Source organism: Mastacembelus armatus, chromosome 5, assembly GCF_900324485.2.
Source record: "Mastacembelus armatus chromosome 5, fMasArm1.2, whole genome shotgun sequence".
Taxonomy (NCBI): domain Eukaryota; kingdom Metazoa; phylum Chordata; class Actinopteri; order Synbranchiformes; family Mastacembelidae; genus Mastacembelus; species Mastacembelus armatus.
This window is the reverse complement of record NC_046637.1, coordinates 19,249,324-19,393,502: the sequence shown is the minus strand read 5'-3', so window position 1 is coordinate 19,393,502 and position 144,179 is coordinate 19,249,324. Positions and strand designations below refer to the sequence as shown.

Sequence of the window (144,179 nt, the reverse complement as noted above, 5' to 3'; positions counted from 1 at the left end):
AGCATGAACAGCCTGTGTAAGGTCATGCCACAGCACATCTCAATTGGATTTATGTCCAAATTTTGATTAGGCCACTTCAAAACCTTTTTTTTTTTTTTTTTTTTTTTTTTTGAGCCATTCAGATGTGGAGTTGTTGGATCATTGTCCTGCTGCATAACCCAAGTGTACCTAACCTAGTCACAAACTGATGGCTGGACATTCACCTTCAGGATTTTCTGAATCTGGTAGAGCACAATTAATTTTGGCAATTAATTTTTGCATACCACCACCATGTTTGACTTGGTATGATGCTCATTTTATGAAATGCTGTGTTAGTTTTACACCAGTTGTAATGGGACACAAACCTTCCAAAAAGTTTACCTTTTGCCTCATCAGTCCACTGACTATTTGCCCAAAACGTCTTGGGGATGTTTTTTGGCAAATGTGAAACAAGCCATTGTATCCTTTTTGGTCAGCAGTGGCTTTTGCCTTGGAACTCACCCATGGATGCCATTTTTGTCCAATCTCTTTTTTATTGAGGAATCATGAACACTGATCCTAATTGAGGCAAGTGAGCCCTACAGTTCTTTAGATGTTGTTCTGGGTTCTTTTATGAGCTCCTAGTTGTCATTTATACTCTTGGAGTAAGTTTGGTAGGCTGGCCGCTCCAGCACCGTTTTTTACATTTGTATATAATGGCTCTCACTGTGCTTCGCTGGAGTCCCAAAGCCTTAGAAATGGCTTTGTAACACTTTCCAGACTGATAATTGTCAGTTACTTTGGGCAAAAAGTTTCAGCAGTGGATACAAAACTGTGGACAGTACATTCGTCCAAACCAAGTGGGACGTAGGGGGAAATTTAGTGTGGTTTCAGACAGTGAGAATAATCTTATAAGTGATTTTGCTGCTTGGAAAAAGTGCCAATAATGTGTTAACATTAGCTTCAAGCTGGGCACACCGTCACCAAGGAAATCACAGGTTGCACTCGTCAAAGGATCTTTCCAGAACTGGAAACTTTGGATATGTGGACAGATGATTATCTTTACTTCACTTTGCACTACAGGAGTGGGAGCTCAGTGACGGAGTGCTTTGACCATCTGGACGGGACAGCACATTAGGCAAGATGCCAAAAAACCTCAGACCAGCCATCACAGCCCTGCTTAAGTACAATCTGATGAGTTCTTCATAAAACTGGTGTGTGTGTGTGTGTGTGTGTGTGACATAGCTGCAAGCATTGTTGCAGCGTTAATTTTAAGAAACAAAACCTGTGCCTGGTCATCATGGACTGCAGAAGTAAAAATAAACAGTAAATTTGGGGTAACTGTATGAGTCTATCGAGCTCTACTTATGACTCTGAGCAGAGGCTTGCTGTCACAGCCCTCTTTGTGTCTGTGCTTTTTCCAGTCTCTTACATAGAGCACAGAAATAAGACTGATCATGTAATGTACCACATTTTAAACTAGTCACTGAAATGTATCAGCACCTGTGGGTTGGAACTGTGTTCATAATAAAGAAGAAGAAGAAGTACTTTATTAATCCCCCAAAGGGAAATTAAATTGTTACAGAAATTGAATTTAAAGTTACTACATTTAATATTATTTAAATTATATAAATTAATAGTAATTAATAAATTAATTCATAAAGTAATAAAGCAATTAACTTGTATGTAGAAAAGTAATAAAGTAATTATTTATTTTTGGGGGTTTGTGTGTGTGTGTGTGTGTGTGTGTGTGTTATTGTTTATATTGTGGAATTATGTCTTATGGCTGTGGACACAAAAGACTTCCTGAATCTCTCAGTCTTGGCTTTAGGAGGAATAAGTCTGTGGCTGAATGAACTTCCCATTCGCCACAGTTCCTCATGAAGTGGGTGAGCAGGATTGTCAGCTCAACTTAAACTTTGGACTTAGTTATATAGATACAAATACATTATTGTGCATATAACGGCCTACAATGCCATATTTCTATGAACCCTCCTGTTATGTTGTGGGTCAAATTGACCCATTTTAAAGTTAAAAAATATAGTTAAAAGTATTTTTTCAGTATGAACCTTCTTCTGCTTGGCTTAATAAGTGTAATCAACATATAAAATAAAAATGATTAATTTCACATATTTGCGACCCTGCCCTGCATGTTTATATTACAAAGATACTGTTCGGGTCATTGAGTGGACACTCAGTGGGGGAGGGGCAAAACATATAAAGATTCTCTGCAAGGGAGTCCTACCAACATCACCCTCTGCAGCTACATATGATGTACTCTCTGGCAGAGCTTTACAAAATGAGAAGCAGAAGTAAACAGATGACAGACCTGGAGGCTCTGAAACTCATCCTTGATCATGACAGTGAAAAAGAGGAGGATCTGTCTGAAGATGTCCCTCACGTGCTGTATAGATGCACACACGCACCTTGTTCATTTCCACCTATTCATTTTCTGGTTCTAAACATTGCATAGTGTTTACTATCACAACATGATGACATGTCACTTGTGTGCTGTGGAGACTCACAGACACATACATATGTGTTTATATTGCTAATCTTACTTTGTTGTTTTGTTATTTTGTTCATTTCTGGTTCAAAAACGATGCTTAAATAAAGATTACTTTCAATACAAATCCTCATGACTCAGTCTTTACTTTAAGTCAGCGGGTCAATTTGACCCTGAACAGAAGAGGCGTCTCATTTTAATTCATCAACATCACTCTATAAAAAGAAAAACTATCAAAATGTAAAATAAAATTTAAAAAAAAAATCAGTCATGTAAAACTACTATTTTAGTAGGTATTTATTCATATAGGTATTTCCAATGTACATTAAAAAAAAGTGTACATAAAAAAGTTGAATTTTTTATGAAAAGTTCCGAGTCAAACTGACCCAGGTTCCTGAGAAACAAACATAACAAGAGGTTAATAGATCAGAGTCTTCTAAAGCTGTTGTCAATGTCTCTTTCCAACGCATGGATTTTCCTCCTGATTTCTTTTTCTGTCTTCACTGCCACACACCATTCCGCCAAACCTTTCTTCTTGTCCAGTGTTTTGGTAAGTTTCTGGACGTGCAGTGCCTCATTCTGCTGTTTCAGGGCATTGTTCTCCACCATCAGGGAATTACATGTGACGCCGAGGATGTTTTCATTCTGGAGACTTTTGGAAAGTGTCTCAGTTTTGTCCCACAGTGCACAGTTATCCGTGGTCAGAGTCTTTGTCTCTTGGCTGAGCACTTTGTTCTTCTCCATCTGAGCACGCTGCTTTGAAAGCTGTTTCTCCAGCTCACGGAGATTTCTGCGCAGCGTGTTCTGTTGGTTGACAAGCTTCTTTTTCTCTGTTTTCAATAATTTATGTTGCACCTTCAGATTATTCAGATCTTCAAGGTTTTCATTACAACCCTGAATATCTTCCACAATTTTACCGTTCCCTTTCTTCAGTGCATCTATTTGCTCCTTCAGCTTGTCATATTTATGTGTCCAGGCCTCTTCCTTTGCGAGCTTCTTAAGTTTCTCAGCGTAGGTTTTATATAGGACTCTGCTTTGGAGCGTGGCAGTTTTTTCCTCAACCTCCAGTTCCCTACATTTGTCTTTGAAAAGCTCTGTGCTCTGGAGCTGTCTGTTAACATCCTGGATTTGTTGTTGCAAATGATCATTTTCCTTTTTCAAATCTTCCATGCGGGACAAGTCTTCATTGTACGAGTCACCGAATTGTGTAGCATTTTGGTACTCGCTGTTAAGACGTTCGAGTTCCCTCTGCAGGGCAGTATTTTGACAGCTAGCGGCCTTATGTGACACTGTAAGTGCGTCAGTCATCTTTGAAGAAATATTTTTGCCAATCTGCTGGATTTCCTGCCACAGTTGGTCGTTCTCCTGACTGAGTAGCTGCTTTTCTGTTTTCATGTTATCGTATTTTTCACACAAAGCTGTGATCTGTGCGTACTTCTCCTTGAGATAAATGACCTGCTCCGTCCTGATGCTGTTCTCGTTTTGTAAACTCTCTGTTTCCCTTAACAGCGTAGTGTAATTTTCCAACAAACCATTAGGGATTTTTTCCGTCATGTGCTGAAATTGCTGTTGGAGTTTCTTATTTTCTTTTACCATGGCTGCTCGTTTGGATTTCAGCTCCCTCATGGCTATCTCTTTGTCTTTCAGTGCTCCGATCTTTACCCTGAGCAATCGATTCTGAAAGTTCATTTTGTCGCTATATTTTTTCTCCTCTTTCAACTTTTCATGGAATGCTCTGTAATTTTTGACTTCCTCACTAAGAGAGTCCATTGTGTCTTTAAGAGCACGATGTTCTGCTCTTGCAGCCGCCTCTGTTTCCTTAAGTTCTGGATATGTTTTCTCCAGTTTTCTCTGCGACCTCTGAAGCTCTTTCTGGAGCTTCTCAATGTCAGTACTGGCGGAACGAAGGTGTTGGTTTATGGACTCTATGGTTTTCTCAATGGATGTTGGTTCACTGGGTCCCCTGTGTTCACTGTTAGAGGATCCAGCACATGAATAATCATATATCCGAGTACGGCTCATTTTGCTAGCTTAAAACTGCTGTGGTCAGTGACAACACGCGCAATCACACAAATCCAGTTCCCTGCAAATACTGGTCCGTGTGTTTGTCCTGCGTATAAAGTAAAATGAGCGTGATGTCACAGCATTCCAAAGCACACCAAAGGCCTGCAGGTGACGCAATTACCATAGCAATGTTAAAATAATATGACGTCACAGCATTCTACATGGACATGAATGGCCTGAATCTGATTGGCTGCCATAGCAACAGACTACATGCTTTGGCCTAAACCAGTGATTCTCAAACTGTGGGGCGTGACGCCGTGACAGGTGGGGCGCAGCAAGCGGGAGTAAATGAGTCTAATTTTGTGTATATCCTAATTCATAATTTTCTTTACTGACAAATACCATACCAAAATAAAACAACCACATACAAAAGAAACATGTCATTAAAAAACGCAAGTAGAGGGAAACAAGAGGAACCATGGTGTGGGAAATAAATGTTTAACGTCGGTACTTAATTGAAGCGGAACAATAAGCAAACCTTCACGCAGCGACGCAATGATTAGTGGGCATAACAATGGATACAAGAAACTAGAAACAAGAAATTAAAAAGACACTTAGAAACAACGCATCCCAATCTCGTCAATAAACCACTCGACTTCTTTAAAAGAAAATTGGCGGAATACCGTCAGCAGGAAAATCGAATGGTAAAATCTGCATCACATTACACAATTGCACTTTCATTTTATTTATTTTGAACTCTGTATTATTTATTTAGAAGTTATTTTGAATAAATTTGGAAATTTTAAGTTTGAAATAAGTTTCATTGCCATTTTTTGGGGTGAAGTGGGGCTTGAAACTTTATGCTCGGCCTTAAGTGGGGAATGGCAGGAAAGGTTTGAGAACCACTGGCCTAAACTGTTTATTTTTGAATTAATTAATTAAAATTTATTTAATGGCTCTTTTATTGTAGTACTGACTCCATTTGGGAAATCTCGTTCAACAATATGCCAGTTATCAATATAGCAACATTTGTATTTGCTACCTAGCCAGTCATTTAAATCTCAGTGTTGTAAGGGCTCTGTTGTCTTTGCTTTTTGCACCCATTTACTTGTATTAGATGGCGTTAGGATCAGTAGGGCTTAGTACTGGATTTGAGTAAAGCAGAGTAAAACTTTAATATCCACGAGGTGCAATTTGGTTTCCAGACACCAGTGGATGATAGTATATAGGGAAATGGAATACAAGATACAATCCTGTTTTGGGGGTATTTTCAAATGGTATACCTTTATCTGAGTTCTATTAATATTATTATAAAATAAAGATTTAGTTTTATGTATCATTTCCTCATTTCAAATATTTGAATTTTTAAGCGTGATCTTTATTGAACTGCTGTCAGTGCAATGCATCATGATGTAACGTAATGAAATTTGCTGTTATGTTAATATACAAGGCAACAATTATGGAACAATAAAATTTACTTTGTGAAAAATGTAAAATAAATAAATAAATAAATTTGCAAGTCTCACAATACCAGGAAAACCTTGGGTGTGATGACATACACACACGGTTATATAGTGTATATTGGGTCATGAGGGTCACATAAATAATTTGACACTGAAGGATTGAGGTGTGCTTCTATATGATGCCCCTAGAGCAGCACTCAGGATAGAAGTAAAAGGATTTGCCTATAACATAAGAGCCATATAGTACAGTAGGATATATTTAACCAGTCTTTATACCCTACAAATCACTTGATGACCCCAGTCCATTACAATGGCAATGTCAAAGGCTTAAAAAATGCTCTATTGTGTAGCCGTGCCACTAATGGAATTCACAGCAGGGAATAAAAGCAAGCCTCTGTAAAGGCCTCACCATTTGTTGAGCGATGAATAGAAGAGAGGGAGGGTCAATGATTTAAAGCACACGGTGGACTTTTAAGAGTGCTGGTGATGTGAGAGAGGCTTTTTTTTTAGATAGAGTTCTTCAACAGCGTTTCATCTAAATCAGAGTTATAAATAATACAAGACTCAAATGAACATTACAATTGCCTTGAAGGTCTCACACTGAAAAGAATAGCTGCATTAAGTACAGAGGAAAAATGGAATCCTTCTACTGCCATATAGATTTCTTCCCATGTTGCCAAAAAAAGCCAACATCACAAAAGCAAAAGAAACAGTAGATCCAATTATCATTTCACAGTGTAGGAGTGATAAAATGTCTGCACTGCATGCTGTTACCTCATGACAGATGATTTCATATTCCTTGATAAAGCAAGATGTTTTACACTCTGTTTTATCAATAGATGGAAACGTAAAGCCACTTATTGCCATATTGTAGACTGCATAAGAAATTGTAAGTAGAAATTAAACCGGTGGATGTCTGAATGAGAAATCCTGCTTTACAGTGGCAGCAGGGATTCTGCACTCTAAAGGACCAATTCATTTAGAGCACTGCTGAAGTTCCAATGCTAGCACAGGCCTGTGACTCTTTCAACATTTTCAGGCGTCTGGGACATCTGAGGGACTGATCTCAACATATCACGCTTGTGCTGCAAATGAACTGGTCCCCGTGGTCTCTCAGAGCTGTCAGCAGCTCACTTTGTATAAGGGCTTTATTCATCAACACATTCATTTTTCCCTGTGAGCAGCAACTTTAAAAAAAAAAAAAAGGGGGGGGGGGCAGGGATCTGGCAAAACTTTTTCTGAAACTTTTGAATATCTGTGTGGCATTGAACATTTGTGGAACTATATGATGAACTGGTGCCTGTGAGGTTTATTACCAATTTTATTATCTCTAGATACATCAATGTCCTCCTAAAATGCAAAGAAATCCACAGTAAGTGCTCAGGTCCTTTTCAAAAAAATTTTAATTTAATATACACTGTTTTACTTTATTTTTTGATAATTTCATAGTTTAGAAGTACATCGCATTTGAGAATAAGGTGTACTCTTCTTAATTTCCTCCAAAGTTTCCTAGAGATAACGACAATTTCCAAAATACAATAACAGAGTAATGGCATCATTTAAAATCAAGTAAATATTAATTAATTCTTTTTAAACAATGTAGCATGGCCCATCAGGGTATAGTGGTTAAGAAAAGTCAAGAGTGGTACTTGAAAGGGCCACCATAGGAAAACTACACAATCTATATAACTTTACCAGAACCAGAGTGTAATCTTTAAATACTTAAGTGCATAGAAAAGCACTACATAAGCACAAAACCATTTGTCAGTAGTTACATTATAAGGTTGAGGATAAGACTGGGGCTTGGAGAAAGCACAATATTTCACACTGGAAACATCTACCTGCAGGAAAGTTAGATGTTTTTTTACCTCTCCATCCACTTTGAGTTCCTTCTAATAAAGACGTTCTAGCTCTGTATACTACGTCATTGTCAACAGGTGGCCTGAGCTGTTGGTTTGGGCATTAAGCAATGTAACAAGTGGATTAACAGTTGAGTCAACTGAAAACCAACTGAGACACCAAAGCTACCTTCAAGTGTCTGTATGAGATACCAGAAATATTTGACGAGTATGCAGTAATGCATGAACTATAATAGAAATTATACAAATATCAATGATGCTACATTACTTTAAAATTTTGGAAATCTGCTTATTTGCTATCTTACTGTGAGTCTGGTGGAGGGTTGTCACCGATCTATGTGGCACAGGAGTCTACAATGTTAAGTCACTACCAAATGAAGAAAAATGTGAGTCCTGGTAATTCCAAAGTCATTCACATGTTGGGGCTTATCATCTGGCATGCTAAGGTTGGCTTGACTACATTTAGGACTGCAGTTTTGTTCGAGTTGAAGGGTTTGTGATCACCCACACTTCTGGGGTGTGACTGTAATCACTGAGGGTAAAAGCTAGCTAAGCTTCTGCTGGATGGTCAGTAAATCCATCTAAATTGGTAGGCTGCTTGCTTGTTAAGACAAAATATCTCAGTTTCCCCTTCTATGTTATGTACTGTGTATGGATGTGGAGGATTTGGAGGCGCAAAGCTGATTAATTAAAGTAAAGTAACAGCTAATGTGAAGGATTAGTGCCACCAGCCACCTGAATCCTAATGACTAATGAAGGATTAGGACTAATTAGTAATAATAGATAGATAGATAGACAGATAGACAGATGAAAGGACAGACAGACAGACTATTAATTCTTGAAGGTAAATTAAATACCGTGGTCAATAATGCCATTACTTTTCAATGAATTATGTGTAAGGAGCACTTGATTGCAGTTTTCAAATAGTTTTTAGAAATGAGTTTACCCTGACGTTTCCCAGGCCAACAGGCCAAAAAAAAAAAACCACTGGTGATGTTAGTTGACTGAACACCAGGCAGGAAATGCAATTTTTTTATAAGATCACAAACCACAGAAATAAAAAAGGTTATACACATATCTTTTTTTTTTTCTTTTCAAAGACAAAGTCAGGATGCTTTTATCACTGCAATTTTAGGAGGCACTTAAATAGATTCTTCTTCAGTCCAGGAGTAGTTCAAACATTCAAACATTTACATAGCATTTATTGTATGATACTTCATAAACTTCTTTGTGACCCTACTGGAGAGGCTGTTGTGAGGGTAATGATGATTACACAGCAATGTCTGCTGTCTGGGCCCAGCACTTGATGACTCTCTGGCAATACAGTGCTTTCTTTCTGGGGAGGTGATAATTTACTGGAGAGGTGTGGGAAGCCTGGAGTGCAAGAATATCCTCTTAGTGTCTGTACAGGGGCTGTGTGCGAGCCAGCACAGACTGACGTATCTAGCACAGACAGATGCTGAATGTGGGCTCGGCTGCAACCTATTTGGGAATGTAGGCTACAGGGGAACACATGGCGGAGCAAAGGTAGCAGGGGAGCCAATGGCGGCAGGCAGATGGGGCTATATTAGACATCACAGATAGTTCCTCTTCTCCCTGGATACAGCCCAACACTGCCAGGTCAGAGAGACAGAGAGGGAGAGAGGCATCAGTCCCTTTAGGTCAAGGTGGCTCCATACCTGACCTCACTTCTCCATTCATCCGCTGCTACATGTTCATAGCTTTGCTGCTTTGACTAACACAAAGCAGTGACACCTGCTTTATATTCACAACTACAGGTGTTATACCGAAGTTACACAGAATAAAACATAGCACAGGAATTGAGATACCTCACAGCACTGAGGAGAAGCAAAACAATCTGAAGACCAGTATATCAGCATTTAAACTTGATATGTAACAGTTAACATGTTAAAAAAAAGTGGTATATACAGATATAATGTGTAGCTACACTACATGTAATGTCCAGATTAGTAGATCAAATACTGATTAAATCTCAAATTCCTCCACAGTAAATACTCTGTGTGATGTGAAGTGATAAACAGGGAGGGGTAATCCAGGAATTGCCCTGAGCTTCTATTCAATAACAATGCAATTTCAGAGCTGTTTGTATCATTTATTGGAGTGCTGTTGAGAGCACTGAACAAATTTTCTTTATTGTCCAAATAGCTCCTTGCAAATCATAGTTCACTGTTTGACAATTATTACCCTGGGTACAACGTCCTTTGCAAAGGACAAATAGATTTCTCGATGCAAACGTGTGATGATACATATGTTAATATTCTGTAACTGTTGTCATAAGCGCTTCAAGCATTAGGCAGTTTAATTTACAGGCCATCTGGGGGAGCGTCACGCAGATAGCCAGATTAGAATATGCAGTGTTTTGATGCATATGTTAGCAAATTCATACAAATAAAGCTTTATTGCATTTCAGAAAGGAATGCTGGGGAAATGCATTGTCAAGTGATATTTCACCGGTGGTGCATTTTATTTGTAAAGCTGGTAAAGACCTCGGGGGGAAAACCTCTTATCTGCTTCAAGTGTGCAACTAAGGTAGTATGTGGTCATCTTTTTTTTTCCTACCAGATGCATACAGGATACAGAATTAAGGTTCCATGTTTTTTTTTTTTTATTCTGCAAGAACTGCTGAAGTGCAAGCAAGCAGGCAAAGCCTCTTTCTGACACTGTATTAAGTATGAAGTGTGGTGATTCTCCTGGGCCCCGGCCTTAGCACAAGGTAAAACTAACGGCTCTTGGGCTTGACTCGTCTGAGTGCCGCTGTGTCCCTTAGCTCTTGCTCTTAGCTGCTGCTATGTCAACAAGATGGCTCCTGTTCTCTGATCCAATAAAGTAAAAGCTTGTGTTATGTGTGTAGCTGATCTTAATCTCAGATTTCACTTCATGACAGATTAATTACTCTGGGAGCACCAGATCCGCTTCTTTTCAGTTGCTTAACCGAAACCCAATGATTAGAGATACATATTATTGACGAATCAATTACTAATTCAATATCTGAAGAGTGAGTCCTACCAAGAGTGACCTTTATTGTTTTCACAACAAAAGAAACAAAGAGAACAGATCTAAATTTGTGTAACTTATTACTGCAGACAGTTACTACTGATGTAATGTGATAACAGGTGAAGTAGCTGATTGAGCCTGAACAATCAGAGTGATTTAGGTTTAATATCTGAATAATAAAGTCAGAGGAGGTCGGGTTTGTACAGACAAAGTGAACTTTACAAGCAGAGCTATGGGTTACGGGTTTATTTCACAGCAGGGACCCACGTGGCCAACGTGGTGCAGTGCGGTATTCTGTGCTAAAGGTAACACGTAGATTTCGTGGCTGGTCCTGCTGGTTTTTAAAATGACTCTATGGTTGTGTGCTATAGTCATCGCAGGTTTGCATGGGGTCTTTTGGGATTCTGGGTAATACATTGGTCACAGGATGTTACAGAATTATACAGACATGTAACGTGATGCAGTGTAAATATACACTGTAGATATACAACCTTTTCTACAAAAATAAATAAGTTAAGTTATTACCCTTATAAGTCCCACAATGGGGGAATTCCATTACCACCCAAAGTGCACACACACAGCAGTGAACACACACACCGTGAACATACATCTGGAGCAGTGGGCAGCCAGTGCTACGGCGCCTGGGGAGCAGTTGGGGGTCCGGTGCCTTGTTCAAGGGTCTCACCTCAATTGTGGTATTGAAGGTGGACAGGGCGCTGCCTATTCAGTCCCACCCACAATTCCTGCCGGACCTGAGACTCGAACCTGCAATTTTCAGGTTACAAGTCTGACTCCCTCACTTCATTAGGCCATGACTGCCCCTTTTTTTTATTTTTATTTTTTATTAAATAAATAAATAAATAAAATATTTTAAAAACTACATCATATCTAAGGCATCAAATTGAGCATTCATGGCATGTAATTATTTCTGAGCAGTACAGTTTCGTCATTTGTTGTAATGTAACAGTTGTGGCTTGTATTGCTAGGTGGAAATACCATGTCGTCAGGAACTCCTGGCTTTGCCTAAGGAATTTATGACCATCTGATAAGTTAGCTAACACCAACTTGTCAGTTCCCATCATGAAGAATGTTCCGTCATCTGGTCCAACAGATGTTTAGTGTTTCTGATGTAAGTCATGTGGTATCAAAGTCTCCTACCCTTAAGTAATTAAAGCATCTTATTCTCAGTATCCTGCTGAGCCAGTGGTTGTCAGGATGAGTGCAACACTTTAATCCCGAGGGTTATTGGGAGTTCATTTCTCTGCTGGTCCTTCTTGCTACATCTGCGTCCTTGTGCCACCAGCCACCTGAATGCCCTGCCTCACCGGTGGCAATGGCCCAGAGAGGAACGAACGGGTCTTTCAAAATTCTGATCCACATTTTCACACCAGTTACAGCAGGATAAATTCTGAGCCGCCTTTGAAATGGCCCACTATTTTGAGAGGATCAGCCTCAGCGCACTGCAGTCATAGCAATTTAGGCTCTGATACCACTGACCTTCAGGAGGGAAAAAAAATGGATAAAACAGTAAGCAAAGAAATAATGAACAAGATTTTGTTCACAGACACATAAAACAAACCGGCTGTGATAAACCTGGAGAGAACTGAAGAGGTGTTCTGATCAATACCCTTCAAATTCACTTTGGGAGGTGGTTGTCAAAACTCATCTTGTGTCCTCTAGCCTGTCTCTGTGTCTGAGAGTATAATGTCCTCAGGCAGTAGCACCCTTTCCACCTGACATTAACATGCCGCTCGGGCTTTATAGTTCATCTCTGGCATATGCATTCAAATCCTATCTCCAAACAAAAATTTGTCTTGCGCAGCATCCCCGCCTCCAGTGTTTTCTTCCTTTGTGCCTGAAGCGGCTGTATATTTGTTACAAATGCACCTTGAGCATGTAGACCTCAGCAATTTTCAGGCTCATATAACTTTATTTAAAATTCTGGACTAGATGCCAGGGTTTTATAAAGCTACTGAATATGTCATCGATAAGACCTCTGGGACAATTTTATGTTATGCGATGAGACATCTGGGATTTTCATGTTACATTCAATGTCAGAATTATGTGTCTTCACTTATGTGTTGGAACAAGTGAAATAGATATGGTGTTTTTTTGTTTTTTTTCCCTAACTATATACATACATTACCTTCCAAGTTTCAATACACCTCGAAATTCTTAGTGTTTACAATGTAGTTCTATTTTCATTTAAGTTTATTGCTATGTAATTATGTTTTGGGAGGGTAAACCAACAGGTTTTAACATCACAGAGTAAATGGACATGAACATGGACATTTTGAAATACGAGGGTTATACATTCAGAGCCAATTGCCAAAAAACTGAAAATATACAATATAAAATGCAAGTATTAATTTATTCATTCATTCATCTATTACCTATACCCGCTTAGTCCTAATTAGGTTCACAGGTATCTGCTGGAGCTTATCCCAGCTCTCTTTGGGTGGTACACCCTGGACAGGTCACCAGTCCATTGCAGGGCTATAATGCAACCAATACAGTCCTAATTAAAAACAGGCTTACGTTAATATTGAAATAAACGGAGGCAGGCATGCATTTCTTCAACTGTCTTCTTGTTATATTTGTAGTTTTTAGCAAACATCAGGGGGCTAAATCTGTAGACGATAAGTACAAATTGGTCAGTTTTTCATGAAATTTCCTATGCAGATCTTGTATGGCTCATTCCTTCCTTTTTTTTTTTTTACTCTGAACACCTGCTATCTGCCCACTAGTCCCCTCTCCAGTGTCTTCATATTGATTTTCAGTTGCCGCATGCACTGTAGTCAGATTGGTTTTAGCTACTTAGCAAAATCTCTGCCTATCCCCACTGGTGAGAGCACCACTTGGCCAAACTGGCAACATTCCATCGCAGATCTAAGTTGCTTTGTTTGCCAGTTCTACATTTCTAGGTTACACTGCCATCTTGTATGTGAATAGCACTGCTGTATTTTTATGAATGACGTGTAACTGACTGGATTATCATGTAATATTAGCTGCCATGCAAGCACCAATTAAAGCTAGGCAAGCTCTGCGATTAGTAGAACTGCTATAGGAGCAAAAACACAAAATATCACACTACCAAAGTCCTGCTTTTGGGGCAGTCGTGGCCTAATGGATAGAGAGTCGAACTTGTAACCCGAAAGTTGCGAGTTCGAGTCTCAGGACTGGTAGGAATTGTTGGTGGGGAATGAATAGACAACGTTCTCTCCACCTTCAATACCACAACTAAGGTCAGACCCTTGAGCAAGGCACCGAACCCCCAACTGCTCCCTGGGCACTGCAGCAATGGCTGCCCACTGCTCCGGGTGTGTGTTCACTGGGTGGTAATGTAATTTCCCCATTGTGGGACTAATAAGGGTAAATAATTAAACTTTCAAAATATTAGCAAAAAACAATACACATTTTCACTGTCAGCATAGATGTATGAAAATACATGAAGAGTGCATGAAAATGTAGAGAATGACTAAATATTGCAGCTGTTGACACACTGTCAACAGAGCAGCATGGTTCTGTGACAGAAATATAGAGCTGATTATCATATCTGTTATTATCATGGAGATGTTGGACAGATGATGTCATGGCCTACAGTGATGATATTACACATTTAGTACAAAATAGGATAATGTTGATTGGAGACCTGTATGAAGACTGAGGCAACTGCCAGTGTGGGAATTTTATATGTACATTATAAGTTTCTGTGCTATAATATACCAATAAAATCTAAAAAATCTTTCTTATTGAATTGGCAAGCAATGATGATGTGCTGATTGGAATATTGTTGAATATTGTGGCATGTTCTCTACTCCAGCTTACTCCCACAGTCCAAACACATTCAGCTTAGATTGATTAGCAACTCTAAATTGCCTGTAGGTGTGAATGAGTTTGAATTGTTGTCTGTCTACGTCAGCCCTGTGATAAACTACGGATCCGGTTTCTAGTTGAGCTGGACCTTTCAATTGTAACCAAGGGTTGACCTGCAGACAACACAAGATTTTGTAATCTAAGCTACTTAACGTCTGTTTAATTCGCAGACACATCTTGTGAATGTATGGTTCCATTTTGCATATACGCCACGTGGTCTGGAGGTCAGTTGCATTTCTTCGTTCTGTGTATTGACCACATATGGAGTTGTTTTGTACATGAATCTGAAGTACTATTCTGTATGTACTACAGTTAAATCCCAACTCAGAGCTCACGTTGATACCGTGTTGAGGCCACAGTGAGCCTGATTTTGCACTACACTGGACATCCAAAAACTTCACAACATTTGAAAACAAGGCATAAAACTCTAACAGTGCCATAAGAGAGATTATGTTCAGGAATCATGACCTTGTTGACATTGATTTTCTCTTTTTGAGAGGAGTTGAAAGAACCTAACAGGTGAAGCTTATCTGATGTTGGAACAGATTATCAGATTTCATTGTCTAACTGACCGGAATCCTGCTGCTACTGTTTTTCTTCTGCAGAGCTCACGTATCTCAACTTGATCTTGGTCTATAAATCAATTTGAGGCTTTGTCTTTATTTTTGTGTCTTGAGAATGTTCAAGCTGATGTAAAAGGTTAATCCATTTAAAGTCCAGCCTAAACGTCACCGATGACAGAGGAGATGTGATTTTCCAGCTTCATCAGAACAGTTACATTTTACTCATGTGCTTTATTTATACACATGCCAGTGGGCAAAATAATACTACAAAGACACATTGCTGTGAAAATGAAACAAACACTTTATTCCTAGAAAGATGAAGTTCCATCTCATTGATAAGGTAATGATGTATGCCATGGGTCAGGCAGGGAGAGCTGATAATGATGATAGTCATTTAATATATTTACTGGCATACTGTGGATTACCATCTGCAATTTTATGGTTGATTTAAAATCACTTTATCCTCCTCTCTTTTATAGTGAAGATTTCACAATCAAATGTGCATCAGCCATTCTTTTATCATCCCATGTTTGCTGAGCCAGCAAAGACCAGTTTATTGCCATGGATAAAAAATGAGGATTTCATTATGTCTCAATACAAATGCTTTTTATCTAAGTCTAAGGGAGGTCTCAGTGTGCTGCTGACTTTTTTGACCAGTGCTGATCCTTACTGAGCATTTTCCTACACATGTCACAGTCTTTATAAAGCTACGGGTCAATTATTGGTTTGAGGCATGATGGATTGAGAAATAAATACCTCTCTCCATTACATCTTTTATTATTTTTCACATTCTGTGAAGTGAAGGAATGCGAGCACTTGTGAATAACATGCAGAAAGCAGACAGTCATAGACAGTGTTTGATACTATACTTCGTTTTATAAGTGTCTGTACTTGGAACAACAGTTTTAATAAGAGCCGTATATCCACAGTTACATAGCTGTGCGACAGCGGGCACTGCTATGTGTGTGTGCAGCACTCTGCTTTTACTACAGGCCGAGTGGGCGTGTTACAACTTGGCAAAGCACAGACATGTCGACTTGTAGATATAATTTAAAGAGCGGCAGGTTAGAGATCAGGGAATGTGATTGATAACATAACTACGCCGTGAAAATGTAACATAATTCACACCAGTTGTTTTATGGCCTCTTTTGGCATTCTCTGCACTGTCAAAAATATTTTTTTCTTTGTGTTTAATAAGTGTTTATTAATTAGCCTCAGTATTGGTGTCAAGATATTTAGGTAGGTCTCAAATAATTTTGGTATCAATATTGGTAACACTACAGTAGAACCATGTTCAAGAGGGTTTTAAGGAGAACTTGGTACCACATCCATATTTCTCAAAGCTGTTCAGTGGCAAGTATGAAAAATTCTTTACGCAACTGAATTCTAGACAGAAGAATACACATGAATACACATGAATACACTGCCTCATGCCTCTGCACTTTTATGCCCATAGAGCAGGTACACTAGTGCCATGCCAGCTGACTTCCTGTTGCCTTACCACACACAAGAATGGGATAAAATAAAAATAAAAATAATATTAAACCCAGTGGATCAAATTTTGATTGATAGTCATTTTGCAGTTGCTCCATTGATTCTATATTTGAAAAATGCTTTTTGTGTAGGTACATGTGTTACGGTAGCCATACTCCATCGCTGCATCCATGTTGTTTATTGCTGTTGCCATTGCTGTTTGTTGGAGGAGACGAATAAATCTCATTCATATACAGTGTTGTGTCTCGCCCAGCATTTATCAAGCTTGTTAATACTAACACAACCAGGACAAATATGACTAAAAAAGGCTAAAAAAAAAAATAAAGAAAGAAACTGGAGCTACAGTTAGCCACTGTAGGCTGCAGTTCCTACTCCAGACCAGGATGAGGAAGTAAGTGTGTAACAACGTTGAACACATTGTTGGCTGGAACAGAAGTTTTTATTTATTTTTTGTTACACTTTAAATCTTAACGAGGCCTATTCTGTTATGACATGTCATTACAACATTTCTTGACACCAATCATTATTATTATTATTTTTTTTATGCCCGATGGGTTTCATCTACGGTAACACAACGTATAGTATCACACAAAGAAATACTGGCCTGCTGGTTGTGATATTGTGGCTCGCTGCCAATGTTACAGCATTCCCACCTGTCAAGTAATAAGCACTGTGTGCACTGTGGTTGCCTTTAAAATTAACACAAAAACTAAAGTGGAACAAGCAGATGGGTAGTGGGAACTGTGTTTACCAAGGCACTGGATTTTCAGTTGACAACAGAGCAACCGCTTTCACCAGTAACTAAAACCATATTTGGCATGAGATATTTTGTAGATGAGGAAATGTGGGTCCTAGAGCTTCAGGTTTGCATAAAAGACTTTAGGTTTACACAATGCAAATTCAGTACATTCAGTCTTCGTTATATGATGTGTACATTATGAGCACCATCCCCTCTGAATCATCTCAATTTAGTACATTATTTCTAACTCTGCCATTTATCTTAAAACTGAGAGCAGTGAAAGTAAACGCAAGACTGATATGATCATGGTATTAACACTAAACTTATAACTGTAGGAGCATTACTGACATGTTTAGCTGATGAATATACTTTTTAATAATGTTGGAGTGATATTTAAAACAAAACATTGGTGTCAGGAAAAAAAAAAAAAGAAATTTAAGTCACTGGTGGTGTAGAATAACTGTGCAAGCAATTAAGCTTTAAAATTAAAGCTGTAATCACTAGTATTGTTATCCTGGCGACAAATACATTCTGTTTCCCTTGCCTGCTTCACAATAATAGCCACCATGTGTCTCACCAGTTGGATTTTTTAATGTGAAACAGTAGTACAAAATGTGTTGTAGTAAATCAACGTTGGCAGTCATTTTATACAGCTCCGACATGGTGTAAAGAGAAGGAACAGTAAACCAGTGCAGCAATGGCGGACTCTGCCACAGAAACCAGCAGCTGCCATGTAAAGAGGTGATTATACTGCTATTGCTGAAAAATAAAATAGAATCAAAGATGGACTGGATCTAATGTACATCTTAAGGATTAACCATTAGTTGACCATTTTGTATGATTTAAACAGTATACTTTCAAAGAAGAGAGAGGAGCTTACTAATAGGCATCGTGCCTTTCATGTCACATTTAGGAAGTCACAAATATGTTCAGGTTGCCTTTGTTACCTATTGTATGTGCCCATGTCTGGAATTTCCCTGCGGAGATCTCCATCTGTAGTATTCTGATTGGATTTTAGCTACAATATGAAACCCTAAAAATGATGGCAGGCAGCCTCTAATGTTAGAGGGGTTGGTGAAAATGAGGAACATATGATTCAAAGTCTGAACCGGAGGCGAAACAGCAAGAGCCACCTTTAGAAAATTCTTTATAAGAAAGTCTGCCCATTAACTGTTGCCAATTCACAAATGTCCACAAAATATAAAGATGAGAATCACAATGCTGATACGCTTAATGGCGCACTCTGTCCCAGTACCAGGAGATGTAGAGCTGTGTTTCCTAGAATATTATAGTATGTGTTATCTTAAAGCCTTTTGCAGTGTTTCTAAAACTATTTTTTTTTCGACTTGCTGTTGAAAAGTGCTATACAAACAAGCTTGTCATGCCTAGCTTTCCCACATCATTTCCATTTGTTTCTGTTTTGGATTCTGTCTTGTGTTCAAAACTATTTCAATTTTGTATTTGTTTGGAGGTATGTGGATGAGAATTTCACAAGGATAAATAGGGTGAATCTTATATTTTGTTCTTCTTAGAGAGGAAAATTACAATCACTTACATGCCCCTCTGGGCCTGTTTAGGGCCTTTTATATCTCAACTTAGCTTTTTCATTTTTTTATTACTTGCATTTGCATTGTTTATTATTCATTAGTGCCCCATTCTCATACACCCGAGCTGCTGTAGCGCACCAAATTTCCTTTTGGGATTACCAAGGTATTCTGTCCTGTTCTTTCTGTCTTCTTCCAGAAACTCAGTAATACTCCTTTGTAATTTAGGGTGAGATGGGCATAAAAGAATTAAAAAAAAAATCTATTTTTGTGTTTTGTGTCTCTGAAAGCATAGCATTTTTAGGGGATAATGCTGATGGTCAAACTGCCTGGAGTGCTACACAATTAAATCTTGTTTTGTTACCAGCATAGTTTGGTTGTTCAGCTTCCTGTGCAGTAAGGTGTCCTATCATCTTTCCCCAGACTTTTTGTTTTTTTTTTGTGTATGCTGCAGCCTTGTGAACACACATGTACCCTAGTCAGCAGAAGAATGAAAAATCTTTGAAAAACCCCAGAATACAATTTAAATGGTTCTTGGTTGTACATCCTGGTATATCAGTGTGTAGTTTGTATAGAACGTGCTTTCTCTGTGTGGGCAGAAAATAGAAGCATTGAGATATTGCACACCTTGAACAACCCTTGAACCCACAAGGCATTCGCTTTGGTGTTATCTTGTGTTCATTGAAATGAAGTCTGTGCAGTGTGGATTTGGAATTACGAAGTATGTCACAGCCAACAAAAGACACACTAGCACAACAACCACACTAGCTCCTGGACTGTTTAATTACTTGATACACTGTGTGTTTGCTAAGCTTTTATTTGGTGTGTTAGCACCAATGTGATTGACTTTGTCATCCTTAACCACTGATCAGTAAAATGATCTGAAGAATATCACTATACTTATAACGTAAACAATAAAGCACTTACAATAGCCCTTTATCAATTAGCATACTATGTGAGCATTTCTTTGTTTATTCATCCGGCCTCATTATAAACATGTCTTAATTTGTGTCTGATTGTAGAAAAACAAATACTTAAAATGACTTCAGGCTTGAGATTCTGCCATTAATGAAGCTCTTATAATTGGGTACTGAATCCAAAACTGACTTCATATTACTCAGTGAAAAACTTACAGCAACATGTGTACAAGCGGTATAAACACAAACAGATTGTGTAGTCATGTGGCTGCATTGTATTCTTGTCTTGTAAGATTATTGTCTCCTCAGTTTCTCTCTCATAAATTGAACAATGACCCATCTGCTGGTTTCTCTGTAATTTTACCTGTGGCGATTCAACTACAATTGGCGTATTTAAGAGATACAGACATGTAACTACTGTTACTTTGAAGTAGAGGTCAAATGACAGACGGGACATGCATTTTTTAAAAGATCTCAGTTTTATACACTTTATCTCAGTTTTATACACAGTTCTATACACTTTATTATATTTTCTCAAACGTTTACTAAAACCAAAGGGATCTCAGTACAGTATCACACTAATTTGTTTTAACTATAATTTTGGGGAAAATCATCATGCTGCAATTTTATGCCTGGCGTATTTGAAGAAAATGATAATGTTTACAAATAACATAACTGCATCTCATTTAAATGATAATTTTGTGGTTATTTGAAATTGGGTATTTAAATGACAAAGGATGCTCAAGCCGGGACAACACAACAGCTCTATTCAGTTTTGTCTAAGTAAAAATTCTTTCATCAGCTTTCGATTTGATGAATGAGAGAGCAGGTCGGTCTGTGTGCTCTACTGTATGCCGATGCACCGACAGTGTGACAAATGGTTGTGGGCCTGGTGACTACAAAGCACAGTAAACAGAGTTGGAGTTGCCACCACTTCACACAGCCCTGCTTTCTACAGGGCGTTCTCCCGCATCATTCATCTCCTTCATGGCTTGATGAAACTGTAGAGAACACACAATAAGGATGGCATAATAGTTCATACTGTACACTGGAAGACAGTTGTTTTTTTTGTTTTTTTTTCCACATCGTGCGCAGCATTTTCCGTTGATCAATACAAAAGGCTCATAGTATGTAATATTATCTTTTAAAACAAATAAGCACTTATGAGGCATCATTAAGATTTCTGCCCAATATGGGATTAGCTATAATGTATTATAACTCTTTCAGGCATTTTGGTGATTTTTGTTTTGATCTTGTGCACATAATATATTAATGACTAAGACATTAAATTGTTGTTTTCGCAGTTAAACTCAAGCTAAAAGCACAAGCAAAAACACAAACTTTAAAAAAAAGAACAGTGTGCTCAACTGCAAATAAGGCTGTGGTTCATGTAACCACAGTAAGAGTCCAAACACAAATGTACAAAAATCTTTCCACACACAAATGTATCAGTTTGATCCTTTATTAAAGCTTTCTGTCAAAAGGCTCAGCACAGGGATGTCAACTGCGGATGTTTTGAACATACCCTGAAGCTGAATATACATGGACAAGAGTTCCTGTATGAGACTCAAACTGAAATATTTACATGACTGTTGGTCTGATAAGGTGTGTGTTTATATGCTTCTGAATTTAACCTTTTTGACATGCACAAAGTTGTTCTGCCTGTTGTGAAACATTTAATCTGCCGGAAATATAATGAAAGAAGGACGAAGTTTCTTGCTTGAGTTGATGGTTTGGTGGATTCCAGCCTCTTTTATCTTGGCTGTTTCGAGCATTTCACCCATAAGGATGTTCAACAAACCTTAAATCGTTTGTCCTCTGCTGCCAGACAAAAGAGACAAGAGACAGTCGGAAGTTAGACTGAAGCAAACTATATAATACCAAACCAAACACAAAATGTTGGGGAAGTGTTATGTTTTCTCAACCAGAGCCAGTCTCTAAATGAAACGCTTTCCCAGAAGCTTAAGTCAACTCAGCTGGTAGCACAGATGCTGCCTATTGTCTTCAACACAGTCACAAATGCACCAAAAACCTTGATGAACTCTATTTTAAAACAGAGGGCTGTGATTTTAGCTCATGCCTGATGGGTGAGAGGGACTGATTGTTGTTCTGTAGACATGCCTACATGTCTAAGGATCTACACAGACGACGTTTCAGCCATGTTCTTCATTTCTCCGTCTCACGCATGTCTGACAGAACAGATACAATACAGCTGTCCACGTGTCAGACTGTTTGTCTGTAAACACAAGCCAAAGCATGTCATGCTTAAAGTCTATTATCCTGCATTTTATACTTGTAACAACCATGCTGAGTTTGGGGCTCTGTGCAGTTTCAAAACAGTTAAGTTATTTACCCTTATTAGTCCCACAATGGGGAAATTGCATTACCCACCCAAAGTGCACACACAGCAGTGAACACGCACACCAGAAGTGACCCATAGCTCAATGCTGTGCCTGAACCCCTGCTGTGGGGATAGAGGTGGAGCACGGAAGCTGCTGCTGTTGCTCTGCTTAAATGCCCATGCTACATTTTCTTTGTTAGACAGTGTGAGAGCATAAATCAGTCGTAGACCTGTTTATGTTAAATCCGCCAGTGTTGTTTTCTTGTTATTGCTGCCAGCCGTGTTGGTTGAAGATGCATTATTTAGTTTGCTTTGACTTGAATATTTGTGCAATTTTGTTTCTGTCAATGCACTGTTGTTGTGTAATATTGAGGAATCTTTCAGGGAAGCTGCTCTGAAAACACCTTTTACTACTGGTAGCCACTCTGCGTTCTTTGTAGTGCGATTGATTGACAGTTGTTGTTGGTGAAGCATGAATTCTGTTAGTTGAAAATTGTCAGGAAGAAATACAACCAAAAACCAAAATCTGCAAAATGGCTCAAAAACAGATGCCAACTTCTTTGCTATCAAATCGTGCTCTCTTGCACTTTTTGTCACGTTTGATCTAGAAAGCAGTGTGACACATGTTGACCGAAGGCACTGTTGCCAAGCAACGGGTTTCCAAAGACCTCCACCATTGTATGTTTCACCCAAAAGAGACAAGAGACAGTCGGAAGTTAGACTGAAGCAAACTATATAATACCAAACCAAACACAAAATGTTGGGGAAGTGTTGTGTTCTTTCAACCAGAGCCAGTCTCTAAATGAAATGCTTTCCCAGAAGCTTAAGTCAACTCAGCTGGTAGCACAGATGCTGCCTATTGTCTTCAACACAGTCACAAATTGATGAACTCTATTTTAAAACAGAGGGCTGTGACTTTAGCTCATGCCTGATGGATGAGAGGGACTGATTGTTGTTCTTCACAAATTCAACACAAATTCAACAGAATCCATTTATTAGAAACAAGCGTTTTACCTTAATTTTCTAAATTTATTTCAGTCCCTTTGTGGCTTTTGAGTGGACTCAGCTGCAGTGTAGTTAACATTCAAACCACAATTCATCATATCTAATGACGTGGAATATCTGTGTGAGAATAACATAATTATAAGCATAATTGTGTTATTGCCTCAAGATGAAGCATAAAACAAAATAATACTTTTATACAATGTCTAATAAACGGACGTATTCACCAGATAATCATTGCCTGCAGGTTGAATGAAATGAGGTTAATTAGAAGGCACTAGAGAATAGGAAAGTAATAAAATAACTGAACTTGAGAGAAGTCATGGTGTGTTGTGTTGTAAAAGTTTAAGATTACACAAAGTTGACTATAACTTTGAATTCAGAAATTTAATGGAAGGTTATGTCCATTGGTGGAATCCAGAGCTTCAAATGAAATTCTGCAAAAAAGTCTGTCTACTGTTGTCTGACTTTAATATGTCCTCATACCAACCCCTTCCCCCACATACCTTAGTGACATCAAACTGGGGTTAATGCATGCTCCTGTCATCCATCTAAAATCTAACATTCACACCCACATCACAACATTTGCCATGTGTGTAGATGTGAGAAAGAGCCAGGTTTTGAACTGCTCTCTTCAGTGACTGTGTTTTTCTTAGTTCTTTTTTATTTATTTATTTATTCATGGCAGTTACAGAGTAAAAATGACACATCTGCAGATTTGATTTCCAGCGTAGCTGGACAACACGCTGTACTGACTGGTCCTTTTATAATATAACACAAATCTAAAAAAAAAAATGGTATAGGTCAGCACTGTTTTTTTTTTTTATTTAATCAGAGCCACAATCTATTCTTAACCTTAATCAAATGTAGCCTAAGCATAAGCAAAAATACATTCTTAGGTAGGTAGCATGTAATTTGACACTGAAGATACAATGGTTGATTTCTCACTTCCAAATAGCAACACTGGTTTCTTACAGTCATAATGACAACTGTGTTTTTATAACCATAAACATGCCCTAACTGCTTTCCAAACTATAATCAAGTATTATTGTTTCCTAACCAATATTTAATCAAAATGTCAAGATCAAGACTTTTACTCTTCCAGCGTTGTTGGTTTAGTCTAAACCAACAACGTGGGATATAAATTTCAAACCCAAGTCTCTAGTCCTATGCTTTGTACCCCCAGCTGTCCACTCAAACCTGTCTCCTCAGAGTCAGACAAATGTACCAAACCTAACTGGACATTTCATCATTTAGCTGGACAATGATCCTAAACATAGGGCCAAAGCAACCAAAGGGCTCTTCAGGGTGAAGAGGTGGGAGATATCCTCGACTGACCAAGTCAATCACCTGATCTTGTTCTGATGGCACAAGAAATGAGACCTAAAGGTGTCTGCACTGAAGGCCTGGAAAAGCGGCAAGAAGGAAGATGCAAAGTATCTGCTGATTTCTGTGGGTCTAATACTTCTGCAGAATATTTTTCACTGAATATTAAATGACTTTGCTTGTCTCCATGCGTATCTGTCCAATTATTTTTGAACCCTTAAACTTTGACCACTGTATATTTCACACGATTATTTTGAAACAGCTCAATTTAAAGCTGAGACCTGGCACTTTAACATTGTACCCAATAATTTATTTCACATTGAATGTTGTAACGCACAGAACACTAAATATGTAACTGTCCAAATACCCAAGCACAACTATTTCATATATGAGATTTAAGCTGCATTTTCTCATAGATCCCTACAATCGACATTGGTCTGTTTGTAATCAACATTTAAACCATTTCCCTAAGCTCTCCTAACCCTCACCATAATACCGTTTACCAAACAGATACTGTTAAAGGTAAGACTTTTTAAGACATTGGCATTGGATGTACGTTAATCTTATAGTATGTAATGGTCATACAACATGACATTCTTGTCTGATGGTAGGATTGAAGATAATATAGTTAAATACAAAACATCCATCATAGGCGCTCATGACCATGCTGTTCACCTTGGATACTTGAGTTCTGAATATACTACCAACTCTGTGTGAATGTATTGTTTGAATTACCTTGCCTTAGCTATTGGACTCATTGATCATGAAAATTCCACTGAAGTGAAGACATTTAAGTCCAGAATTGAGCTATTATAAATACTATTGGCTCTAAGAGTGATCCCTTTTCAAGTGGGAAGTGGAAAAAAATCAGCCATTTAATATAATCCAGTTATTAACAACAGTAAGAGTGAATTAAAAGTAGTTGGAGGACATATGCAGTAGGACTTAAATTCATTGTGAAGAGCTTTAATCGGTCAAAAAGGACAAAAAGTTTAAATAAACAATGCTTTAGAGGGAACATGTCTACTTTTTTTTTTTCAAAACAGTGCTCAGCTTCCCCTGTGTCATTTTTCATTTTTCTTATCTTCTGCACCTTGAAGGCTGCCACAGAGAAGAAGTCTGCAGCAGAGCGCTCCAGGAAGGCTTCACTGGTCTCCAGAGAAAAAGTCTTCGTTTAGTATTGAACAGTCCAGTAACCATGTCTTTGAGCTGTGTCTGAGGCCATTGGCTCCTCTCTGAAATGTCCAAATGTGAGTTCTTCAGCTGTGGGGGAAATGTTATAGCGTTTTCTCAGAATCTCTCTGGATATCAATGTTTTTTTTTTGTTTTTTTTTTTGTTTTGTTTTTTTTTTCCAACAGTGTCTGGGCTTTGATTTGCTCACCCACAAATGTCATAAAATTGAAATTCTCCAGGATCTGTTGACAGTCGTTTTGAGGAAATAGAAAAAAAAAATGAAGAAGAGAGATTCGTCAGGGCTGTTCACTGTTTTTATGCAACTGACACTGGGGAAATGGGAATCGCCTTATTTGCTGTGGGGTGGGATTTTATTTTTGCTGACAATTTTCACAGTTTTGACTTCTGCAATATAAGCAAGCCCGAACCACTTGATAAAAGTAGAAAAAGCTATTGCCACTGTCATCTACAAAATGGAATTTGTGATATATAGGCAGCTATCTCTTATCCACTGTATCTTAACTTACAGTATGTCTAACAACACAGCCTGTTTTATTGCAATATGAACAACATCTACCCACATGGTTTTATCCAGTAAAAGCTGTTAGTCTTTTCTGTGATATCTCTGACTGTTTCTATCAAGAGTGGATGTACAATGCAGATTTTATATTTCATATATCAATTGAAATGCTGCAGTGGCTTTCTGCATTTGAACATGCCATCTCTGACCCTCTTTCTGAAGGCAGAGGGTAAAGGACAGTAGAAAAAGGTTTTCAAAGACATTTACCCGGAGTCCATTCTTATTACACTATTTCCAGCATGTGGAGTTATTTCTAACTTGTCTAAAAGAAAAGGGCACAAAAAGATGGAACTCCTGCCAGATCTATTGATGAGCCCATTTCTTTTTGAGTGGGATGTTTGTGAAACAGTCACATAGTTTATTTAAATACACTGAGCTAGAACCTGTTTTGGCACTTGTTAGGCTTTCTGTCTACTTCTGTTTATTCTGAGAATCTTTGTTTCTCCCATTGGAAAACAAGTTTTTTTTTTTTTTTTTCTTTCCAGGAATGAACAAGTATAAAAGCTTTAATGGGAAATCACCACTGTGACATGAAAAAGAGCAAAACAAAAAAAAAATAAGCCATAGCTAAGATTTACCAAGTACTGTATTGCCTCTGGTCACATGTGTCAAAGCTTCAATACTTATGAAACTTAAACATCACTGACCTTGACCCTGTTTGGTAAAATGCTACTCATCACTCAGGATGTCAGTCAGAAATGTTTCTTGATGGAGTCCCTGGTGGTCAGAGGGGCATGTGTGGCCTAATGCTGCTGTGTCACTCACAGACACTTCATTCACTCCCTGCAGTTTCTCATATATCATGAATATAATTTTATAGTTCCGGTAGCAGCAGCAGCACTGTTAGTTGTCAAATATATCAAATACATTTCCAGATTAATTTTCCATCGGACATTAATAAAATGTATGTTTTGGGTTTTTCCATCCTGTCATTCATTTATTGGATAATAGGTTACTATTTTTAAAGCAGCACTAATGAGTATTTTGATACTATACATAATGTGAAAGGGTCCACTCATGGTGAGAAACCTCCATGTAAGTTACCAACTACTGTATCACATGACAGTTCCACAGTTTACAAACCATACTAGCTTCTCTTGGTTCATTGTTTTGGTTTTATGGCCCGTAGCTTAATGTTCTGGTTCACTCTCAGAACTCACATCAACCTTGTTTACAGCCACAGGAGAAAATGGAAAAAGCTGTGATAGACTCATAGTACCTGCACAGTGCCAAACAGCTGCCTAAGCTGGTGTCTAGCTAATGGAAAATTTAGGCAGAGCAGACTTACATAGCACATTTCAGAAACAGAGCTGACTCAGACTGCTTTACAGATTACAAAGAGTTTACATTAAAAACAATCAGCATTAAAAACCAGAGTGATACCATCAAGATAAATTAACAATGAGCTAAACATGTTAAAATTAAATAAAATACAAATGGGCAAGGACAGAAGATCAGAAACACAGCTATAGTGTTGTACATTGCCACAAATTCACCAGAGGAAACAAAAGTGCAGCAGAGAAACCTATTAAACAAAGGCACAGGAGGTTAGAGTAGGGGCACATTTAAGGTTGTCAGGAAGAGGGTTCCAACTGTGTGTAGCATAGTAGCAAAAAGTAACTTTCAGTTTCTGCCTGTTTAGTTGTAATGGGTGGTTCTTCCTGCTGAGTGCTTCCTAAAGAACTCACAGCTCTGCTGGGTTTATAATTTTCATGGATCTCAGAAGTGTATGTTGGCCCCATAAACTAGCAGCAGCACTCTGTTAAGTTTGGTTCATTGACAATCTTAAATGTCAGCTTAATTTTCTCTAGTTGGAGACACTGGACATTGCTTCTGCAGCTGGAGTGGAGTGTGTAATGGGGGATTTCCAAGATAAAAGTCTTCTTCTGGCTAGGAGCATTTAGGAGACTCTCATGTCATTGATGTGCTAGAAATTACTGTAGCCTATAGTGTATTATAGTGTATTGATTTTTACATTTAACTGATGCAAGGTTGTTTTGAAAATGGCTGGGCAAAAATCTGTTGCATTTAGAACAGGACCAGTACATATTGGTTGTAAGTAGAAGGGTTGTGGGCTCAGTAGAGCAACAGACAGATTGGGTTGATATATTGATTTACTCTTGCCAGGCGAGTATGATATGTGGATTAGTTTTTGCTGAATTAAACTGTAGCGTGTACATGAGGAAGAATAAATAACCCTGTTCAAGGCACCAGGCCAGCATTTGACATTGAACTCTAGCATGAGCTCTGACTCCCATTTGGATAATTTTGTTTGTTAGTGTATGGTAGTTTCCTAACATATTGCAGCCAGGCTATGCTGTACAGTGAGCCAAAACATCATGACCACCCCTGCCTATTATGCTGTTGGCCCTTCGCATACTGTCAGAATAGCTCCAAACAGATGCAGCTCACAAAGTCTTGCCCCGTGGACATTTTCTGATCAACTGTCTATGACAGTTTAGCCCTTGTCAAAGTTGCTCAGGCCTTAAAACCATCACTTCCCTATCTCACTCTACCATTTCACATCAAGATGCTAACACTCCAAGATAAGCAAGATTAGCACATTAGTGACTCAATCAATAAAATTTGATTTCTATGTATTTTTTCATCAATTGTTATCAAATCAGATCATATTGCGTTAACAGTGATCTATTGTGCCTGGCATATTGAATTTTCAAATACTGCAGGCCAGGTTTCACAGCTGCGATATTGGCTGTTTGGAAGTAAACTGTGTTTCTTTTAGGGATCTGTGTTATTGAAACTGTCAAATCCACATTTTCACCTGTTAGGACAACACTTCAGCCACTTGGGACAGATTTTTGGAATTGCTCAAAAATAGTTTTTAGCCTTTTGGAGGGTGACTGGCTGTCAAAACATACCACTTACTAACACATCATGTAGAGTTTTTGCACATGATATGAAAACTGCATTTTCATACAGAAAAACCCTACACAGTGTTTATGTAGTAATTTACTGGAAACAGTTGTCAATGCTATGCCATTGCATCATCGAAGTGATGAAAATGGTAGACTGACGTCTCATGAATACACAAGCCCCAATAGTGATTTGATGTCAAGTATTGCCTGCAGCTTCGTTCAGACAAATGCTGCTGTATGCTGTACGTTTTTTAACTGCATTTCCCATACACTTTAAAAACCAGAACCACAAGAGCCACGTCATTTAAAAACGTAATTTAATTCAACAGAAGCTAAAGTATACAGCACTGTATGTGCAACGTGATGAAAAAAGGCAGTTTATCCGGTGAAACTATAACATTCGACTTGGGGTTTAAATTAACCCTAGTTAAAACTTAGGAAAAAAGCAATCTCATCCAGTCCTATGTATTTCAATTTGCAAATGCATTAGCAGTTAATTGACTTTTGTCTTTATGATCATTATGAAAAATATTAGTTAGTCATGAAGTCGAGTGACAAACGAGTGAATAGTGAGCATGAGCATTTTGCTAAACACTAAAGGATCAATAGCACCCTCATTACACTACCTATAATATAGTTGAGCCACAGCTCTGTTGGAACAGTATGATTAACCTGACCATGTCACTATCAGCTAAATATGTTCAGTCCTGCAAGTGATAAATAAAAATCCAGTGAATGTACCATTGTTCATTGTATTGTTCATTGAACAAATATTAAATGTTAGGCTGCAGCTATGTAAAACAGGCTCATCATGGCTAAATATTGCTGCAACTGTTTTGCTGCAGTTCATCCATCAGTGTGCACAACAGTCTTCGTTTATAGGGCTGCAAGGAGCCAAGCCCAAGGTGAGCTCTCAGTTTGATACAGTCTGACCCTCATCAATGATTTGTGGTTGCTACACAGGACAGCATTTTTTCTCCTCACCCTCTGGTTTGTTTAGAGGCCTTGGGTTGGCGTGTGGTGGCTGGAGGATCTTACAAGGTGGAGACAGCAAGAGTGGTGGGCCACTTGGCCATGACGGGAATTAATGAGACATGCATGCGTAATGAGATTACAAACCTATATCAAGGAAGGCAGAAACGAGGATTACTAGGTACATGCTGTCACAACCCCTCAGAGAGCAAAGCAGGGACACACCTGTAGGTGCAACCCAACATTCACCACAACTTCAGCACAGATGGAGACATGGCAGCTGTACGATCTCATTTGTGGTGTCTAGGACTCCTGCTACTCCCAATGGCATCAGGTTCATGGCAAGAAAAGACATCTGCCAAGCTGTCTCTTCATCTCATTTGGGGTTTCACTGAAAAGACAAGCACTTTCTGCAGGAAAAAACATAATATTGTCACAGATTATCCGATACCAATAGAGCCTATGTAGAGCTAAATTTATGACGTTTTAGTGCTGTGCATACCTTGATCTGCTAAATATCTAAAATGTAAATAGGATACAAGTATTATATATCGTCATATATAGAGACACGTTGCATGATGAATGGCTGTGTGCAGAGACAATGGCCATGACCTTTACATATTGCATCATCAATGCATTAATAATGCATTCTGAAGCACTTTGCTCAGTGCCATTACTATGATTCATATTGTGAAAAACAACAGTTCATTCTCCTGCTTTTGCTTGCCAACTTTGTCTGTCAACCAGACCTTAAGGGCCAGTTTAAAAATTAATGGGCAGTGCTTACACTGTAAATAACTGCTGGTAATGCACTGTGGGTTATTTGAAATGTAAAACCTACTGTCATGCTTTGATTATCTATGTATCTGCCCTGAGCACAGATCTAAGCACAGAAGCAGTGTTCCATGAATTCTGGTTGCTGGCTGACTCGTTACGGCTCACTTATGAGCATGTTCAGCGTGTCCCTGTGAGTTGAAAAGCAATGGAGGTACTGCAGCAACATTTTGATGGTACTTCATGTACTGTGTATACATAGAGTGATAAAATTCTGAAGTGGTAATTGTTTTTCAGACTCCAGGGTTTTTCCTTATTGCTGAAAAAGGTAGCGGGTAGATGATTTCTAAGAAATCTCAAACATCCATTACTTAAATTGAAACATATTGTGACTTTATGTACATTCATTAGTTCATCTTGTATTTCTAAGACTGGAAGAGCTTTATCCTGACATATTTCCTTTTTTTTCTCCTATTAATATATTTATTGATTTTTATAAATGATGACAGGACCTGAAATAACCCACTGCTCCCAAGGGGGGAAATCTTCCCTCTGCTCCCAGTGGTAGACGACTCCTGGGACTTACCATTTATAGATTACAATGAAAGGGAATTCATAATTATTTAAAATACAGCATTCCAAAATACATACTTATATGCCCACAGTTGTTATGAAATAATATTACAACATCAAACAGTGTATCTGTGCTCTCGTCAGTTACTCTGGCTTCCTCCCACAGGCCAAACACATGGAGGTTAGGTTCACTGGTGACTCTATATTGCCTCTAGGTGTGAATGTGAGTGTTTGTCTGTCTCTATGTGTCAGCCCTTCGATAGACTGGTGATCTGTCCATGTTGTACCTCACCTCTCACCACAAGACTCCCCAAAGCTCACACACATTTGATCGAAGTGGTTCACGTTCATAGTTCATAATTATCAACAAAGTTCACATCCTTAAAAATGATTTAGTTCCTGTCTATTTCAATCATTATAATTTTCTTTTAAATGATCTGCTCTGAGCAGAAGAAAACATTCTTCTCAGTAGAACCTTTCCCTACCCATCTATCCCCATACCCTAGTACCTGTGTTGCATTTGTTGCAAAAAAACAAAACAAAACAAAAAAAAAAATTGTTCATTGTGCTCTGTGCACCGGATGCAGCACACTTATTGTTTTGTTGGATAACCTATGAAATAACTAATATGATTCAGGTGTTTTTACTTGTTTTTTGCAGCTCTGCCTTACAGTAAAACCCGTAAGAGAAAGGAAAAAAAAGGAAAGGAAATACAGGTCTGAAGTAATATTCAGTATCACTATATGGCTATACCTGTATATTCTTTGCCAGTGGATCTCTGAAAATATTCAGTGTTTCAGCTCTCTTCTGTAATTATAATAGTGCTGCCATGGGGATGTGACGTTCCAGTGAAAATTAAAATAAGTGATCCTACAATTTGACAAGGAGATTTCTTTTAGCACAGTGGTGTTACAGTCATTCTTTGTATGTGAACCGGATTGTTCACATTCACTGCCCTCCAAGATACCTCTGCTCACATTGTTTAGTTACAAAGTGATTTGTTCAGTTTACCTTCGCTGAAAAATTGACATGGTCAGAATCAGAAGCAGAACCAAATTTACTGGCCAAGTTTGTGCACGCAAAGAATTTGATTTCAGTTTACTAAGGCTGTGATATACAGAAGTCAACATAAAAATTTAAATTTAAATTTAAAAGAGGAAGCTGAAAAACACTAGTAATTAGAAGTGATACGTACAAGGTTGTTAATGAATGTTTTTATATATACAATCTATACACTCTGTGAACTAGTGTTCAATGAACAGTTCTCATTTTAACTCATGCATGTGTTGTTCGGTAATAGGCCCTTTTACCCTTTTGTTTATCATGTAACCAGAGAACTCTCCTTATGTCCCAGAGATGTGACTGTGACTTCACAACATCCTGGTTTACTCACATTCAGGAAAAAGAAAACAGTATAGTTTCCAAAAAGGCACAAACAATAGTCTGTCTCATATATTTTTATACCGGACATTTCAGAAGACTGATGAACACCCAAATGAACACCTCCTTCTGGACACGTCTAAGACAAAGGAAATGGTTTTGGATTTTCAAAGTCATTATTTGAGGTGTGATGCCAGCCCACAGATATCTATGTGTACATTTGGAAAACAAGTTGGACTGGTCCTTGAACACAGACACATTCTATAAAAATTCGTCAGAGATGACTTTTCCTCCTAAGGTAGTTTAGGTCCTTAGATGTCTGCAGGAAGATGCTGCACATGTTTTACTAATCTATGGCAGCAAGTGTGCTGCTTTATGCTGCAGTCTGCTGGGGAGGCAGCATAAAGCAGAAGGATGCAAGGCAGCTGGACAAACTGGTGCAAAAAGCTGGTTCAGTGACTGGAATGATGCTGGACTCACTGGAGGCTGTGGTGGAGACAGGCAGACAGAAAAAGGTAGAGTCCATCCTGGAATGCACTGATGATCCTCTTCATAACATGCTGATGGGGCAAAGAAGCAGCTGCAGTGGACGATTCACCTCACTGAGCTGCAGGACTGAACGATACAGTGTTTACAACACCTTAGCCAATGACAGATGACAACTGACTGACTTACTAATTAATTTGAAGACTACCTGAATTTCCCTTTGGGGAAGAATAAAGTTTATCTTATCTTATCTAGACAGCCAAAGCTAAACTCTGAATCAATTTAAGATAATTTTCCCCCAAAACTCTACCACTAAATACCATTACATTTTGCATATAATGTATTTAAAAGCCCGTAGGTATTATGACATATGACAACAAATTCATTCTGATCAATAGCTGTCAAAATTTACATAGTATTTATATAAGAGAACATTAAATGAGATTTACCTGGTTTTCACCAAAGATAAGGTTAGTACCATATTTGGTCTGTGTATCATGTTATTGTCTATAATATTGTCTTTTTATAGGATTATTTAACTGTTTAGGTAGTGGGCCAACACGTTTCCTGAGAAATATATATAAAGGTAGGCAGCAGCACCATGTACCTTTCCACTAGCACTTCTAACTAATGCCCACATTTATTATAATTTCAAATAATTATATTATTATAATATATATTATATTTCATATAATTTCAAACTACTGGGAATTTAAGTTAGTTGCCTGAGTTATCTCAGTCTTTAGCTTTATAGAGGTCATCATATTATTTTGTGAAGAAATGTTATTATTCTTTAATTCCTTCTGGTTCAACTAGACTTTCCCCGTTGTCTAATCTAATTATGTTAATAGTTCTGTTTGTTTGTATCCTCTAATTCCATCAGGCTAAAAGCTCCCAAACCTTCTCTTCTTGGACATAGTATGATTGCTTCTGTCATAAGTTGTAAGCCATTTTAATGATAGGCAATTCAATATATTTAAATTTCAGAAAAGTCATTTTTGTTGTTTTTCCTTGTTATACAACAACCACACTTTTAATTTGTTGCTCAGTGGCATTAAATTATTTTTAGTACAATTTGTATAAGGATTTAGACAGGAGACCTTATTATTTTGCCTCTTAATAAGCTTTGCATGTCTTCCATCCAATTGAATAGCTGGTTTGATTTGTGTTAGAGAACAGTTTAGTTATTTTCTCATCTAGAAGTTTCAAGGTGTTGTCAGGGTGTTGTCAGGGTGTTGAAGCCTTGTAGTTTGAAGGCAAGCTGTAGGTTAAGAATGAGATAAACAAGATATGTATGTAAGTAATGGTATTGGAGCATGATTATTCAATAATATACTATCATACCATCCAGACACATTTTCAGCAAATTAATCAAATGGAGAGGGCAGACAAATAGCTTCAGCACTTCTATGCCATTGATCAGTGTATCAGTCCTCATTACTTATCTTCTGTTTTACAATTAAGACCAGCCTCATGTGTTTATAATTGTGTTTAGCTCCTGACACCGGGCTCCTGCCCAGTGAATAATTAATTTGGGTAAACTGTGCTTCTGTAATTTGGATTCTTCTTGTACTAGACTCATTGCCACCCTATATCAGACTGGAAGTCTATTTTCTGCCCCATATCAATTTTTCATATCCAGCCATTTGTCCTAAGGGGGTGAATGTCATCTCAACACTGGACACAGAGTTGTCACGCATTCCACCGACATTTCCTGGACACTGAACGACAAGAGAGTGAAGACTTAATTGTACTTACTCTTATTTAAAAGTTTGTCCTACTTCTAGCTGACATGCTCCTATTGCTTTGAACAGTCAGACTGGTTTGAGTTCATAAAATGATTTCATCCAAGGCTAGGGGTGAAATCAAAGCACACCCACCCTGCATAACAATCATCTGAATCATTTTTTTTTTCATTTCGCTCCATCCAGTCGCTACATTTCACCGGCAGCCACAACTGACCCTACACAGAGCAACATGAATGCGTTTGGTGGCACCTGATTATCAGCCTGCTTGATGAGTCTGGGCTTTGCCTCTTACCCATACGTGGGTTTGAGAAAAAAAATGAGAGAGGCTTGCTCCAGATGGCCATGGCCTTTCGAAATCTCTCTCCTCCCTGTAATAGAGCGAGTTGGCTCCTACTCCCCAGACTGAGTACTGGGATACGTCCAGGCGGCTGTTGTTAATGAGCCTCTGCGTTCCCTTCTCTGTCATGCTGGGGTTTCTGGCTCATTGTATACCTTGGTTCTCTTCTATCAGCCCATGCTTGTGCATGGGATCAGACAGGGAATTGGGAAGCAGGTTGGCCCCATGAAACCAGCTGTCTCAGCCTGTCCCCAGCATGCTGTAGCAATGGCTGACATGCTAACCCAGTTGTGTCTATACACCAGTTTTTTTTATAGCTCATCTAACAGCACTCAGATGCAATCTGTGCACTATATTTAGAATATATACACTATATTACGGAAAAAACAAAGATACAAATTTTGTTTCTGTCGATTCTTGCCAAGCTAGTGTATCTACAATAGTCTTCTCTACTTACTGCACATTGAGTTTGCTTATTTTTGCTTTTTAGCCTATTTCTAAAAGCAGGTCATTTGAATTGTAATTTAAATATATCTTGGTTAATTCATACTCTAGTTGAAAATAAAGGAAATGTACTACAAACTACTTATACTATTAGTAATAATACTATTTTTTTATCTAGCATTTTAACAGTTACTGCAATATTGATGAAAGTATTAGCAGTGAAGTCCTTATGGCAAATTATAAAATCTTTATTATTCTGATTACATAGCACATAGAGTACTTGTAAAAGGTGCTTGGATGGCATGTACTGCATCTTTGTTAACTAAATAATTTCTTTCTTTGTGTGTATATGTGTGTGTGTGTGTGTGTGTGGTTGGTGCATAAATACTTTCGTAAAGCCAAAATTTGCTTTATGCTCACACAACACTGATATATTCAAGTTGATATGGCTAACATCTTAGCAAAAAGCTACCTGTCTATACAACAAGCCGGCATGGGGTATTCACATTAGCATTCATTTAAAACAGTTAATTGTTTCTGGTCACCCATCAAATGTAACTCCAATATTTACTCTTCTTTTATCTCCAGTTTGATGCACAGTTTGATGCTTCTAAGCAAAATAGTTATTGGCTGCTAAATGTAGATGTAAGATGTTTCAACAATGGGGCAGGTAATATAATGCAGCTACCTGCTGTAGCTGAAAATGACACTATGAGAGTGGTGATTGTGAACCTAAACAGTGATGTGGGCTGTTAAACCAGCACAAAAAGCTTAAAGATGTTAAACTTTTGAGCTGAAGAGCTTTACGGTTAACTCTCTGTGGGTCTCTCACTAAGAGTGATCCCATTTACATATACGGCACACATTAGTCATTTGACTACTGTTTGTATAAAATATTGAATATTACAGCTTTTATGCTCACAATGCTGTAAAAATGTAAAACTGCCATTTTAGATTTCATTACAAGCCATCACCTTATCTGCAGAATATGTAAGGAAGAGACATTTTTAAGTTTCTGGCCAAATAATCTGGGGTCTAAAAAACATATATCTCATGGGGATATGAGCTGTCTCCAAAGCTGTCGCCCAGCTGTGGCTACTTTAATGGGTTGGTTGGATATGATGTGGGACACTTTTGCTTCTTCTTGTTTTTAAGATGTTGAAGAGGCATGCATCCCTTGAGAGAAGTTCTGGTGTCACATTGCAGGGAATTCTGCAGACATTACCTTGATTACTGACCATTCTGAGGCACTGGGTTAGCTGACTTCCAAGACTGGAATACCCAGTACACAACATACTGGGTATCCTGTGGGAACCTTTATCTTTGCTTGTGTAAGGATTACTGCTTCTTCACATGTACATCATGTGGCATGCTAGTGTCATTGTAGGGGGTACCAGCCTCATACTTTGCACAGCTAAGGAAGCAAACTGTTCAAAAAAAAAAAAAAAAAAAAAAAAGGGAACACTAAATCATCACAGTGTGACACCAAGTCAGTTAATCTTCAGGGATATCAATCTGTTTAATCAAGAAGCACAAGTGACTGTGACTGTTTCATCTGTTTTGGTGCAAATGAAAGTGACAACAGGTGCAAGAGAGAGACAACAAACCCCCAGAAGGGAAAGTTTTTACATGTGGTGGCCACAGACAAATGCTCTCTACCTTCATGACTGGTTCTTCTCAAGAGGTCCTACAGCCCATTGAGGTTGCACAGGGAGTCCAAACACTCCAAGATGGCATGTCCCTATGTACAGTTGTAAGACAAGAGCTGTTACACCTGGAGAGCTGATGATTTCTACATCCTCATTTTCTGGTCTACACGTTGAATTAAAACAGTGAGCATCATAAACACTGTAGTAGCTTAGCTACTACATGCTAACACTGTCAGCAAATTATGTGACCATGCTGACATTAATTCCTTGTTACACAAAATGACCATAAACTACAAAGCACACATCATATGGTTTACAATGGAAAGCCACACATACTGTATATGGACTCTGCAGAGAAACGATTCATAGAAACATAAAGCAGATATTAATAGTTTTTATGGCCTTTGGATTTATAGGTAAACAAACAGAGTCAGTGTACACTTTGATCTCCTGTGATGCACAATAGTGTGGCTCTGAAATAACTTTTTCAGTATTGGTAGTGATAATAATTCTTTCATAAAAAGTCTCATAAAAAGGCCTAAAAAAGCTTTCTCAGGTCTGTGGCTGTGTGTACATATATAGCTATCATTTCAATGGGGTTTTAAGGAAAACAGCAGGTCCTTCTATATACTTTTCTAGATTCGTCTACAGAGCTTTTCAGAAAGCTTTTCTGTGCACTCATGTAGACATTAGCTGTGCCACCTTCAGTTTCATCATGAAAACCTACTTTGCCCAATTTGGCATAAAACCTATTACCCTGATTATTATCATTGCAAAGGGAACAAATGCATAGAAAAAATCTATTATGGGATTAAAATTCCACTTTAGCAGTTTTCAGGAATGAGAACACCCTCAGTTAGGAAAACTGATACTACTGGCAAACAACAGCCCACTCAGAAATATTTAGAATCCATACAAAACAAAAAAAAGAGTGTAATTTTGATTGCACATTTAGAGAAAATACATGCTGTCAGTTCAATTCAAGATTACACAAAATAGTTTCAAGTTACTGATTGTGTCTTCTTTTTGGTTTTTTTTCTGAGGGACTGATCACGGACACCCAATTGTTTTTAATGCACAGGCACAAAGGGAGACCATTGTGAGAATATGATGCTGTGCTTTTTCACCTACCCAGAGATGCCTCACTGATACTCCAGGGGTGGCTTGTCAGAAAAAGATAGTAGAGACATTGTCACAAAAATAGCTTTTCATGAAAAAATGATGTATTATCCATCGCCTTTGGATGTAGAACAGGATATACCTCACATTCCTACAAAGGTGGGGATTGCATATTATATGCTTGACACAGTATTCACTATCTTGGCTTATATAAAACTATATTTTAACAGAAATGTGCATTATATAGCCTAATGCACATAGCACCAGAAATTGGGAATTAAAGCAAATGTGTTTTAAGTTTACATCAATTACAACGTGCCCAAGATTTTCCATTAAATTGAGATTGTTAGTCACCTTTTCTAAGTTCAGATAAAACTGGGTCAGAAACCCATGTTTGCTCTCTTTCTTCACACATGAAGACCTCTCTCACTGAAGAGACAATTAGATAGAGAAACCAGTGTTGCCTCTGCAAGAAAATAAAATTCCAGAGATGTAATAAAACAGAGATGTAATAAGTGTGACTTAAGGCAATAGCAAAAGCCACCACAGACACATTACTAAGCAGTTTTCTGATTAAAGCTGCAATAGCTGTACTAATATGACAAATGGGAGTGTGGCGTCATATAATCAATCATTATGTACCTTTGCAATTGCACAGCTGTTTATTAAAAAAAAATCATTCATGTGATCATCTTTAACTGTAGCTTTTATATTTGGTGGAGGTGGAGTAAAGGCTGGGAAAATTTAAGGCATCAGAAGTCTCTGTCTCCACGGGTTTCATCTGCCAGAAAAGGAAAGGCTCCCCTCCTGTCCCCAGTGAAGCAATTTGTTTGGGCAGCACATAAATTACACAGCCAGGCTTGGGTGTCATTTATTACAGACGGGTCAGAACCTGATTGAAAGGTCGAGATATAAAAAGCATCTCTGATTTGTTTCTTTCCTCTTTCCTTACTCACATTGAGTGGAAAGAAATGCTATGAGTCATTATTAACAGACTGAGTACAGCATGAGGGACTGGATGTGTGCACCTCATCAATGATCATTATGAAGGAAAAAAAATCATATATAGACAGAGTGTGCAAAATCTGGAATAGTCAGGTGAATGGCTGCAGTACTGACATAAGGAAATTGCTGGTTTTAAACCTACAATAATCTAGAGTTTTAATCTTTCAGTGCAGCTCTATCAGCTGCCTGTGTTATGTTATTTCAGGTCAAGTTGAAAATTTGATCTGAAAAGCTTATGTTGTCTTTTTGTGACACAAAATGACACAAAAAGCAGTAAGAGTGAATCAAAACTGTAAAGTTGCAGTTGGTAAAACCAAAACAATGGGTGATAAATCTCTGTGGGTTTAACACTAGTGGAAAAGTGCCTTTTTTGTAATTAGACATGGTCATCAGGCCCATTTTTCACATGAAAACATCAACACAACAAACAAGTTCTACAGTTTCAAAGATTTTTTTGAAGACAAAACCTCTTAGTAGGTATAACAGTGATTGCATAGTTTTCTAAAAAAAACCAATAATAAATGAAAAGAGAAAATGTCAGTTTGGGTAAAGTATTCACCTAGTAAAGCAGATGTTCAGTGAGAAACCACGAGCATGACATGAATACTATAAATTCTAATCATAAATCTGCCGTGGAGTGTACACCGTGAGGGTGATGGTCTACACTTCACAGATATTCTGTTTTCATCACACAATAATTGAATAAATTACATGTTGCAACATGGTATGCTTTCTGGTAATGGAAGAGTGAGAGAAATAACATGGTGTATGCTTGTATTGTGGCTAAAACATTAAAGCAGATGAGAGCACAGGTCTCTGCGCTTGATGTTTTCAGTTTAACCCATGTTAAACTAATGTGATTATACAAGCAGCAATGGGACATCAAAATGCAGCCATCTCATTTTCTCTGATGTGATTTGGTTGAAATTCTGGACTAAACCTGTCCTCTATAGTAAATCAGCCCCAAACTCAAAAGGAAAGCTGTCACTGATTCTGTGTTATACACATACAATTCAAACAACATACGAATAAAGACATGAGTGTTGTTACAGTGTTGTGTTTGGAGTTTTGAATGTTTTGCTCAGTGACAAGGTTTTACTCAACAAGTTTATGTTCTGTCTTCTACCGAACACTGTAAAAAGTCTAACTGAATCTTATATTCAGATTTAAATCTAGTCTGACATGTTTTGAGTGTAGATTGCATTATCGAGTACTGACTATGCAAGGCTGACTTAATTCAAGGAAATGTCCCTTGCCATGTGCAGTTTATTCTTATCTGGGCTAACACTTTGCTATGTGTCAGCCCTATGATAGACTGGTGGTCTCATCCAATGACAGCTGCAACACTCTACAGGGTTGATAATGCACAATGGATGTTTTGCTAGAAATACATTACAGTATTTTTAAACATATAATTTCAGGTTTTAGTGTTTTGGCTTCCACTATAATATATTCTCACCTTTATTCTGTGACAAAGTCAGGTTCAAGATTTTGTCTTTTATTTTCAGTTTGTCAAAAAACATTCCTTTTTAAAAACAGTGCATCGGATGGTTTCTGTCCTAGTGTGTACCATAAGAGCGTGAGTAGTTTCTGTTTAATCCAGCAGATTAATTCACATCAGCAATGTAATAGTGACTTTTGAGCTCATGTAGCATCAAACAACACTCTGGCATCTATAAAAGAATCTCAGTTTCACTGCTTCTCCAAACTGCACTGGGTTTTACCTTTATACCATTTTGACTTTATGTCAACCACTAAAGACAAATTGTGGAGAGAAAAGACAAATTCATTGTGTTAAGTTATGAAAGCTGCAATTTTTCTCCCATTTCCACTTAAATTTTTAATCAGGCAGGCCAATGTCCAATAAATAAGTTTGCTTCTAGTTTGTCATTATTTTTCTCCCAGTCAGACGAAAGCAATAATCTTCCTGTAATCAACCTCTAAACTATGGACAAAAAAAGGTGCCATTTCTCTGGGAACCTCCTCTTCCTACATAAAGAATGAAAATGGAACCTGCTTCACTCTCACCGAAATGATTGAAACCATTGAACTTTACTGTGATCTGCAACACTTGCTCAGGTTGTACAATATCTGGAAGTTCATAACGTAACACATGGTGTCCCACTGGATTAGGGAGTAATTACATGAAATGAATACTTTAATTATGTAGACACTTCTGATAACTGCATATTTGCCCTTGGTGTAGTTTGCATTCCTGGATCCTGAGCACATTCTCCACAGATCATGAAACTGAAATCTACCCTCACAGCTTCCTTTCTATTTTAGAGGAGTGAAAATTCACAAGGGAGTTGACTATATCGATAATGATGTGCATACTGAAGTCATACCTTTCTCTGGGATTTGTCCTTACATGAATGGCTCCTGGAGTTATTATCTGTAATGATAATGACGTCGCTCCCTTTTTTGCTGCTTTACTGGCCAGGATTTTCAAATTGAGGCCACAAACCAAACTCCTCCCTCTATCACCTTTACAAAGACAAAGCCCCTGCAAAAATGGGTCGCATTTAGGGTATGTATCATTTTTTTCTTCAAAACATCATTATAAATTTTCCTCATGCACCGTGTAGTGTAGATTTTTGATGGGACTGTTCCATTTTTATTAACTAGACAGTCTTCTTCCCCGTAATCCCTAATTAGGAATAAGTGGTCAGAGGTAATGAATGAATGAATGAAGACAGCCTTGTTATGTATTTATTTGTGCAGAAAGGTTTTCAGAGTAAACTAACATACTGCACATGAAGCTTAACAAGCCCAGAAATGCATCATCGATCTGGAATTACAAAACAGATTCAGAAATAATTGAAGCAATGTGACCATTCATTTGTATTCTTTCACACAAAGAGCTTAATCTTAGCAGTTGTTTGCAATGCGTATTTTTCATATAATTCATATCTGTAATGTTAGCACAGGGTTTCAAGGGCATCCTGTTGTGTTTTTAATGATTTTGAGTGCTTTTAATGACTTGCTTATATTTTTATTCAAACTGAAGCTGCTTTTTGCCTTTAAAAAGTGTTTTCTTCAACAGAGCTCAATTATAATTACAATAGGTGAGGTTCTAACCTATTACTGTGATTCAATAGAGGAGAAACACAAATACATTTCAGCAGATGGCAGATGTGGTGTAGTTTGGTTCCAGTGCGGAAGGATTTTAATAGTATAATAAAAGATTTATTTAAATAATTAAAAACAAGACTTGGGATATTTGTTTTTGTTTGTTTTTAATAACAAAAGCATTTCAGCATTTCATATCTCCCCAAAAACCTTGGGTAATTTTCAAGAACTGTTAAAAAGTAATCACAAATTATTAGCCTATCAGTAACTTTTCCACAACGTAACACCTAATGTTATAGAGGTATTCTACATTTTCTACATGTATTCATATTTTTACTTTGATATCCTGCATCATTTGCAGTTTGACTGCAATTAAGTGAAAGAATATCTGCTGCTAAAATCAAGTTGACCTGGTGTTTAGCAGGCCATCATTAAAATTAAAATGAGGAAAGAGCCTTTAACTTAGAGTGGCTAAACTTGGCATTTTTGTAATAACAATGGAATAAATGATAATGGAAAGGGGGTTGTTTATAGTGACAACTCTACATCTACGTCTAAATCTTCATCACTGGAATCTGGAGCTTAATTTGTCTTTATGGAGCTTAGAGACTTTTAGCTCATTCTTTGCCTGTCTGGCCCACAGTGGATATCACCCTCACAACAGTTAAGAGAGGCTGACTATTGGACAAATAAATGCTCATCCACAACTGCTAGATGCTAAATGGGCAGCTGTTTGCTGACACATTGGCTGTTATGTCAGTGCTGTGTTCACACTGTTCCCACTGCATTCAAATTAGCAGGATATAAATATATCATATGCTGTATTTAGGGTCTTTTCAAACAAAACCCACAGATTGTAATGCTGATTATTTTGAAACCCATGTTATGAAAGTGTGTAGATTCAGTGACCTGACTCTTAAAAGTTTAAGCTCAAAGAACCTGAGAACCTGCATGAAAGCTAATCAGTGTCAGATCCACGCTTCTGAGACACGTGATGCAAGTGTTACGGTTTATTCTATGACCTGCATATAGCTCGGATTAACATATTAGTGATAAAACATATATATTACACACTCAAGAACATTCCCTCAGGTCACTAAATGTTATCTTAAATGGGTCGCTGTTGTTATGAGGAGAAAACTGCTGGAGTTAGTTTGATGTAAGGGGGGCGGGGAGGAGTGGTCTGAATCTTGCTGTCCTTTATTGGCGTGGACAAGAAAAAAAAAAAAAGAAAAAAAAAAAAGGCAGACGCACTTTGGAGTTCACTGCTGGGACGCCTAGCAGCCCTTTCATCCACAGTGCGTGTGGCTCGGCGCTGTGCCAGACATCCTAAATCCTTTCTCCTCTGCTTACTGTCGTGTCTCCTCTCCCGAACAGGTAAGGCATCTGTCAAAGTTATTGTGCCAAGCAGTAGTCTGCGATCTTTGTACCTGTAGTTACTGTGTGTGTGTGTGTGTGTGCGTGTGTGTGTGTGCGTGTGTGTGTGTCCTCTCTTCCTGCACATTGCAGCGCACAGATAATTCCCTGCTTCTCGTCCACGCGTTTGCACGGGTACTGTGTAACTGTAGTCTATAGGAAGAGATTATCCCCTTTAAGGCACTAAATATCTCGTGTATCTGTATTTCTAAGTATTTGAAGTTGAGACTCTGCAGTGTAATATTCCGTACCGAAGTGAAACATCGTGATGCTTGGCGCATTCATCACGCTGCGGCGCACAGTTAAAATATAATAAGGGATTTTGCTTTTATTTCTGGCCCGCGCTGTAGGGAAAGGTTACCTTAAATACGTCCCGCTTTCAAAATACGCATGAGGTGCGTGCACATATTTGTAGAGTGCGTTGGGCAAGTGAGACGAGAAGTGCGCTTTTTAATGTCCTCCCGCATTCCAGCGCTATTAAGACGATTAGGTTGAAGCATAAGTGACACCTGAAGAGCTCAGTGAACGGAGGATTCTTCTAAGTCACTTTTCATTCTGGTATTATTCTCGCGTTATTATGAGAAGTATAGCGAGAAATAGAATGGATAGAAATACCGTTTTCTCCTCAGAGCACGCCTGTCGAGTCAAAGTGGCATAACTACACCCTACAATACTCAAAATAAAATTGATTGATTATTATGATGATTGGAAGGTGACAGAATTGTGCCCGCCTACAGTATTTCAGTATCTAGTGACTGTATGTGTGTTCTGGGCGAGCTTCCAGATCTCTGATGCTTATCTCGTATCTGAAGGCTGGAGGCTATAGGTACCTCGCCTCTGTCCTCAGATGTCTCGATCCACTCATGTTACTTTGTTTTTGTGTTGATAAAGAGTCATTATATGGAAAATTGCCTTGTACACCCACCCACACACTCACTCGCACCTTTCCCTCCCTTGAAAGTACAGCATAATAAATATGTCATGAGACATTTTCATTCAAATGCAGTTGCTCCCCTCCTTCAAACTGTACTCAGTAATCACACTCTGCTGTCAGTTAGTCCAGTGGAATGATGATTAATATGCCTTTTTGTGGCTTAATTTCTATGCACTGACTTAATAAACCTGCCACGTTCATGTAGCCCTGTCGATTATTCTCAGGAGGGTCATCTGGAGAATACATATGGGCCCCTTCACATCCTCATCAACACATAATGGCAGAAGCAGGCAGACTTTCGCTACCAGGTTCCCTACATTCAAAACACTCAGACAGTGCAGCTCATGAGGGATCTACAACACTATAGTTTTATTCAAATTTATTTATTTTTTATGGTGCAGTTATTAATTACATTCTTGCTTCGTGTATGCAGTGAAAACAATGGTAAACTGTATAAAAATAAGCAATTACTGACACTTTTCATAGATAACTAGATAATAGCAGAGACAGATTAACTTGTTTACAGTAATGTATATTATATTGACATTGGAGTATGACATAAAGGTATTCTGTACACCTTTGTGTTTCAGAGAAAGGAAAGGAAAGATTATTTCTTGGGGTTATCACCTCCTGTTGCCTGTTTTTTTGCTCAACAGCAGTAGCCTGAGCAGGTAGGTAGCTCAAGCTGAAGGCTAATCTTCATGGGGTGATAGAGATAGCAGTGATGTATGACGCAGATGGGGTGGTTTAACACCCAGAGCTGACTGTTGTCTAGCAGGGTCAGGTCTGTGATACTGCTTCAGCCAGCTCCTCTTATGCCTGGTATTTGGCAGTCTTAATAGCTGCAGGTGGATGCAGGCAGAGGCATCCTCTGTGCTCACAGCCTCCTGAATGCCTTGATGAATGCTGTGTTGCTGTTCAGGCATCTGTCCATCACGTCTGCTCTTCAAATAAAATACTTCTTAGCCAGCAGCCAGACAGGCAGCCAGGGCATAATGTGACTTGGTTGCTGTAGGTTGCATTTCACTGTTAAGTCTCACACTAAATGATGGATGAGTTATTCTTCCATGAAGATACATCTGGATATTGTGTTAGTGGCATCACAACACCACTGCATTGGTGTGAAGTAATTACATGACCAACTTCTCATTTAGTACAGCATTTGTGATCTTCCATGTTTCTGAAATGCATCTGTTCAAATCTCCTGCACAACAGCCCAGAATATTATGGTTAAAGTAAATATCAATGTATTATTAAGGCTGCATTAAGCAACGTGTAAGGGGTAACTGAATATCTAACCCTGCCTATTATTATTAATAGGGCTATTAATAAAACTCTATTAATATAATCTCTGCTCAGGAGAAATCCTTTGACTGATGGTCAGTGCTTTTTTTTTTTACAGCATTGTGAAGTTTGATATTATTATTATAACAATGGATAATAGTGTATTGTGACAGCGGCTACTTGTAGTGACAAACCCGCCCTGACTTATTATTTGATTCTCTAGGTTCCCTCAGCTGAGTTTTTCAGCATATTTCAACTAATTGTTCAGTCTCAATAGTTTGGTTCAGTCCCACTGCTCCATCAACCCATTTTCATGCATCTCAAAAAGTGTGCTGACAGCTTAGCACCTGACTAACAATGACTAGTTGGTAATCATGTAGCACATGAATATTTTAGCTAGAACTTTTTTCACAGAAGCTTGGTGATACCAAAAAAAAAAAAAAAAAAAACAACAAAAATGCTGAAGGTGAGTGAAGTTACAGTATAAATATTGTGTTTGCAAGTACCCTCTGGACAATAGAAATCTTTGGTAACAACACTAATACATTTGGAACATTCTGAATCTGCATGTGTCTCTGTCTCTTTGGTGGTGTTGTTTGTAGCAACATTAGATTGCTTTGGTGACATACTGTATTATAGCATAATATAAAGAGAGAGATGTCAATCACTCACCTCATCACCCCAGAGGGGCACAGGCTCTGGATCAAAGGTATTTTTTTCTTTATTAAAAATGACCTAATGGTCAAGAAGGCTCTAGTTTCTTCATGCACATCAGAGACAGCATGTATTATTTGACGTTGTCATTTCATATTATTGTTGTCAGTTTAAGACGAATGCAGAGATGAAGGATAATTATTATGGTGTGAATATTGATTGACTGGTGTCTGTCAATATAAAGAGTCAAATGTGTAGGCAAGTGTTGAGCAGCTAATGAGTCATTTGGAATTAATTAAATAAATTGCATTTGATCAGGTGCCTGATGTTGTGCTCAGCTTCATGTTTGAGGCAAAAATTTAGAGGTGCTTGAAGCGAGGCATCTTTTAAAGGAAAAGTTACATAATAACGTATACTAAATGAATTCGGAAGATTTTTCAGCCCATTTTGTGATACGCGATAACTGATATTGTAAATTTTGGTTACACTACTGTGCACTTTTGTGTTTATTGAAGAATTAGAAGTGCTCATCACAGTTTCGCCACAGCTCGAGCGGTTCTTGTTTTGAGGTAGCTGAACTTCTAAAGCAGGACTGTTATTTAACACTTTTAAACATGCCAGTAGGCTCAGTCTAATCTCTGAGCATCTCCCCATCATCAGCTATTTCAAATTCTTGTTATCTTATCCCTACAGTCCATCTTCAGTTCATAGAGAAACCATTCTGCATACTCCTCAGGCTGCACCTCTCTCCACACTGATGCTTTTAAATGTCAACTCACTCTCCAACATGTTCATTGTAAATCATTTTATTTTAACCCTTAATTGAATTTTTTATTTCTCACTCAAATCTGGTAAAGGCCATGAATCCAGCTTTTTCTGAGTTCTCCTAAGCACAAATATCTTAACTCTCAATGACTTACAGGGTATGGTGAGGGCCTGGTTATAATGTTTAATAGTGGTCTGTTACTGTGTAACACTGAAGTGCTTTGTGCACTTATATACAAACCCTCTAAATTCCTAAACACACTATATGTTTTTCTGATCATTGGCCCATTTTATTTTCCACCTCACTCCCTTCACTCCCCCCTAAATTCAGTCTGCCAGGAAGCTATGCCAGGTCTCTCACCCCTCTTACTGCCAGGCAGCTCTCAGATGCTACTCTCATTAAAGCTCCCCCTGTTGGACTAGACACAGCAGAGCTGGTCATAGCATTCATTTCCACTTGTACCAGTATTCTTGATTCGGGTGCCCCGTACAAAGGGACAAAACCAAAAATCAAAGTAAACCTTGGTTTAATGCCACAACCTGTTCAGTGAGGTCAGAGTGTAGGAGAGCAGAGCAAAAATGAAACAACTCACCAGCAACACCAGAGGTACCTGTGGCCAAAATGCCAGCAACGTGTCAAAGCAAAGAGAGTCAGATACTGTTCATTCCAATAGACTCACTGTTTTATTTGGGGTTAGAATTCACATCAAGTACATTGTTGGGTCCAGTATTCTCTTACCAGCTATTTGATCAATGACTACCTCTGTCCAGCTGTTGCCCCTGTTATAGTTGTCCTCTTCCTCTGCACCCATCTGTAACGTAAAAGGACTTGGCCTAATTTGAAATATTAGGCTTCATATAAGGCCCTATTTTATTTTTAATCTGCAGTATGTGCTTCTTTTGTGTTCTGTTTCTAAAAAATATAATAACTCTTAACATTTTCTACAAAACTGTATTGCTGATGTAAAAACCTGGATGGTGATCAAATACTTTCCTAAAATTGCATAATATCGTGGAATGATTTACCTCTGATATTTATAAAACCTACAGTATCTTTTCTTGAATATTTCAGTATTTTATATTTTATCCTCTCTATTCATTGGTTTGATTAATTTTTTAATGATTTCTAACTTATTTATATTTAAATGATCTAATAAGTCCATCTATCTTTAAAGCCAACAACTGTTGTTTGTGATCTATATAATTAAATAATGGCTTGTTTTGACTAACCCAGGAAAGCATAAAAAAATACTCAGGTTTAAAAAGTTAAAAAAAACAAAAAAAAAACATAGGTTAGGTTTTTGTATCTGTACTAGTTTTTTAAACACCTATTGTTGACCGTGGTTGTGATATTCAGCCAAAGTAGAGAGTAGAGATCCAGAGGGAGGTGCAGCGTGATGATGTGATCTGGCTGCAAGAGGCCAGGTAAAAAGGACAGAGTGCTGACCTTCACTCTCTGATAGAGACTGGCAGAAGCTTGATAGAAGCTGTTCAGCCAGGATCATGTTGATTTATTTCTAACACAGAGCAGCAGCGGCAGCAAACCTTACAGCGAGGAAGGAGCAATATACACCATTGAATTAGAATTATTCAAAGAGCCTTACTAGCAAGTAGATTTTATGTAAACGAAACCATCTGTTTATTTGCTTAATACGTGATTTGTTGATAAGTTTTACCTGTGAGCTGCTGAGTCCAGCAGCTGAAGCATACTGCTAAGTCAACCTGTATTCTGTAACATGTAAACCCTTCAAACCTTGGTTTGCTTTCTAATTAGCTTCTCTCAGTAGAATTTTTATTTTTGTATAATCTGCCTTTGTGTAATGTTTCGTGGCAGAGGAAACCCATCTTATAAATAAATCAGAGCCCTCAGTTTCACTGATTTGAAGGTTAGTGAATGGAATTACAATGTACTGCACCAAACTGAACTGGGAGCTACTTTCATCAGTCCCCCAGTTACATATATATATATATATATATATTTATTTATATTTTTACTATTTGTCAATAAGCACATATTTGTGTTTCTTTATCTATCTTAGCACCTTTGCAATAGTGCATATATTCCAGATTTCAAATTTTATAGAAATATCTGTAACTGCAACCCACAACAGGATTACCAAAGGAATATAGAAAATAAACAACTGAACACTTGCAAAATATTTTTTTATAGAAAGAAGTTTTAGCCTGCCACAATAAAATTTGGAAATTTGGAAAGAGACTCTTTAGTCAGACTCTGAGGTGTAAAGTAAAGTTGACTGAGGATAATACCTCAAAAATTAGATGGGAGCCATGCTTAGCTTCCTCTTCTTTCAAAAAACAGACTGCTTTAGACTTAAACAGACTTGCTGATATTATGATATTAATATGAACCTGTCAGACACTTACTACAAATGCTTAAATAGCTGATATAACAGGTAGAATATCAGATCATTATTAGAATAGAAAGGGAATCATTTGTGTCCTTATATATATTTTATATATTTTCTAAGCTGAGTGATGGGTGGTTTTTTTTTTTTTTTTTTTTGGAAGGTAATGGCCTGAAATAAGATTTCCAGTCAGTTTGCCAGATAAAAATCTTGACTTGCATAAAGTGTTAGTTTATTCCTACTGAGGATGTATTGGATTTAGTGGAGAGTTGTGTAGTCTTTAGAGCAGCTTTGTGCCTTAGAGCAATGTATGGATTTTACTATCTGGGATAGGAAGCTTCTGTCTGTGATGGGGGTGTATATTTTTCCCTCGCCTTCACATAATTTTCCTGCCAATATGTGCAGCTAATAGTTACTCATGCAGAATGTGAATCTAACTGCATTTACAGAAGCCATTTGACTTGACAGCAACTATGAAACCACTGTTGGAAAGATTTTTATAATCTGTCACACAAACTGAGCATACATAGCGTTCACATGGGAAGAAGACTGTTGGAGTCTACAGTATATCATGCCACATTGTCACTCTCTGTCACAAAGGCGTGACTTTGCAGTAATACTTACTCTATATGGAACATGTTATTGCAATTTAAATCTGAAAATGAGAACATTATCCAGGGTTGCTCTGTGATGGAGAAGTCTTCCTAGAAATGACAGCCTGTGCTGTTTTCTGTGAAGCAGCTTCCTAGCAGCGCTACACCTTGATGTCACACCATACAGTGTTTTATACAGCTGCCTCTGCCAGCCTGTTTCTTTCCTGCTTTTACAATATGCAATTCAAAGATTGCTAATTTTGTTGTTAGTAAATTATGTATATTTTTTTTAAATAGTGGGACTTTAATTTCAGGTACCTGGTACCTTTTTTGGCTGCGACCTTGGTGCCAAGGTTCCAAGTGAGCTGAGGCGATACCAAAAGGTTGACGTGACAACACATCGGACTACTGATGTTCTCAGTGTCAATACTGTGTAAATAGCTGTTTGTTGTTGTTGTTTTTAGCAGTCCTTGTCATGCTGCTTTCAGTCTCTTTTGAAACAAAATTTGTCTCCTTGGTGTGACAAACAGCCACATACTGAGAATAAAAAACAGCATTCCTACAATACCCTACATTGTTCTTGTGTGTGACAACATCACAACACTTTCATGTGGCATCACAATGATGGCGACACTTAGAGGATAATGAAATCCCCAGCGAAACATGATACCTGGTACCAAAAACGACTGGAATTGAGCCACTACCATAGACTGGAAAATGACCATAAATGCCAAAGTAGCACGGCCCAGGCAAAAGAGCTGCATCCTCCCTGGGCAACCAAATTGGAAGAGATGGATATCAGCATCGCTCTTTTATTTGTACTATACAGCAGTAGAGAACTTCAGATTTGTATTTCATTCTAACATTCCTTTTGTCTGCTTTGAGTTTTGCTTTATTGTTGGCATTTTCAAACAGGTTTAACCCTACTTGAGAAAAGTCTTTGAACAGTAGGACTAGCCAATGTGCTTGACAAATAAAATAGTCTCAGAGTTTTCTCTTCCTCAAAATTTATAGAGAAAGGTTGTGCTTCCTCTAGTTATTAACCTCTAGTCAGATACAGTAGCATCCAACATACAAAAATGGTAATTTTTTTTCCTTACACTCTTGGCCTCTTGCCTTATACTGTACTGTATATACATACCAAATGTATATTACAATAGGCTACATACTGTGATGTTACCAGCTGTGTAGCACCCTGTTCATCTTTCCTGTCCCTCTTCTTATTCACAGTAGCTAGAATACGTTAGGGGAAATTACTTTCCCTCTGGAACCGCCATCCATCAAATCCAGTCTATAGTCCTATCTGATGTTGACGAACAATGGGAGTGTGGGTGATGCTTCATGAATCAGTGTGCTCCTTGATGCTCAACACATACAGCATGGCTATTTCTCTTATACATGTATGCAGTAGTCAGCCTCTGCTTCGATGGACAAGGTTGGTTCTGATGAAGTTTGACACTCACTAAATGGCTGTGATTGACAATGAGCTGCTTTCTTTATGCATGGCTTGTAACAGGAGATTATTAATCTAATAAGTGAGTACACACTGTGGTAGGTGTATGCATGTGTGGGTTGCTTGGGGTGGGTACTGTATGCTATTTTAAAATCTGGTTTTATTTATATAACCCTATTCTAATGCAGTGTTCTTATGTGATGTGGCAACATCACATTAGCATTGAGAATAATGTCAGAGCACCACTCTGAAAGAAGAATGTAATTGAGGGAGAACCAATGGGTGTTTGATGCAGAGATTGAGGATCTTATAATGATATCTGTTCTACTGTGCATCAAACTGGTTCCACAAATGGCCCAGCAAAATATAGTACCTTTAAACTATTCAAATGCAACGCAATGTTTAGCATAAAGAGAAGTCTGAGGCTCATAGACATCACTGCAGATCTTCTGTACATACTTTATCAGCTGCTCCTCTGTGTAACACCACAGAGAGCATAATGAGAGCTCCCTTGCTATGAAGCAGAATTTCCTGCACCCCTCTCTTATAATCTACACAGTAGCATAAATGGTGAACTTTGGCAGCCTGCAGCATGATTAATGCCCTGTACATTAAATGGATTTGCAATGAACCAATTGTGTGATGAGCTGCTTACACTTGCAATAAACCGGTACACTGACAGTACTGTGACTCTATCAGAACTTTCATGTGAGAATTTGCATGGCAAATAGCTACTGTAGGCTCTTTCGTGCGAATATGTGTGACTAGACTGAGTCATCCTTCGCAAATCCTAGCCTCTGCTTTGTCACAGCCGCTTTGAGACTGTGAGGTGCACTTCTCACTCTCTGAAGCAGGTCACCTGGTCAAAGGCCTGTTTGTCCCCTGTTGGGTGTCTGTCCCTGCAGCCATGCTGTGTAAATTTTGTCTGCTGTGGTGCTGTCAGTCATCTGGCCCTGCAACCTATGCCACTTCTCCCCTCACTTTACCCACATGTTAATCCCAGTGCAAGACCATTCTCAGCACAGCTTCTCAAGACATCATATTTCCAGGACGACTCATATCCTCTGCACAGTGAAAAACAGCTCCTGACATCTGTGATTATTCTAAACCTTTAAACTGTCTTTTCCTATTCCACTTACTGAGTTGTGATAGATTAAGCTTTATCTTCATGGCCACATTGCACCTCCTTTTCTTTTTTTTTTTTTTTTTTTTGCACTGGATTGTTTATGTTTGTGTCTGTTCAGAAAAAGCGTTTCTTAGCAGGAATTCATCAATGCGCTTTCTCCTAATATCTGGGCAGCATAAAAACAGACTGGAAGGTCTAATAGATTAAGACTGTGGCCATTCTTCAACCCCACCACTGATTGTGCATTGTGATTTCATTACCCATAGGAATGTTCTTATACTTTTGTCTCAGAGCAAAATTGTGTTACACTGAAATAGCCTTTTTCTCTTAATAGAAAACATGTCCTCAAGATACAAGGGTATTACTGTGTATCTACTGTTTTGACATACCTTTATTACAAATATAGAGTTTTGGATAGTGTAGCAATAACTGGACCTCAACTGCACGAATTTGTGGTTGAATGTAAGCCTCAAGTGAAGGAGGACCTCAAATGGAAAAATCATAGTCTTTCTTATGCTGCTGGATTTGTAATGTACAGCCTTGATTGGATTAGACACAGGCTTCCTGTCAGGTGTTTTTGTTGGTACTGGGCTGCACCTGTGATGCCCTGCGTGGTGGTGGATAATGGATGGCCTCGAAGTGCAAGGTCCAGGAGAAATGTGCCCACCATGCCGTTAGGGGATAGGGAGGACATGATTCATTTTCAGCATCACTTCACCCAGGATGATCTCATTACTTCGTGCAAGTGGACAGGCCCTGCAATGTCCTCAGAGCCTCCACCCTGAGAACTGTGTCATATGAGGCATTACACACTACTCCACTGTTTGTGTACTGATGATAGAATATAATAGAAAGACAGGAGGAGCTCACATTTATTCATGATTTATTCATGATTTTATGCAGGTGTGTTGAAGTTTGTGTGACTAAAACAATCCTGATTCAAAAACACTCAAGTATTTATATTGTCTGCTTTATTAAAAATCTATCTTTGGGATTGCTGAGATGACTAATACCCAAAATCCAAGTAGATGTTATTTACAAGCTGCTTTTGACATATTACACATGAAAACAATCAGTCACTGACACCTGTGCACATGCAGGCATCTTAATTATAACTCAGACAGTTGGGAAAGACAATCTGTTAATATTCAGCAGTCTTATTATTTATTAGTTTCTGTTTACATGCATATTTAAGATATATCACATGTGAATAATACATTACCTTGATGAAAGATGCATAGGCAGAATGTAACGGTGTGAACACCTGTGTGACCTTTTTTGTTAATTGCTAATTATTCCAATCTGTTGATAATGCATATTCTACTCATAGCCTAAGTAGAAGAATAAATGAAAATCAGGAGCTGTCTGTCTGTTCTCAAGGCTTTGAACATGTAGAACAAAGGTTATCATAGCTCTCTGTGCACTAACTACAACGAAGGGGCACGTCACGTTTTAACAGTGCACTGCGGGGTAGGAACACAGAATCTCACCATGTCTTGTTAAGTGAAAACAGAAAGACAGATGTTATGGAGTATAAACCTGGACTGTAGCCCATGGGAAAATCACATTAACAGAAAAAGTTTGCTTTTTTTTTAAATGTCTAATTAGGGTGTTTGTTGATTAATACCATGTTTGAATTACGGTAAACAAGTGGCAAAAACACTCAGATACTATTGTAGCAGAAATACAACAGTGTAAAAAAATGCTCCACTAATAGAGAACTCCTGTACTTATCTTTATACTGTTTATCTAATTATTATACTAAAACCCTAATGTGTGAGCAACATTTAGCTACTTGGACTTTTAGCTGTTGGGTATTTTGTTTCCGATTTACAGGTTCTCCAGGGCCCCATTTTTCGAAAGCAACTTTAACTAATCCAGTCTCACACGCTAATATCAGGCTATAATTATGCTGTTAAGTAAGCATTTGCAACACATATAGGACTGATTTATGAATCTTGGTTGAATTTATCCAGACTAATGTGTTTTTTTTTTTAAATTGTGTGTTGACACCATTACTGGCTAATATAATGACATTTACATGAAGTAGATGTGTTGGGTAGTCATTATTCATGGGATGTAATTTTACGAGTGTTCTTGCATTACAGGTGGTATTTTGTGTGTTACACTGTGCTCCACAGTTTCAGCTCCATTATAATGTCAACAGTACATGTCATGTTTTGTTTTCAATAGTCTTTAAGCAATTATTAGTAAATTTCATTTAACTGTGAGATTCTTTAATGGTACCTATATATTTAGCATTTTATCAGTAGTTAAGTCTGAAAAACAATTAATAACAATTAATAATTATTTACAATTATATAATAATAATTAACAATAATTAAGCTAATATGACTCCAAAATAGAAAACAAAAAATTTCTATGAGAAAAGGTTTCATTTGTATGAAAACCTGAATATGACTTATTTTAATGCAGTACTCACATGTATGTACATTGGATACTTTCCTTATATCCAGTGTGGCTGTGAGGCAATGCCTTCACAACACAACTCCAAAGAAAGTGATTGGGGACAAACTTTATGGTTCTTGTACAGCCCAACAATGAACTGCAAAGTTCAGCTGGAGCTAATATGTGGATTTTAGGGAAAGAAAAAAAAAAAACTCTTTGTACTGACTGTGTTTCCTTGCTGAGCTGCAGTAATAAAAAGAGTGCATTTCTGCTAAAAAGATTTTGAAAGTTACAGTCTCTGGCCTAGTGGCTTTGTCTGCATATTTGTTGTAACTGTGTTTTGAACTTTCACTTGCAAATTTGCTCACAAACAAACAAACAAAATTATTATATTTAACTACAGTACTAATGTAATGTTAGAACAATGGCAAAGACAGCAAGATCAAATCAGATCCTCATTAACTTTGTTTTTTACTACAAAATGCCAAAGCACCAATGTCACTCTGCCAAGCGGTGACCCTCACAAGCAGAAACACCTGACCTGTGTGATTTGTATTTACATGTGTGCATGTTCTTCCTTGGCATATAGGGCAGTGGTTGTCTACACCAGCATGTGGGTGCAGAGCAGTGACAGTCACTGTGTGTATTTCAGATACACACAGTGACTGTAGAAAAAAACACGTACTGTACTCACATCTTCACATAGTGCATGTCTTTTTTTTTTCAGCATACACTGTTGTGGCATTTGTGCAAACTGGACATATTTTTGGCCAATACATTTTGCATTAGCAAAATTTAGCACCGATATTTTTATGACACAATTTGTAACATTTGAGGCCAAACTTTAGTGATCGTTGGAATTAGAAAGAAACTACGACTCTGGGGGGATGAAAAATGACCTTGTAATACAAATCAGACAGATGGTTAAGTGAAATAAATACACAGGGTCAGAACACATTTAGACCTTGACCATATGATGCAGCAGATACTCGACACAGCAATAATTTATCAAAAGACAGTGTGTTTTGATGAGGACACAATCATGAGCTGTTATTACTTGTAAATTACCTGTTGCTAAGGGCATTTTATAAAAACTGTTCCTTCATTTACATCAGCTGTGACAACTCTTAAAAAAGCAATTGTGTAGGTGAATAACACACTGAAAAACAACAATGCATGTTTTCTTTGTATACTATTGGAAACTAATTATTACTGTAAGTCATTATGCGGTTGCCATTGATTAGTATAGTTATTTAATTTGTTTGCATTGTGTTTAGTGCAGTCCAGATGGAGCAATGTGAGCAGAGCAAAAAAGTCAGTCAGCTCTTGCTTGCAGGATGAAGCAGTTCAGTAGCTGGAGGATGCTGACTTTGTCAGTGTTGACCTTAATGCATGTATGGCTTGATAGGATGACATGCTCTCTGCTGACATCATCTTTGGTGTCTTTAAAGTGACATGAACTAGAAGGCAAGACTCAGCAGCCATCATACTGATTCTGTTTAGGTAAGGCCATCCTCTCTTAAAAGGAAACTACATCATTTTCCAGTCTAATTTTTATATAACATTTGTAGTACTTCATTCAATTCATCCATATATGATATATGATGTGTGATATTTACATATAGAGCTACTGTATCTACCAGAAGAAATTAAATATAGTATTCAGAAATAAGTTGTCATTTCCCTGGCTTTAGACAAGGAATCGCATTTTGTTTTAAAGTTTACGGCCACTGAGATCCCATTCTGCAATCTCATCATGATTGATGTGACAATGGCCTAGGCAAGGTCTAGCACCTTTCAGCACCTGATTCATGTTTCTGGGTTAATGGCTTACATAAGTCCAGCAGCCACTAAGCTTTGAACTCTTTTAGTTCATTAGCTAGTCATTTAGTTCAGCTCTCAGGTTGTTTTATGTTCAGTCAGTCCTACACAGGTTGAATCGCTGATGTGGTGAATTGTGCTCCTGGACATAGAGCTATAAGGGATTAGTTATATAAGGGGTTAGTTGTTTTTAACATTGACAGTATTAGTGACCCTTTCATACAGGTCATTTTATTACAGTATTACCATCAAGTATGACTTTTTCACACATGCCTTGTCTAGTCCAGTTGAATTGAAATCTGTTGTGTTTTCCCTCATGGTGCAGTTATCCATGTCTGTTCACAGCAATAACACTGTGGTGCAGACCAAAACAGCCTATTACTGGATGTGTTCTCAGTCTAGATCCAAGTAAACTGTGGAGTGGTTCACTTGTGGTGGGAAAGCAAACTGAACCAATTACAAGGAGTGCTCTTTCTTTGAGTTAAAAAGTTGAAGTCAGCACATCATTTTACATGCTCAGTCAACTGCATATATGGGAAGTGCAAAGCTGTTCTGTATTTTCACAATGTTTTCTTTTCAGGAATATCTATTATTATGACCTGAAATGATGCATTTAGCTTTTTCTTGAAACCAAAACAAGGAGAACACAGACAGGTTTTTACACAAAGGACCACTGGTTCATTGAAAACTCCTTAATGAAAGTTTATTATAAAGAAGGAAATTCATTAATGTTCTTGTGCTTTTTTCACTCACTAATTAATTAATCATCTTCAATGCAAAGCTTTTGACAAGGACATGTGAAGCCATGTGAAAAGACTATGACTACGACATCTCAGGAAATAGGCATAATGTCCATTTTGGGAGGGTGATATATCATGAAATATGAAGCTACAGTCAGTCAGCAGCTGCTTAGCTTAGCTTAGCACAAAGACTAAAAATATGGGACCTGGCATTATCCAAATGTAGCAAAGTCCGCTAACCAATACAAAGTTTAGGACAAAAGTACAATTTATATTAGTTCAGTAGTACAGTTGTTTAATTTACTGGAATGTAAATTTCTTGCTGCATTTAAATTCAGTTTGGAAGTCAAAAGGACAAGATTCCTCAAGCAGTTAATAAACATTAAGAATATTGATGGTTGACACCAGTAAACACTGCTTATGAGACTGACAGTCATGTATTTGCTCACAGTGTGTTTCTGGTTGATTTGTATTTGCAGTTTCAGTCTTACAGGGTGAGGACAGCATATCTGGATTCAGTTGGCTGCATTTTCTACTTTATTCTGGTGAATTCAGTTTTATCTGAGTGTCAGAATGGACAGAGATTGTAATGTTTAAAGTCATCTGTCACTGTTGTTTGTTTTGTTTTTGTTTGTTCTGTGCTTGCGCTGCACATGAAAATCTGAGGTTTGTCCAAGTGTGGAAAAAAAAAAAACATCACACAACAGTGGACATTCATCACATTAGAATCTCTTGTAGCAGAACATTTTGCATGTGACTCGCATAGACTGTAGGTCATTCTGTTTACAAATTCCCTCTTCAGAACCGCATGACCATACAATCTTAATAAAATACACCCTTGGCTAAAACCAGTACTTGACTTAAAGGTGCTGAGGAAATAAAATTTTAATACAGAAAGCAAGCAATGTGATTGCAAATGTCCAAAGGCCAGTTCATATTTGAATATGCACATATTAGGCTGCATGAGCCAGATGGGATGTGGTTGGATAACATCAAATGAGAAAGGGGTAAACTGGCTTAGCTTTCCCACGATGCCGGTGCATTTCGGCTGCCAGTTCAACACGCTGAGATTAAAATAAATCTTCTGAACATCCAGGGTAGGCAAACCAATAGATTTGATCATCTTACAATGTTTGAAATGAGCCTCACCTTTATTGCAAATCACTTGCTCCATGGAAAGATAAAAATAGACTTACATATTGAATGACCAAAGTGTGACAATTATCTTTTAATCTCTCCCCCTATGATGCCTTTCCTCCCAGCTTTTTTCATTTCTTTAAAATGCTGGAACTTCATGAGTGAGGGAAGGACGGAACGAGAGATTGACAGACGGATCGGGGCATCGGCAGCAGTAATGCGGTGGGTGTAGCGGTCCGTCGTGGTGAAGGAAGGAGCTGAGCCGAAAGGCGAAGCTCTCGATTTACTGGTCAATCTACGTTCCTACTCTCACCTATGGTCATGAGCTTTGGGTCATGACCGAAAGGACAAGGTCTTGGATACAAACGGCTGAAATGAGCTTCCTTCGCAGGGTGGCCGGGCGCTCCCTTAGAGATAGGGTGAGGAGCTCGGTCACCCAGGAGGAGCTCAGAGTAGAGCCGCTGATCCTCTATATCGAGAGGAGCCAGCTGAGGTGGCTTGGGCATCTGTTCCGGATGCCTCCTGGGTGCCTCCCTGGGGAGGTGTTCCAGGCATGTCCCACTGGGAGGAGGCCCCGGGGAAGACCCAGGACACGCTGCAGGGACTATGTCTCTCAGCTGGCCTGGGAATGGTGTCCCCCCGGAAGAGCTGGAGGAAGTGTCCAGGGAAAAGGAAGTCTGGGTATCCCTGATTAGGCTACTGCCCCTGTGACCCGGTCCCGGATAAGCGGAAGAAGATGGATGGATGGATGGATGGATGTATGGATGGATGAATGAAACATCCAGTGGACAGTCCCTGTCTAGTGGACCTATGTGTCCTTTTTTGAGTTTTGCGCTAATGTAAAGTTTTCGTTCAGTAGGTGAAGCTTTATATCTTTTATTCTAATTAAAGTTGAACTTAATTTTTGTTTAAATACCACAGTTGTATCTGGATGTGAAATATCTGGAAGTCCAGATATTTTTTCTACACAGGGTCTTTTCTATATCAAGGTCACACACATGGATATTGTTGATCAATACCTTCTATTATTAAAAGCTAATGAAATAGCATGTAGAGGAGGTAATCTGCAATGGTTTATGAGGTGAATGCATTATAATAGAAAGATTTCGTATCATCAACATTGATAATTTGGGGTTCAGTCCCCATTATATGCATGTATTTGCTACGTGAGGCTTTTTACTCATTTTCCTCTGTTGCAGTATGTGTCTATAAACACTTTATAGATGCTAATGCAGGACTGAGGATGATGCCTCACCTAGGTGCTGCTTTTCCTATGGTGATAACAGACACTGCATGTCAAATAAGTCAAACACAAAACTAAGTCAAACACTGTCTGTAAAGTCAAAGTAGAGCTTCCCCAAGTCAAAGTAAATTTGGCAGAAGGAAAAGTGGGGCGGAAATAAAAAACTGCGCGTGAACATTGAAGGGGCACAAACAAACAAGTGCACAGACGGGAAGGAAGTAGTGTCACACCATTTCCGTCTGAACCACACAAGAAGAGACAAGAAGCAAGAACAGGAAGCATCACCAACAAAGAAAAAAAAAAAAATACAGGAAACAAAGCAATGTGTGAGAATGACCCCTTCTTACTCTCCAAGTGGCAACCGGTAAGACGCTAACCAGGAAACATGCTAAAAGACTGCTTGCAAAGTGTGAATTAGTATTTCTGTGTCGGATAGCATTAGCATTAGCCACCTTAATCAGCTGCACAAGGGCCTGGGTTGAGTACAAATTAAGCGCTGTTTTCTTATTTATGTGCATTGACTCAAGTGTTGACTATCGCTAAATGCTCAGGTAAAATATTTAGTAATTAAATTCATTAGATTTATTTGTTAAAACTTTGATGTTTTAAATGATAATAAAATGGGTAAATAAATATTTTGGTTGGTAAAATTCCATTGAATTGTTGGTATTGAGATTTATAAAAAAAAAGGCATATATAAGTTCAAATCTAAGTTAAAAAGTATATTTAAGTCAAAACCATTGAATAATTTAAGTTATTTGAAAATGTTTAGACATTTTCTACATTGTTTAAAAGCTAAAAGATGATGGGTTTTTATTGTCAGAGATGTTTTATTTTATCATGTCTCTTGTTATGCTATATTGTTAGTATCGAACATTATTTGTTTAGTAAGAGAAGACAAGTTACAGTGGTCGTATTTAATTGTACTTAATTCAAATGAATGATTTGTGTTTATTTGTGCTTTATTTAAAGGTTTTTCAACTTCTGCTTATTGCTTGCTAGATCTGGACAAATTATCTTTTAATAAAAGGAGATAAGAAATGATACAGTGATTGAGTGAAATCCTGTCAAATTTGGAAGGAGGAGTAATTAAGAAAGAAAAAGTAACTTGACAGTGTCATCAGTTGTTTTAGGTAAGCTCTTATGGACAAGGTGTGATTTTAAAAATTCAAGCTGATTTTTTTTTTTTATTACCAACATCTCTCTGAACAGTGTCCTCTGACTATTAATCTCCAGTAATTCAGATAAAGATAAGGAGGAGAAACAGGACAGGAAAGTAGGAGTGATGTGTTTAGAGCTACAAACTTAATGAGAAGTACCAAGTGTTGCAGCAACTGATGTGTGGACTTTGTTAGCCCTCTGTGTTGCCTCCCATGCATGAAGTCCAAGAACTCTTTGTAGACCTCCTCTGTATAATTGTGGCCAGTCAGAGATCGATGGTATAAAATCATTTCTAAAGCTTTGAGAGTTTCCAGGAGCAGTCTATAATTGTGAAATTGTGGAAAATGTTTGGAACCACCAGGGTACTTCAGAGAGTTGTTTACCAAGACGTCAGAGGACACTCTTACATCGCTTTAGAAGTCCACTGCAGAGATGGAACAACCTATGCGAAAGAGGACCAACTCAGCAGTACTCCATCAATCAAGCCTTTAAGGATAGAGTGGCTCTACAGAAATCACTGACACTGAGTGAAGCATTGGTATTTTGAAGCTGCTGCATAGCATTATGTTATGGAGGGGCTTCTCAGCAGCAAGGACAGAGAGTCTGGCCAAGAGGATGAATGCAGCCAAATGCAGAGGTCTTTGAAGAAAACTGCTCCAGAGTGCAGATACCTGAAACTGGTATGACAGGCCTGAAGCTAACAGCCACGACACTGCTGGAGTGTCTTTAGGACAAAGCTCAGACTTTCCTTGTGTGGCTGTAGTGAACATAAAAATGTTTGTCTAGTTTATGAATTATTAATATAATAAACAATTGTCATAATTAGATCCCTTGATGGCAAATCAACCAATCACTTAGCCTGAGTGGGATGTCTCCAATACAGTGGTGAGTGTGAAATAATGTATGTATATTAGCAATTTATTCATCAATTATGGATTGATAAATATATTGTAAATATTTCCACATAGGAGGGGGAACAGAGAGAAACTTGAACAGGGAAATTGGATGAATTAAATCAAATTGCTGTATAAACAGTAGATGAATTTTCAGTGGTGGAAAAAGGAATTTTGAAATAAATTTCTGTTTCAATTTCAGTCTTATGTCTAAATGGCAGTTTAGGAGGAATGTAAACTAACTGGTACGTAAGAAGACCACTGAGGTAGGTTTGACACAAAAAGCACAGCCACAGTTACTTATCTGACTGCTGGGACTGAGTTTACTGAGGTTTGGGCCATCCCACTGTGGGCTGGCTTAAATGCAGTCTGACCAGTGGGTTTCAATTGAATCAACTATTGAATAAGCGTTATCAGCATTGAAGATCTGTAGGATGATAACAACCTACTGAACCTTCCAGTAGTCCTAACTATAGTCTAATAAGAAGCCTAAATGGACTAATGAATAGCCTGACAACATTCCAACCAGGTAGTTTCAAGAAGGTGCGTCGACGTTCCTTGGAAGTCTTTTGGCTGCAGGCTTAGGGCGTCCATTTGCCATGTCGGTCTCTTTGTCTGGCCGCTGATCATTGAAAGAATGAACTTAGCGGTTGACTTTCTGGTTTCTGGATTTTCTCATCTGCATGGGGGGAGAAAGGAGGTCTCATCTTCATTCTTCTGTGACTATGTTCTGTTCACTGTCTGAATCTGTCTTTCACGGCCATTTCTTTCTGCCGTGCTGGGCGGGGAGTTCATCTGGTTGGTTATTGTGATTGGCACAGTTTGGTTGGTCTGGGAAGGTGTTCGATTCTTGCTTGAGATTGGTTCACAGTCATCTGACTGCGATGGTGAGGTTTCACTGTGTGATGCAAACTGTCGTTTATGCTTGGAGTAGAATCAATCTGAGTTTTAAGACTTAATTTTAGGACAGTTTCCTAAAAAGCAAGTTACAAACGCATCTACATCTATTTTTAGATCACTTGATAGTGTTTCCATGACACACATAGTGAGTACATTAGAGTCATAACCCAATAATAACATGAACAAAAATCAATTAAGTACAAGTATGTGAAGTAGCCACAAGCATGAGTAATAGATAAACAATAACACATCTTACATCTAACCATCATACTCTGTTTGCAATGCTTTGGGCAGGTACATATGGTACATATTCAGCAATAGAAGCAGAAATATAACAGCATAAGTTTCAGGTCATATCTGGTAACATGGGTTTAGGTGCCAATGGAATGGTTTAAACATAATTATGGCTGGCTGTGACCAGAGGGGAGTCTGTTTTTTTTTTTACAAAGTGTTCTCTTAGAGATTGTGTGTGGCTCTGCAGAGTCTGTTCATGATTAATGGGAGACTGAGATGCAGTGTTTGGTTGAGGTGGAGGTGTCACCTCCTGCTCTTACATTCCCAGGTTACTGGTCCTTTTCCTATCAGTTTCAGAACAATAAATTCCTTAAGAGTATATCTGAGATGGGTCAATGTCTTCATCAGTCCTGCGATGTAAAAATATACTTCAGAAGGTCATTTGATGTTAATCCTACCTTTGGTGCACTACATTGACCTAGCCAAAGACTTAAACCCCATGGAACATCTGTGGAGAGACTTGATAGCAGTTCAGAGATGGTTTGCACCCAGTGTCACAGAGCTTGAGAGGCTCTGCCAGAAAGGATGGTTTAAACTGCCCAAATCCAGATGTAAAAATCTTGTATAGACTTATCCAAGAATACTGGAAGCTGTCACTGATGCCAAAGGGGCTCCAATGAAGCATTAAATGAATAGTCTCGAGACTTTTGTAAATGAGAGATTTCAGTGTCGATTTTTAATAAATCAGTTTAAGAGAAAGTCAATGCTTGGAACTGGAAAACAAAATAAATGTGGGTGCTCTTGAGATATATGGTACTTATAGGTTTGGAGATACAAAAGATAAAGAAAAAGTCAAAATTAAGATGTATTTTAGCACTCTACAATTGCTGGCTTGCCCGCCAAGAGCAACTTGTGGTTCACTGTCTTGCCCAAGGACACTTCACCATGTTGATAGGAGGAGCTGGGGATTGAGCAGCCAACCTTGCAATTACTGTACAACCTGCTCTACCATCTGAGCTGCAGCCACCTGTCTCTAAAAGCTTTTTTTTTAATTAGTGCAAGTAGAGATATGTAAAGTGATGCAATTCTGAATGACTCTCCCATATGGAAACAAAGTATGTCTGTCTACGTGCTAGATGTAATATCTCTTTCTAATATTTTAAATGTCTGTTTGTGTAAGTATGTTTTTGCAGTTTTTCACAGACATCCTTTGTCTTTATTTGATTCTGGGAGAACCACAAAGTGTTATCTAGCTCTTTTCTGATTGGTCCAGTCTCAGAGTAGATTGAGTTTGAATTACACAGATCTCGACCACCTGAGTGGTGAATGTGTCTTAGGTTGTACTCACACCAAGTATAGTTACTCTATACTTGGCCAAGCAAGATTGCTCTTCCTCAAACTCCCCCCACTGGCCTGCACTCTGACTTGAAATGATCTTGTCCAGAGCACACTGATGTCACCATGACACAACTGACGAGAAGCTTTCTGACATAGCACACAGTGATGGTGTTACGTGCCCGGGAACAGTTATTCATCACACTTCCCTAGTCCAACTGAACCGTATCCATGCCGACCTCTTCAAGGGGCCAGGGAACGGTTCGTACCGTGCCTGAGTACAGCATGGAGCATTCAAATGCTCTAGTCAAATGAGCTGAACTTCCAGGGTCAAATGTGACAAATGCACAATATGGACCGCCTAGTGTGAGGATCTCTGTTGGATCCAAACATTGCTCTGCTGGGAGCCGTCAGCACAGTGTGCTTATCTTTTGTTTGACTTTTACCTCAAAACATCATCGTTTCTGATTAGAAGTGTATTTTCGCTAACATAATATGAGTAAGTTTTTCAGAAGGTTTGTGATATATTTAACAGTAGTTAGCAATAAGATTATTAGCAATTAGACAATCAGCATTATGCAAGAATCTCAAATTAAAATCTGATACCATTTATAGTTGTAATATGGTAAGTTGTTAGTTTGTTTTGGGATCTTAGTAGTATGTTTAAGACAAAATATGTGAGAAAAAAATCTGGAACATTTTAAAGGTTAGAGTAGGATAAGAGTGAGAAAAGATGACATTATTTCTCAGGGGCTACATTTCAGATGTATGAGAAATGGGCCAAAATCTCATTCTGGTGTTAAAACAAAATTAAATGTGTCTAGGAGAAAGGCTCTAGTCAAAGATCAGATCTGCTCAGATATCCTCTGTCCTCTGGGTGTTCAGCTACCATACCCTGACTTCCTCTTCTGACTGTGCAGTACATATGGTGTGAGCTGTGTGCGACATTTAATATTCTACATGACATGACGGTATGTGACTCGATGCTCAACACCATGTGATTTCTTCAGTGTGGGTTGCATTTAATTCTCACACTGACGATCTGGATGTTTGATTTATTCAACCAGAACAAACATGATAATGAAATTGTTTGCTGTCCCCAGCAGATTTTTCCCATGAAACAACACATCAGATTTGGACTATTTAGAACAGCAAATGTAGATGTTTTTGTGAACTCAGTGAAAGCTGAAAAGAGGGCAACAAAACAGCTGAATCTCTCTGATTAGAACTTTAATGCCCGCTCTCCCTCGTTGCCTGAGATGCTGTGATGCTTAGGCAGCACCCCGACGTCTCCCCCTCCTGAGGTCTGGCTAGAAACAGCCGGTGAGTGTGAGCCGTGATAGCAGAAGCAACTTTGAGTGGTAGCCTATCAGAGGCAGACTGACTGTGGGAGCTGGATGGGGATTGAAGACCTGGCCCTCTATTAATCATATTCAAATCAGCATCCTGCTGAATTGCCTCCCCCAACCTCCTCACTTCTCACTCGAGCTTATCTTAATATGGACAGCCACAGTCTTTTTTTTTTCTTTCCTATAGTCATTGTAATCATGCTTCCATCGCTCATTATCTATGATGTCAAAATTTTTGATGACTTACAGATCTGCAGTCACTTTGTTTACAAACACTTCATCAAATTTAACCAGAACCCAAATCTAATCAGTTCTAGCTCTAAGCTAATTTACATAATATATGTTTTTTAAATGAGCGGTTATAATCGTTTTGTTATGATTATTGTACATCATTTGTACCGTTAAATGATCTAAATTAATAAACAATTACCTCATTTTTCTCATTAATGAGATGAGAGATTATAGCTCACTAAGTACTCTTCGCAAAATCTTTGTTGTCACACTTTTCTCACATGCCAATCTGTTTCAGCCTGACATATCTTTGATAGATCTATCTCAAATATACAGCTGGTCAGAGAACTCATAATTCTACTCTTAGCTTGTGGAGATCTATGCATGTTTAGAAAGATAAGAATTTCATTATGCTCTCAAGGACTATAAATGTCGAAGAGGAATTTGTCTCTGATGGTTTGTCTCTGTCTGCATCTCAATGATACTCGGCACAACACAGAACTTTAAAAGAAGTATTTCCCTCTTGTTCCTATTTGAACAATTGTTCTGAATGAAAAATAATATTCAAAGCACCACTGTAGACTCCATTCAAATGAAGTCTGACCTTCAGTACCTTACAGAACATAACCTGTATGAGCAGATAACCATTTCAGAGCTGCTTTGTTTGCATATATCTAATATTTAGCCTTGATGGAGCATGTAAAACCACATTCCAGACTCATTATCAGATATAATCTGGTGCTGGATGCTGATAAGTCAGTTTGTTGTTATTTCAGAGTCATTTGAAGTTGTTTGTGATGATGTACAAAATAATGTATTACATGTTCTTTTTATGCAGTGTGAATTTAAATGTAGTACCAGTGATACAATCATAGTGGTTAATAGTCATTTTGATATTGCATTAATTATGTGTATATGAAACCACTAATATAATTACTGTTTTCTCTCTGAGTATGAATGTAATTTGATAAGGCTGTTTGCATTTGTCGAAGAAGCTAATTGCTACAATATTCCCATTTTCATTTCATTTTAATATTTTCATTTTCTTAGTCCAATTATCGACAAAACAGGGGACACCCAGCTCACCTTACAGACTAAAAGAGATGTCTGTAAAATCTCCCCTGACGCTACTGTTGATGTAAAGGTTATGAGTCATAAAATACAGGTTGTAAAAAAGCTCTTGTCTACAAATTTTGGAAGTGTGTTGAATGTCCACTGGGCCCATTGGATGAAACCCAGAATGAGAAAGCCTTTGGAAAGCATGAGTTGACTATTTTGCACTTGCTATGCTCTAAGCTGCACCATGCAGCTTCTTATGTTAGGAGTTCCAAAGAGGAGCAAACAGGAACAAATATAAAAATATATTTGAGGAGCCTAAAATCCTGGAAGCACAATTATGTTCTTGACTTATTTTCTTATGCTGGCTTCCCTGTGATGCTTTATAGCAAAAAGAAGCAGAAGATGTTAATGATTCCAGCCCTTTGTGGACAGAGTGAGCACTGCTCTTGTTTACTGCTGCTTCAGTGTAGAATTTTGCTTCTGCAGCAACTTTCGACTCATTGTTCCTGAGGGGGAAAAATGTATGTTCTTGACCTCCAAACTTTGATTTAGATTAACAATGTGAAACTACAGGTATTTGTCATCTAGGGTGATAAAATTGGTGAGCCTTTGCATAATAATATTGCTTAGTATATATTAAAATATGGAAGAGGTATTCAGTTCCTTTACTGAAACCCGCAGTGAACACAACAATGAAATATTATTGCCTTTTTAACTGAAATTGTGAGCTTGTTAAAAAATTATTATTTTTTCACATCCAGCATTTACACAGCAATATTATAATTCATTTAGAGTTGTATTTCTGACCATCTGGCAAATGTCAGCTCAGTATTCACTCTAGTCACTGTCTGCTCCTTGGTGCTGAGCAGGTGGGTTTTTAAGAGTCTTTTTTATCAAAAAACTGCTGAACTTTAAACACTACAGTTAACTTTAGTTGGCTAGCATGCTCAAAATGAGACTGCTCCTAAATGAAAGCCATATATCTCCAAATGTTTCTTTGCCTTTGATGTGTTACCCTTTTTTATTGTACAAGCTACTGGTCATTTATTGAGTTGCTGGTGTCAACACACAAGCCTCCATCTGGAGGAAAAACCTTTTTATATGTTTGTGTGTAGAAACCACGTGGAAGTGAGACAGCTTGTGTCCGGTATAGATCATACTGGAATGTTTTCCTCATCGTGAGCAATAGTTAACGGTAGGAGTTAGTATCCCATCGCTTAAATAAGTTTAAATGAAAAATAAAGGCACTGGTACATTTACAGTTATATACCATGAAATTACAGAGGAGTATTGGTGAGTACCAGTGTCAACTAATGAACAATACTACTATAAAATCTGAACCATATGCATCCCTGTTAAGAATATTAACAGCACTAATAGTTTTTAGATGCTTTTACTTATCTCTATTTTTTTCCTGAAGTATAGTATTTGAGTAATTGTAATTTAGTATATTCAAGTCTTTGTATTTAGGATGGGACTTTTAAGTGACTGGCGTTGCAGGTACAAAACTGACTTTCTGCCTCATTAAACATCTACAGTGTTACAGGAGAGTGCAGCATTTGACACTAACCAGCGTTTGAGTTGACAACTCTGTAATACTTCAAAGAAGTTATGTTCAGTTTTATGTCCAGATTCGAGAATCCAGATTTGAGGAAAACCGAAGTATTCAATAAAATAACGTTTGATGCCAGACAGGCAAAGCAGAGCAGCGGCGTTACTCCAGGACCTCCACAAGGCAATGGCGCTAACACACTGCAGGGCGGATAACCTTTTGAAAAGGCTACAGGGTACATAACCTTTTGAGACATTTAAACATTCATGTGGTGGCCATTAACTGCGATGCATGTTAAATCCTCTTGAGCTGTGAGAGGTTTTCTGCTAGTATTTGTAGCCACTGGACAGGCTTTAATAATTAATTGTCAGAGGAGCCCTAGAAATTCCTGAATCCATATTCATATTTTACAGAAACACTCTGGAGGATACATCCAATTGAATCCCTAAATTTCCAACCTTGCATTATAAATGAAACCTTGGTTTGGAAAAGTGCACAGATTATGGCATTACAATATATTTTTCCTTGATGTCTGCATTGATTAGTATTGTGTTGGTATTGTTAGTCTTGAATGATCTTTGGTTCTTGCAGTCATTCTGTCATTCACACAGGGACAAATCTCTGGTTAACAAATTACTCTGATCTAACCTCTCAGGTGAGTTGTCATCTTGCCTGTCATCAGACTGTCTAAGGACTTGAAGGTGTCAAAGGTTACAAGAGCTGCAGTTTAAACAAGCTGACTCACAGCAAAGGTCACAGATACCTCAGTGCTACCAAATCCAATTACAGGACTGGACTAGCGATGGAATTTTAAACAACCTACACCTGGTTTGAGAACCTCTGCTTGCAAGCAAACACCATTGCTTAGAAAGAACAGAATAATTACCAAGGGAATTTATATGTGCAAGATTTTTTACACTAAATTGCCTTACTTGTATATAATTTCATAATGTTATTTTATGAATTGTCTAGAGGTTTTCCAGTTTCCAAAGTGAATTTCAATTATTACTTTAATAAGAAATTACCGGACATTGTACATTGTATAAAATTGTGCGTATTGTCCCTGTGGTAGCCTAGGCACTTAGTGCATGTTGGTTCACATCTCTCCTCTCTGAGACATGGGACATACAACATTCATATAAATCCAAAAAATATATTACAAAGGGCAGCATGGTGAATGAGTGGTTAGCACTGTTGCCTCACAGCAAGAAGGTTGTGAGTTCACAACCGACCCTTCTGTGTGGAGTTTGAATGTTCTCCCAGTGCCTGTGTGGGTTTACTCCAGGTACTCTGGTTTCCTCCCACAGTTCAAAAAGTATTCAGTCAGGTTGATTGCTGACTCTAAATTGCTCGTGCTTGTGTGTGGCCCTGTGATGGACTGGTGACCTGTCCAGGGTGTACCTCTGCCTTTCACCCAAAGAGAGCTGGGATAGGCTCCAGCAGATCCAAGTGACCCTGGTTAAGGAATAAGCGGGTATAGAAAATGGATGGATGGATATTGTCAATATGTGACACCTACACACCTGTTGAAAATTTATAAAAAATGACCAAACCAAAAGACTGGTATGTGAAATCAAACTTAATGGGGCTGAAACTAACAATTATTTTTCTAATGATGACTATCTTACTGATTAGTTGACTACTCTAAATGATTAATGTTCCTCCAAGAAATAAATGTGACCATTTCACTTCTGTCACTTTATGTTGACAGCAAATCATAATATTCTCTGTTCCTTTATCTCACATTTATATATAATTATTCACACTTTGCCTGTTTTTATGCCATTACCTACACAAAGAATTGTTCTTATATCAATAATCCATGGAAAATAGAATACTTTAATTAGATGAGGTACATGTCCTGAGAAGCATAAACCATTGATTGTATTAGAGAAAGCACAAAACCAGTAGACCAGACCAGGCTTCTCTCAATTCTCAAACATCCAAGGTTGCTGATATCCAGCAGCTATAAGGACAGAAGAAATTTAAAAGCTTTGTATATTAACCGTAATTTAATACACACACTGCATTTACAGTGGTCCGGGGGTTTACCATCCATAGTGCCTGTGTTTTTTTCTCTTCAAGTGCTCGTGCACAGCACTGGTGCAGCAAAGTGTGCACTCCCATACTTAGACTTAGATCTTTGAAAATGTCTATATCTCTTTTGCAAACAAGTTGGATTTTTCTGTCTCCACTGTTGCCTAGAGTTGACCAATAACTGGAACCTAAAACAACTGGCAGACGTACACAGTAGATACGTAGCGATAAGAAGGAAACATTTCCTTTAAAGAATTGACTGTTAAACCCAACATGAATAACACAGATGCGGAACAAAGCACTAGTTAAAAATTAACATCAATATTGATGTCAAGTCATTATTAGGATAAAGGTCATCAATGACGCTGACTAATCAAGACAGTCGTAAATGTCAGTTCACGTAAGAACTTAAAATGCCTCAATTTCACACCTTTTAATTTCACACATATTATTCCACAAGTCTGCAGTCAGCTGTCAGGGATATGAAAGTCATTTTTTTATATAAAGTTCAGTCACAACATTGCTTCTTTTTTTTTTTAGCTTTCTACCCATCTACATTGTTGATTGCTGTGTTTGTACATATTGTACAAAATGAAATTTAGAGTTAGTTTCAAATCTTTTCAACCAAGGTCCTTCTTTGTGTTGCTGTTTTTTTTACATATTGTGTCAGGTGTAGTGGGAAGTGGGAGTTTCACGCATGATTAATTCTCAGAAATTATTTATTTATTTTCCAACAGGACCTCAAGTACAATGTTTTCTGACCAGTGGTGGTTTTGCTAATAGATGATTACTTGAATTCCTTAATTCCTGAAATATCCAGCATATTTTCATTGATGGAGTATTGCCATACTTCACACTGCGAGGATGCAAGGCATTTAGCGGCATTCAGCAGTGCTGGGAATAATACCACAGTGAGGCAGCGGTGTGAATCAACCTTGTTTCATTCCTTTCTTGACGCCGTGTGACATGTGTTTGATTGACTTTCCTTTTTACCAGAAAATGCTTTGGTTCTTGTTCTGCATCACGCAGTTCCATTCCAGTAAATTCTGCCACCAAACTAATTGGGCCTGGTGTGAAGCTTCAAGTTGTTCAACAGTCTCTGACAGGCAAGAGAAAGCTGTGATTGGTACGGTGGCATGTGCTTTAGCAAAAGCATGAGTGCGGTTTAGCACCACAGACTGTCACAGATACTCAGAAAAACAGCTTTGACACGACAGGTTGTAGCCATGTATTTTCACATAGTCAATTTGGAGGTAATGCTCAAATAGTAATACATAGTAATACATTATTTAAAGAAAAAAGTTGACTGACTACTTCAACAACATATTAAAATGACAACCCTAATACAAGATATTTACAGTTATAGTGGTCAGAAATGGTGTGTACGTGTGTGTGTGTGTGTATATATATATATATATATATATATATATATTACAGTAATTCCAAAAGTCTTGTACTTTTATATGATGCTGTAATTTGATCTAATATTGGCTTGATCTTTTCCCTTTTGCTCCACTTGGGTTAATGCCCCTTCAACCTCTTCCCTTTTTGTTACCACCAAAAACCTTCAGTTAGTGGCTCATATCTCCTTTTCTCCATGTGCAACTGATCTTAGACCATGAAAAGGAAATCTGCCAGCTTTACATAATTGAATTGCAAAAGATTGCTTCTTTCTTTGAGGCTCACATCAATCTCTGTATCTATTAGAAGGAATGAAGTAAATCTTATTGTCATTTCAATTGTCTTTTATTGAAGCTATACATCTGAGGTGTGCATCCTATATGTCATGCTCCCTGCTATTACAGCCCTTTCCTAAAAAGATCAACAAAATTCAACAGAATATCAAAGGCTAACTGAGTGTTTCAAGGTGCCTGCAGCACAGAGGGAGGATACGCTCACAGATTTCTGTCTGTGTTTGGTTAATATTTTACTCCCTAGTTGCAGCTCCATCCTCACATACTGTATTTTTTAAAAAAAAAAACCTAGTTTCATGCCTGTTGCCATTGTATTATTGTTTTCTGAGGAATAAACTGCTTTAAGCTTAGCCATAAATTGAGAAAAGACTGAAAGATAGAGACCACGTGAACACTTGTGACTGTTCAGATTTCACAAACGTGGAAAAACAATAGCCCATTGCTACTCTTTTCCCTTTGCAGTAATTTCAGTCTGCTGTGCGAGCTGTGATCATTCCCAGTTCATTCCCTGCACAGTTCATTACAGTTTGTCACAGGCTGCAAACGGCATGTTCAGTGGACAAAAGCTTTGCATACTAATTTCAGCCTCACTACATTTTGCAAGCTGCAGCAGCAGCCAGGTGTGTTCCTGTCCTGAAGAGTTTTACCAACCTATCCCCAGTCACTCCCCCATAAACTGCTGCTTCTCATTATTAAATGCTAAATGTCCTCCTGTGGAGTTTTAACTGGCTGTCCTGATTGACCTGGACAAATAAAGCACATTTGCGGGAGTGGCCCTTTATTAGCAGAAAATTCCACCTTATTACAAAGTGGTTCTTATATTTGTAGTTTTTTTTCCTTTTTCTTTTCTTTTTTTTGGGGGAGGGGGGCGTGCTGCTAGTTATGATGTCATTGCACCACCAAAGGAATTGCTGAGCTCTGGGAACATGGTGGCAACGCTACAGTGAGGTTCAGCAGGAATTACAAACAAGCTTTCATGTGCAGGTAACACTACAGAAGTGGTTTGAGTTCACTGAAGTTGTCGGTAATCCCTCATTACACAGGAAAACGCTGTTAAATTAGTCAGAGTTAAACCACAAAGCTGATCTGGCTGTTTACAACAGACAGTAGTGTGAATAATTTTACTGTTCACCTTCATTTTTGGGGCATTTTTTATGCTCTGACTGCTCAGTTTTCTTGCACCTTGTTGTAGCCATGTCGTTGCATATGAAGATTTGATTGATTAACTTGGTGAAAACAATTTTATTATGGCCAGAAATGACCCTGTTCTATGAAAGTATTGAATTTACCATTAATTTAGCCAAAACAAAAGAGTAAAAGCATGAGCTAATATGGTACATTGATTTCTGGATAGTGCTGCAATCATGATGGTGTGCCTGTGACCTGTTCTTGTAGGGTACAGCATTTCATAGATCTAACATTTTAGTCCAGATCTAAATCAGATCCATGAAAAACCGACCTGAACCTGGCAGCTATTATTTATTTTATTTTATTTTTTTTAAAAAGACAAACTTGACTCAATCGAAGCCAGACCTGACCTGAATAGACCACAAGATTGTTAGACCCAATCTAAAATGCAGCCAGTCCAAATAGAGAGAGAACACAAACACTGGCAGCAGTATGGTGTGCTCAATAAACTCAATCAATTGACAGGCAGCTGCAGTGGAAAAGAACAGCGATACAATGACAATGTACAAGTGTAGAAACAGAGACAAATGTATATGAAATATGTATAAATAATACAGGTGTTTCTTGCTCCTGCAGTTTAACATTTTATAGACAATGAGCAAAACTAGCAGCACCCTCCACAGCTTAGATAAGACTGAGGAGAATCTGGACCCTTTCGGACTTCAGGTACCTGTTCTTCAGAACCAAATGGACACTTGAAGTGTGTGGTAGAGCAGTGCCACAGAGAATCTGTTACCACTTGTAGTCAATACGATGTGCTTCTGTGTTTGCATTGTTCTAAGAACTGAGACTGTGAAAGATCTATATTGTTCAAAAACTAACAAATCACCACAGGTGCTTTGTTGTGTGTGAACATTACATGCCTCAAGTGTGTGCTGATATAAATTGATTTATTTGTCCCTAGGAGAGCATTGCCATTTCACTTAAAATGGCACAAAATCTTAAATGTAATCCTCCAGGTGATCTGCTCAGAGGTTCATTAAGAATAAAGATACAATCAGGTCAACTTGTGTAGAGAAAATGACCCAAAATTATCTTCTGACTGCAGAGAGGGTAAAGCAATAATCATGTACAGTTATTCCTTCACATACACATTGAGAGAAAAAGTGTGTCATTGTACATTAAAACATTGTTTGAATTGTAATGGAACTTGTTTTGGTAATTCTCTTACTTTATAGATTCTTTCCAATTGAATTATTTCTCAGTTAGATTTTTTTTTTTTTTTTTACAGTGCCTGATTCACTTGTCACGGGGCCGCAGGAGAATAAAAAAAATCTACTATAGAAGTCTAACAAAGCAAACTTTACCACCATGTAAGTAGGATCACACCCAAGCAGCTAAATACTTCCAGCACTGGCCCGTGACTCTGAGAAAAATAATAATTTTCGCAGAAAAATGACTTATACCAAAATGTACAAAAAACATATCTGCTCAAAATAGATTTAACTGCTTTGCCCTGGTTCATGTTATTATTCTTGCTCAAGTCTGTCTGTCTGCTTTTAAGTTGCATTTTTGTTCCCACAGCTGGAGCTCCTGCTGCGATGTTGAGAACCCTGCATGCAATCAAGCTTCGGCTTGTGAGCTCAGCAGCTCTCTGCTTCTCAGAACATTTGTGTCTGAAATGCAAAATAGTCTTTGTGGTATTTTGGTGAAGTTTGTAGTGCACTTTGAATTACCTTTTTAGGGTGTATTTCAGGAGTTTTGGTATTTTCTGTGGTTCTTTGTGTACCCTTTAGACTACTGTGAGTTGTTGATAACCTTGTAAATTTGAGGGTGAGTATTCACCTGTAACTTAAATAGAGCATGGCATTAGGCAGAACACTAACATCATGCTTACATTAACCGCTAATAGCGTCAGCAGCTTCATTAATGCCTCACATTTACTGGCTCACGTTGTCAGATGGCAGGTGTATATCCTGACACTTCTCGCTACTATTCTGTTCATGTCAATGTTTGCACCTTTCTTCACCCCTTGAACCTCCTTCTTATAAGCTGTGATTTGATTTTCATGAGGGTTGTCTGCCTGGAGCCTTTCCTACCAGATCTAACAGCATAAGCATTTACTATACAGTTAGTCAATGCGTCTCTTAGCCTACTAAATTAATTGAATTCAATAGATAGATTGATACTTACACAATGATATTAAAATGCAACAGTGCAATTAAAAGAATAAAGCTATGAAAAGGCTATACATACACACATAGGATAAAAACTTTGTCATTGTTTACACACAATGGTACAAAACAACAAAATGGGGTTAGTAACTCTTTAAGACGACTAAATAATAATAATAATTAAAAATGAATAATAAATAGAAACTAATATAATGAATTGTACTCAAAAATAGAAAATAGACAGTAAAGCAGCAGCAGTATGGTGGTTTAAAGTGAGCAGTAGAAAAACAGTGTTTCACGTGGAGTTTTAAGGTTCAATTCAGAGCAGCCACAGCTCTGGGGAAAAACTGTTCTTAAGCCTGGTTGTGCAGGAGTAGATGGCTTTATAAGGCCTGCCTCATGGCAGCAGTTCAAAGAGGTGATGGCCTGGGTGACGCTAGGTGCCTTTCTGAGACACTGTGTGTGCTGCATATGTCCTTCAGCACTGGGAGCCGAGTCCCTAAGACACAGGACTTTTCCTAGATTTACTATTAGTTTTTAAAACACATTGGCACTGTATCAGCATTTTCCACATAAGGGGGTCTTATCGAAATGGTACTAATTTACCCTCTTGTGAATTAACAATCAACACTTACACTTGCTTGACATCAAGCTGGAAAACTGAATTGCTTAATATTTAATCTGGCTGACAAAAATTGTTTTTTTGTTTTTTTTTTAACTAAATAGGTCTCCTTGCTTCCACTTACTCTTTGTCGTGTCACAGAGAGACTTGGCGGGCTGATGTACAGCTGGCTCATTCAGTGCACCTTTGATGCCTTGGAGAGGCATACGGCTTGTGTGACCTGACATCAGCCTGCATGTCAACCTGGCTGTAAAAGCAGAGAACAGCACTGAAGCCCTGGAACTAATGTGTTTCACTGTGTCTGCCAGCATTGTGAACCATCAGCATCACCACCACCTCTACCCTCCCACTTAGATTGAGTCCAACACTGCTTTCTTTCTCTGTCAGAAATGTAAAGCAGGGAGATGCTCTGTCAGTCACACAGTTGGTCAGATGGTTCACCACTTCAGACCAGAATAACATTTTCTGAACAATGACTGGATGAACTTCCTTGAAATTTGGTTTAGACCCAGTAATGCTACTACTCATAGTGAATAAACAGCTCCCAGACATGATGCAAAGCTAAGTTTCCTGATGTTTGTTGGAATATAATCTTTTTGAGGCTTCTTTAGGGCTAATTCCATATCCCACAAGACAAAGGATCATATTGTTAATCCAAAACTGATTAAATTAATTCATGCAGGCATGTCTTTGTTTGAACTTTGCACATATTTTTGAAGTATTAAGTATTTTTTTTTTATTAAATCAGTTTTATATTCTGGTATGTTGTAAAGATGTCAGCATTTCTTTCCAGTAGATAGATAAAGTAGTTAGACAGATGGAAGCTGAAACCATCCCCATATGCCCAATGCTGTCATCTCCAGAATGAAACAAACCCTTAAGGCTCATGGGGTTCCTGATATTTGCAGTTTGGTTGTTGGTGGGTGGAAGGGCCTGCTCTCAAACTTCTCCAATGTAGATACATTATGAGGCCAAGTCAAACTGTTGAAGATGCTCTTTGCTTGGGTAGGAGTAGGATTTAAAGGCAGCCTAAAGGTAAGTTATGTCAGGTCTGAAGAATGGTATTGCCTATCAGACTGGCCAGTAGATTTATGACAGCACAGCCTGATATCCACTGCAGGGTTCAATGATCGGTTAAAATATTATTGAACATGAATACTGGGCTTCCATAGGAACGGCCATCCAATTAAGTAGTAAAAAGTAGTAAAAAGTAGTGGAGCATGGAAAGTAAAGGTGTAGAGGTTGGGATGTGTAGCATTTGTAAGCCCGATGTAAACTGAGCAAGATCTATTTGATGAAGAATGCAACGGGATACAGTCAAAAACTCCAGGCTCTCTGGCAAATGTCATCTTTTAATTTTCTCACTTTTTTAAAAGTATACTCAGAAAAGTTAAATGATTCATTCATTAATTGAATGATCATTCAATGATTGTGACAACACAGTTTTTGCCTCCTTTTTATTATGACAATTTACAACATAACTTATTATTTTTGCTCCATAATTAATATCACAATTGATGATACATTTGTGGAAAATCCTGCATTCATTACCATTAATTGAGGTAAGAAGATTAACCTAAACAGAAGGGGGCAGTGGATGATGAATGAGTTGAAACCTTTTAATGCAGACCCACCTGCAGTCGGAAGTTCAGCCGCGGCAATTTTGCCATCAATTAAAGCGACAAAAGAATGTTAAAGGTGTCTCCTCAGGAAGTCTCTCTTCTATGGTGTTAAAGCACTTGGCACATAGTGAAAATGAGCCTTGTGGACTGCTGACTGCAGCAACACAGTTCCTCTGTATGTGACAGATAGTACCACTGCAATTAAGAGCTGAGCTTGTCTAATGGGGCAGCAACATAAATAATATGCGGGAGGCCAGCAATGTGAAAGACTCTGCAAGCTGAGCTGCAAAGGCTCTGAGCTTCAAATACACTTTGAGCAAAACCTTGTCTTAAATGATGGTTAGCAGATCAAAGACACAGGACTTTAGCATGGATAAAGAGCACAGGCATTCAGCAGAGTTCAGTGGAGTAATTCTGGGCTGTCAGGAAATGTAGCTCTTAGACACAGAAACATCCATTTTCACACAGATTCGTAATCTCAGTGCACAACAGTAGCAGAGACCCAGGAGCTGCACTGTTACTTACCCATAGCCTCATGTATAATGGATGATGAAATATGTTGCATGACCTCAGCGACCTTTACTATTTTGATTGCTCCATGAAAATCAGTGTGTTATCCAGCTGCATGCCATTATGTTTGATGCGAAGAAGTGTTCTTCCTCTTTCACCATTTGATATCCTTATAGTACACCTTTTCGATGTGTTCATAGATCGATTATGTGAGGTTAGGAACCGCTGCCATCATAGTCCCCATGTCCCCATTAGGACATTGTCTGTGTCATTGGCACATATAAATGTGGCTGTATTTGACTTTTCTAACTTCAGAAATTGCATTTTTAGCAGCACCACTCGAGACCCGAAAGCTCAGCTCATAAGCAGCATATCTCGAGAGATGGCAAGGTCAGTCCATCACTCTGGTTCAGGCAGAGATATCTCAAAAACTTTGGATATATTGGCAAAAATTTTTGTTCTTGTTTTAAGGTCTTATTTAGTATCTTACCTCAGAACACTTCGTATTATCCAGTAATGTATATTCTGTGTCTAGTGTCTAGCTTCTAGGTGCTTTGTCCGTGCTTACTGCTTGTTCAGTAGCCAGTCTTTGTTTTTCTGTACTGTAGCTGTCATGTTTTTCCTTAAAGGCTACAAAAAAGCTGTGATCTTTTTCCAATTTTGCCACGTTATGCCCAGTCTCTATTTGGGTTGTCCAAGTCGAATGATACATGTAACTGCGTTCCTAACAACATTTTTCATATAATGATTTATCTGCTGATTTGCAGAAAGCTTTTTTATCTAGGGCTAACATGAGACTGACATTTCTGGTTTTAAGTGAAATCTCTTCACATCTAGAAGATTGTCATGAACTCCATGGCACTATCTGTGCCAAGATATTCATTTCCCTGTCAGAAACTAAACAACGCACTTTGGCTGATGCTTTATTCCACAGATGCCAGAAACTACTAGCTTTACTACTGGACAAAATGCAATTTTGTAGTAGTCTGACATTTTTCAGTATGATGGCAAACACATGGTTAAAAGTTCCCTGTTGGCTGTTGTTGTTGCTGTAGCTGTAGTGCAAATGAAAATGCAAAATGTTATGTTTATCACAGTTGTGTGCTACTGATTGATAACTGGTGTTTTCAGCAAGTTGAGTTTTGTGTTGTTGGAGTACAGGTAAAGTATATTACCCAAATACTACTTGTCATGTGCACCTCTTGGAAAGTGTGTCCTCACCTTAGTGCTGTGAGACTGAGATTTATTAGATTCTCAGCTTGTACAGGCACCTGTGTTGTGCATTGCTGAAAAACAGGGCAATGTCACTGTCTTCTTACATATGCATTAAAACAATAGTAGCAGATGAGGAATACTTGTTTTTATTTACCTTTTAAACAGCAACAAATCACTTGAAAGTGCAGAGGTTTTCCTGAGAAATGGCTCGATTTGTTTAGTTGGAATAGTATTTAAACAGCGAGCTACATAATTTTCATGGACGCTTTGTCAGCTCCACTTCTCCTATCATCTTTGCTGTCTCACTGGTTATATTTTATTATGGAGCAAACCTGTACTCTAACCTTCACAGCTTGGCATGTGTCCATTGTTTAAATGACAGGTAGTTAGGCTGTTAGTGTCTGATGAAGGATCCAGGTGGCTCACTAACCAAATATAGACCAATCACCTAGAAGTGCAAGGACACACTCATGCAACCTTCAGGACACCTCCATGTCCATAGTGAACTCACACATCTGTGTTGAAAAAAACACACCATACACCACACCAAATTTTTTTTTCTCACTCCTGTATTCCTTTGCTTCAATTTTTCAACAACTGACAAATGTTGTCATACATCCTCAATAATGACCACAGATGTCTGTATATATAACTCTCATTCCAGATGTAGAGAATAGTTTTCTTGTCCTCGGTGTCAGAGTGTTTCTCCCTCAGCCATGTAGTCTAAATGGAGCCGGAGACCTGGCAGTAATGGGTGTCTTGTCTCCTGGGTTGAAATTCTCAGGCTGAGATTGAGTGAGAGCCAAATTAATTGAAACAATTCAGGCTGTGGGATGTGAGTTTTGGGTGCATGAGAGGGCAGTGTAAAGCAGACCCTGGGGGATATGTTTGTTTGGGAAAGTAATTTAAGTTAGAACAGTGCCACCTTTTTATGATTATTACTAATCATTTTGATTTGTGCCACATTTTTATGATTTTTGTTTTCGCTTTTGAGCTTTTTTTTTTTTTTTTGGTGTGTGATTTAAAAGAGCAGTACAGTTTCAATCTGGCACTTTTATCTACTCTATCAAAATGTAAGAGTAAGTGTATATTAACTGTATATTTGACTACATTGGGAGTTTGATGAATACCTGTATAGAAGTCTGACTGCTTGCAAGATGTCAGTAAAACATGGTGAAATAGTGTTGCTGATAGAATTATTGTTTTTATGATATGGATTTTTTTCATTTTCAATGTATTTTAATTAAAACTTGTATAATTAAATGTTTAAAGTTAAGGTTTAATACATGTTAAATTTACTGTGTATACAAATACTGTTCAGTTGTACTTAATTAAAATGAATTCTTTGAGTTGGTATAACAATGCATCTGGTGTTTGTAGTTTGTATGTTTGAAAAAATAAGGAGTAGGATTTTTTATTATTTTTTTTAATAGCGTGGCAAATTGTTTTCTACATAACTGAACTAAGAAATTGCAGCTCTTTAACAGGTAGCTGCCACGTTGCTTGGCAGTGGTATAAAAGACAGACAGTTGGTAAATGCAGTTGTCAGAATTTCCCAGTGATTCTTTTAAGCATGTCATATCACAGCTTATGCTTCACTTCAAAGTCTATCTGAAATTAAAATGCATTTTTGTCTGCCGCAATATACAGTCTGACCTATCTGCTTTGTATATTTTATGTTCATGTTCGGGGTTCTGTGAAAAAAAGTGTTTAGCCTACTGAAATCCGTGCCAGTGTTGGCACCTGAATTTGATTTGGTTTTAGTCTTTTGATAAATTGCACGGTATATTAGTTTTAGTCACACATTAGTCGTTTTATAAATTTTGTTAAAATATTTTAGTGAGGTTTTCATTAGTCACATTGTGGTCTGCATTTTCCATGTTTGTATCTTCCAAGGAATTTGAGCCTACAGCTGTTGCCATCTTTGCTGTGTACAGTTACCATGGTTACATGTATTCTTCTCATCTGTTGTGAGGCTTTTGAAAAAGACAATTTGTTTGCACATGGTATCAATGTCCCAGAGCAGCGTGTGATTCAGAAGCTTCATTCACATTTTTGGCTAAAATCCTGTCCACAGCTACACTGTTGGGTGACACTGATACAGGTGCAGTTCTTTCTGGAAAATTTAGATAACATGGAATATATGAATTCCTTCTGATAGTGACACATAATTCAGTTTGTGGTAAATTATTGCAATGGAAATCAAATCACAATTAGATATTGTCTTCCTCGTTCTTCAGTCTTAAATAACACAAATAATGGACAGAACAGAAATGATCCTTTACTAGGTAAACATCTCAGAATGATATGTAAATATTATCTCTCATAATACAACATATTATTGTGTTCCAGCCAATAGCACTGTGACCTGTGACATTTTTGGTTGCTGTGATTTAAGTAAATGCTGTGCTGAGAATATAATATGAATTGTCTTTATGTCCTTTGTGTCGGAAACTGAATTGTTTGCAGGGTCTGTTTTGTTCTTTTGCTCTCAGGGAGGCGATTCTTGATTTTTTGCAGTGCATGGCCCTTTAGCAGCAGAAGCCCCAGTCCATTTGCATTGTGAAATTGAAATGTCTCAGTTTTCAAAATGGGCACAGTGGTGTCCTCCAGGGCTATTTGAACAGCCTTTTGTGTATTTTGGTAGATTTTTAATATACTGTATGCGGGTCTATCAACTGCCTTCAGCCAGAGTAGCTGTCAGGTAAGGTAGGTTAGGTAGGATTTGACAGTTCTCTTTCATTCCTATACTTACTTGGACGAATTTGTAAACTTTGGCATTTTCATGTTTTTATTTTGTCATGACTGTTGGGTGAACAGCCTCGCCAGTCAAAAGTTATGATAAGCTTTGACAGCAAGCCATCACTGTGCCAACAAGCTTTCTAGTATTAATGCAAGAGTTCCTAATCCTAGGGTTTTAATGTACTGGGAATGATGAAGAAGCAGCTGAGACACTTGCTCTCCTGCATGCACTAACAGACGTCTGCTGCACGATTTAGCAGCAATGAAAACAGAGAATAATGTACTCTGTTACCTAATTTCATTACCTATTTTCCTGCAGAGTTTAATATCAGAGTTGAATTCAAGTCTAATTTGGCTTCACTTCTTCCGTAAGTTTACTTAGATTATTTTGTTCATAAGGCATTGTAAACATGTTGTAAGTGGATGGGTGGTTTATTCTGTTTCATTTCCACCTTTGATATTACAAATTTAGTCATGAGTTTCTACTCATCCTGTGATATCAGTAATATAATGTTTTCTGTGGAAGAGCTTTCCAATGTAGGAGGGAAAAAAACAAAAAAAAACCTTAATGGTGTCATCGGGGTTATCTCGGGCTCGGCTTAGACATTAAAAAACCTGTATTCAAGGTAGTGTTAGATGTGAAAAAAAAAGCTAAGCAGTTGCATTAAGGAGAGATGTTGGATCCAGTCCTACTTGGGGCTAAAGTGTGGATTTTCTTTAATATTTAAGTTTATGTACTGTAGATTCTATCCAAATCACTGGAAAATAATATCAAAATGTAGTTCCTCCTTTAGAGCACTTTTTAACCCAATAAACACTTTCTAGTTTAAAATTAACACCCTGACTTGATTTAACATTGGCCTTTTTTTGCTGTGCAGTGCCAGCATTTCAAAGATACATGAGTGTGTGAATGTGAAGCAGCTTTTGGACACAGCAGTTATAGAACTGCAACCCGAGTGATGGCAAAATCCATGTATTTCTTATCTTCAGATGCTAAGACATTATCTTGCCTTTTTAAGGGAAAAGAATTGTGTACAAAACACCCAAGTGCATTTCATTTTTCAGTCTTCTTCGCTGGTTCCATGTGCAAGTGGCAGATCATATCATCTGCCACTAATTAATTTGTGTCAACAAGAGCAGCTTTACAGGCCAAATTTAAACTCTGTTGTCTCCCAGCCAGTGTGTGCACTCAACCAACAATCATTTGTGAGGGGATACCCTCCACTCTCTAACACTGTAAAACAAAGTGAGTGGAATGGTTTTGTAGTTTTAATGGCTCACGATAGGTCAATTTCAGAAGTGGGGTCTCTGGTTAATCTTCCATTCATATCATACTAATGATTTCCAAACTCAATCATTTTGCACCAGAACCTAAAGCATTTGGATGAAGTAGCTAGTGAAGAAGAAGCAGGCCTACTACACAGCACTACTCCAGAGCTACTGCAGCTCTAAACAGAACTGGAGTTTAAAAATTAGAGAAACTTTAATGACTGCTCTCAAGTCAAACAATTAACCTAGAAGAACAGAGAATCATGCTACATCATACTACCTACTATTATTAAAACTGTCTTTCCAGTGAAGACAGTTGTGCTCTTTCTGTCACACACACAGACAGACACGTTGGCTCGCCACCTGTGCCTCATTCCTATCACATTATTACCTGTGCCTTCTTGTATCTTTTTCTCTGCAGTTTCTCCGTAGCTGCCTCTCAACCTTGCAGACTGCAGCTTCATTTTTGCTAGCATTGCTTCTTTTCTTTTCCCCATCCTACTTTAAGTTGATTTGACACCCAAAATACAAATATAAAACAAACTGGACTAATGTAGTTTATTTGTTCCTGCTCACCCAGCATTACCACAACTACTTGAGGTTTCGACTGCAGAGCAGCGAGTAATTCAGAAATGACATTCACTGAAATACATAATATAATATAAATAATATAATATAATTCATTTTAAACTCCAGTTTAAAAGGATAACAATTTTGATGGTCTTAATCCTGATAATCTTATTCCTTTTGATGGTGACAAGAAATATATCTGACTGAAAGTAATGTTACTTTTGTATTAGCTTAACAGTTTAAAAATGTCAGTATTCAGCCTGCATGTTTCCATGGTTTGTACCAGCTGTGGTGGTGTTGCTTCTTGTAAGGAAAGCGATTTTACCAGAACATAGTTGACAATATGCGATTTCAGTACATACATGCCACTGAATACATTAGTATTGGTAAAAGTAGCGGATTTGTCTGTCAGTGTTTTATGTTAATTAGCTTTTATCAGCAGATGTTGGGAAAAGATGAAGTTTAGTTTTATTTGTGTCATAAAAACATGTTTTGTTGTAGTTTTTTGTTTTTTTTAATTAAATTAATACTGACCTCAGTTATAAGTGTCGGATCGTACTGTCTGAATACTTCCGGCCCATCAGTAACATAACAGTGACATAATTTTTATGATCCAGTCAGGGGAGAGCTAGTTGTCATGTCCTCTGCTCAAAAACTGCCAGCTCCTCAATGCACATCTATTTCTTTTTCTGCCTGTTGTGAAAAGCTGGATTCAAGGTTTCACTGCTCTGGAGCACATGAACCAGACACCCTACAAAGTCCTTTTGCTGAATACAGATGCACTGTAAAAACATTTGTGCTCAGTTTCATTAATAATATAGCATTACCTGTATTTCCATATTTTTCATGCTTTTCACTTGCATGTGTTTTTTTTCCCCATTACCTTTAATATAGCATCAAACGAATGACATTTCACATCTGCTCCTTTAGCCATAACAAGAACACACTGGCCGTGGTGTAATTCAGCATGCAGAAAAACACGCAAACAACACATTATTTTGACAACTCATCAAGTCAAACGGACTAATTATATAAATCTTCTAATCTATCAGTAACATAATTTATTTAAAATTCTATTATATTCATTTTTGCATTTCTCTTCAAGCATCAAATAGGTTAATGTGTGCTCACTGCCATGTTTTGTGTGTGTGGGTGTGTGTGTGTGTGTGGAGTAGGGGTTAAGCAGAAGGATTGCTATCAGTTGATATTGACCATCTCTATGACCCCTAAAGCCATTGGCTTTTGTTATGATAAGAAGCTTTGAAGGCTCCTTCAGCCTCACATATTAAATTTAGACTTAAGGGTTTTGTACATGCTAAAGGATGTAATCTTTCCCTTTAACAATCTCTTTCTCTCTCTCTTTCTTTCACTCTCTTAACACATTAATAAATGTGCAGCCATTTGATCCATGTATTGCTGCAAATGCATATGAAAAAGCCATTGTCAAAGACTCCACAACAACAGGTATAAAAATAATCTGTATGTTAGCTTGAAGTGTGTGTGTGTACAGATCCTTTCCTGCAGGCTCTCATTGACATTTCAAATCTCCTGAGAACTGAGAGCAGACTTCTCTCTTGATCAAGCTTCTACCAAGAAGCTGCCACCAGAATCTTTGAAGAGACTCAACCATGGAAGCAACAAAATAGCATGAATTTTTAATGTACTATCTGTATTCAGGGGTTTCTTGTTATGTTCTGCTGTGTTTCCTAATGAAGTCTCCTATTATGAGGTTCTTAGCCCCAGCAAAGTCATAGGATGTCAGAGGGGATAATCACACAGCCATGAACCTGATTTCCTTCTGTGATGATGCTCTGTTAAATCTTTGTCAAGCAAAGCAGTTACTGCGTATACTCCACCTTTCCTAAAATTTGCTGTGTGACCTATTGTTGAACAGATCATAAAATCCCTCTCCTTTGTCTGAAATACAACCCCTGTCTCCCACATTACTCAGGTGACTGACAGCTTCAGCTAGCAAGATGACCAGGCAGTGTTGACCAAAGCCTGAATAGCTGTGATGATAGAGTATGGTGTGATGATATGGGTGTTACAGCATCAGCAATTTATGATTGAGCCTGTCTTTTTTTTCATTATCAAAACTTGCTTTGGTGTGTTTTTTATGTCACACACTGAGCTGTCATTGCATTGCACTGAAAACAGTGATTTTCTGAGGACCACTTTTCTTCCTGAGGACAACTCAACACTTTTTTTTTTTAGTGGGTTAAGATACACCCAGGCACTGACCAAGACACTCATGTTTTGATTTTATCATGCTTAACTGAAGAAACAAAGATGAGTTGATTGCTGTTGGTAATGTAGTTTTTCTGTTGTTGGCTTTTAAAACAGTAAGAAGTGCTGTAAGTCAATCTTACAAAGTGTCCTCTAAGTAATAGCAATGCTCACATTAAATCGTTGGATTTATAATTTCTACATTAGGCAGCCAGAGATGCAGTGTGGGATTTAACAACTGATTTATGGGGAAGCCTCTTAATAAGTATAAAATAACTTAACACTAAAGTTGTATTTAGTTGTTGTTGTGTGTGTGTGTGTTTGCCACTGGGGTGGGGGTTTGTGAGGTTGATGTTGGAGAGGACAGTGAGCCTATCATTATACGTTACGTTCAAGTGCTACCAGAATGGAGAATGATGGAGAATGATTACAATCAGAAAAAAGATATTGCGAGTTAACTCAAATTGAGGTTCATTTACAACATTTAGAACAGTTAGATACATATTCAGTAAAAACTGTAAAGGTTTGCAGATTCAACTTCTCATCTCATCGCAAGTACCCAGTTGTTTTCGCCATTCTAAATCCTCCAGAGTCCAGTCAAGGAGAACTCCTCCCAGCTGTGCTAAACAGGCTGTGGGAGTGGTTTTTACATCTTGACCGTGACAAACTATTGCCATAAAAGGAGTCTGCTTATTACAAAATGTTTGTCACTTAAAGGCAAACAAGCACTCTCCTCAAACACTGAAGGGGCAGGATTAGTTAAGAGCATGTCAAACCAAACACTGTTTAGCGGTAATGACATCCCCCAGATCCTAGCTTTGAAACATTTATGCTTCATTTCAGTGACAGGTAGTCTGGATGATTTCTGGGAGGTTATTATGCTGGGGGATACAGGGGTGTCACTATCTATTGTATGGGTAGGCATTTTACCTTTCTCATCTGTAGCATCCTGCCTAACTACTGCTATGATGCAGGGTGTAGAGATGGGCTTTGTGTCAGCACCTATAAATGAAATCCATATTAAGTCTGCCTTAGTCAGGGAGCTTGTTAAAGTGTCTGCACAGTGAAAAGCGTAGATCTCCTCCTAGGAAACGACTTGACTGGAGGGAGCGTTACGCCAGTCCTGCAAATGCTGAGAGCTATGGACCTATTTTCAGTCTCTGATGATACAACGCAGTTTCAGTTTAACAGCTTTCCTGCCTGTGTTGTGACTGAGGCTGAGGCTAAAATGTATGTCTATGAAGGTCCAGCTTGCTACTAAGTTAGTGCTAACTTCGGTCCTGGAGGTTAAACTGTTGCCACCTACCTGACAGGAGTCACTGTGAAACAAAATGATGATACTCTTGTCAAGGAGGATGCAAAGGACCCTGCTGTAAATCAAGTGGTGGTCTGGACCACTTTATGTTTAGCCGTACTGTCTCTAGCTCATGATCACCAGTTGGCAGGACACTTGGAAATCACAATCTCTATGGCCAAGTTTTGAGGCATTTTACATGATCCAGTACTGTTGGACACACCATGTGTGTCAACTGGCTGGAAAATGCTGTTTCTAAGGTTAGTTCCCCTCCTGATGACAATGGCCTAGGAGCGTATGCTGCTATCTCGCATTGTGTGCATGGGTTCAGTAACTCCAAAATGTCACTTACTGTAGGCCCCTTCAAACTCTTGCCTTCCTTTTAGTCGCTTATGAAATAACTTATAGAAGATTTTCCATCTCTATTTTGTGATGTTCCATCTAAGACAGATGTGCTGCTGTCTCATGATGTCATTCTGCATGACTCTCAGTCAAATAAACAGATGGCATATCAGGTTAATCCAGGAAGTGCTGCTGTAGAATGCTATACCAGATGTGCTCGCCCTTTTATATATACTGTATATGTGAATGGCTGAGGGGTTAGATTTTTTAAGAAAGAGGTGAAAGCAAGAGCAGTTTATTGTATATTGTAGTGTTTAGAATGTCTTGTGAGGCTCTATGGGTGATGACAAAAGGGTAGTTACTGATGGGACTGGATAATATTGGGATACTCTGTACACACACTCTATATAAAGGATATCGTATTCTCAATATTATCAATTCTCTCAGTGAGTAGCTGAAGTTTCCCACAGCATACTATTCCATTTCACTTGGTGAAATCAAAGTCTAATTTGTAGTCAAAGCAAGAGGTTAATCAAAGTACCACTGCGGATACACAAGTTGTAGTTGTCGGATGGATAATGTGATAAGGCCATATGTGTTATATTCCCCGAGCAATTGTATTTCCATTCTTCCATGTACTAGTGATATGAGGGGCGGTGGGATTTATTCACTTTGTTTAATTGCCGAATTTTCTGTAGAATTTAAATGTTGTTTCAGTCACTGTGATAGATTGGGGCTTGCAGTGAGAAGGTTTTAGCTTTACTACATATGTGGAATTAAAAGGTAAAAGATAATTGAGGCTCATGTCAACTTGTTTCTTGTTGTCTTTACTATTCCATTCAGTTCTGTTTATTTTATTATATTTTCAAACAATCAGCTGTTACAAAATCTAAACAGAAAATACAAGCAGACCATACCTCCTTAGCCAAATACAAATACACAAGCCTTAAGAGAAGCTTGGTTTTATGCAGATAATCCAGACAGGATTCATACGTCACATCACAGTAACAATGGCACAGTCCCTTTTATCAGTTCCAAGTAGAAACTAACTGACACAGTTTCTTCTGGGTGGTTTATTCCCTTGGCCAATATGTAAAGTTAATAAAATGTTTTATTAAAAAAATATATATAATCGTAACAACATACTTTTTACAGTTGACAAATAATGTAACTTCAGCATCTGCACTATACTTTTTCCACAAACATCTAATTTATCCAAAGACTAATGCCATGGCTTTTGTGAATGAATTTGGATTTGTTTTATATTTGTTACAAGCAGAATTATTTTCAGAGACATATTAGAAAGAAGTGGTACTCTTGCCAAGATTACAGCCCAGAAAATATAGTACTGTAAGCATTCAGTTGGAGGGACCTAATGCAACACAGTTGAATATTTCGAGGCCTGAAATTTGAAACCATGAATTATTCATCTGTGGCACTTTAATGAATGTGAAAGGAGTTTCATTCATAATCTCTACAGCTGCTCTAATGTTGCTGTGGGCACTTAGTAGGGTTTCTAGCAGGCTGTGTGATACCTGAGCATATAGAAAAGATACTGAAATAAATGTTTAGTGTATGCAGAGATAAAGAAACTTGTGACGTTTATAACACATTTAATACCATTTCAGGATGACTTCTCAAAAATTACACTGAGGGCAATAAGACACATATAGCTTTTGTGATTTTTGTGTTTCGCTTAAAAATATGAGTAATATATCAGCAGGCCTTAGAGAAACAATCTCCAACATATTACATGGAACAGGTGATCTATCTGAGAATGAGGCATATAAATGATGACATCACAATGCCCGATGATTGATATTCTGAATTTGTGCTAAAACACAATAATATTGCCCTAAAGGATGGTAACCCAGAAACAAAAAAAAAAAAAAAACTAAACTATTTAGCACATTTCTACTTGAGACATTGTAAAAGTAATCTGAATGGTCTTTGATTTATCACTTACTTATTTATTGGCTTATTTATGGGTAGGCGCTTGTTCTGTGGGTTTTTCTGCTGATTTAGTCAAAATTTCAGTAATTCTTGTCTGAACAGCAATGGTAGCTTGTCGTACATTAATCTACTTCTACTTATTCAAAGCAAACCTCTTTTGCTGCTGCCAGAATCCTAAAAAGCATTACTCCCTGAGAGAGTCTCTTTTCCTACCAGGTTGCCCAGACATGCAATGTTTACAACCAGTAAGGCACAGCAAGGTCTTTTTTTTTTTTTACTCTGCTTCTTGTTGAATTTCCATAATGTTGCATTCAAGGAGATGATGATTGTTTCGTGATTGATTGCGCAGCTTCTTTTATTATGTAATTGGATTCTGGCTGTAAGCTGTTAATATGTCAAAGCAGAATGTATGCAGACTCACTGCACTATGCTTCTAAAACTTAAAATGAGACCAAAAAAGCTTTTTGCAATATCTGTAGTTAATGTTTTCAGCAAAGAGCAAATCCTCATGAATTGTACTATGGTGTAGAATGCTAAGTAACATTAGTGTTTTCAAGGCCTAAGATGAATTTGTACTTCTGTGACAGGTAAAAAAAAAAAATAAAAGCTTCGATGTATGTTATTGTAAAAAGTTTTTTGCTGTTGTGATTCAGAGAGTTCCTACAGTACCTGTGTACTTTAAATGCAGTATTTGGTACAACCAACCAATGCAGATTAATTGTTTATTTAATGTTATTTAATGATTAATGTTTATTATTGTTGTTTTATCCAATATAAATTATATAAACATATAAAAATACAGAGCAAAGCTATTGTGGATTAAACAAAAAATAATTACAGCTAATGCTAATGCAATCCCGTTCATTCAGTCTGATGTATAGTGTGTTTTCTGGCCAGATAGGTGTAAACTGAGTCTCACGTGTGTTCATGTTATAACCAGTTCATAGGATGGTAGAAAGCATTATTAAGTATTATTCTGCCCTGTTCAATGTCATGGACATAATACCCTTCAATAGGACAATCAGTTTGGAACTTCTGAACCTGTGTTGCTTGGACCTTCACAGAGACACTATTGGTTTTACACTATTTTTGACATGTCCACACCAGTAACTCTGCCACAGCAGTTTTACAGAGGTGGATGGAATGCTTCTCATAACACTGCAAACTATATTTGAATATCCAAATACCAATATGTCTGTCCAAACAACAATGTCAGAGGTGGGTAGATAGTGGCCATTGGATTTTAGCAGAGAATGTTTGCAGAAAACAGCTAACCATTTTGGGGATTGATAGAACTGAAGAATCAAAATAATCTCCCATTAAGCACAGTGCTGCAGAGTAGGGTGGTAATTCCATTGGATTTGTCACTGTCAGCTGTGTTACATTAATGATTCATGGAGCTAACATTACTGTTATCTTGTCATACAAAAATCATCAAGTAGAGAAAATATCTAAATTGTCTTTGAAGAGTTAAAAAATGCTGGCACATAAAAAATAACCAATGAAGTTTGTCTTTCAGAATATGTCATACAGGGCCCTGGTCTGCTGGAATTTACTTTAGTATTCCAAGCATCAACAATTGAAAATTTGCTTCTAAAGAGCATTTCATGGATGAGCATGTTTTTTGAATAAGCTTTGACTTGAATTTCAATTTATTTCAATACATTGCTGAAAGATTTCCATTCTCTCAAGGAAATTCCCTAACAAAACTGTTTGTAGCCAAGGTCTGTGTTCTGTGTCCACAGCTTTTACATAGTACCAAAGACTAAATAATAAACTCCTCCTTGATGTAAAAATGTATTTTTCTCAAGAAAAAGACAAATTTCTTTCCAATATTGTGCCACCTACTGAATAAAGAGTGTTTTCATTATTATGACAAGTGCAGCAGGGCTCTACAGAATCAGCCTTTTTGTGATAGCTCTGCTGGAGTCATCTTGCTGGAAACCAAATTACATTGAGTAAATGGCCTCTCTGGGACCAGTGCAGACATTGAGGTCATTATGATTAGTTTTGGTGTGCTTCTGGAAGTACATGTTTGTTATGTCTGACTTTTCTCTCCTTATAAATGTCATCTTTTGTGGAAGTACATTTCTGTTTTGACAAAAGTGATACTAATCTTTGTTTCTTCAATGCATGTCCCATATAGCATTATTGCTGATTCTCTGTTTGGACTGTGTCATTTGGGGAGGATGCACAACTGTGCAACTATTAAGTACTAAGAAGGCCGCACCTTTCTAGTCCCGGTTCCTCGAATGAGGCCAACTCTGAAGTGGGTCACAGCTATATATTGTACACAGTGAAGTCCATTGAAAAGGTTGGGTATTGTATGTGGACCTAGAAGTCATTATGAAGCTTACGGTGTTTCTGCCTATTAAATCTAGCAAAATTTTCCGAGTTTAAAGCAGCCACACCAACCTCTCTACAGTGCATAAGCAAGTTACTTCATCTGCTGAGTTTCCAGAAATGTTGAATGAATGCAGTGACTGACCAAGATAAAAAAAAGCCACTGCTTACCTATGTTAAGTAGTGGTGTTATTGTAGCCAATTAAGTATGCATTCCAGTAGAATTTTAGTAGTGTAGTTATTTCCTATATTATGTTACCTTTCCAGTCGAAAGTCTTTTTTTTTCTTTTTTTTTTAGTGGTTGGTAGCAGACCTGCCTTGTGTCTTGCTCATTCCCAGGAAAAAAAATGATTTCCAGTCTTTGAATGCTAAACAAACTAATGTAATGAGTGGAACACAGTTTACATAGAAATGATGTAACATACATAACTATCACACACATTATAAACCAATATATTCATGACTGTTAATAACATATAGTTTTTCATCTTTAATAGTTTGTGTGCAATTGTGTGTGCAATACAAAGTGTGCAAAACAGGGTTGCATATGCCCTTACACCTCTCATGCACTCTTCTTGTTTTTATCAGTTTAAGTGTCTTAGGGCCTGGACAAAAATGATGGTACCCTTAACGTAATATGTTGTTGCACAACCTTTTGAGGCAATCACTCCAATCAAGCAATTTCTGTAACTCTCAATTAGACTTCTGCACCTGTCAACAGGTATTTTGGCCCACTCCTCGTGAGCACACTGCTCCAGATGTCTGAGGTTTGAAGGATGCCTTTTCCAGACTGCATGTTTTAGCTCTTCCACGTTCTTTTCTTTGTATGCTTCATTTTTTGTGTATATGAACATTAAAGCTGCCGGACTTACCTAAAAACTCCAGTTCTCATCTGTGCAAAGGACATTCTCCCAGTAGCTTTGTGGCTTGTCAATATGCATTTTGTCAAATTCCAGTCCAGGAAGTTGTTCTGGGTTCTTTGGTTACCATTCGTATTATTTGTGTCTTCGATTTGTCATCAGTTTTCCTCTTGCAACCATACATAGCAAGGTTGGCTACAGTCCTGTGGACTGTAAACTTCTGAATAATATGTGCAACTGTAGTCACAGGAACGTCAAGCCTTTATTAACATGCTTGTCTAAAATTTTCTTTCTAATTTCCTGACACAACTCTCCTCAGCTTTCAGTGGTACATGTTAAGTGTGGTACACACCATGATACCAAACAGCACAGTGACTACTTTCCACCCTTTAAATAGGCAGGCTGACTAATTATAGGTTTGAAGACACCTAATTACAGGACACATTTTAGTTTAACATGTCCCTATGGTCAAATTCTTTTCAATCTTTCTAGGGGTACCATCATTTTTGTTCAAGCCGGTTTCATTGGTTTGTTTATTTAAATGCTACAGTTGAATCACAATTCAAAAGCAATGTCTGATTTTCATTAGTTAATTGTCAATAAATTTTTATTTATTATTACTTTGTTTTGATGATTTATTAAGGCGCCTGCAGATAAGAAGCTGACACACTAAAGCAGTCATCCTCAGCACCATCTTGTCAACAAAGTTGAAGTTGAACTAGTACTTGAAACCTCATCTTTCACTTTAATATGTGTTTTTTTAATAGTTGCTTGCCACTTTGTTGTTTTTTTCTCTCTTTTTCTATTTTTCTTTTCTTTTCTGAGCACCTGACTTTCGGTGATGGACCTTTTTTAAATTTTTCTGGAGGTGTGGAGGGACAGAGTACAAGTAAAATGTTGGCCTTACAATAGCATAACAGATCAAACCATTTTTTGCATTATGAAGGGAGACAGTTACGTATTGTAACCCAAGATTCTGTGAGTTGGGGCAGCATGGTGACCTAATGGTTAACACTTTTGCCTCACAGCAAGAAGGGTCCGGGTTCGTAACCTGTCAGGGACCTTACTGTGTAGAGTTTGCATGTTCTCCCCGTGCTTGGGTGGGTTTACTCCAGGTACTCCAGTTTCCTTCCACAGTCCAAAAACATGTTGATTGGTGACTCTAAAGTGCCCATAGTAATGAGTGTGAGTGTGAGAGTTGTTTGTCTTTGTGTGGATGGATGGATGGATGGATGGATGGATGGATGGATGGATGGATTCTGTGAATTGGGCGCAGCCCTCTGGGCTATCACTAATGGGTCTTATCCCATTCCTTATTGGGGTGGCTCCCTCTGAACCAAGTGACCTCATCATGTCCACGCTAATCATATATAAGCGACAGTTCGGTAGGGATAACTGCAAAAAAATAGAATCAGCCTTTTCTTCAGCTGGAGGGGACTAGTGGGGCCCACAGCCCAGAGGGTTGTGCCCAATTCATAGAATCTTCGGTTACAATATGTAGCCAACGTTCTGTCTCATTGGTGCGCAGCCCTCTGGACTATTGCTAATGGCTCAAAGCAATAGCCAGAAATGCTCCACGCCTCAATGGACCCAACAACCTGGGAGAAAAACCAAAACACTAAAGCCTGACCAGAATCAAACTCCAGGTGGGGCAACATAAGTAGACAAATAACTAGAAAGCTGGACACTTACCAGAAACAGCCCAGATCAGTGAGTCATACTCCTGTGCCTCCACAGTGAGTGGAGAGCCAAGTGTGCGACGGCGGTTTCCTGGCTTGGTCATGGCGTTGGTAGCATTTTAGGATTCTAAAGTTAGCATCTAAAGTTAGATGTCACACACTGAGGTTCATAGTTGGGTATTTTTTGAAACAGCTATATCTGATCTTTTATTTGTGATCCAGTGAGCCTACAGTTTATATTGTACAAATACTGCACTTGGTTCAAAGATGTTGATGAAGAATTGATGGTTTAACAACAGTTACCAGGGGTTTCTTCAGTCCTGTTTACCTGAATTTTCTGCAGATTTCAGTATTTGTAACAATACCTTAATCTGCAGTCATCATTGAGAGCAATATTTATTCCAAGTGCTATTCACTATAATAACTGAGGGAAGTGATGAAGAAGAAACCTAAAACCTGGTATGTCTTGCAGATTGTATTCTTCCTACAGAGTGACATAACACTACTGTTTCACTCCTCATGACTTAAGATTATTGAACTCTCTAAACTACTTATCTTTTCTGTCTCTTTCCTCTCCCTCTCTCTCTCAGCTGGCCAAACAGTTTATTGTGTCTTGGGTGTGGAGGAAATAGCAAATAGACTGCTCTTCCTCTGCGAGTATTCAATCACTCTGGCTTTGTGATTTATTCCATACTATAAATGACTGCGATCATAGCTATTTTTCCAGTTAGAAGAGCTGCGGTAGCATTCAGTAATCTCACCTTCCTGGAAAACTGTTTGTCAGTATGTATTGAACTTTTGATTATAATCATATGTGATTTATACTTAATATTATACGCTTTAACTTAGTCTAAAGAGTTAAATATATTAAGTTAAATATATAATCAGCTATTATAAAAGAGACCAAGTGGCTATTCCATGGAAGTTTAAGTGTTCAATATTAAATAATCGTGATAAACAGAAGAGTATGAAATAAATAAAATTGAGTAAAAAAATGTCACATCATTTTAATGCTTAGTAACCAACCAAGCTCACAATCCATCTAGATTGTAAAGCAGCTAGGTAGCTGCCAGACAGACACTAACTGAACAAAATAGTAACAGCTGTTTAATATTGCAGCTAAAGAGATTTACAAAGCATGTGATTGGCTGAAAGTTGAGAGGGCTTCATGATTATTAAGGAAAATGCGAATGTGGACATTATGAAACATAACTGTCAACTGTCATAAATATAATACAAATCAATACAGTTAAGATAATCATCCTTCCATTATATATACCCACTTATTCCTATTTAGGGTCTCAGGGATCTGCTGGAGCCTATCCTAGCTCTCTTTTGAGTGAAAGGCAGGGGTACACCCTGGACAGGTCACCAATCCATCACAGGGCCACATAGAGACAAACAACCACACACACTCCTATGGACAATTTTTAGAGTCAGTTTGGACTGTGGGAGGAAACCAGAGTACACCCACACAAATACAGAAAGGTCCCTGACGGGTCATGAACCCACAAACGTCTTGCTGTGAGGCAATAGTGCTAACCACTCATCCACTATACTGCTCAGTTAAGATAATCAAACAATCTAAATGCATAATAGATATTGTGTAGTAGTCCTTTAGTTTCATAGTTACAATCACTCCTTTAACATTTCATTTTCTCCAGTCCGCCTTCAGTTTACCACCTCACCTCACTAAGTGCTCCAAGTCTCCAGAATGTGCGTACGGTAGCTGGAAACCTACCATGCAGGTGGGTGTGCACATTCTCACGCCAAGTTTGTTTTTTATAGATCACAGATATGTTTTGTGAGTACGCACCGTTTATAAATGAGACCCCTGAACTGTACAAATATCTGAGAAATGGCAAAATGTAAGTGTTTCTTCTATGCAAATGAATTTGAACAACCAGTTTCTGTAGTAACATTTAACCTAAAAAGTACCATTGTAATTATAAGCAATGCAACTGGACAGAAGTAGTTTTTATGTTGGCTCATCAGAAAGAAATCAGCAGTATTTTTTTGGAATGGATTTATTGATTTGTGTTTGCTACAAGTGTGGGGGAAAGTGAAATCAGAATGCTCACAGTTACATTGGGAACCTGATCAATCATAAACAAAAAGTTTTCCATGCATAAATAGCAAGATTTTTGTGATTAAAATAGCTTTGGTGATTATGTTCCACAAACGTGACAGAGGAAGAAATTATAGACTTAAAGTATCCTGGGGTGATGTGCATCAGATGCTTTTGTCTCATTGGTTTGGATTGACATATTTAAAAAATGGAATTCTATATGTTCTGTGATATGGACAAGTAAAGGAGGTAAAGACATACTGAAAATACGACATGGATTAGGCATTTAGGATTACTTCCTGAAGCACTGAATAAAATAAGTGAGAAGAGAAGAGACTTTTTCCCCACAGCCTCCAGAGAAACAAGAGAAACCATACTCTGTAAATGATGTGTTCACTTACACTAGCACAAATATAAATTATTAGTAAAGAAATGCTCTGTAGATCTAGTCCAGTACCTCTTTAAGTCAAGTTTCTACAAATTCAAATATGTCAAAATCTATTCAATATGCTTATTAGGACAAATGTGGTTAGAAGAAAAGACACCTGTTTTCCTTGTATACATTGCATTACCAATAACATTATCCTGAAAAGAGGGTACACCGGGCTTCTGATATATTGGCCCCACAGGTCTTACAACTTGAATGATCCTACAGGTTGATTGTCCCTCTGATACAATTTATAGGAGTGTCTAATGAATTAACACCCCAACAGCAGCAATGAACTGTTACAAAAAAATTCACAGTTGGCACATAAATAACCTTTTAAATGTTGTGATGTCATATTGATATAAAGTAAAGCTTTGCAACTTTGTTAGGTTTATGTAAAGATTGTGATTTGGGATTAAATAACTACTTAGTTACGGTTAGAAGAGGTTCATCGTCATGGTTACCATAATGATAACCAAGCATATATATAAAACATGGTTAAGAGAACACTCTCTAGTTAAGATAAGATTGCATGTACGCCTTTCTACTTCATGTAGTGAATGTGTAGTCCAGGGAGCTGGCACAGCAATGCAAACGTCCTTCATAAATAACACAACGTTCTTCTTTGCTCCCAATTATAATTACCACAGCCACTAGAGGACTTTGTCATATTAATGACAACCACTCCCTCAACCACTAGATGTCGCTTAACTTGGGGTCATAATAAACTGCTTGCAGAGATGTTCGTTTTTTTTTTTTCAGGGAAAGAGAGTCTGGATCTTTCAGGCGTGGTAGCCTACTGCAAGCAAACACTTAGTATGCAAAGAATTCATAACGTGGATGCAGAGAAACATAACTCTCTCCCAGTAAAAGCAAAAGTTGATAAAAGGCCGCCCAGGTTCTTTGTGTCTTCTTTCTGAGTATTCACCTCACATCTATCCCCACTCTTTTCACACCCAAAGTTCACGTCTGTTTGCTGAGTCTATATTGAAATGACAGGAGTTAACTTTCAACATTCTCCTCCTACTCTTAGTCACTTGCACAATGAGTGACAGTCTACCACCTGATCTGCACCACTCATGCTCACTTGTGGCTGATAGATTTAAGATGGATTGAACTCAGGAGATTTTTCTGGATATTTACAGCCTGGCATCCTCTGATGATGAAAGCTGTGAACTGAAGCCTATTTGATGAGGACATATTTTAATGAGTATCAGTTTATTTAATAACTACTACAATGGGCAAGGCTTTCAGGCTGTGGGTGCTCTGAGCCATGATAATGTGACGTGAGGTTTATGTCGGTGGGACTCACATTTATCATGGCACGGACCAAACACACACAAAAAATAGGCTTAATTACCTCTCGCAAGGATGCTGAAGTTAATTTCTCTAGTCACGTGTTTAACCAATTACTCAGAGCGTAATGAACTGGAACATGGCTCATCAGACTTCACAGGACACTCTATCGTCCTCTTTTTTTGGTAGCCTAGTTTGGGTATTCCAGAGTGGGAAGGTAATCATCACTAAACATTAAACCAGGCAATACTTCACTCTGGAAACATACATTTATCTGTGTCAATATTCATTCCTCTTTTAATAATTTTTCCACAGCTATCTCAATATCACAGCCTAGTGAGAAAGGCGGGAGGAAGCACATTATCTATGCCGAGGTGTTACAGTATTAGGGATTATCCCTGACAGTTTCCCTTCCAGGCACCATTAGCTTGGCCTCATCCCATTTGGTATTTCCAACACCTGCGACCACCATCCGCCAGCCACAAGAATTATTACATTTGTATTTTTTTTCTAGGGTATATAAATTAATCATGGGGATCACAAGCAACTACTTTAAATTTCTGGACTGTGACCAAGAAACACAATCTCCCCAAGGATGCCAAGGACCTATGCATCATTAAAAGAGAGTTGTGCTATCTGACAGGGGAACAGTGCCAGTTCCCTCACTTATATACCTTATGGGATTGTGGTCCCTGCATTTCCACACTATGCATAAAAGCTACTGTCTATGGCTAAATGCAATCAGGGTCCTTGAGTCTGACTTTGAATGCAAATTTAACAAGAAGCATGTGTCTGTGAGTAGATGGAATAAAGTTGATCAGCCTGAAAGTGAATGTGGGCAGCTGAGTACAGGGAACTTAAATTAACATTGATCATTGGGCCGTGCACGTATGCTACTGACTTAAGACTTCAGGGCCTTGTTAGACAATCTCTGCAATGGACTTTAAAGGTTCCCATATCCTTAGATACCAATGGCTCTAATTCTTTATTGAGCATTTCGGCAAATTATCTGTCCTCAGTTCAATTGTTGAAGATGAAGGAGAAATTAAATGCCTAATAGTGCAGTCCCACTGATCATGTTGTTTTGAGGAGTACTTGTTACCAAGTTGTTAAATTCAAGCTCAAAATGACTAATAATTCTGAAATCAGTTTGATCAATACGAAGATCTGCATACCCGAATATATGTGTATAGTTGTCAGTCAAAATCAAAATGCAAGTTTCTCAGTATTTTCATTTGGGTCTAATTTGACTTGTTCTGAGTTACTCTGCTCACATGGGGCTAGGCAAGTGCGTGTGAATTTTAAAACATATTGATTTAAATTGACTTAGAGGTGCTGGCCTGTAATAGTATTGATCGCAGATGGGCATTTTGACAAAATGTCTGGAAAACATTTCACATTGATTTAAAGTTTCTCAGAACCCAAACAAAATAAGAGCGCTATATCTGACCACAATTAGCTCCATGTCAATACTTTAGCATGTATTCCTGCACCTTCCAGCACCTTTATCAACATATAATTACTTTGGTTCAAAAAAGACTAGCATGAGGCAAAGCAGATTATTGAAAGAAGAGAATTTTTCACATCTCAAAGGCCCAAACAGATCAAAAGCATATCCATCTATTGTTAGATGGATAAAGTTTCTTTATTGGTTTTCTCCAGAAAAGGAGAATATGTCATCCCAGTGAGTCTTATAAGAAAAGACATCAACTAGATCTCCACTTATTGATCACTTTTTCCATTTTTGATTGAGGCTCATGACAAGTGTGGGCAGTATGACAAACAAAAAGGCAAAAGGTTAAAAAAAGTAGGAACCAAATCAATAATGACAACTGACAAGACAAAGCTCAGATGAACAGTAGTGTGCCCTCTTAGAATAAATAATGGAGAGCCAAATAAATCTGTTTCACTTCCTACACAGCTAGTGCTTTTTCTCCCTTTTTACCTTCATGATTAGTGGTTTGGCCTGTTTTGTTATATCAGTCTGTCTGCAACAATTTACTAGAGGAATTCAGATGGAACAGGACAAGGAAAAGCTGTTGGGGAAAATGTAGTTTGTCGATATTGTTTGTCTTCATGTGAGAAGATAGAAATTTACACATAATGTTTAATAATTATGTTTTGTACATGTCTCGAACTGTAAGTATTCCTATTATTTTATACCACACCCATATCTTTTATACAGTATACAGTATATACGGTCCTACAGTGGTTCTGCGTGAATGTATGTTGTCTTTGGGATTTCAGCCTGGTATATTTTGCAAGAAAAATCTAGTGAACTACTGCATGAGGTGAAATGGAACAGATGCATGCTGGTATTCTGAAAACAAGTTTTAAGTTTTGTAGTTTGGCCACTGATGTGTGTGCTTGTCAAAGCAGTTGCAGCAGCAGGTGTGAATGTGATACACAGCTCATTGCGGCAGTTAAGACACTTAAAATTCCTTACACTTCGATGGACATTGACATCAAATCATTCTCCTTGGAAACATAACTCAGTCAAATCTGTACACGCTGCGTATATGCATGCATACTGTAGTTGTGATTTAGTGTGATTAACACAATTCATGGATATAATTATTCTCAACATCTGTGTGAATAAAGGTAATATATTCACTCAGAATGACACTCCTTAGTTTACATCCCCAGAACTTGCAGAGAATCATCAAATTTTTTGTTTTCTTCCATATCGAAGTAATCCATGCATATTTATCTCTACATCAGTGGGTACACTATAAACAAGAACTGATAATACCTAATTTGGTATACTTGTCACATACAGTGATGTCAATTTGTCAAAAATGTAAACAAAAATAGGATAGAAAAACAAGGCTAAAGTTGTCTGCAACTTACAGAATTCATGGCTGTATTACTTTATGTTCCCTAAAGCATCATGGGACCTGTAACTCTAAAACTTAGAATGGGACTTCACAAAATTAAAACTTGCTTTTCTAGGCTCCATAAAAGCTTCAGAAACATAAAACATCCATGTATTAAAAATTTGTAATAGAGTCAAAGCCAACCTTATTTGCAGAAGCAGTATGAAGATTGGCCACTGGGAAAGAGTGGCAGCAAGGCTGAGTCGTGGTGCCATAGATAGCTCTTTTATTACATCCATGACTCATCAACATTAGTGTCTCCTTCAACTCCACAGTCATTTGATCCATATAATATAAACTGATTCTGATAATTAAAGCTTTCAACATGCTTGGAAATAATATCCAAAGGCACAAATGTGTCCAAAAACAGACTGCAACCAAACAGCATACAATGTATTATAGTACTCTTTTTTTGTAAGTTCAGCAAATAATAAAAGCTTCATTTTTAATTAATTTTCAATAAATTGCAATACTTCCTGATGACATGGTCCATGGAGGGTTCATTTTCTATCTGCATGTGTTAAGAGGGTTTGGGGCAATTTGGAGCAAGGAGGTTTTTTGTGCTTTAGTTGTTTGTCTGTATGCTGTATACTCATTCTGCATATTAACTTTGGTGATCCACAGTATACTGTGTGCTTAACATATCACACATTTCAGAGAGAGCTTAATTACCTCAAGCAGCATTTTTGCTCATCTGTTGCTGCTGCTTCTTCTTCTTTTTCTTCTTCTTCTTCTTATTATTATTATTGTTATTTATTTTAATTTTAACTTTGCTTGATTTGCCCTTAGGAGATAGTGTAGCAGCAGCATGTATACGCTAAATATCAGCTCCCTTGTATTAGCTGCTAGCTGGCCCTTCGGCAAGGGATGCTGGTTCTGCTTATTTGGTTGAATGAATTATTAATGGCTCACTGATTTTCCACAAGTTCAAGCTTGCATTTTTTTTTGTTTTTTTTTGCTTGATTTAAGCTGCAACTCCTCATCTCCACTGTGCTTATTTGCCCTCCTTTTCTTTCAGAGCCAAACAGAGGAGTGTTTAAATATTTTCCACTCTCTGTCAACTGGATGGGAAAGAAAATCTTTGACCTTGGAAAATGAAGATGTTGTTACCATGGGAACTGCTAATCCTTCTGTCACTCAAAGAGTGCCTGGCTGGTGAGACAACACGTCGCCTTTCATGACACACCTGATGTGCATACATATCTCACAGGGAGCATTTGCCTCTTTGTGCATGTGCATGTTTAGATTATCATTTTATTTGAAACTGTAATCTCAGCTATCACAGTAGCTTTTGTATCTGGGTGAAAAGTACAACCAGGTTGTAACAAATAGCACAAAACATGGACAAACCTGTAGATTTGTTTTATGGTCTTTTCTGAGCCTTTCATGGTGAATAAGAACCACAGAGCTAGAATAGTGGAGTAGTTTTTGTTATTTAACAGAATGAAGTTAAAACTGTTCTGTGCCACGATAAAGATTCTATATATCAACATTTTTATTTCAATTACAGTAATTGCAAACAGACTTTAAATTTTCTTCTCAGTGCACCTGACTAAACATGGCTCACTCTTAAATTTTTGTCTCAACGGTGACTAATGTAAATGAAAGAATCCATTCTCTTTGGTCTTCTCATCCCTCACTGTTTTATTATGCAATTTTCTTAGTTTATGCCTAGCTGCTGTCACTTACAAATGTAGCAAGTGCTACAGAAATGCACACTAACTCGGTTCTTCTTATTATGTACGCCATTTTTAGAAACATACCCTTAGTGTGAGCTCTTCACTGAGAGAAAAGCAGAATAACCTTAGCTTTGAGTTCCTTAATATCTCTGTATGAGCCACAGCTAATAAGTTAAAGTCTCTAAAAGAGTTCTCCGTGTATGTCTGGATATACTAACCTGTGCAGGCTATACAATGAAGCGAGATTTGATGTTGACCATCACGTTTGCCTGATTGCCTGATTGAATACTGAACTCGAGCCAACCATTTACAAGTGATCAAAGGAACACTTTTAAAGGAAGACATGTTTACTGGGGTCTTTTGATTTTGCATCTCATCTCAAGTCAGCAGTTTCACTGGGATATACAGTATGTGTCTATGCAGTCTGCACAATGCAAGAATAGAAAATAAAGGCTTATGCATATGGCAATGCATATTATACTGTGCGTACATATGCCAGCTATTGAGCTGGCATTTGTATGCATTCCCATTTAATCTAATTAGGTGTTAATCTAATGTGTGCTATTGGTCAGTCTAGTTGGTGTACTTACAAGACAGCATACACACAAACCACCTGATCATCTCCCAGGTGAAATAGCCCAGCTATTAAAGGTTCATTAATTTATGTAATTTAAAGGACATTGCAAACAGGGTAAAAATGAAGCACTTCCCTCAGAGGACAGGGAAACAAGGCCCTTACCTGAGGCAAAGACTCTCACTCTCATTAGAATGATGATGATGATGATAAGGAAGGGAGCAGTCCTTGTCCTAGTCAAGGTTAAAGATGTGTAAAAAAGCATTTCATCCTCTCATGAAAGAAATAACGAAATATTTTTTTGAGCAAAACTGCTGCACAGCTAGGCATATGACACACCTAAAGAGATGGTGGACACCAGCGTGTATGTGTGTGTGAGTGCGCATCTATTGAAGAAATGTAGGATTTCATGGGGGTAATTAGTGCAGCATTGGTTAATTACTCCTGTGTATTGATAGTCTGGCTCAGGCTAACCAAAACAACAAGCTTGACGGAGCAGAATGCTTTACAGGCTCTCTCTAATAATTACATTAGGACTAAAGTAACCCAATACTCTGATTATTGCAACTTCCTTAGTATCCTAGTTGTATTATGATCATAATGAAAAAACAGCATACATAAATCAGATCAGTTACTTGTCAGTCTTTCTAATTACTTTTGACATTTAATACAGCCTGACCGCTGTCTGTCTGTTTACTGATTCTGTGCATGTACATGTGCATGTACATCTTGAACCAGATGTGAAATGTGTGTTTAAATAAAGTGTGGCAGATCTAGTTTGGCGTGGAATACCTTTTGATAATACTTCACTAAGAGTAATAGAGCATGTGCAGTGAATTGTAAGAAATGGAACAAACATTTACCACAAGCTGCAATCACAAGCGTGTCTGGCTAACTACAGTAGTTTATACCTGCAGTAGTAATCTAACCCACTGTTATTCCTAAGGTAATGGAGCACATCATTCACTTACTGTTAGTGACAGCTTACATTAAAAAAAAAAAAAAAGCCCTGTTTGGGGTGTTCTTGTAGATAAGTCATAGAAGTATATACCAGCAGCAACAGTTTAGCCAGAGGATGTTGATGTAAATCATGCACCTCTCACCCTTCCATCTAACAGCATAAACCTTGATGTTTACAGTTTAGTAAGAATTTAGAATATTAAATCTGCCATGGTTATCATTCTAGACTATGATTTGTGAGAATGGAAAGTTTTAGGGGTGCAGCACTAATAATGGAGGGGGTCAATTAATCAGTGCAACAATAATGATTCAATTCTCCCTATTTCCTGTAATTGCACTTCTAATTCAACTGCACTTTGGTCATATAGTAATAATTGAAAAATGTTTTAAGAAAAATGAAAACCATGCTTTAACTAAGCCATTACCTTAATTTGGGTATTTATACTAATAAAATCACTTTTGCACATGCAACCACTCTGATGGTGAATAAGGGCAGGAAGTAAAAGACATCTTGATGAATCATGTATTGTCGATCGCATAGAAAATGCCAGTTAAACCTGTAGCCTAGCGTATGTTAGATGGTTATCTTTAGTTAATTGCTCTCTCATCGCACTCCATTATCTGCTTCGTGACATGTGGACAAGAGGGTTTATTAAATGCAGAATGCACTCAAAGAGCCATGTTGGCAGGTAATTATAAGAGTGTAGAGTTTATATAGTTTCCTGAGTGCTGAGTAAATTATTTGTGCATTAATTCAGTGTCACTTGCTTTGTGCTATTGTACAGCTAATGTGTTTTTTCAACAGAACATACACGCCACGGCCCTGTCTTCACCCAAGAGCCCAGTGACAGTATTTTTCCACTGAGCACTGATGATAACCAGGTGTTTATTAATTGCAAAGCAAAGGGAAACCCACCTCCATATTATAGGTAAGTATTTTGACTGCACTTTCACTGTGTATAAGGTGAGAATTTGATGAGCAGCATCATGTGTGGAGCTAAGTGCTCTGCTGAGTTGTTTCGGCAGGTTCTTTTATGGCTACATTTATAATTGGTCGTAGTCATTCTTGAAACACAGGACGGCAGTTCATGTTTTTTTAATCATGCTTGTTTGTTGGGAAAGTTTTGTGATTCTTTTTTCAAATGATGATTCTTACCTTGTGATTCTACAGGTGGAAAGTGGATGGCAGAGAAATAAATACAGAGTCAGATCAAAACTACAACCTTGTAGAGGGGAACCTGTTAATCAGGAACCCTCATGTCACCAACCATGCAGGAGTTTATCAGTGCATTGCCACCAACACATTTGGAACCATTGTTAGCAGGGAGGCTAAAGTCCAGTTCGCATGTGAGTCCTTTTCAAATTTCATTATTGCAGACATGAAATTGTGTTTTGTCTTTGATTTATTTTGATATTATGTGTGACTGAGGTTTAGAAAAAAATAATAAAATAGTAAAAAAAATTCCACCACAAGGTTCCAGATCGCAGACACTAAAATTCTCATATATTAATTTATTCATTCATTGATGCATTTGGGGGGCAGCATGGTGGCTGAGTGGTTAGCACTGTTGCCTCACAGCAAGAAGGTCATAACCCGGCCTTTCTGTGTGGAGTTTGCATGTTCTCCCTGTGCTTGCGTGGGTTTACTCCAGGTACTCCGGTTTCCTCCCACAGACCAAAAACATGCATGTTAGGTTGATTGGTGAATCTAAATTGCCCGTAGGAGTGAGTGTGAGTGTGTGAGCTTGTCTGTCTTTGTGTGTCTATATGTGGCCCTGAGATGGACTGGTGACCTGTCCAGGGTGTACCCCTGCCTTCCACCCGAGAGAGAGCTGGGATAGGCTCCAGCAGATCCCCGTGACCCTGATTCAGGAAGAAGTGGGTATAGAAAATGGATGGATGGATGGATGATGCATTTGAAGACCACCAAATATTCACATATTTATACAATGGAGTCAGATCATTTTTTTCTTCTTAAAATACCTAAATTATTTTTTATTTACTATTATCATTTTTTTTTGTGAAAGACCCTTTGTATTAATGGCTATTTTGATTTAGCATTACCAAAATGTCAATACCTCTAAACCCAGTAGTCCTTTAAATTTATATGCCATAACTTAACATTTCCATGGTAAAGAGGTAACAGTAAAAATGGAGCAGATGTTAATAGTTGTGCTGTGCCAGCCATGCCAGAACGCTAGGAAGCTAGGAAGCTAGGAATCAACTGATTTTCTTTTTCTTCGCTAGCTGCATTTTAGAATCATCTTTTTAAGTTAACAAAGAAGCTTGAAACAAATATTTTTTATGTTTCTGTAATCTAACAAAATTCTGTTTAATTCATATTTTAAAATTAAGTGCTTGATTTTTTGTGTGTGTTATTTGAACATTTTGTCATTTTTTCTGTGCAAATTTTCAGATGAAATTTTTGGAAATTGGAACTTTTCAGGCTCTGATTGAACGTTGTTTAGTCTGAATCTCCAGTTGTGCACATGCAGGAATGAAGACTGTACATCTTGATTTAGTAGGATTTATAATCACTCAAGTTCTGATTTGACCATTGCTGATATTTGCTTGATCCCATGTGAGACTTGGCTGGTATTTCAAAGACTTGGGCATAGGTATGCCTTCCTCCTGTTTATTCGCTCACACAGCACAGCAGCATTTAATTAAAGGTGAAAGTAATCTCTCAAGCGTGATTGGTGGGGGGCATTGTGGTGCACCCTTTGCCCGATCTTGCTGTGATATTAACAGGAGAACCTCAGCATTGACATGTAAGCAATGTAATCAGAGAGGGAAATATACTGCAGAATGAAATGCCCTTCCCTGGAAGTCACCTTTAGGTAAAAGTTATTATAGCTGTCAAACCATGAAAAGTTGCTGTTTTTTTTTTTATTATTATTATTTTATTTTACATTCGCCAGTTCTGCAGAACTTCAGCGGAAAGCGAAGGAACACAGTGTCGGTGAGAGAGGGTCAAGCTGTGGTTCTGCTCTGTGGCCCTCCACCCCATTATGGAGGTACGGCACTCTGTCCTAATTTTTTCTGCATCGTCTGCTGTAGTTTCACATTCCTGCTTGCCTCAGCAATCTCTGTTGTTCTCCACGCTGCTACTTATTATCTCCCTGTAATACTGCTGTCTTTCTTTTGTTTTTATGCCTTCTCACCTTCTCATTTTGCTGTTCTTCTTTTCAAACTCTGACACACTCTGTTTTCGCTTCTCCTTTTCTGTCAGCCAGGGATCTTTGTTTTATGATCGGCCAGTGCTCTACGTGCCCAGATGTGCCTTCACATCTGTAGTTCATAGCCTCACACTTCTTAACCTTGAGCTCACTTTTCTCGCCCATATGATCTGTGACCATGCTGTCAGCCATAAAGTCTCAAGTGCTCCACTTCCCCAACTGTCAGTATTTTTTCCTCAGTGCGTGCAGGTTATCTGTATGTAATAAAGGCTACTGGTGGCTGCTGTGGCCAGGGGGAGCTTTTATCCCATGGCACAGCTGTGACTTGACTCAAATGTCTGTGTGCTACTGATTAGCAGACCCTCAAAGTGGTCCGCACTCCTGTAGCCATTCGGTGCCCACCAGCGCAATTTCACGCCGCCATACCATTCTTACCCCTCTCTCCGCTTCCAGCTGAATCCTGGAGCCACGTGGGATTCCACACTTTAGCAATTTTTCCTCAAGCGTTCCCTTCTGCCCCCTTTGAAACCCTCCATTTCTTTATTGTTCCTCTTAAACAGGGCATAGTCACATTTGATAGGATTTGCAATACATGATACTGCTAGCTTAAGGTGTTTTAAAATTGAAAAATAGTGCAAAATGATGTTTTGCTTTTTTTTTTTGCCACAAGGCTTAAATTATGCCAACGCTTATTTAATGCGTGTTGATGCATCACTTGAGGAATACAGTGATGCAACTTATTAAATGAGGAATCATCTGTAGCTTCTTAGAGCAATCAATAGGTAAGTGGTCTAAAAGGAGCCGTGTTGAGAGTTAAACTCTGTCAGAGGACATGAGATTATGTGCCTGCAAGTCCTCTGTTGCTGTGGGACTGAAGCTCTTAAACAGACACAGTCTCTGATAGTCCCTAATCATGAAAGGTCTGACGGTTTCTGCCCTGACTTTGCCTGTAATGATTTTAATTCACTGTTTTCCCTTAAGGAAGTGAGAGGGACTTTTTACCATCTGCCCAGTCAAAAGGGCTGACTGCAGAATGTCATGTGTCTGAGAGAAGAGGGCTGCACTAATAGCCTGAAATCCCTGCCCGTCAGTCTGTGCGTGCGTGCACATGTGTAAATTCTTGTCTTTCCTTTCCATTCCTGATATCAACATGAACACTCCTCATTAATCAGCACAACTTGTCAAATGACAGGTCAAGACAAAATCTATTATACAAACTTCAGTAACCTAAGTAAATTAGGGACTAATGAGCACATGCATGACCTTGCGAACTATATTTGCCTCATTATACTGTGATACCAGCCTTGTGCATACTCAAAACATAACTTGTGTGTTTTTCTGTGTATTGACACAAAACCCCATGAAAAGATCAAAAGTGGTATTATCAGTGCTATGTTCATTCAGACTGAAAACAGCTCTGTATTCAGAAAAATGCATAGGGTTGCCCTTGTAGTGTGGTTTACTCTACCTGTGAGACAATAAAATACAGTCCAGGAAAGCAGTATGAATAATAGATACAGTTTGAAGACATATAAGATGCCAAAACACTACACAGCAGTTTATAATACTACAAGATCCTGGAAAGTTATTGCGGTGACAAACATTTTATTCCCTTTTGTGACTATCTCGAGGTAAACAGCAGAATGACCTTGTTCACTTTTCACAGTCCACTGGGAATGGACTGTTGCACATATTTGATTGCCTGAAGATGTTGAACTGCATTGCAGGTTTAACGTCCACACAAGACCATGTGTTCTTTTTCCATACCCCCCCTGTGTCCACACCCCCGCTGAGCCACCCCAGCAGGCCAATTCAAAAGATTGAGGGGGCTGCCTTATATTACACAATACTATTGTCTGGGTGGACTCAACCTTAGTCCAGCTCTCAATACTTTTCCGATCTCACCTCCCTCTCTGTGATACTCACACCAAGCTAGTTTACATGGATCACAAATATATAAGTTTGTTGGAAACACACTGTGGCAACACAGTATATGTGCGACTGACTCAAAATAAACTACAGTCACCATATGCATGGTGGGTAATCTTGTTTTTACCTCAAGCCACTGGTTTTAAAGAACTATCCTCTAAACCAGCAAAGATCTTTAATGGGATGATCACAAAAAAGGAACGATAATGAGCACAAAGTAAACTGATTATCCTGGGGTTATAAAGATATCTCATACTGAGATAACTCAGTTATATTATATAGAAGAAAGAATAAAGACAGAACAAATGATAAAATGTTTCTCAAACAGCAGTACAATATCGTCGAACAATAGCTGAGGATTATTTTAGATGTGGACTAATACACACTGAATGATTTGAATAAAACTGTAGCTTTGTAGGATCCACTAATCAAAGGTAATGGCCTTATATTGGCCTTATATATATACTATCACCACCTTTATCCTTATAAGTCATCTTAGATCTATATTTCTGGCAGAGAAACAGAGCATCGCAGAATTTATTTATAATAATGTTTTTACCAATATTTAAATTAAAGGCTTTTCTGTCTTGGTCATTTTGGGTATCTCTTAATATCTACAATTTATGACCTGTTCTTTTTGTTTTCTTTTTTTTCCAGAGATTAATTATTCATGGGTTTTCAATGGCCAGCGCCCGTTCCTGCAACAGGACGCCCGTCGTTTTATCTCTCAGAGGACGGGTAACTTGTACATAGCCAAAGTTGAGGCATCAGACGTGGGAAACTACACGTGCGCAGTGAGAAACATGATGACAAATGCAACAGTGTTCAGCTCTCCAACGCCTGTGGTGGTGCGGCGAGATGGTAAGCATTTTCAGTTTGCCTCCACTGCTCCTGCTTATCTTGCACACTGAACAAACTCATTGTCGGAGCAAAGGCGAGCCTAAGAGACAAATCACTTGTTTTGAGTGCGACACTGTTTTTACTTTTGCTTACGAGCGAGGTTTTTGTAGCGTCCTCTGAAAATGCATGGCACATATGTACATAACAAGAAATGTAGCCTGCACTGACAACGATGTATGCAGACACATGCACATCAAACAGTTTCCCCCATAGACACTAAACTCCATTAAGACCTTTTATCAGCAAACTGCATGTCCATGTTTTGTGTGTTGTCTCACTTGCTTTTGTCCCTCATGCAGTAGTGATGGGTGAATATGAGCCGAAGATCGAGGTTCAGTCTCCTGACACCGTTCACGTTTCTAAAGGATCATCAGTGAAGCTGGAGTGCTTTGCCTTAGGAAAGTAAGTGTCAGACACATTAGCACGGGGGCGGTTCCACGCTTCACACTGCACTGTCAAAGTTGCAAACTGGCCAGAAAATAAAATAAACAAACATGGCAGCACTCCTTCTGGTGCTGGTGGGAGCAAGAGACAGCGTGACCTTTTGTGCATGTCACCTCTGTAGCCCTGTGCCTTCCATATCATGGAGAAGAGCTGATGGAAACCCACTCCCTGGCAAGATCAAAATCAACCACTCTATTGGGGTCCTAGAAATTCCATATTTCCGCCCAGAGGATGCTGGTGTGTACGAGTGTGTAGCCGAAAACAGCAGAGGACGAAATGTTGCCAGAGGGCAACTTATATTTCACAGTAAGAACCATGATACTTTTGCTTCCTGTCTCTCTTAACCAGTACTATTTCATATTCAGCACTTTACTGTATGTGTTGTACTTTGCATTTGTTTAAAAAATATATTAAATGCTATATTATTGGTCCTATCTAAGGCAAGTTTTTTTCCACTGGATGGAATAGCCTTATAACCCCAGAATAATGTGGATTTAATTAATGCTCCTTATTTTTCCTTTTTTGTGTTCATCACACTAAGGACCTTCTCCGGATTACTCTTTTTTTTTTCCTTTTAAACCAGGCGCTTGAAGTAGAAAATGAGATTATGCATACATATGTCAGAACAGGTCTACCATCTCCATTGAATCAAAAAGAATCGGCTGTCAAACTGCAAGCTTTGAAATGAGCCATTTGTATGTCATGGGACCACACTGTCTACATCACTTAATATTCACAACTGACTTCTATAGGCAAAGTGAAAAGAGGAGTCCCACCGATCCTGTATGCGGAAAAAAATGGATGTAGTTTTGATTATGTGTAGAATTTATGTACCTGGTGTTGTGAGCTTAAGGCATCTAGCCTGAGATAAGTAGTGCTAAACGTTAATCCTCTCACAGCCTTGCTTTGTTTGCTGATACAAAGCTGGAGCAAGGTAAGACAAGTTTGCTTGTGTAGGCATACACGACATGCTGTACATATTGCATTCAGTAGGTGCTATAAAGGAGGTTAAACCAAATTTTAAAAGATACAAAGCATTTTAAAGGGCTAAAAGAATAAGAAATAAAATTAAATAAAGTGCAGAGTGGAAAAAATTAGGGTTGACAGTTCATTCAAAGGCACTAAAGACCATAAAAGTTTTAGTCACAGTGCGGCCAAGTCATATATCTTATGGATGATTTTTCCATCTCTGTGGTGCAAAGCAACTAAATGCTGCTTCTCCATGTTTAATATGGACTCTGGGAGGCTTTAACAGATTGCTACCTGGGAGTTGAAAAGGGTTCATTTGGAAAAAAAAAAAAAAATAGACATGTATTTTGTTCCTGAACTATTTGCAGTAATTCATACTTCCTTTTAAAACACTTTTTGTTAGGCAGTAGAATTTTGTGTGAGGACTGAGAGGTTTTTTTTTTTTTTTTTTTTTGAGAAATCTTGTAAAAGCCCATTAAAGCCGCAGTGCCTGCAGGAGATGAAAGCTCATCTGCATAGACGTGAATCCTCTCTAAACTACTCTTACTTTTTAAGATGATCGTGTTCATTATTAATTTGATGTGGCTATCAAAGCTTCAGTCTGAGTTAATAATTACACCAATAATGAGCGCAAAAGCTCCACTTTATGAGAACCATGAACAAATAAATACAATCCCTTGTTAATATGAAAAGTAAACAAATATAATGCATATTGTACATATTTACATATATAACAGGTAATAGTAATGTTATATTATTCTATTACTGATTATACTACTTTGTACTAGTACTGCTAATTTGTGATATAATCAGCAGCAGACAATTTTCCATAATTCAGTTCAGTTCAATTCAATTCAATTTATTTGTGTAGCGCCAAATCACAATACAATCATCATTTACAAAAACCCAACAAATCTCTTATGAGCAAGCACTTGGCGACATATCTACCAAGCCTGTTTTCAAAGGATTGGAAATTCAGGGTTCTTTAAGAGCTACTGTTCTTTGTTTATTGTCACTTTTTAATAGTGCATATTTCTAATAAAAGTTGCTCTTGAGAAAAGGCAATTTGGCAATCATATTCCCCAGAAATAGACTAAGAAACTACTGACTGCATAACTTCAAACTCTGCAGTGTGAAATGCTTCTTTTTACTCTTTATGAATTAAACAGACTGGAACAGGTAGCTTTATGCATTTGGCAATTTTAGCACGGCAGATGTATGTTAATGTTCAAATGTCTTATTAAACATACTGAATTTACAAGTTTCCCCAGGTAAAATAAGAAATGAGTTCTATTATTTCCATTTCTCTGATGCCCTGTGCATTTAGACTCTCCGTGCTAAATTCTGCACTTTTGAAGGGTAAAAGTAATACAGAAGTATTGCGGTGGTAAAGGTGAACTTGGAAAATGCAGAAACAATGAACAAAGAACATACTATACAAAGAAATAAATGAAAAGCTACATAAATAAAACTGGGCAGTGATAAATTAAACTCCTTAATACCTCAGCTATATTTTAGCAGATCACATAAGGAAGCGACAAAGATTTATGGTTTTGTACTTGTTAAACTTGAACTTCATAACAAGTGACCTGTGAATCCCTGAAGGATCAAACTTCATTAGACTTTGATTTTGGCCACATTTACCTCTGTGTTGTGTTGAGACATCAGTAATCATCCCCACCCTCTAATCTTCCTGCTGCTTTATCACACTCTCCCCTCTGATGGCAGTGCTTGTGCACATTATATTATATATTGCCTTTTCTTTTGTCTTTTTGATTTAGGTTTATAAGGAAGCCAGCAGATTTGGGTGTGTTATAATTTTGTAAGGAATATAACATTTTGCTCCAGTGGAGTACAACTACAGCATAAATTAAATGAATAAAAGGAATTTTGGAGTCTTGCTACTTCATACTTCACTACTTTTCATTTTTTTGAACTTGGTGATCTCAAGTGCCACTAAACTATGTTCACTACACAGTGCACCTGCAGGTCAGTTCCAAGCACTGAGTGTATAATGAGCTGCTGCCTTAGTAAATCAGGATGTAATTACATGGAGATGATGAAAGCAAATTGAATGAAACGAGTAGTGGAAATTTCCTACGGCTTTGTTAATTTGACCTCAAGATTGTAAAGGTAGCGTTCAGAAAGCATGAACACTCTTCCATGAGTTAGAAAAAAAAAAAAAAAAATGCTGCTCAACACTGTTCACACAACCTTTTTGGGAAACAAATAATAAGTGCGACCTCTTTTGCAGTCTGTATTTTAGCTCTTACAATGCATATTGTCATGAAAAATCCATCCATTATCAACTGCTTATCCTTCAGGGTCATAGCTGGGCTGGAGCCAATCCTTGGACAGATCACATGGCTGACACAAAGAAACAGACACTCATACTAACATTCAGACCAATAGGCAATTAAGCTTAACCCCAACCTGCATGTCTTTGGAAGGAAACAGAAATGGGGAAAACATGCAAACGCCACACAAAAAGGCCACAGAGTCAAATAGGATTCAAACCCAGAACTTTATATCATTAAACTTGATTCTGTACATTGATCAGATATTCAGACCTGTAAAAACTGTGTATTTGGGACACAATTTTAACCTTTTTTGTCAATAAATATTCATGCTCATTGCTCTTTTCCACAGATGTCGAACATCTGCAATGGGTCCAGACACTGAAAGATGCTCATATGGCAATAGATGCTAATCTGCAGTGGGAGTGTAAAGCCATCGGTAAGCCTAGGCCTACATACAGATGGTTAAAGAATGGTCAGCCAGTAACAGCAGAGGTAAGGCTCTATAAGTAACACTGAGTATTGATATTTATTAAAAACGCTGTACATTGATTGTGATTTTTACACCCAAAAATGTGCCATTCAGGCAAACAATACCATAAAAATCTGTCTGTAAATAGAAAAGAAGTGTTCAAAACAAATTGAACAAATGAGTAAGGTTATCACAGTGGCCTGATTTGCAGGGGAGGCTCCATGTGGAAGCTGGTAGGCTAACCATATCCAGGATTAGTCTGTTGGATTCTGGGATGTATCAGTGTGTGGCAGAGAATGAACATGGAGCTGTCTATGCCAGTGCTGAGCTCAAGGTTGTAGGTAAGCAGTTTGTTTGTGCTGTATTATTTACAATGAATTGAAACAGTGGCAAGGCAGTGATATACTGTATGTACATGTTGTCAGTGGAATGAAAGTGCTTACTACCAGAATGTAAATAAATAAACAAAAACAGGCTGAGCTGGCTCATCACTGAGCCATGGCCTTGCTTTTCATTTCAGTAATTATTCATACAATGAGCCAGCCTGGTGGTGAAAACATACCTTTCATAATTGCTGGTGATGCACTTGATATTTTGGCTCATGCACAGCTGTTGCCCCTCCACAAAGCAACACAAAGGGCCTTAACAAAGGACTGTTCCTCAGCCTCCCCACCTGACTTCGCCCGGCGGGCCGTGAAGAAGTCCACGGTGACCCAGAGGGGGGGTGAGGTGGTCTTAGAGTGTCGCCCCCATGCTTCCCCCAGAGCCAGAATCTCTTGGTTGAGAGGGACTGAACTCCTGAAGGACAGCAAGAGGTAGGGTATTGTACTGTATGCGCCATTGTGCATGCCACTGATGGCATCTGTTTGTTCATGCCGTCATGTTCATTTCTAGGGCTCATTGTTATTTATGCCTCTGCTAAAAGGGAAATCAGCATTGCATGAAGCAGCTTTGCTTTGGTTTACTACTTACATGCTGGGTTTTTGTTATACGTATTTTCTTTTCTAATCCCTATTAGCAGGATGTAAGAAAAAGGCCATGACCCAGAGTCAGTTTCATACAATAGTACAACAATTTAAAGAGCACAATATTCATACTTCAAACTGTCCATTGTCCCACACTTTCACAGTTTTTCAAAGCAGTCAAAGTGCTGGATGAAGAGAAGACATCCTGTAGAGATGCTCTCTGTGTGAAAGCCACAAAGAAAAACAATCTGACTATGTACTTCAGGCTACATGATGGACCACACTATGTCATGATTTAAGGTCTGAGGCAGCACCCAAGAGCTAAAAGAAACAATTTGTTGTTGCACTCGGACTTCTCAGACTAATACACACAATAAGAACCACCAGAGTTCAAGCACAGTATGAGAACTGCTTTCATTATGTTTCTGACGGAAAAGAGGGTGAGGGAAATGCTGATGTAATGTGAGAAAAGCAAGAGGTGGGCTGGGGAACCGCTAGAAAGCTCTAAAATGTAAATAGATTAGAAAACTTTTCCCAAAATTTCTAGAATCCACTTGCAGTACTGTGGATCTCACCTGCTTAGAAACTCTACACCATTACTTTAGTCCAATTGACCTATAGACAATATTAGAGCATTTAGGTAGTTACTCATGGGAAGGGATGACAGTATTGGCAATCCTGACGCTTCCTCCTCAAAGCAATTGTTCAACATGCCTTCGCATTATCAGACGTAGAATTAAAAGCATCGTTTGTGTAAAACACCATCAGAAAGCCTTGTCAATCTCATGCTGTTTAATTGACTTAATAACATCAATTTTCTCTGAGCTTTGGCTCCTTGTTCCATCCGAGCAGCAAATGCCCACAGAAGGAGACTTAAAATAAAGAGAGCAGGAAGAATAGTGTAGTCTGACTTCTGAAATTTGTACATGTTGTTCCAAAATGGTAATTTAAAATGTCTCTCAAGCAACTTCTCTCTTTTTTTTCAAGGGCTTTTATTTTAACTACAAATTGTTAGCTTGTGCGTTAATAGACAGTATGTCTAGGCTGACAAACCACTAACACTATGTAAAAGTTATATCAAATCTACCTTGATTCTCTCGGTGAATTTGCTTTCACCACACGTGAACATGGAGTGACAGAACAGAGGTTTCTCATATAAACTATTTATCCCAAGCGAAGCTACCTTCCTTTACTCAAGGTGTATAACAGGCCACAAACAAAACTCCACATAAAAAAAAAAAAAAAAAAAAACAGTGTTGTGTGCCCATTGTAGGCACCCAGAACACAGAACAACCAGTGGGATTTACTCCAGCAAAAAGCATGTGGTCCCTCGCTGGCTGCCCACTCGCAAACACTTTGGCCTTTGAGCATGTTGCAAATGTGGCCTTGGGCAAATTATAGTTTTGCCAAGGTATTATACATGTAAATTCATATTTACATCAATTTGTTTATTTTCTATTTTGATATGTTTAAATACAGATAATTTCCCAAACATTTCAATACAAAGTCTATTTTAATACTATGAATACAGTATATTTATTTAAAAACATTTATATTAACCTTTATGTTTTCATTGTTACCACATCTGATTTCAAACTAAGACTGTCCCAAGGTCCAAAACTTCCTCCCCTTTAGCTAGCTTTTTAAGCATAATCACTGCCCAACTGCATTGTGTGAGACAGGCTTATATGTAACTGTTTTCAAGGGTATGTTACAGTGAACGAACTGGGATTCAGTATCTTGTTTAATAACTCAGGGGATCAACGGTAGCTTTGATGTGTAGGATAGACACTGCATCCACTCACCTAAGTCTTTTCCTCAGACCATGAGGGTCTTACCCTTCAAACTAAAAGCACATTCTAGTAAAACTTCAAAAAAAGCACATTGCTGTCAGTGTCTGCAAAGCTTTTAGTAGGGAGTTACAATTCTGCACCCTGTTGTAGTTATATTTTGGTGAACACAGTTAGGCCTGTGGCAGTTGGAGTTTTTTTGTTTTTCAATCTTCTGTCTGGAAAATTTAGTTCAGTGTTGGAATCTGCTGAGGAAAGTTTCTACTGCATTTATGAAATTTGCTTCACTAAAAAAATGATAAGACCCTTGCTTTAAAAGCTGTACCCAGGCCACAGGATATTGAGTTTCTAGTGCAAATGTTTTTTGATGAATCTTAAGGGTTTGCTGGGAATCCATCAGTGCAAATCTTCTATGTGAATACCGAACGATAAACCGACAGTACACAGCTCAATTAAATTTGTTGGCAGAAGACTTGAACAAAGGATACAATAACAATCTTTTTGGGTAATAAAGTTGCTCATTTATCACTCAACTAAAAATGCTCATGTATCTTGAAATAGCTGTCCATTCTCGTTGGAAAAATTACTATCTGTGGAATTTTTAATTAAATGTTTTACATTTCAGAAATGTAAAACATTAAAGTACATTTATTTCAGCAGCATATTTTTCATCGATCAAGGACTAAAGTGTACATGTAGACAAAAGAGTCAGAAACTCATGATAGTCTAACCAAAGTATGGATTACTGTACTTATTTACCTCTGTGGCATATAATGATTCTAATTTTGTAGCTTTAATTTGCATGCTGGTTATGTGTGAAATGAAATGTGTAGCTGCTCTGTTTCTGTTTTTTTTTTTTTTTTTTTTTTTTTCTTCTTCTTTCTTTTGGACTCGGGCTCAGATCGATACATACAGTCATATTTCCGTAGACTTTCTGTAACTCACTGAACCTGCCTCAACATGTGACCAAGAGGGATTGATTAGTTATCATATTTTCCATGGGCTGGTCATGAGGAAAGGGTGAAAAATTTCCCAGGCATACCCAGGCAGTGCATTTGGACAAGATTAGAAATTCACAGCATGGAACAGAGTTTGTCTACAAAGCAGATAGTTCTTTACGTTTCTATTTGTTGTGCAGCTCATTGCCTCTCAGGTCATGTTCTCAATGTGCCTCCATCACTCAGCGTTTGATATTTTTGTCAATAAATCAGCGCAAAGCACCCTGTGTCAGACATGCTTTCTGGATCTCAGCTCAGCCCGAGTGAATACATATTTATTCTTGGGAGCCAATATGAAATTGTTTGATTTTTGAGCTGGCTGCTCACAGCATTTCTGTTTGATTTACTGAATCCAAAGGTCACGACAGGAGAGCATTATCTGCCTCATTTATGCATATGTTTACATGCATTTCAACTTGTCTCTTCAGTACTAAGGTGCCAAAGGAAAAGAACTGTTGAGGGTAGAAGGGTGAAGTTTTATAAACAAGGGCAAAGAGATGTGGGAGACATGTCCGCCTAACATTTTTTGCCTCGTTTTTATTGTTTCTGAGTGACTGTCTTACTAGAGTCTGTCTGAACAGAGGCCTCTCATTGTCCAGTCACCATAGTCTATAGGAGAAAAGATCTGAGTTAATAAAAATGTTGATAAACTCATCTGAGTTACCGTCAATTATTAATCAAAGCTGTGAACTTAATGAGCAGTGGCAAGTGGTGAGGCGAGCATTTTACAGCCTTTTTACCCTCAGTTTCAACTCTGGGGCTGCATACAAGCTGCCTTACTTTACTGGTGAAGGTTACAGGGGCTGTATATGTATCTGCAGATGCTACCAAAAGACAAAAAAAAAAAATCTTCTTTTTTTTGTTTTTTTGTTTTGAAAACAATAAAATTGATCATAATTCAGTGGCAGGGTGATAATGGACAGCTCTGTGTATTACAACGTACAAGAAAAACAAGCTAAGTTTGGTTACTGCATAACAGTACAGAGGTTTATATTTTTCATTCAGTAGTTTATCGGCCTAGATGTTTTTTAATTAACTGTTTTTTGCTTCCCCCACTTCTGAAACCAAATGTGCACCCTCGATAAGAAAAAGGAAAACCTGACTTTATTGTTCACATTCCTACTGAATAAATACCCATACAAAGAGGTCAATACTCCCCTCTGTGTAACTGTTTTTCTTTCAAATGACTTCCACTATATTTCTCATGAGAACAGTCTGACATTTTTTCTGTTGATACTATCTCCACGTGTTGTCAAGTGATAAGGCTGTAGGTAAAGATCCCATTCAAATCGCTTCTCTTCAGCACTGCTCTCCTCTTGCTATCACCATCCAGCCCAGCCCTGGTGGCCTGTTGTATATCTAATTAATATGTGCATTTTAGTTATTGTGCTGTCACGACTACACAGACCCTACAGCACAGACCTAAGATAACTGTTATCTTCCGAGGCATGCAAATGGATTTATGGAATAGATTCTGAAACCTTCATTCAAGATGAAATAAATGGAGTAAAAAGTTTAAATGATTTGAAAGATGAGACCATGGGTACATCCTGCTCCTTTTATTTGACCGTTCCTCATCCGTTCCAATCATTCCAGACCACTATATTGAAAGATGTTGCAAAGTTCTAATTTGTGTTTGAGAAGAGGAGCGGTATGCTTTAGCAGGCATTATTGAGGATGCACAAGGCCATCATTCATGGCATTCTAACACACTTTTTTGGAAATCTCTCTGTGATTGGATGCCTCAGCTGAAGCATTTAAACAATTTACAAAACATTATAAAACATTATAACCTGTATTATTGGATTATGGGTTTACAAGCATATTATCAGTAAATGAAAGTGCACATTATTTTTTTTTTTTTTTAAATTTAAACATTTACACACTGGTATCTGTGTACAGTATACATAGTCTTTATAGGTTTGAATAAATAACAAATAAAAATGAGCTGATGTGGTAAGTGTCCATCCTTATTACAAACTCAAAACCAACAGAAGTCACTGCATAACTCTAAAGTCCCAATGCTTCAGATGACAAGGATGTCTCAAAAAGAAGATGAAGAAATATATTTGTAGAGAAACAAATATATTTCTTCATTTTCTTTTTCTTCGTGTATTTTCCTTGTATCCCACCTCATTTTTTTGATGGGACAGACTAAGATATAGAGGAAAATATGTACGTAATTAAGGGAATTGAGCAGTGCCCATATCTAACCTAGGAAGGAGTTATATTCATTCCTGTAATCACTTTTCATTCACTTAACGACAAAGGAATTGTTAAGCAAATGGGAGTTGTGAACTCATGATAGTGTGTTTCAGTTTTGTCCCTCTCTTCAGACAGACTATCACGGTGGATGGGACTCTGCGTATCACCAACGTCTCTCAGTCTGATGGAGGCAGTTACACATGTGTGGCCAGAAACCGTTTTGGAACGTCGAGCAGCACAGGAACGTTGGTGGTCAAAGGTATTTCTGTTTTTGCCACAGGTTCCTCCTATGGTTCCTTCTCAGCCAACGCTTTTTAACTTTTGTTAAAGGAAAAAAATCTAGCTCAAGCATGAAATTGATAATGAAATATATAGCCGTTTTATGTTCCCGGCTGTTTGACAGACGTATAAGTCATCCGTGGTTTTGTCAGCTGTGAGTTATTGTTCATGTAGCAGAGTGGGGCAAACCACCACCATCTATGACTGTGAGAAGATTTTTTATTTTTGTCACCAAAATTTTATTTAAAAGAGCTGCTCTAACATTTTCAGATTTGGGTTTTGAAATACTGGTGAATATCTTGTATCTTTCTGGTTGACATTGTGATTGCAGTATGTTTAATTATTCATCACTGACTTATAGAAGGCATTTGTTTCCTAAGTGAAGTTATTTCAGGTCACTTAATTACAACGATAGAGCAGAATCTGTCTCATTGTACTGGGCAGATTAAGCTTTATTACCTTTTTCATTTGACTGAATTTTATAGAGATACATTGCAACATACAGTAACAAATGAGACGCCTTCCTTCCTTCTCTTAATGCTGCAGAGCCCACCAAGATCATAGTTCCACCCTTGAGTTTAGATGCCACTGTGGGACAGAGCGTTGTGTTGCCATGTGAGGTGTCCAGTGATTCATCCCTGAGCCCAATCTTCAAGTGGTTTTTCAACGGCAAAGCCATTGATTTCAGCAGGCACGAGCACTTTGAAATGATCGGAGGGGTATGTAGCCTTGCTGTATACTCCGGGTTAACAACTTGTGCTTGGTGATTTTAGGCAAAGAAAATCACTGACACAGATTTGACTTATCGTGTCTTAAAAGCCATAGCTGATATCATAGCACCCAAGACCTGTGCTTTTTTAGTATATGTCTTATAGTCTTTAGCATTAATATAAAAATCTTAAGGTTTCAGTGTGCATTAAATTTCCCTGAATGCTTTTCAACTATCTAATCCTTTATTAAAACCTGGATAATAGACATATGTAATTGAGAGCAATTTAATACCACTGCAGCTATTCAATGGTAGAGAATCATTTCTGATAGTGCTGTATAATAGTCTGCAGTAGTGTTCCCTGTAGCCTGGCAGAGCTGTACAAACGGTTTGACATTTCCACTTAAGACAAGTCGCTGCACCAAGTTGTTATTCACAGAGAGCAGCAATAGCATCTAATGCCCTGTAAATCCACAAATAGCTATTTGTGGATGGTTTTAAACCAACAAGACATAACATGTTGAAGGAACAGGGATACTGCTCACATGTCAGTCAGTCAAAACTTGCTTAACTTGGCACACAGGATGGGTAACAAAAGGGAGACTGCTACCCTCATTCTGCACAATAAGATCCACCTTGCACCTCTGATACGTAGTAATTCTCATGTTATATCTATTTAATCTGTTTCAAATCAAAATATATAAACATCAGTTTGCCAGAGGAGAGGTTACATGCCAGATTATTTCTTCGCTTTGGCAGTTGTAAAGCAACCAGTGGAGACTCTAGGAAGTTTTTACATGTGTTGAACAGACAAGATATAATGTGTTCATTAGTGAGCTTTAGATGTACTGCAAGGCTCTACTGGGAAATGTATGTTTTCATCTCCCTGTTCTACTGAAATAATAACTGAAATAGTATGCATATTTTTGAATTGCCTCTAGTTTTTATCATAAGGTATGATAACTGCTTTCTGGTTCTATCTCTATGTTGCTAATAATCTTTAGGTGAATCACAGTTTAAAAAAAAACAAAAAAAAACAAACAAACAAACATAAAGATGTGGCTTCAAAATTTGAATTGAAAACTAAATACTTCAAATAGGTAAATAATTCAGCAGTAGTAACTGACAACGGAGAGGATTCAGGACCACAGCGCAGTACAAACACCAGTTGAGTCTTACAAAATAAGAGGTTGGGAGAAGACAGCAGCTGGTCTGAGTTTATTTAGGAGGGTAATGTTGTGTTGCTGTGTTTTCTCTGGTTTCATTGGAAATTCGAATGTGCTGTTTAAAGTACCCAAAGTCTGTGAGCTCAGGCTAAGAATTTTATAAGTGAAAGAGGAAAAGAAAATATGTCTGGTGTATTTACAACTGTACGGTGAAGTTTAAATTTCAACCTCACACACTATAGACTACTAAGTAATTTTAGAGAGAACAATGAAAAATAAAATTTATAATATGCAATTTAATACAATAAAAATCAAACAGCAGTAGGTAGCAAGTAGTTTAGTTATTAATGTACAGTCTTTGTTGGTATTTGTTAGTGTGTCACTGTAGCTACTTTGTTGTTGTGGACTGTAATATTAAAAGTAATAAACTACAGTAATAAAATCATAGAAGCTGCAGTGGAAATGTGTAAATAACCCTCAGATTGTAACATTGCTAAATTACATAAGCATTAATCAAGTGTGCCTGTTTCTGTGTCATATATAGTTATACATGACATAAATATGGATTGCATTGTTAATTAATAGTCCATGGGAATATATTTGAATATCAGAAACATTAGACTACCTGTCATCCCTTTGTTGTGGAACACTAACAGAGCTGCACCCATGGGCTGATGCTTTATCATGTCAAGCAAAATATCCAGATTGATCCACATCTTCACTGCCTGCTATGGATTATTATTAAAGATGTGTTAGGCTATTGATTTAGACCTGTCTAAAAGAAGGAAATGTGCAAATATGGTATTCTTGTTTATTATGTTCATCATGTTAACATAATAGTATGGCAGTTCACGATCATAACAAACTCAGATTTAAAAGTTTAACCATTCATCTAATCTTATTGTACTTACAATACAATATTTTACTGCAACTCTTATCGGAGACTTGTAATTAAGGCTGTAGTGCAATGATGGACTAATAGGTACCTTTTTTTCTTTCTTTCTTTATTTTTTTATATAAATAATTGTTGGTAAGTGGAGTCCCCCTTTTTTTTTTTACTTTGGGTACCTGACTACCAAAATGTCTGTGCATGGCCCTTGTGAGTGATATCAATCTTAACAATCTATCAGAATATATAAGCCTAAATGTCAACTGATTGCTTTAACTATATAAAAAATCAATTGTACAAGAACATAAAAGCATTATGTTTTAAGGTGGGTTTTGCCTTTAAGCTCTCGTGTCAGAAAGAGGGTCAGTATACATGTAATTCAGAGATAGCAGCAGATGTTACTGTGTTTTGTGTCTGAGGGCAAAACCTGTAAACACTGATGACATTTCTCGAGCCCGGAGGTGATCTCACTGTATGAGCAAATCAATCAATTTCTCCCTGAACAAAGGAGCCCAAATTATTGTGATTACAAGATTTATGCTCCCTCTGGCTGAGCACACCAGGCCCACTGAAGTTGCTGTACAACACTGACATTTCCACAGTGAAAATAATCACAACAGCTGTTTAACTTGCTTTCCTTTTTACACAAAGGGACTGATTTCTGAATTGCTATATTTTGCTGGGGAAAAAAAAATTGTTGTTGTGTATGTGACATTAAAGTGCAAAAAGCAACTCTGAAAATTCTTGCCTGAGCCATTCATCTGAGCTTTAAGGGTAAAGTGTAAACACAACAATCACTGATCCAAAGAAAAAAAAAAAAAAACTCTTTCAAAACAAGTCATTTTTGTGCAGCCTTCCTTACAATGTAAACGTGAATTAATGTGTTTTGCTAGACCGTCATTTTTCAGTAGTCCTGTGGTGGATTCTCCCAAGCTTCTTTTGTGTAGCACTCAAAATGACTCAGAAAGAAATTTAATATGTTCCAAGGATTTTCCATACTTTGATTCATTTGATTTTGACTTTGCAACTTTTTGTGTTTTTCTTCCTCTCTGCGACTTTTATGTATGTGCCAATAGGGATTTGCAGGTGACCTGATGGTGAGGAACATTCAGCTGAAGCATTCTGGGAAGTATGTCTGTATGGTACACACTGAAGTCGACACTGTTTCAGCAGCAGCAGACTTAATTGTCAGAGGTATGCCTGTTCCTACTTACTTACGCTACTTGTCATTGTGTAGCTCTCTCTATGGAGATTTTCTATTTCTTGCTTTATGGGGTAGTGTGTGTTTATAGCACACGTGCTGACAGATATGTCACCAAGATTTTAGTTTTCAGAGACTGACAAAGACTAGACTTTCAGATTGACAACCATGAATCCTAGCAATATCAAAAGTTAAAGATCATAGCTTAAATAAAAATAATTTTTTACTTAATTCAATTAATTATATTCTGTGAACATGTGTGGATGTATGATGTTGAAATTTAGTATTTAATATAAATAACTTTATACACATACTATGTTAAACTTGATGTGCACTACTGAGCTTCACACATTTATGCAATTCAAACTTTTGATGCATTTGGACAAAAAGCATCCATTCTAGTTTTATGGCTGAGAATACATTGCAGGTTCTTTACCTGAAAATAAACAGTGTGTTCTTTTGTGGTTCCGCCTCCAATGTGGGTGACAAGCTGTTGCTGCTGTAGCAGTTCCATGTACTACTTTGTTTCATTTTGTTTTTTGTTTTTTTTTTTCCAAAGTTTTCATTTGCACACAAATAAACTAAGTGGAAATTTGAAAGAAAAATCAAAGACAAAGTGCATCGGAGAAGTGACTTAGTGAATACATCCTGCCATACTATGCTTTAATGGAAAGATGAAAATTGCATCACATAAATAAACGTTTTCTTTAAAACAATAACCAAGTTTACTCATTGTGTGAGACTGTCCTCCCATAATAAACAAACCCATAGATTGTTTGTGCAAGCAGCTTACTATGACCCAAAGTAACATTTTAATGTCAGTAGGTTTCTAGCAGTTTTGTGAGACAGATTAATCTTTTCAGCAAATGGCCCAGAACATCATGTTTATGTTCAAGTCCTCTAGTGGATGCGATGAGAGCAAAGGAGGAAAGTCCAGTGACACATAGCGATAAAGCCAGCGTAGCAGGCCGGGGGTGGATGGATGCATCAACAAAACATTGCATTTTGACAGGGGACACCACTGTTCGTTTCCTGTTTCCAAATAACATGGAATGTTTTTTTTTTATTTCAGCCATATCCTTGATTTTACTCTGTTCATCACTTTGCACCATGAACTCTCTCTAAACCTAAACAAGTTGTTTTTGTGCCAAAACCTAGTTAAAACGTATATAGCATTATTACCACTGTACTGTTACTGTTGAATCTGTGGCATATTTCTCCCTGCTGTAGGGGTGCTAATTCAGAGGTGACCATACAAATGACCTGTATAATATTTAGGCTTAAAGATATGTTATAAAATGCATTAACTTGGCACACAGGATGGGACTATACATTTTAGAAGGCACAGCCTGTGACACTAATTTAATATTGATTTCAACTGATCAGAAATGTTCTCACATTCTAATAGTATTGAGAATTTCTAATATAAAGCCACAGTGACTGTTTATTTGTTTTTTTCCCCATTGCAAATACGAAACAGCTATGAGGGAGCGGACGGTTGTGATTTTGAAGATACAGCTACAAAGTATTGGGTCACTTATGCAAGGGCACCTTTTATCATCATTCACAGGGGCAGGGAGCTTCTATTAAAAATGTTGTTGAATATAAATCAGGCGGATGTGGTGAGCATTTATTACACATTCAGACAGTCACTCATACTGTACATTTAAAACACCTGCACCAATCACAGTCACTTACAATCACAACCAGGGCATTAAAACACAACACATTGGGAATACACTGAAAAAGTCTAAATGGAAGCCAGCTTGACCATTTAGGATGATAATACTATTGTGCTGGCATAGCATGGCTTCAAGAGTGTGCAGCCTAAATCAGATGATGCAGCTTTTACATACAGATTGTATGTTTCTGCATGCATAATCTGAAACCAAGCATTGTTGATACCCAGTGATCTTCTTCCAGCAGCTGGTAGTCCCGCTGAGGGCTCAGTGCTACTTTTGCGGATTTGTGGAGCTTAGTATGAAATCTCATGTCAGCTAGCCAAGTCCTGACCTGTTCATTTGATCTCATGTTGCTGCTTTCTCTAATTTCAAGTAAATCCCTGTTGAAAATCCTGCTTTGTTTTTCCAAATCCCTGGTCATTAATGTTCTCATGTTATTTTTAAATACTGTATTTTCTCCTCTCAGCTAGTTTGGGCAACAAGCAAATAAAGTAATTTTTTTTTTTCTCACATGACAATATAAACCCTGGCTCTTGAAATTTGAAAAATGTTAAAAATATTTCATAATGTTACATTAGAAACAATTCTGGAATATAATATTTTAATTTAAAAGCAAACTTAAAATGAAATTCCAAAGCCTTACATAGACATAAACTGATACAGTAAAAGGTCTAACCTGTGTTCCCCCTGAACTGCACCATTCACGGTATCGATTAGACTGACACTCTCAATAGATCCCATTATATCTTCACTTGTCCTGAATTGGGGTTCTTAGTGCAGTTACAAATAAATTAAGACCCCTGGTGTAGTGAAGATGATGCAGGTGTTTGTCCTTGTTTCTCTGGGTTGCAGGACCTCCAGGTGCCCCGGAGGGCCTGGTGGTGACTGACATTACTGACACCACTGTGCAGCTGTCCTGGGGCTCTGGACCTGACAACCACAGTCCCGTTATCATGTACATGGTTCAGGCAAGGACCCCCTTCTCTATAGGCTGGCAGACTGTGAGAACAGGTAACAGCTGCACTACACTTTCATTTCCATTAACATAGTGAACACAGAGAAAATATGTGAGGTCATGTAAGAGAATGTTGTCTCTTTCTCCAGTGTATTGCTTGAGCAGTCATTAACTAAAAAAAAATCAGTGCTTGTGCTTTCTAGGGATTCCAGTGTTATGATGCTAATATACAGTGCAAAAATAGAAATAGCACAGTGGACATGCAACAGATTAGAATTTCAGTATACAGTATGTGTAGTTTTTTTTTTTTTTTTAATTTTTGATTTAAGAGATAAACCAACTTCCTGGAAACCAATAAAACTACTATTTATTATTTGCATTTTTTCTTTTTACTGCATGCCACACTTTCATATATGTCTGTTATTTTTAAGTAACTTACATGGAATTCCAGTGAGAAACAGCACCTAGCAGCAGCAATAAAGCTAATCCAGATAAAGTTAGATTTTGCAACTACTGTAGTTAGAAGTGAACAGTATGTATGAAATGTGCCTCAGTAAAACATTAAAAACCAAAACACATCTCACTTCTAAATTCTTTAATCCTAGTTCCTGATTCTGTGCCTGGACAGATGATGCATGCGACAGTGAAAGATTTGAACCCCTGGGTGGATTATGAATTCAGGGTGGTGGCAATCAACAGTGTTGGCGTAGGAGAACCCAGCACGCCATCAAAACAGATTCGAACCAAAGCAGCAGGTACCCTCTCAGTTTGTTGTTTTCCTTTATAACAAATTAATCAGTCCCACTTGGAAAATGTAATTTAACTGTTTGATTAGTTTCACCGCTCATTGTGATGTTACTCATTTCAAGTCTGTTCTTCCCATACCCACTCACATGCAAAAGGAGTGGGTATGGAAAAAGAATGCAAATTTAATTGCACTTTTGAACATTTAAGCATCAAGACTAAGTTCATATGTGTGTTACCACTCTGGAACATGCGCTATAATTAATTAATGGTTACATTAACAGAATGTACACAGAAAATGTGACCTATCCCTGCATGTCCTCAGCACTGACATGAAAGTGTCTATTTTGAGCTGGTTAGCTGAGTAATTCTTTCCTGCTGGTTGAATCATAAGGGAACAAGTTCCCTGTTGCGCTTCACACATGGGGCTGACATAAGGTGCTCAGCTAATAACAGCATCATACATGAGTGGTAATGCCTCTGTCAACAACAACCTAATTCCTCTGCTGCGTGATTAACCTGTTTTGTGTAAATAAGCTCTACAGACTGCCTGTGATCATCTCATTCAGAGCCGTGGGCTTTAACAGAATCCGTTGCACCTGCCTTAAACATGACAGTCCAAACCAAGGGATGATTAAGTTTCCTTTGTGCCTTTTTAGTTCCCAATGTTGTCCCAGTTAATGTGAGTGGCGGCGGAGGAGCTCGAGGAGAACTTGTCATCATGTGGGAGGTAAGAGGATCATAGGTATTTTTGAGCGAGCATTCATCGTGACAGAGCATTCTTTGAATCTTTTGTTTGGAATGGACTTCTGGCAGAATTAGTGTGTCTGCAGTGGTCTGGCTTCAGTGAAATGACTTTTAATTAAAGGCCGAGCTTTTGTGATTTGCTGCCTGCTGACTCTCTCTGTTGTGTAAATCAGCAGGGGGCTAGTGAAAATTTCATGTGTGTAAATCTAGAATTAGGTGACAACTACATTTTTTGGATGTGGTTCAAAGTGCAGAAAGATGCTGTCTCTGTGAATTTCCTCCAAAGTTTGCCAGACATGAAACACTATTTCTGCTCTGTTTTTTTACAACTCCCTAGTTTAATTTCTGCTCACAGTTGTTTGGGTGAAGGCGTAACTTTCCTGCTCCTATCTCAGCCAGTTCCAGAGGAACAGCAGAGCGGAGAGGACTTTGGCTATATCGTGGCTTTCCGCCCACTTGGCAGCAGCACCTGGATCCAGACAGTACTGGCATCACCTGATGCATCCAGATATATTTACAGAAATGACAGCATCCCACCCCTGTCCCAGTTTGAAGTAAAAGTGGGAGTATTCAACAGCCTAGGAGAGGGGCCATTTAGCCATGTTGTTAAAGTGTTTTCAGCAGAGGAAGGTCAGTGTATCCACCTGTAACTTGTGAAGATGCAAACAAAGTGGAATGTGTTGATTCAAGAAAGTGTGTGCATTTTCACTGTTCCATAATTCATGATCAATCTTATTTAGAGCCCTCTGAGGCACCATCAAATGTGTGGGCCCGTCCTGTGTCAGCCTCCGAGATCAAGGTGTACTGGGAACCAGTTCACCTAGGGCCCAGCACTGAGAAGATTATTGCATACGAGGTATGAAAGAGAAAAGTTGAAACAGGAGTGCTACGAGGAATATTGAAACAAGGAGTAGACATTAATCCCAGAATGACTGACAATACACTAACCTTGTGTCTATTTGAATGTAACTGCCAATGGTGATAACGTGGAAATACAATGACACTAAAATAGCGCAGGTGTTGAAGCAGTGAAATTTTCAGAGGCTAATCCAAAGGTCTGCTGGCAGTCATTCCAGTCTCCAAAAGAACTCAATTTCCAGGGCTGTCAGAGAGCTGATATTAAAAAATAAATAATAAATAAAACAAATTGTGAACATCATACATCACTAACCTCTTACAACAAATGCTCTCATGACTGTGGAAAACATAGATAAAAAAAAACCTTGAGGGGACTGCCAGTCTTTGGTCCACACACTGTTATGAGGCAGGGGTTTGAAGAACGTTGATGACCTGTTTGGGATCCAAGACCAAGCAGTGTAGCTGAGCTGAGTAGTCATAAAAAACAAATTAAACCAGTTTGTGAAAATATACAGCTCGTTAGCAATGCGAATGTAGTTTTATTTACAAAGTGATAATTACAGTCATTTGTATTTGTATATGTTTAATCCTTTGTAAACCAGGGCCCATATTTGTCAAACAGAATAGCAAATCGCTCCCCACTCCTACTTTCAGGATCTGGACTAAAAGCAATTTATCAACTTTATTTTTGGCAATCTCTACTGATATTGAAGAGTGTACTATAATATCCACAAAGGGTGACAAATGTGTGGAAACAGGAATGTACATGCATTTAGATGAGAACATTTGTGTTTCCCATGTGGGTTTCTAGCTGTGGCCTGGCTCTGACTCTGCAAACTTGAGATTTGGACAACAGAGCTTTTTTGCTTAACCACTGTGTTTTGGGGTATTACCCTGAAAAGTTGTGAAAAGTCGATATGAGGTAGAGTGACAATTTGATTTGCATTTAGAATTAAGAGACAATTAATTGGGGTTATACCAGTGGCCTGATGAGGCAGCATAATGGTGCTACTAGTGTGCAGATTCTAAAACCCAGATTTCATATGGCCCGCTGACTATTGGTCACTTGGACACTTGCTCTGCTTAATGTGCTGCTTTCACTGCACAGCGTTTGTACACAACAGGTGGTGTAGTATTGGGAGTCCTTTTCTTCTGAATGGTTATAAATTATAGTGGCATTAGGTGATGCCTCAGGTAAATAGTGTGAAGATGAGTGTACTCCCTGGGGCTGTGCCATTAGAATGACATCTAGATGGAAGGACACTGCAGTGGCTTTAATATTATGCTGTATTTACACACTTTAAAAGAGGAGCACGAATGGCCTGTAGCCTGATGGTCATGTAAAATATTCCCTGAAATGTAAGGTGCAGCAACTCCCACGCCTAAGATTTCACTAACTTAGACATGAAAGAAACAATGTTTAAGTGCATTAGAGTGAATGGACAAGGTCCAGGAGCTACTCACAGTAAACATGTATAACTATCTCATTATAAGTAACACAGTAGCATTTCCTGAATCTAAAAAAATAGCTAAAACACATACTTTTGAGAGAGATGCCCTCTTTATGAACTCTAGAAACAACCTCCTTCTGCAGACGAATATACCTCAGTTCTATAAAAACTATATGTGTGTGTGTATTTGTCTATATATGTATATATATATACATATTGGTACCCTTCCATTAAAGAAAGAAAAACCCACAATGATCACTGAAATAACTTAAAACTAACAAAAATAATAATAAATAGATATTGCCTCAAAATTAATTGACATTGCTTTTGAATTGTGGGTCAACAGAAACATTTTTTTAAAAAAGAAATTTATTTATATTTATAGGGTGAAAAGTAGTCACTATGCCGTTTGTGTTCAACCTAATTTAATCAATCACTGTAGTACCTGAGAATACAATATTTCCATTAAAATGGATCAGTAGGAAATAAATGAAGAATCAGATTGACATGTAAAACAAATAGTGCAGTCTGCTGTGATAAAATCCTTCACCAGTGCACATCCCCTGATGCTGAGCAGCCAGCTGTGTAGCAGCAAGTCTGGAAAGCCCTCACATGGCTCTGCCAATCTTTCCCAGCAGGGTAAAGCTCCTCATGCATGATGGCCAACAAATACGTTTTTGGCCCAGGTAGCAGTGCTATTGATTTCAGTGATGCGTCCTCTAAGGTGTCATTGTGATGTATTAGGAGATGACAAGTTCAAGTCAGCCTTGACTGTGTTGTTGAAATAGAAGTAGAAGGGGGGAGGTGGGGAGGGGGGGTGTCTACATCTACATTTAATTTATTGAGTCATTTAATGATACCAAAAGCAGATGAGGAAATAACTTTAAACTTAAAGATGGGGCATTTTTCTTAGTTTTGGTGGCCAACAAGAGATGTACTTATGTCTTACCGAACTGCACCACAATAAATATAATTTAGAATTTTCTTCTTGAATTTTCTCCCCTTCTATGATATTTTTGTCGTATGTCACTTTGTTTTGGAACAAATGTTTCAGAAAAAAAAGATGAGAGAATTAGAGTCATCTACACACTCCACCACAATTTATTTTCTATTTCAATCGACCTTTTGCTTCATAGCACTTTACCTGTATGCCTGAAAATAGCAGTAGACAATAGACTGAGTGGAAAATGCAGCTCTCTGTGTTAACATACTGAACAGATTGAACCTTTGAAGCTGTCCGTATTACCATTTAAATCATAAACTATGACCATGCAGGATTAACTTTTTTTTGGCTCAAAGTCAGAAATTTGCTGTTTGGTGCAGACAGGTTGACAGGTCATAGTAGGAGAAGTACAGGTGTAATAAAACAGTGATGGCTGAATTTGTTTTTGTGGCTTCAGTATCGGAGTGTGTGTATCTCACTGTCATGACACAAACACAAGTAGAATGTTAATGTTATTGGAAACACCTGTGCTACTAACCCAACTGTCTGCTGTGAAAAGGCCTATGGATTATAGCACTTGGTAGCTTTATTATTTACCTACATGCCCAGACATTAGCCATTTATGCAGTGATTTAACACCACTTGCCTCAGTTGATAGTGGTAATTTGATTTAACACAATTCAGTAGCAACATGCATCATCTAAGAACAATATAAACACAACATAATGTTAAAAAATAATTAAATGAGTCTGGGTCAGACTCACGGTATTTGTTTAAATGTCACTGAAACTGCCATCCCTTTATTTAAAGGGGCTGTGTTAGTGTTACTTTTCAGAGCGCACTAGATATATCCTTACCTAACAAACAGAACTTGTATCCATCTTGATAAATTGTTTGCAAAGCCATATTTTTAAAATATTTTAAATCCTACATACATATTTACCGGCTTACAGTGTGGCTATATGGCAATTTCGCCATATGTGTATGCAATTCAAATAAAACAGTGCTAATAGTTGTCAAAAACTCAACTTTCACAATATATGAGTTAGTAGTATAAGAAATAGCATTGCTGCTGTCTCCTAGACCTCAGGAAGGATGTCCTCAATTGTTACACAGTTTTCAATGCAAAGGAGTTGGAAAAAAAAAAAATGGAAGCAAGACCTTGAGTCTCCTTAGATCCCTCTCTTCCCACTTTGAACATGTGTTTAGATTCTTAGCATAGGTCATGTAAAAAAAAAAAAAAACAAAAAAAAAAAACAAACTGTAAACTTCTTCAGCTCAGGTATTTTAGGTATTTTCCCAAGTGCATGTAAAACCACTAATTAAACCACTGGAAGAAAAAAAACACCCTAGATGCATCTGTTATCAGCAACTCCAGGCCCTGTCGCTAATCTGCCTTTTCCCAAGCAAGATCCCTGTAAACCTGTGTGCAGCCAATTGAATAAGCACCTACTTTCAAACCATCTGTTTGACATTTTCCTGTCTGCTTTTCCTGCCTCATGTTAGGGTCATAAATGATTTCTCTACGAATACAAATTCCAACAAGCTCCTTATCCTTGTATTCCTCACACCAAGTGCTGCTTGTAGTATCGCTGATTGCCAGGTACAATATAAGTTGGTATTTTGAAAATGGAGGTTGGACTGCCTCAGGCCCTATGGTAGGCAAGGAGATCACATGGAAGTGATATATACTTAAAACCACATGACCACAAATTTAGAACAAAAAACAAAATGAAGTTCCTGAAAAAGTAAACTTGCTATCTGTATCTGCGTGTTTGTACCTATACACTTAATATTCTGCTGCCATATAGAATTTGGCTCCACTTAAACCTGCACTACTGTATAAATAGTATATGCACTTTAACCATTATGCACACTAAAATAATACTGTACAGGATGTTCTTCTTTACAAGCACACCGTAACACTAAGCAGGAAATTGCCAAATTAAATAAGGTTTGACTTCACTCTGTTTCCACCAATTCTATATTTGAAAAGTGTTAAAAATAAGGCATAAAAACAAAGGTGCTGTAGCTGATATGTCTGGAGGTCTGAGTATTTGCAGTCTTGATGTGTATAAACTTGTGTGTCTTTGGTCCAGGTTCTCTTTTGGGAGGAAGGATCTCAGCAAAGTCAAGCAGACACAGTGAGGGTTATCAACACCACAGCTCTGCTCTCTGGCTTGAAGGGCAGCACGGTCTATCTGATCTCAGTCAGAGCCCTGAACAGCGCTGGACTTGGACCCTGCAGCCCTGCTTTTAACATCACCACCAAGAAACCACGTGAGTCCACACACAGCTCACAGAAATGTGATTTATTTCATGTTGTACTTGGCTGTTTACTTCACGTGCTTATATTTACTTGGCTTAAGGGTCTTTCCTAAGAATAACCATTACCAATTCCATACTATATGTGTGTCTAAAGAGTTATTAGTCATCAGTGTGAACAGGAGGAATGGCTATAGCAACCTATATAGTGGAATCAGACAACATTTTTGAAATGTCATAAAATTTTATGAAAATGCTCCAAATAACTAAAGGTTTTGTTTGTATGCATATATTTTTATATTAAAAAGGACATTGGACATTTCAGCTGTGTTTAGACATCATCTGATACCTCAACTAATTCTCCTTCTCAAAATGACATTTCAGCTGACAGACCACCTGCTTTCAGTTCTTATGCTTCAATTGTTAGTTCAGCTACTTTCAGTTTTTATGGAGATTCCATATGCCTTTAGCAATTACAATTCAATTCATTACACCTGTTTTTGCTCTAGGACTTAAAGTGACACCTCAACTCTTTTCCGTGCTTACACTTCAAGTGACACATCCAACTGCTTCATCACTTCAAATTCAACTGACACTTAGGGCTCTATTTTCATCAGCCCAGCAGTGCTGTATGTAACACAGTCAAGTGCACCCTTCTCTGTGTGCCAAACGTTTGCCAAAATTTTCTTTTGGTACACTTTTGGTATCTTTTTGGTCAGCTGGTGCAGCTGCAGTGCACTTTGAAACAGTAAGTGGATCGGAAAGGCTATATTAGCGTAGGGCACAGGTTGACATGTTAATGGTTGTGACAGTCAATCATATCACTACATTCATCCTCTATTAACACTGGACTCACCCAATCATTGATGCACTTTTAAGTTGAATGCACTTTGGACATTTAAGATCTTATTATCATCAAGTTTTCCATGTGTGATAATACATTTTTATTTGTCATACAGTTATCCATAGCCAACTTAGATCCATATGAAGAATGACAGTAAAATGAACCACTTTAGTTGTTTTTGATGTTTCATGTTTAATTCATTCTAAATTTACCTTTCTTATGTGGAAAATTATAACTATCTGCTAACTAAACATTATGTCCATGAGTAAATTCAGATTTCTAAAATAACACATCATGTTTGTGATCGCAGCAACATTTCTACCTGTATTGTAATTAAGCATGTGAAGCTCCAGGGGGACAATTTGGCCATTCTCCTGTTGTCTGGATGGAGACATAACAAATTGTGTTATTAGTGGTTATTAAGGAGCTATGAGAACTGTTTCAGCATGTTAGCATCCTACATGCCTGTTAATTTATAAATAAACTTGCCTTAATTTACAGGAGAAAGTTTGTAAAATAATTAAAATGACAAGTCTGCTCCTTGTCACACAAACTTTAACCAGTGGATTTGCTGTGTGTAATTCTGACTTGGCAGTGCAACATCATACCTGCTGCCTTCAAACAGCTGCAAATAGAGCCACCAGGGAAAAAGAAAGGCATTCAGTATGGGTTGCCACAGGTGTGATTTCACACAACAAACTGACAAATACTGTAAATGAAAATTTCACTGAGCAACTGACATGCTCTGACCAGACAGGCAGTGTGTTCACTGCATGTGCAAAACACACTCAGTCTTGGCACCGAGATTGTGATACCCCACTGTAATCCTCACATGGTCTGTACCATACTTCTCCCAGTAAGGCATAACACTGTAGCTAGAGGTACCCCTCAAGGAAATAACAGTATGTTGCAGGAAAATACCAGCTCTCCAGTGTGCTACCGCATTTTGTGCCACTGCCACAAAAGCAGAACCCATGAACTTATTTCAGTGCCTCAACTTCAACTGATTTATTTACAGCAAGTGTTTGAACCTTTTGTAAACTGTGACTCTGCAGAACAGTGGAAATCATTTCTCAGCTTCCATTCATACACGCATTTCTATACTACAACTGCTTTTCCTGCTTTCTTTGCATAATTTTTTGGTTTGAGAAAACACAGTATTACATCTGATACATGCCAATTACGGACTTATGTTGAACATGTTTTCACTCAACACAAAAGAAATACAATTCTCTTCAATGGAACATTTTATGGCCAAAAACCTGTCATCAGAAGTTTGCAAAACAAGCATTCTCCAGTGGGAAATAGTTTTATGAAAAAGGTTGTGTGAATTGAGATATAAATCACCAAAGTAGAAGTTCCTAATTTTTCAGGTGTGCCTTAAAATAATATTGAGGTGAAATCTGAATGTTCAAATATGAAACTCCTTCCTCCTGTTCATACTGGCCATTATAAGATCCCTTACTGATGTGCTTTCAATTTACAGTAAATGATGGACAAAATCCACAGCTCCCTTTATACAAAAATGCATTTAAAACTTTCTGAAGATGGTTCAGCCATCCAAATGAGACAAATCAAATAGATACTTTTTAAAGTTACAGCCTTTTCAGTACAAAATCCTCTTTGCTGCTAGTTTATCCCCTCTGTTGCTCAAAGGAGAAACCGAAAGAAGAGATTTCTTAACTAAAAAGACACTTGGTAATACTAACACTGCTGCATCTTTACAGTAGCTTCAGGTAACTCCAGAAGACTTCAATAATTGTCATACTGTAACCTTAAGAAATTGTGATTGTTGCACTACAACCATCAAACACTTTAGTCAGAATGCATTAAATAAATACAGAAAACCATAGCCGTAGTTGTGGTAGTAGTATTAGTGTAGGTTCAGGGCAATTAGAAAACCTCAGACAGGCCCTCAATACAATATTCACAGTTTTATTTTAATAATATTTTCTTCTTTTCATTATTCATTTGTTCATGCCATTATTCATTAATTTTATTCACTCATGTATTGTTCTCCCTGTGCTTAGAATACTCCTTAACAAGCATGCAAAGTCCTCTGTCTAAACTTTGGCTAAATGCCATCTTTATGTCTATGGAGTTTTCTGCTCCATCTCTTTGTGTTTCATGTTGTTTCATATTGTTTGCCGTTCTGTCATTTGTACTAAAATCAAAAAACAATAACTGAGGCTGAAACACCCAATACTGAGCAGCTCCAAGCCACTGAGGCTATTCACTGAAAAATGGTTCAAGCAAGTCATTTGCACTGCTTCAGGGTGAACTTTTCATTTCATCCTTATTAGTTGTATCACAGATATAAATGAAAGGGTAATCAAAGAGCATGCATTTTGTATTTTTCTTGACCTCCATATTTCTCTGTGTTGAGGGCTACATAGTATGAAATGCATTCTGCTGCAATACCGTATGAGTAAATCAAGGCTGACTGCAGAGGTAGTTTAGAGAACACTATTGATGATATTGGTTTATGCATTCATTTGTGAAACTTTTGTCTAAATAAATACATATCTTGCAGCACCAAGTAAGTCTCCGAGGAATATCGAGTGGAACCTGACCAATTCTAAGATCTTTCTAAATTGGGAACACGTCAAGGCGATGGAAAATGAGTCTGAGGTGACAGGATACAAGGTGAGTTTGTCAGAATAATAGCCGAAACTCCACAACTGGGGAAACAAATAGAGCCTCAGCAGCTGTCATCCCAATAAATGGCTTTCTCATTGCAGAAGAAAGATAGACCTCAGCACTCCAGTGCTTCATTGCTTCATTATGGATTGGCCCTGTCTGGCCTTTCAAAATTAAAAGATCTGTTCCAGGTGATAAAATAAAAGGCGTCACACCACAGAGGGACTTCTGTATTTTTGCAAGCAAGCAGTATATATATATATATATATATATATATATATATATATATATATATATATATATATATATATATATATATATATATATATGTGTATATATATATATGTATATATGTATATATATATATTATATATATATATAAAATAGAGGTTTGATTTATTTTGCACATGCTAATTTAATATGTTGAATGATGTCATACATACCTCAGCTGAGAGGAGAGGGTGTCATTTGTGACTGTTAAAAAATGAGGTCTTCACTGTAGAGTCCACAATCTCCTCCAGGTTGTGTTTCGTCAGGACTGGCATAGCAGGACAACCGTACTGGAAACCAACAAGACCAGTGTGGAGCTGCAAATCAGTTCAGGAGAGGACTACCTCATTGAGATCAAAGCTCTGACTGAAGGGGGGGATGGCACCAGCAGTGGCCCTATCCGCATACCAAAGATGTCCAGTAAGTCTTAAACACTCGTGCATGTAGATGATTAGAGCTGGAATTAAAGCAGAGGAGCAGTGGGGTGGGTACACTGTGTAACTAATCCCCAGTGTGACTGATAGTGTTCATTAGCTTTACCAAAGTTTGAAGACGGCCTTCAGACTACACATATTAATTCTTATTAATTCACATAATAAAACTGCCCCATATGAGCAGGAAGGCACTTTCTCCATCTAAATGGTTATGTTTCAGTCCTGGTTGTCTGTGAGCTATCAGGATACCTCAACACATAAAGGAGCAGGCCAACGTGGAGCGTAAAGTGAGATATCATTATAAAGATGGTGTCTATGTATGAAGCATTTAGAATTTAGTTAGGTTAGCATAGCAAATGGAAACAACACTACAGCTTAGGAAACACTTAAAGTTTTAGCTCATTTTAATTGCATTTCTTTGTAAAAGAAAAAAGAAAAAAAAAATTAAGAAGACAGCTTCACCAAATTGACAAAACAGGTGCATCATTTAGAAAACCACATATTCAGAAACACATTGTATTTCGTTGTTTTCTCTCTTTGCCGGTAGTCCCTTTACCATAGCTATAAAGTTTCACAATTAAACTAAATTTCACTCATCTGTGCTTGTTTGCCTATCACAAAAACAGTTGCACAAAAAATATTTTATGACATTGCTAACATTAACTTTTGCTTCTCTTCCTACCATAGGTCTTAACTCACAAGGATGTGTGTGTCGAGTTTCAATGAGGCTCAGCTCTTTCATGATCTTTTTTGTATTTTCTATGTTCATTTTGTAGCTTCTGATGCCTTTGTATTTAACTCTAGATATTAGAGTGAATATAGTTTATGATTCTCTTCTACCTGTAAGATGTGTGGAATAAACTAGAGAGTTTCTTAACCACTGGTACACAAACCCAGGGTGGATGTAAGGAGCGTTCCGACAGGCTGTCAAATATCCACAAATCGGTGGATGGACTGTTACTCGCAAGCAACGGCAAGGTTACAGCACATTCTCATCTGCCTATTTTCAGGACCACTGCAATCCTCCAGGATGCATGCATTTGATAAACATGGAAAGATGAATTTCTTATCTTTAGCTATGTAATGAATCAGAGCAGGTTCATGTCCTAGTTTCCCAGTTCCACTATATGCTCCCCCATTTTTTGCCAAAGCCTCCAAATATTTTTTTGGTTTGCTATGGCTTCCGTGATCACAAAACATAACTTACACGTACCTCACAGGCTACATACACACTATTTGAAAAGGAGGGCTCAATTAATATCTATTGACTTTGTTCTCATTTGTAGTTAATGAAGTTAAAGTGTTGACCCTTGACATTTTTAATTCCTGGTAGTGGTCTCAGAATTACCCCAGAAAATTGAAGGAATTACATTATTTTATTGCTAGCTGTTTTCCGAGTCTTTTTGCTAATCAACTCAAGTGCTACCAGTTTTCTCATCTAAATTTGACCAATAAAGTAAATAAGTATGTTTCCCAAAATGTCAATTACAGGTTTTGCAAGTATCCATTGGAAATGATGCATGTCCCCCTTAAGATGCCAGCAGTGTTTGTCCTAATAGGGTACTCCACTAATTTAGCATTCCAGTCCTGTAACACTCTCAGCCACAATAGACAGTTAAACAAACCTATTGATGCAGAAGAACCAGAGATATTGTCTTTTTATTGAATGCACCTTTCCTCCTTGTCAAAGCCTGGCACCTACATTACATGCAATGCAATTCAGCTGCTGGTAGTTAAGTCAGAACTGTGGATGTGTTACTCTAGTACAGCTAATATAGCCTCATGTTTGTAGCTCCATGTAGAGATGAGGAGTAGGCTGCAGATGACTCGTTAGGTCAATTCTGTCTATCTCCAGGTGTGGCTGATCAAGTCATATCATTTTATGCAGCTCTGACTAGAACCACAAAAGGCTTTATACTAAACTTTCCCACAGATGCAGTAGTACTCCCCAACACTGAAAATATGATGTCTTGAATTTGTATTTCTAATCATTTATGATTAACTTGAAAAGAGACTGGAAAATAAAACACCCAGCTAAAGTGCATTTGATAGATGTAACAACAACTATTTTGATAGTGCATACTACCGTTGGTGTTACAGCTCAGCCCTGTTTTGTGCAGAGCCAACAGTGATGTTATCAGTAGCTCTTGTGCTCAACTGTCCACAATGGGAACAGCTGCCTGTTAAGCAGGAGTTTAGCACAGTTACACTCAATCCATTGACTCATCTTTTTCTGTTGTACTAGTAAACAGTGCTGCACCTGTTGGTTTATTTATAACTGTACAGATTCTTTAAATTAATATCTCCACAGGCCACAGGAAAAACTGCGTGTTTTATTTTGTAAGGAAGCATATGGCTAATGTGTGTGACCTGATGTGATCAACACTTACCATAAGTGTGGCCAAATGTCAAAACAGACTTCAAGATTAACAGTTGAACTCTTAAATATTTGCGAAGTTAATGAAAGCTGCATATGTTTTCTGTGTTGACTTTATGTCTAGTCTTGTGACATCTTGAGGATCTGTTGTTTAAACATGCTTTATATTGAGAACTTTTGCAAACCCAGTTAAGATGAATTCTTCACAAGTGTTTGACAAAACTCCTTTGCCTTATCGAGTTTATATTTTTCAAACCTGTTGTCAGCTTGTCTGTGAAACATACAGATTATAAATATTTTGCACAAGGGCAGGCTTATCACACATAGAATGTAAAATAATATTCACTATTTTATATTTTGTTCATTTTATTTGAGAGAAGTGAGAAGATTAGCGTAACTGATGGCTTTAGAGAGGTCAACCTAAAACAACCTACTATGTAAATGTATATGTAATTGAAAGATTACTAGGTATAAACGTTCTCCTGTGCTTTTTGTAAAACGCATACTAAATATTGAAAAGTGAAGCTAGATGACTCCTAACTTCACAATATGAGTTGAGCAAAGAACCTCCATTTGTCTTTAAAAATTATTATCTCCAGTACAAGTAAGACATTTTTTAATAAGCAGCTTCAGACCTTGATGTTTTACATACCTATATTTAGCACAGGACAAAATGTCCCATCAAAAACAAGAGCATTAACTGACAGACAATATTGCAACATTTTTTTCCAAGATTTTGTTTCCTGATGCAAAATAGTAGTAGATAAGTGTAGACTAATTTATACGAGGTTGGTTCTTAGTTTGTTTTAGGTTAGTGTTTGATTTATTTAAAGAAAAACTTACATTGATGTAACTCATATTACATCATCATGCTAAATTTGATATGTTAAACTAGTTTTTATTTTATCTAATTTGATTTTTTAATACTATTATTTTGTAGTTGCATTAATATGATTATTCCATTCATTTTTAACTTACATTGCTCTTAAGATGTGTTCACACAGTAAATGAGGAGACTCTGGGGTTGACATGACATACATCAGAGTTCAGAATTCGTTATTTTTTAATGACTGAAGTGCTAAAATATTTTAATGCACGGAAGTGCAATATTGATTTTTTTCCCCCTACATAAATTTACTAGTACTGTTAATATTGCAATTAAAGTCCTACTGCTTACATGAAATTTACTTTATTTGAGTCAAATGTTGTTGCTTTCTAGAAAAAAGCCCAAATCCTTTACATTTCCTTATTTAAGTTTTGTTTTCAGGTGTAATATCAAAATATGATGTCTCAAATTTGTATTTATAATCTGATGATTACCTTGCTCCCTGTAATTGAATTTGCAATTTGGCACTTCAGCAATGTAATACCATGGTATTAATATAATGTGATATCTCTGTGAGATGACAAGAAGACTCAATAAAAGTTTCACATTGAAACCCCTTAATCAGCAGATGCATTGTTCTCGCTTGTTTGATTCCTACTTTATTCCTACATACTTACATACTTTATCCCTTACTAGGAAGTAGCAGGTTTTTTTTTTTTTTTTTAAAGATTGGTCCCAGGAGGTTTACTCTGTAGTATGAAGTGTGTGGTGAAGAATCACAGTGAGTAACTACATTGAGCACTCCTTATCCTGTGGGATTGTAAAAGGTGGAAATTTTCCCTAAGGACCAAGGGAAAATTTGTTTCAGACAGTGAAGCGCAAAAAAAAAAAACAACTAATGGTTAATCAACACAGACGTTTCTAAGAAAAAAAGTTTAAAGCTGTATTTCTCAACATTGGGAATATACTGTACATCCATGTGACACCACAACACCCAGACGATCTCACCGATCTTACACATTTACCAACGACATAAACTGCTTCACCTAACTATGTATTTATACTGTATGTAGCCTACACACATACAGAAGCACGTTTGTACCTTGTGTGACTCACATTGTCTGTAATACCTTAAACCTT

General features: G+C 37.9%; 1 protein-coding gene across 1 annotated transcript; it reads left to right on the top strand.

The window, feature by feature from the left end:
- The first annotated feature begins 44,066 nt into the window (after nt 1-44,066).
- cntn6 (contactin 6) lies at nt 44,067-141,995 on the top strand. Its single transcript, XM_026306792.1, has 23 exons — nt 44,067-44,173; nt 103,417-103,553; nt 106,417-106,540; nt 106,783-106,958; nt 108,533-108,628; nt 111,377-111,580; nt 111,919-112,021; nt 112,185-112,369; nt 115,682-115,824; nt 116,013-116,142; nt 116,466-116,616; nt 121,891-122,018; nt 122,585-122,757; nt 125,879-125,996; nt 128,538-128,696; nt 129,246-129,395; nt 130,044-130,114; nt 130,527-130,761; nt 130,872-130,987; nt 135,483-135,663; nt 139,026-139,138; nt 139,654-139,822; nt 140,524-141,995. The coding sequence occupies exons 2-23, from the start codon at nt 103,493-103,495 to the stop codon at nt 140,610-140,612; spliced, it is 3,075 nt and encodes a 1,024-aa protein (XP_026162577.1). The 5' UTR covers nt 44,067-44,173; nt 103,417-103,492; the 3' UTR covers nt 140,613-141,995.
- Nucleotides 141,996-144,179: the final 2,184 nt, after the last annotated feature.

Excerpts from the sequence above, each read along its gene's own strand:
- cntn6 (XM_026306792.1), top strand. The coding sequence starts at position 103,493 with ATGAAGATGTTGTTACCATGGGAACTGCTAATCCTTCTGTCACTCAAA. Across the intron at positions 108,629-111,376 it reads CCCTCCACCCCATTATGGAG|AGATTAATTATTCATGGGTT; the intron begins GTACGGCACTCT and ends TTTTTTTTCCAG. Across the intron at positions 115,825-116,012 it reads GTCAGCCAGTAACAGCAGAG|GGGAGGCTCCATGTGGAAGC; the intron begins GTAAGGCTCTAT and ends CCTGATTTGCAG.